Source organism: Lissotriton helveticus, chromosome 9 (genome assembly GCF_964261635.1).
Source record: "Lissotriton helveticus chromosome 9, aLisHel1.1, whole genome shotgun sequence".
Classification (NCBI taxonomy): Eukaryota; Metazoa; Chordata; class Amphibia; order Caudata; family Salamandridae; genus Lissotriton; species Lissotriton helveticus.
Window position 1 is genome coordinate 166,016,234 of NC_136070.1, and position 144,179 is coordinate 166,160,412.

Consider the following 144,179-nt stretch of genomic DNA (forward strand, 5'->3'; position numbering starts at 1 on the left):
AGGGGTTGCCATTATTTATTTTTTTTTAAACACCCAAACAATACTTGGAGATTGTTATGTTAATCCACTTGGTAGGTGGGCAATTGCTAGGGTTAAATTAATGGCTCCTGGCTGACTTTTGTGGGCCCCAACCTAGACGATCCGGCCCCCCTACATACTTTGTTTCTCCAATATATGAGGCTTTTAGACCATGATGTCTTATTGATACAAGAGTCACATCTACGTAAAGAGGAGCAGGCAGAGATTCTCAAAAACCAGAAATGGTTAGAACACTGTATTTGCACCACTCAGACATGTTCAATAAAAGGGGTTCCCAATATTAAAAAAAAAAAAACAACCAAGCAATACTTGGAGATTGTGTTGTGGATCCACTTGGTAGGTGGGCAATTGCTATGGTTAAAATGAATGGCTCCTGGCTGACTTTTGTGGGCTAATATGACCCCAACCTAGACAATCCGAACCCCCTACATACTTTGTTTCGCCGAATAATTGACATTAGAGACCTTATGATAATGGGTGGTTATTTTAATATAGTCTTGGACCCAGGGCAGGACTCAATATCTAAAAGAGCAGTAGTGGCAACTCAAAATATGAGAACTGCCCTGAAACAGCTGATGAAATAGATAGGGCACCTAGACATATGGAGAGTGATGGGACGTAAGGCTGGGACTTCCAGGTGAAATTTTACTTTTCACAACAAAAAATGTGGGCATCGCTCCAGGATTGACTTTTTCCTGGTAGATCTTTCCACTAGCAAGAACACAACTAAAGTCAGTCATATCCCAGTACACTTGTATGACCTTTTGGCTGTAGCTTTGGAAATCTCATATCCTATGGGACTCATAAAAGGCTTTTTAAGAGGTATCTTAAGTTCCTTGTCTATCGCTCAAAATAAGAAAGTGAGAGAAGAAATCAGAACTGTTGAAGCTGTAATATGTACAAATCAGGTGGCGTTAGATCAAAAACCCAATGATTAAAATATCACACAAAAACTAATTACTGCAAAACACGATCTGGCTGATTATCTTGAATCAATAATTAAAAGGAAGTGGAAAGCCAGTAGGTTGTCCCACCATGAATATGGAGAGGGGTGTGGCAAACTTCCTACATGGAAAGCTAAGGAGTACCAGTCTAGCAACACGATAAAAGACCTTAGATGCCGAACTCTAGAAATATCATCACTGAGAATATTGGGATTGAGGACGCCTTCACCCAAATCTTACAAGATCTTTACTTAGAGGACTCAACATCAATTGAGAACTCATGGAAGATATTTTCATAGATCTGGAACTCCCCATGATTCTGAACTCAGAAAAAGACAACTTCAGTAACTACATTACTTTGGAGGATATCCTTCAAATTATCACCACCCTAAAGAAAGGGAAAGCTGCTGGCCCTGACTCCATCCCAAATGAAATATAAAACATCTTAAAAAAAAGAGCTAGCGCCAGTCCTGCTTGTACTGCCTTTATATCTGCCCAAGACCTCCCTGCATCCTTGGATGAAGCCACTATAACTATCATCTTGAAACAGAACAAGAACCCAAGGTCTTTGGAGTCGTACAGTCCTATTTCCCTTCTCAATAGCGACCACAAAATATACACCCAGATCTTAACGAAACGTTTAGATAAGGTATCAGGATTATTAAGATATTTTGATCAAAAGGGATTCATGAAGGGGAGTCAACTTATTGTATTAACACATGATTTAATCAGGGTAATTGATATGGCAACAGAATATAAAATCCCGCTAGCAGTAATGACTTTTGTCGCTGTAAAAGCTTTTGTCAGGGTCAGCTGGCCTTTCCTACATGAAATGATTTAGTGCTTTAAATAATGGGAAACCTTTATAGCATCTGTCAGGGCCCTATATAAAAATCCATCTGCCAGGGTCCTTGTCAATGGAAATCTAATAAGGCCAATAAAAATATGCAGGGGGAAAAGACAGGGATGCCCTCTTTTGCCCCTTCTTTTTAACATGTATATTGACCCACTGGCATGTAAATTAAGAGCTTGTCAGGATATGCACCCTTTCAGCTGCAATGGCTAGGAAAAGAAAATAGGGTTGTATGCTGACGATCTTATTATTTTTACAGGAAACCTAGAGCAGCCACTTCCTGAGATATGGGAGCAGTTGGAGAATTTTGGGAGGGCATCTGGATACTCAATTAACCCGCAAAAGACTGAGGTAATGAAATGGAATACCCCTTACAGGAGTGACCTTACAAAACAGGAAATAAGATATCTAGGTGTTCAGATAGTCCACCATATAGAAAAGATAGCGCAGGTTAAATCACAGTTACAACAAGCATGGGAGACTCTCCCTCTTTCCATTTTGGGTAGATCAAACCTTTTATAAATGTCAATTCTACCTAAGTTTACTTTTCTATTTGATACTATCCCATTAGAATTTGTGAAAATTTGGTTTAGGAAAGTACAGGGGGTATTTTCTAGTTTTATTTTGGGAAACCAAAACCCAAGAATATCCTTAAAGAAGTTCAGGAGAAAGAATTTTCATGGTGGCATTGCTACTCCGGACCTTTATCTATAATATTGCACCTTCCATCTAAAGAATTTTCATCAATTACCGAATGAAAGTTTGACTTTTTCCCCACTTTTCAGGGCCCTCAGTATGAGCACTATGAATCAAGCAGATTTCTTCCTCCTAAAATTTGGTCATCCCAAATTTTTTAAGACAGTGAGGCTGAAAGTCAACCTAGCTGCCACCAAACGTTGGTGTCAGGTGAGGTCGTTACTACAAATACCTTACTATAGTAATGCAGCACCCATTTGGGTCTCCTCAGGGACTCCTGACTGCTTAATAGACACACTTGCAGTCCTGCTCCGAACATGCTGGATACTAAGGTGGGGGTGAGCTTATCATGGACACGGAGTTAATCTCATAGCAACATATTTCTGTGACTTCGGAGAACTCGGTATCAAAATTCAAATATTACCAAATTTTAAGCTGGGTAAAATCACTAGGGAAGAAGATTGAAGGGAATCAGATCTGGTGCCTAGGATCTTTTCAAGGTCCACCTTATGGAAAGAAGTAGCAGAATGGTACTGTATGCTAATCCAAAACCGGAGAGTATATACAGAACCTATTTACTGGAGGAGGGAACTTGGGGCAAGTATCTATGTCGCTTTTGCGGTCATTTGTGAATGCTGCACCCTTAAAGAGAAACTATCTTTTCACTGTCCATAAGGCATACTGGGCACCACTGAAATTGTTGAAGATGGGGAGCAGTGTGATAAAGAAATGTCTGAAATGTGGTGAAAACAACGTGAACGATGTCCACATGTTTTGATAGTGTCCCTCAATTCAGTCTTTCTGGCAAAATGTGGGTAAGACCATTTCAGTTATTATGGGTCAAGAGATTAAGTTGACTGTGTCCTATGTGATTTTTGGAGTGAATCCAGGTGGGGTGGCTAATCGGAGCTCTCTTAAAACCCATGAGGCTCTATTGTTTGTTTTGATCCTTCTGGCACGGAGGGAATTGTGTGTTAAATGGATCCTCCACTGTCCCCCCACTGAATGTGAATGTATGTGTTCTATACAAAGGGGCTCGCATCTTAATCATGCAAACAAGCTTGTTAAGAAAACGAAATTCTGGGAGCTTTGGGACGTTTGGTTTAAGAGGTATGTTTCTAGCATATCTCACTGAGTGTAGCCCCCACAGAATCCCCCTTCTTTTCCTCCTTGTGTCTTTTTCCACTTTCTTTTCTCTGTCTCTTTTTGCTTCCTCATTTCTTTTCTCTCTTTTTTTTGTTTTTGTTGAAATTTCTGACTAGGTATGATACAAAATTCTCTGTTCCATGGTCCAAAGATTACCAACATGCTACACAGGCTGTCTTAGTGGCGGAGCCATTCCATCTTCAGCACTTGCCTGTAGAAGAGGCTGCGCCATTGTCCATCCAGGAGGCACAATCTAATGTTGGCTCAGGGATAATCTCTATCCCTCCTCCTTTGGGGAGTGGCCGGGCCCTTTTTCACCTCTTACTGGTTTGGCTAGGCCCCATCTCTTTGAATCTAGAGCACAATTCGTTGAATGAGGAGTAAGAAAATATACTTTTTTTAAAACGTATCAACTCTTTGCACAAGATTTGCTTAATTGTGATGCAAACCCGTACAAAGTGTTGAATTTTGGATTTACTTTCCAGCACAAAACATTCTTTACATTGAAAAGTAGGTGTCACATAACATATGGTAGTCCTTTGTGCCACCTTGGATTACTTTGTTTCAATGGGTCGAACCATATGTGGTACATAAGCATTCCCATGCAACCACAAATCCCTAGCTACATTAGACAGGGATATGCACCACAAATGTACACCTTCTTGAGGCCGGTGTAACGTTAAAGATAGGTTACCTTTTTTCAAAAACATTTCTACCTTTACAGTTGTGCTGTACTGTACAGCAAACATACAAAGTTTTAAAAGTGTTAACTATATAAAAGCATAGTATTGTTTTATTGGAAAGGTCCTCTTCTGGTGCAAATCCTGTGTTTGACATTATGTACAACCCGCTGCACTATGGTGCAAAGGCATATGCCTCAAAGCAGACCTATAGTGTGCCAGTGTAGAGCCATAGAAAACAGTGTAAAATCTGTGTAGACGTTCTGTTGTTGACACAACGGTGGTGGCTGCACTGAGCTGCCTGGCACTGCACTGCATGAATGAATTCTTTGTGAATGTGCCTCCCCTGGTTTTTTGTTCATCTTGGTGGCAACGTGGAACTATGTGGGGTTTGTCAAATGTGGTCCATGTGAGACAAAAACAATGCACCTGTTCAGCTTTATATTGAATATATACTCCTGAATTTCTTTTGGAGCAGGGTCTATAATAATAATAATAATAATGTATATTTGCTTGTAGACTTCTGATTGGCTGTCACTGATTTTCCCCGTCCCACATTACCTGACTATGCCCTGTCTGGCTTGACTACACCCCTAGCTACCTGAGCTTCCCCCTGTACTTAACCTTCAAACCTAAATCCGCTGTCTCCCTGCTTGATTGTTCCCGAAGTTATATTTTTCCAATTCTAGCACTGTCTGCTTGTTTGTTTTCTTTATTCATTATGAAACAGTGGAAACTACGAAACGGGGGAGTGCAATGTTCAATTTCACTGCACAGAATATTTGAGTTGCCTGTTGAGGTGCTTCAGCTTGACTGATGAAGTCTGAGACACCAAGTGATCAATACGATCGTTACAGTGACTGTGAAACATTCATTTGTTGGAAACGCTTTGGTATCAGAACGGATGCTGGTTTTAAATTCCCATAATTGAGTGATAGCTGAAGAAAGACCTTTCAAGCCAGCTGTGACATAGAAGTGACCTGCTTTTTAGTTGGATGTGCTCATAAATGCACAAGCAAAATGCCATCACTTACAGTGCAGAGGGCCATTGTCTGAGGTAGGCGACCCATTGCTCTATACTATATTCTGTGGTGGGTACTTCAGAGGCAGGGATGGTTAGTTATTCGCTTTGCAAGCACAATTTGAATTTCCATTCTTTAATATTTTTCATTCAACCTTGTGCGATTAAACTTTGTCTTCAGTGTATAGTAATTCAAAGTCAGTAGAACCTTTTATTTGCACCACAAAAATGTATAGCACATTTAAACTAAATTTGTTTCTATATTCATTTAAGTTTTTTTGTATACCTACGTGCTAGGAAGGACCCGTACTGTCCTATTTTTCATTTAATATTCTTATTGCACGCCTATGGCTGGATAATTAAGCATATTTTCTTTTTTCCCTTATTTTTGATTTTCTGCATATTTTTGCAATATAAAATATAAAAAAATATTCCTCCTGTCGGCTTTCCAATGCAAGGCTTTGTTAATGTTTTTTTCATCTTGATCTTAAATTAGTGACTCTTGGATTGAGAGGTGGTTATAACCCACTTATTGCTTTAGCACTCAATAATGCAAAATCCGATTAATTGACTGATAAACTGTATTTCTGGAAAAGTATACTAGGATCTAGACTGCAGAATTTCCGTAAGCATAATTTCTAGAACTTTATTATTCATTTATTAAGATATACTACCAAGCTCTAGCACACATAAATAGACAAATTCCTAATACACATTTTGCAGTGCACAACATTTATAACAAAGACAGCAATATTATTTGATGTTGCTTTTTTTAATGTTCATTCCAGTAGCTCCCGCCAACACGTGTTACGTCGCTCTGGGTATGTCACCCGTGACTTCCTCAGGGCTGGACAGACATATATGTATAGCACTGTCTCAAACTACTTATTATTGACCGAATGCAAACAACATGAGACTGTGAGATGGTGCCCACATTACCAAGATACTGAAAGGTTACAACTATATACAATGCTTTGAAAGTGAGGCGAATTAACACATGATAGAGCGCGCAGGTCACCCGATTATAATTTTACCATATGCACATTGGGCCCATATATTTCAATTTACCATATTTATTAATCGGGTAACCTTACACTCTACTACCAGTAACCCTGTTCCTTCCTATTTATTTCCAATGTACCCGACTTACCAATCCACTGTTACGGGTACCTAATGACCACAATGGATCAGGGAGCTAGCTGTAAAAGAAAGGCAGACACCAAATATACAAACACTATATACTCTATTTGCACTCATATAATAACCACAAACTCAGAAAGTTTTAAAACCGTTATCTAGTTTTCGTCAGATTCCGAAAGCATAAGGTTTACAGCAAGTAAACTATCAATAACTAAGATTATAAAGAGCACGTATCCATATAGGAAATAAATCAGACCAACCATTTAGGACTCTAAAGGAAGGTAAGAACAGGGAACATGCTAGTAAGAATTTCAGGAATTTAGACTAGACGTGGAGTGACCAAAGGACGGGGAAAAATAAGGAACATGCTAGAATGTATACCCTTCAAAAGTGGGCACAGTACGAGAATTTAGTCAGTCTATAGAAACTCGAAGGTAACATGTAACTATAGGGAAGGTAAAAAGTGGAACATGCTAATAGTCCAGAACCACCATTTTATTTAGCTAAAGGAAGGTAAAGAAAAGGAACATCTATATTTCATGAACTGTATACAGGAACGTACCTAAAGGATGGGGAAAAATGGAACATGCTAGTATAACAACAATAATGTATGACTTTTTCATTTGTCAGTGCAAAAAAGGAAAGCATGGAAAATCAATATGCAAGAGTACGTCTTTATTAAAGCAAAGAAAAAGAATGAAGGATGCAGAATAGGTTGCCCAGCACTATATTTACCTAGTACGGTGTGAAGACCAACCCTGGCCACGGGTCAGTTAAGGACAGGAGAAACCCCAAGGAAGGACAGACCCCAGTAGGCCAACAGGTGCAGAATGGATGGCCCGGGACAGGACAGGAAAACCAGATTAGGAACACGAACATTATTGATTATTGTTTTAATAACATTATTTGAGGTTCTTGATCCAAGCAAGTCGCTTTACGTGGGAATCCTTGCTCCATCACACAGTTACATGGTGCGGTATAAATAGACAGTCTTAGTGTAAGTCATTCCAGTGACTGTAATCCCATGTGCCAAGCTGTGTGGCATCACACCTAATATCAGAATTCCACATGTTCAAAACTACCAAAACCAGTGAGTATAGAAAGTTCCAAAGGTGCATTCTAGTGTCCAAAATTAACTGCAAAAGGGCCCTAAGCCCTAACATACCTGTATCACTGTACTGTAGTCAAGGTGTCCTGTAAGCCATAATATGCATATTGAACAAATTGTCCACAACCAGGCGCAAGAATGGTTGAATCACGAATATTGAAGATATCACGAAGGATATAAACATACCTTCTTGCCGGTTATAATTCCGTCCTGGCTAAATCTGGCCTGGGATAAAAGCAAAAGGGCAATATCTCCCTCGTTGTGAATGAAATCGTATATATCTGTAATTCAAAACATCACCTTAGTATAATTGTTAACAAAAAACTCCTCTAAGGTGCAGTCATTATGTGAGGCAGCTGCTTGGATGAATATGGAAACATGATAGAAAACAACTCCCACGTGGACTCACTTTGGTGGCAACCCTTCGGTGTTTTTACACTTATTTTAATATGATAGACTAATGGCCACGTATTATATTGAAACTTTTTAATGGTGATGTTTTGAATTACATATAGATAGGCTGATAAGTGAGCAAGTTGGTCCCGGTCTCCTCCTGGTTCTCAGAGCAGTTTTTGGCCTATATTGTTCTAATACCTCAATTTGGGAATTTGGCCATCTGGACATCTTTAGATACCTTAAACAAGGATTAGGGACTCTTGGGATATATCTTGGAAGTCTCTCAGGCTAGGTCCAGGTGTGGGTTCAAGATGGTGGGAGCCTTTCCTGTCCTTGTGGCTCAGGACAGGAGGCCAGCAAACTAGCCCTTGGTGTCACTCTGGTAGTCCTGCAACCAGGTGAAGAAGCAGGACTCAGGCCTACAATTATTTAAAAAAAAAAATAAACAGCCCCCTAACAATATCTGGGAAGACCTTATCCGTAAACCTGCACATTAACCAGAACATATATCGTTTTTAAGAAATGTATTAATGAAAATATTGTATTAAGTGTATTGAATATATCTGTTTTGTTATATGTTATTGATCAATTGTTTTATTACTAGAATTAAATTCTTAAATATCAGAAAAAAACTCTTTTTGTGTGTTCACCCCTTTTTTAAGTTTGTTGTTGAAATAGCCTTGGTTGTCCTTACAATTGTAGGCCTGGGTATATACTTTCGCACTGAACAATTTCCCTGTCCCAGGATTTTTATCCTTTCCAGTGGGTCCCTGATATATTACACGAAGAAGCAGGACTCAACAGTAGGGCTGCCCTCTGAGGATTCAAGGCAGACTCCAGAAAAGTATACAGCAGGTAAAAGCAGCAGCCTGCCTCGGGTCCAGTAGCGAACTAAAGAGTGGGTCTGAAGGTCTATTTTTATACTTTGTTGCCTTTCCTCTGGAAGTTGGGAGAAGCTTCTAGAAAGGTTCCATGAAGTGTGTGGGATTTCTTGACTCCACTGTCCTAGCTCCACACTGGCTTCAGTGACAATGTGGGGTAGTTATGCCCTTTCTGTGGATTCAGAGCACACTGTATTCAGTTGTGAGTAGAGCTGGGTTTAGCTCTGCCCCTCATCCTGCCATCAGATGGCCCATTGAGGCAGATCTAATTGCTCTATTGTTTGGCTGGGAGGAAGTCACAAAGTCTAACTATCAGCTACACCCATCCATGTGATCCAAGACAGGCTGCAGGCCCAAAGGGCTAAGGGACGGAAAATGGCAACTTTTTTTAAAGTGATATTTCTAAACTTTTTATGAAAAATCTGACTTAATCATTAAAGAAGGTTTATCACCGCAGGCTTGTAGATACCAAACATGACATTGTTACCTGCTCTGAATCGGAACTTAAAACACATTAAATGTCATAAGGAATCACCAGTGTTGTCTATGGGAAGGGTAGGCCTAACAGGAACCGAATTTAGATGTTTTTCACTACGAGGACATGTAAAACCAAAACACACATGTCCAACCGTTTAATTACACAGCACCCTGTTCTACAGTGTAACTAGGGCTGATCTTAGGGTGTGACGTATATGTAATGAAATGGGAATTTAAGGTTTGGCAATAGGGTTTAAATGGCAAGTCGACAAGGCAGTTTAATCTCCATTCCAGCTGCAGTGGCAGGCCTGGGACATGTTTTGAAGTACCACTTAAGTGGGTGGCACAATAAGTGCTGGGGAGCACAACGGTATATGTTAGAGTGGTTCTAGTGTATTAGTGGTTTTCACATAGACAGGAAAAAAAACAAAAAAAAAACAGACATTCAAAATATTAAATAAAGAGAGAAAAACAAGAATATTCAACCAATGTTTTTTATTCACATTGGAGATATGTATCATATGAATGGAATAAATCGTATGGTAACCTAATGAGGTAACCCAATTCACACGAGTAGTGCCCAAAGAAAGGGTGGAGGGGTAGGAAGTGCAAGATGGTCGGTGGAGGTATAGAAAATGTGTGGTGGTGACAAAATATCACAGGCAATTCTGGTATATGTTGTTAATATACCTGATGGTCAGAGTACAAATACTAAAATACATTTTTGCCACATAGCACAAAAAGACACAGTCTATTCATTACTGTTGATTGGACATTGGCAAATGTTCAAAAGTCAACGTTTCAACCCCTTTAGTTTGTAGGTATATTGAACCTTACTATCGGGGTCTTCCTCAGGACAAGTGATAGGTGGTGTGGGCTGGGGGCACCTAAAGAGAAGAGGAAGTGTATCATTACCTAACTGTAAACTGAGAAAAAGTACCTAAAAGGCGGACAGGATTACTAAAAATTACCATGAGTCCAGGGGTGGGGGGTCTCTCACAAATCAATCGTGGAGCAGGGGGGTCTCTGTGGCTCTCGAAGGCAGGCTGAAGGGTAGGAGTGAGACGTCACCTGTGTAATAAAGGTGACGATTAGCCAAACTAATAGGCATGGAAAGAAAGCCAGAATCAGAATACAAGAGCGACTACGCACTTACTTAATGTACGTATGCAGCGTTCAAAACTTCAATCCAAAAAAAAGGATTACGTCTCAGGATGGGTAGGTTGTCCCAAAGTTCAAAGGCATTGTGGTCGTGACTGAATTAATCAGTGGTGACACGTGGAATCAATCTAGGGAGGAGACGACATAAGGAAAAACCAGCTAGTATCTAATCTAGAACAACATGGGATTAAAGGTAACTACCACAGAAGGACGATTAGCGAAAGACGGGTGGCCCAGGTCAAAACGGCTCTACTGTGATGCATGCAGAGCAATTCTGAGTCCATGCGACATGGAGTGAGAAAGACGGATGTGGTACAAATTAATAGCCAGTCAAGTACCATTGTGCATGGTGGTGTCGAGTCGTTCATAAAAGATACGGAGGTGTCATAGATACGGGTTCAATGCTCCGCCTAAAATATTGGGTGGTACCAATTGAAACAGTCTTGCATACAAGCTAGATGTGCCCGGTTGCCATGATTCAAGAGGGAGAAATTGACTGGTAGGACCCGATCGTATTAATAATGCTCGTCGCAGGTGAAAAGTGACTAAATGCCCGTAGATGCTAGGCAGCGTTAAAAAAAACGTAGTAATAGGCCGCAGTGAAATAGGTGACCTAGCTGATAAGGTTGCGCTTACATTGACAACACAACTAGCATTTAATTTACAGGCCTTGCGTGTATGGTGTACCACTCTGAAAGGGACTTACAAGTAAATTAAATATGTCAGTTGGGTGTAAGCCTATTGAACCATGTTTAAAGGAACGAGCACAAGTCCTTTACAATGGTTAGCTGCGGTAAAGTGCTCAGAGTTCTAATGCCAACAAAAACAAATTCAGTAAAAACGTGGAGTTTAAAAACAGAATGCTTCGGGGTGCCCCTCAGAAAATGCCCTATCTAACAAGACCACACTCCAGCCTAAAGTCAGGGATGACTAATCAATACCTTGATGGACTTTCCTGCTTAGGCGATAGAACGTAGGAAATGGCCCTCTACTGCAGAGGCACTTCTCAGTTCTACGCCCTTCTGAATCTGTTGGATCCCTTTGTCTCCACTCTCCTGAGTCACTGGATTGACCCATGGGGAACCCTTTTCCACACCTTTGGATCCCATCTTTGCAGCATCTAACCTTAGTTTGCTCCCAGATGCATCTCCATAGGCAGATAGTACCACAATAGGCAACAAAGTGATGTGGTCCATTCCACCCCCTGGATGAGACTTTCGTCCCTAAGCCAAGGAAAGCTCTGCCCGTAAGGGTAGCAGCCAACAGAGGTCACTGACGGCTGTCAGTGCCAAGAGCAAGGCTCCAGGCATTTCAATGGCCTCTGTTCTCTGTGATTCCTCAGAGTGGGGGACAAAATCCCCAGGGGTTAGGGGCCCTTTCTCCACTCTCCTCCTTACTAGTCCAGGACTGGTAGCCTGAGACTGGTCAATCAGCCCCATATCTATACCCTGAGGCTTAACAGGAGTTAAAGGCGAGTCCTTCTTTCCCATGCCCTTTCATCTGGGCCCCTCTACCCTCCATTTGGGAGTGGAACACCCAGATGTCTGATCTTTCAGGGTACCCTCTGCTGCTGCCCCTCCGATATTTTTTTATCACCAGAGGCAATGCATTCCCCAGAATGCAATCAATGGGCATATAGGGAATAAATATGACACTTTTCTGGCTCCCCATCCCATTACAGGGATACCACAGCATTAGGGCACATAAAGCTCCGCCCCGGGGCCTCTGTTACCTTACACACCTGACTGGTGTACTGCTCCGGGGAAACCAGCCTTTCCAATACCATGGTCTGGCTGACCCCAGTGTGCCTCAGCAGTAACAGGGATCCCATTTACCTCGACCTGGTAGAATTGATGACTCCCACTGTCAGGGATCACAGTTTACCCCCTGAGTTCACTACCTTCCTCAGAGGCTATATTGGCCCCTCCTGTAGAGGCCCCAACAGTGGGTGGTTTTATTTGGACAGACATAGTCCCATTCTTTGTATACTAACTGAGAGAAAACAAAGCAGGGGGATTTGACAAGGGGCGCCCTGAGCTACCACCCTCCAGACCCTCCCTCTGTCTTCTCAGAAGGGGTTGAGGAACTCTTTCCTTCCCTGAAACTTGTCTGTGTCTCCCTTGACCTCATCCTCACTCTACTGTGGGGGGAGTCTGAACTCCCTTACTTGGGTTCACACCTAGGTACCCTTTTGCACAATCTGGTGCTGACCCGAAGGTACGCCTCCTCAGTAATATTTCTGGGTCAGTCAGCTTGCTGTTCACCAAGTGTTGGCACAGTTCTGAACAAGAGGTATTGAGCTTGCGCTCCTTCAGAATTAGGTTTTACAATCCAACAAAATCGTACACTTTGCTTCCTTTCACTCAGCCCTTCAGTGCCTTGTTGGAGTAGTGGAATAGTGTAAAAAAAAAAACAAGGACTGGTTTGGGAGTTTGTGGTCGTCCCTGAACCTCTAATGGTATTTCTCAGTGGTCAGTCCAAATGTGGAAAGAAGAATAACCTTCAAGGAGGCATACTTGGTCTGGACCTCTACCTCAAGTGTAAGGAATGTGACCCTCCCCACAGTAGCCATGTACCTCCACAAGCTACCCCCATTCCGTACTTTGGGACCTTGTTTACCCTCAGAGCCACCTCATATACTGAAAATTATTTACCAATATCATCTCCCACAACCTACCTCAAGGCCTTTTGGTATGTGTACTATCACCTCTCCAGTGGGTTCTGCTGGTATGCTGCCACATATATTGCTGAACTCCACTTGATTGGCTTTTAGGTCCAGCTGCTTGAGACTGAGCTCATGGGCCATCCTCCTTTCCTCCATGGCAAGCCTCTTCTATCCCAAAGTTCTCTCACCCTTTTCCTTCACTAGTTTTAATTTAGCCAGCCACAGCACAAGCTTCCTCTTCTCTTTCATGTCCTCCAGCCCCACTGGGGTCAGGCCCCTGGCAGACACACTTCTCCCTGCTCCACCCTGGTCAACTGCGCGGATTTGAGGTAGACTATTTTTGCAGCTCAGGAGCATGGTCTAGGTTCTCTCTCCCCTCATCCTCTGTCAGTGTTCCACCATCCTCAATGTCTTCACCATCACCATCTCCTGAGATGTACTGCCACCTCTGCACCTCCTCATAGGCTCTGAGTGCTACCTGAAGATTCAGTTTGATGGCTTCCTGTCTTCTTTCAGCCCCCTCTGTTTGCAGAGTTTCAGTAACGAAGCCCTGCTGAGGTCATCAGAGGGCTGCAGCCAAAGATAGTGCCATGAGGTCTGGTACCCCTTTGATGAAGGACCACTGAAAAGGATTTGCTGCTGCAGAGAAGAACATAGATTTTGGGTCCTTGTGACTCTGAACAGGAGGCCAGCAAACTAGCCCCTGGCGTCACTCTGGTGGACCTGGGTTCAACCGAAGATGCAGAGCTTAACAAAAGAACTGGCCTCTGAGGATTCAATGCAGGCTCCAGACAGCAAAGCAGTCCTTACAGCAACAGCCTTGCAGAGTGCACAGCAGGACACAGCAGCAGGTAATCCTCTGATAGTCCTGCCTCAGGTCCAGTGGTAAACTGAAGTTATTCTGAAGAGAGGATGTGGACAAACGGCTAGAATGATCAACCTTGAAGCTGAGGAACTGTGTTCGAGTCCCAGCAGGGATGCTGAACATCATATGATTCTGGGTAAATCACTTAATCTTCCTGTGCTTAAGAAAAATGAATGTGTCCTTCTCTAATGTAAGTGGTGCTCATGTAAAGCACTCTAGTACCTTTGGGTCGAGTCTGTTCTATATAAACCACAAAAAAAGGTCCTACTTTTATTCCCTGGTGCCTTTCGTGTGGAAGGTGGTAGAAGCTTCTAGAAAGGTTCTTTGAAGTACATAGATTTTCCCGATTCCCCTGACTTAGCTCCAAACTTGCTGCAGTGACAATGTGAGGTAGGTAGACCCTTGTGTGGAGGCAGAACTCACCCTATTCAGTTGTGAGTTTGGCTGGGTTGAGCTCAGCTCTGCCCCGATCCTGCCAATAGATGGCCCATTGAGGCACATATAATCCCTCTATTGTGGGACTGTCTTCGGGGAATTCACAAAGTTTAACTGTTAGCTACAACCAGTCATTTAACCCAAGACAGGCTGCAGGAACAAAAGGCTAAGGGAAGGAAAATGTGAACTTTCTAAAAGTGGTATTTTCCAAATTATAAGGAAAAATCTAACTTTACCATTAAAGAGGCTTTATCACCGCAAATTTATGGATAACAAACATGTCATAGCTGTTTGCTCAAAATTGGAAACTACATCTTGTTAAATAAAATTAGAAATCACCAATATTATCCTATGATAGAGTTAGGCCTCACAGTAGTGAAAAACAAATATTGGAGTTTTTCACTCCCAGGACATGTAAAACTTCAAGTATATGTCCAAGCTTTTACTTACACAGCACGCTTGCCTATGGGCTACCTACACAACAAGAAAAATTGTGGATATATCATTTGTCCGCACATCAATTATCCATATAATATCCAGAGTTAAAGCCTTAGTTTCTGTTATTAAAGCAATTTCCAAGAAGGCTATTGATCAGGATAAACCATAGGCAGTCCAAGCGCAGTGCTAAAGTGGTGACGGCACCCAGCTACCTTGACTGCATGTCCCGTGCTGTCTTCACAGTACGGACAGATTGCAAAAAAGGCACCAAAGCACACACTTGTATTTTCACTGTAATCCTTGATAAGATAGAGTATGTAGTTGATATTCAGTTGTAACAGTATCTCCTTTTAATATTCAGTATGACATGATGAGAACAGTTTTATTTCAGATGCAGGCAACACGTATTTTGTCCACAGTACTTCTTCAAGGCTGCAAAATCATATAGAGACATTTAAGAAAGTTGCGCTAACCAAATGATGCTTAACAACTGGTGATCATGCTGACATACTGAGTTGCGAGGAGGAGTTAGACAAAAAAAGTTTGTGCTACCAGAAATCATGCTGGTCCAACATGTGAAGGGTAAATGCCAGTGAAAAGCAGAAACGTATTGGTTTGTTCTTTATAGTATGACCAAAAGTCAGTGTTAAGTGGGAGACAGAAAGGACTGTTAAGATAGTATGTTCAGAGATCAAAAGTAAAGATGAGGGTCACATCTATTAGCAAACACCCAGAATGTAGAGTGCTCCAAAATTAGAGTAAATACCTCAATCGATTGTCCGTGATACACCACATAATACAGTATGTATGTGGCAAGATATAAGCTACTACTATTTGCAACTGCAGAAACACTGTGAGAAGATTTGTATCCTCCAAAGGTCACCATGTTGGGCATGGGTCTGTTGGCCCCGATGTTAGCCCAATATGTGCTGCAAAATTACATATCAGAAAAAGAATTTTTGAAGTCAAGAAACCCAAAATGAGTCACCCACTTGGTATGTGAGGCCAAAAATATTTAAAAATCATGTGAGCGATACCACCATATAACTTCGATACGTGTCACTTAGCAGTAGTAGTACCACTTACAAACAAGATTATCCTATGTTAATGCATATCTAGCTCAAGTAATATTAAATCCAATATACCGCATTGTTATCTGTTCTGATGTGACATCTCCTAAAAAATCACAGTGGGACTATGACTGGATGTTTGAACAGTAAAATAGCCATACACAGTAAAACATCATTTTCCACATGGGTCCTTACCGTTGCCTAAGCAGTCACTGTGTGACTGAATGCCTCAATTGTATGAAGCAAAGCAGGACAATGATAAGACTGTGCAGTTAAAAAGTAAAGTGTAGTATAAGTGCCGTTGTTTCGTGAAAGTTTCTTACAATCTTGCCAATTATACGCAATCAAATCGTGGCTTACCTAATCCTCGTACCAATTTGTAGGATGCCGGGCCACTGTATGTTCTACCTGGAAGTTAGAATGTAAGAGGAAAACATGTGACCATGACCACGTAGACGTCCGATAGAGACAGAAAAAAGGGACATAAATGTTAATACTACATGGGTGCCAATTCTAAGGGATTACTTGGAGTTGTGAAAACCCCTTAATTGAAATAAACTTGTGCTGAGTGAAAGAGTGTATTTGTGATCACCACTATGGGTCTATGTACATGTAGGTAAATGTATATGATAGCCGGTGTATGTTCAAATGTACACCAAATCCATTTTGCACCTACAGTATATATGTTAAACAGATCAACCACTTTTTTTTCTTGGTCATATGTGAGTAAATATCATCACAGTTTACATCAGTCCTACTCACCTGATATATATGACATTTTAGGATGTCATTATAGTTTAACGTATAATAGAATATGCCGTAATCTATAGTATTCACCTTACATAAGGTTAACATGTTTTTTCTCATCAACTCTCATACAGTAGACATGTGAGCCATACAATACTTGGCAAACTGCTTTTCATTTTCGCATAATAATTATGCATTATGGTTCATGTTGTTCATAACCTAGCATATTGTTTTGTACCGCCTGTTCTGCTCCCTGGTTTGAATGTACATGTCCTATGGTTATAACCTATATTTTAGGATTCTGAAAGAATTATTGTCAACCATGTACGTTATATTCTATTAATTACTATGAGTAATACAAACTGTATTATAAGAAGACATGTAGTTCCTTGTCTGTGTTTAAAACCATTTCCCCAGCTCTGAGCTTAATGATCTATTCGCTCTCCAACTGTCTAAGTGACAAGGTATTGTCACCTCCTCGTAGCAAATGGCCAGTCTTGTCAATTCCATGAAACCTGATTTTAATTAGTTAATTTACTTTGAGTATATCATTAAAAGGTGCTGCACTGGATGATGTGCTGTATTATTTTGTATTGGTATTAGATGTCACTTAATATGCTTCTTTAGTGGCCTAATAGTACTGCCTATATAGAGCTGGCCACATATGCACCGTATACAATATACCACATTCTTGGTACTGCAGTTCATACATTTATCAATTTTGTTGGTGTTATCCATATTGAAACAGTAAGATGTGGTTTTATTCATCACAAAACTGCATACACTACACATACCACATAACCTTATGGTGGTGGAGGCAGCCAAGACGTCTGTGTGTCACGTGGTATGTAACTATGACACAATGCCTGAGTGTGGTTCCCTTACCATGTATCATTGTAGGCTTATCTTTGATTATTCCTTTCAAGGCGGTGTCATGTGACAATATGTGCCAATGCCCTGTTAGAATTCTAAACACATCTGAGCTCAAAGCAGAATAGGGTGTGATGAAAACAAGAGGTTTTAGTGTGTTTTTCCTTTTGCTAGTTTTAACTGTGGTCATTAGATGGTTCCTACCTTTGATGTGGGCCAATTTTCATCTTGAACTGTCCAACATTTCCCATATCTCCGCATGATGAATCTCTTTTCTACCTTTTCTAGTTCCTTGTCTAGGGCATCCATTTGGCAGCAATTTCTTTCATTTCTGAACATTTCGCCAAAGGAAATCACCTGGATCTGTGATGGTGGATGTGCACTGGTAACATGGGGTACTAAATAACAAGATGTTGGTTTTCTGTATGAATGTATCTTTAATCGTTCACCATCCGCCTGGATGGTTACGTCCCAAAAATTGTGAAAGTAATGTTGAAAGCACTGGTGTTCAGAAATTAGCAGAATCTGTTTAATGTGACACTATCTCCTGACTAGAACAAGTTCACATTGTCTATGTAAGGTTCACAATACACGCTATGTTCCAGAAATTCGTTGGGACCATCCTTCCAAATGTGTATTTTTTCATTAAAACCCATGTACATATCTGCAAGTGATGGTGAAAAATGGGCGCCCATGGCCACACCCTGAACTTTGAGGTACCTCTTACCATTGTGTGAGAAGATATTGTTTTCAAGTACGCATCATATAAGATCTAGTAACAGTCCCTAATGTTTTTAAACTATGTGGCTGCCCATGTCGCCAAAAATTGACGCACTGCCCCAATACCCATTTTCATGGGGTTACAAGTATATAACCCACACACATCCAATGTCACCAAAAATTGCTCCTCCATCCATTATTAGTCTGAGATTTTACTTAGCAGATCTTGTGTATCCTTAATGAAGAAGGTAAATTATGGATGAAAAGTTGGAGATATATATCAATGTATTCAGACAATCTTTCTGTAGGGAAACCTATTCCCACAATAATAGGTCTTCCTGGGGGAAAGGCTCCCCCTTGTGCATCTTTAGTAAGATATACATGCATGGGCACCTAGGAGTAAGATTATAGAGGCAGTGATATTCAGTGTCTGGGATTAAACATAGATCCCTCCAATGATTAAAGGCAGACTCAACATGTACATTGGCGTCTTTCAAAGTATTACTAGCCAATCTCTGATCGGCTGATGTATCTGACAGTAGTCTGTTGATTTCCTTCAAGTAGTCTGATTTGTTCTTGAGAACCACATTACCACCTTTGCCAGCCTCTCTAATCGCAATGGATTGATAATTTTTTAGAGAAATCAAAGCTTGTCTTTCCTCTGTTGGATTGTTGTGTTTGACCTGTGTGGGGTCCAGTGTATGTTTGTCTTCCAGTTTGTACAAGTCCCTAGTTACGTCTTGAAAAAATCTGTCTATCACATTAATTGATGGTAAACAGGGTGAAAATGTGGAGGCCTTTTTCGGACCACTGTCGCTACCGAAAAAAAGGAATCAATATCTAAACCCATCATTAAATCTTGAATGGTCTGAGGTACAGATTGATTATCTATGATGAGCAGAGTATATCCCTAAGGTCCCTTATGGTATTACCACTTTCATCTATATGTACCTGTTCTAATAGCGGTGTATGTGATGGTTTGCCAAAGAAGAATTTTTGTAGTTTCAATTTGCGCACAAATTTGAAACAGTCCTTATGTAGGTTCATAAATTTGGGTAAACCCGAAGGCCAGACAACCAGTCCCTTGCTCAGATGATCAGATACATTAATCACAACAACATCATTGACAATGTCATCATTAACAGATATATTGGTACTTCCCAACCTTATTTCTGGTTCTGTGATGCTGATCTGGTGGAGACACCCTCGCTTTCCCTAGTTTCTCTTTCTTGATTTGCCCCTTCTTGCTTTTTGGGGCCTTGTTTTTTTATGTATTTCTGTCTGCCCCCCTTGTGGAACCTTTGCAATTCTAATAAAAAAGTGTTATCAGAGGTGGTAGCAGTTGGTTCATCTGATACATTGGATTTACCATGTTTTAAACTGTTAATGCTGGATATGTTTGACACTTGGGTGGATGGCATTGATCCTAACCCTTTCTCCCCCAGACACATTAGTATATGCTGGTAGGGGCGGTTTAATATTATCAAATCTACGACCATTTTACAGTCCCGCTCTTCTCTCTTGATTTTGTGCATTGTTTTTTTTAGCCTATGGGCTATCACGGGCCCACTTTAGGGTAAATTGTATGTAATAAAAGGGGAGTTAAAGGCTTGTCATGGGGGCCTTAATGACAAGTCAAAATGGAAGTTAAAACTGCATACAGGCTGCAGTGGCAGGGCTGGGACATGTTTTAAAGCTCTACTTAATTGGGTGGCGTAATAAGTGTTGCCGGCCACTAGTAGAATTTAGTTTACAGGCTTTGGCCATATGAAATACCACTCTACACGGGACTTACAAGTAAATAAATATCTCAATTGGGTATCAGCTAATTAAGCCATGTTTAAAGGAGAGATCACAAGCACATTAGCACTGGATAGCAGTGGTAAAGTCCATAGAGACCTGAGGCCACCAAAAATGAATTTAGCAAAAAAAAGTGGAGTGTAACGTTAAAATGTTTGGAAGGGACCCTACAGAAAGGACCAGTATCAACGCCAGCTAAAGGATCAAATATGCTATTAATATGCCCAGATTCTCCACAGTGTATAAGTAATTAGATCAGACTCAGAACATGCGCCTAAACCCTGATCCTTTAATCCCAGCATGCAAAACCTGAGAAGACAAAAATAAGAAGAAACATTCATTCAGTGACACCCCATAACATCAAACAATCTTAGACTAGTTTTTCTTGTTGGTGTCTTGTATAACAAAGTTACATTGTGTTTGCTCCCTCAAAAAGATATACCAATGACCCACTCTCTTTCACTTTCCTTTTTTTAATGTCATTTTAGTTTATGATTGTGTATGTATTCATCAGTGTTTATATGTTTATACTGGTGAGTGTTGGGGTTTTATCAGTTATTATAGGTTTAAACATAAAACAGGATAGCTTAAATATTAGATAAAAAAATGACAATGTCTGTTTGATTCAGTGTTCTTACCCTTCTTGTATTTGAAGTATTCCAGTGAGAAACTTGAATTATTCTTTAAATTATACCTAGGCTGTCCTGTTTTCAGTTTCTATTTTTGGTAAATTCTGGTGGGGTTTTTTCAGTGTTTTCAATATCTTAAAAAACAGTTGTTATCAGTGGTTACACATTTTCACGCCACTAAAAACAACAGAAAAAGTGTTTTTCCGGTGTTTATGGAAAGTCATTGCTTGCTTTCTGCACTAAAAGAACATGGTATATAGACAGTGTACGCATAGTGTATATGAGGTCCAAAGAGATTTTTGCAATTTAATCTTATTGTAGTACACCATACAAATAAAATACTTTTTCAGTGAGTCTTTGGTCATGCGCGCTTTCCTTCCCATGTAAACTTTTGTGAAAAGGCCCTCTCAGCATTCATAGCCCCTTGGGCTGAGAATCGTCAGCTAAGGGACACAGTTGGGATGACTCTTTCTTTGATGCCACATAAAGCACTAAATGATAAATATTTGCGTTTTAGTTCATGGGCATTAGAAAACAGTGCACCAGAATGAACTAAAAAGTCAATTGCATCACTCATTAACTCTGAAGATTGTAAAGATGCTTTCAGCATACCATCTAACAAGTGGCAAGGATCTCCTACAAGGAATCACTTCAGCTCGGGTATCAATTTTGACAGGTCATCACACACATTTTTTATATACGTAGCTGAATCACTACAAATACAAACAATATCACTCCAATCTTTGTTGAACTTGGAAAGAACCTGTTTTGCAGAGCATAACAAGTGACACTGCGTTCCATGTTTTCCAAAAGTCTGGTGCCACGTTTTCACCACTATCCCAGATGCTTGGCGATATATATACTTGTCACTATACATTGCATTTAATGTTTAAAGCCTGAGGTGTTGGCAATTCACCTACTATCAATACTGACCCACTAGAAACTATGGTCTGATGTATTAATGGGTTTTACCCATTCTCTGTGGGTAAATGTGATGACACATATTAGGAAAGATTTTTATGAAACTAGCCATTTTACCTATCAGTGAAAGAATCAAATGCAGTCAAAATATCAAATGTGAGTTTGATATGTCCTGATTCTCTACAGTTTACAAAATAATTAAACTAAACTTAAAACGTGAAACTAAACCCTGCATCTTTAGACCAAAGGCCAGAAAACTGAAAAAAGTAAAAGGAAGAAGAAACAATATTTTAGTGGCATCCCTAAAGAACAAAGCTCAAGCAGAATAATGTTAGCCAGTCTTTCTTACTGCTAGCTTGTATAACAAAGTTAAATTTTATTGACCCCTTCAGTAAGAAGAAAATGACTCTCACTTTCTTTTTCCTTTCTTTGAATGACATTTAGTTTGTGGTTGTGCAGGTGTTTTTTCAGTGTTTATATGTTTTCACCGGTGAGGGCTATTTTTCTTTCAGTGGGGTTTTATCAGTTATTATAGGTTTAAACCTAAAACCCCACAGCCTAATTATACCTCATTGAAACATTGTTGATTACAAATATTGTCTTACCCCAATTCCACCAGGGGTCTACGGGTCTGTTCCTATAGCTCTAATATATGTCATGCATTTTCAGACATCAGTTCCTAGTATTACAGAAATTATATAGGCTCATCCCTGAAACCAAGCCAAAGGTACCAGAATTCAGAACGCAGAACAGTAAATCATAATCCAGGTTCTTTGCGCTACATAGAGCATATGTGTCACTTGGGTCTGACAGGATTCAAAGGCTAAGATCTAAGTCCTAAAAGTTCCTCCTACTTGTTTATTTAGATTTGTCAGGCTCACAACTGTATCTTAGCTTGCACATATTTTACAGCCTTAGGCTGCAATATTTCAGTTAACAGAGGTCTGTAAGCTTAATTCTAATAATAATAATCCACATTTGTAAAGCGCAAACAATCACCCGTAAGGGTCTCTAGGCGCTGTGGGCCGTCGGGAAGATTAAATGAGCTATTGCCCAGAGGGACATGGTGCTGGGCTAACCTGGCCAGGGATCGAACCGTGATCCCCGGGCCGCGGCGCCACACCTCTCCCTTTCCTTGGCCTGTAGAAATTCCACACCTTCAGACTTCAGACTGCATGAACATTACACAGTCCCTTTAGGATCGATAGCAAAATGAATCCCTGTATATTTCAGAGACTTAATAGCTGAGGGCTCATACAGAAGAATGAGATGACATATCTCACAGTCTCAGTTTATGGGCAGCAAAGCAATACATTACATTTCAGATATCTTAGCAAACTGTATCTCATGATCAACATGATGCTCAGAGAACCCTAAAATGTTGATCGCCAGATGATTCAACCACAATGGGATATTTGTAGGTGGTACACTACGCAATTATTGATTTTCTTTTTAATGGCAGGTTTAGAAAGTGGTATTAAGCAGTGCTGCAAGCTTTGCTCTGATATCCTATTGAGAATGAAGAGCACGAGGCGTCAAGTGGCTCCATGGGGCATCAGGTGGCTGCAAAGCATCTGTGAATAGGGTGAAACTTCTCTTCTCCTCCAACCTTCCTGCTTTTTTGTCTGTAATACTGCCAGTGATCTTCCAGTGCAGCGGGAAACCACCAGACAGTGGAGTGCATTTTATGTCATGTTATGTTATCAGTGCTTTTAGAGCGCTCTAATCACCCATCAGTGTCTCTTGGCATTCTAGGGCAGGTGTGTGAGGCCATCCCTAGAAGCTTACTCATAACGCTAGTTCTTCAGCTTCTTGCGAAAGTCCAGAAGCGAGGATGCGGCTCTGATGTATTGTGGGAGGGTGTTGGCATAGACATAGCCTGTCTCTTCTCCTCCAACCTTTCTGCTTTTGTATCTGTAATATTGTCATTGCTTTCTGCCAGTGCTAATACCGTCTCTTTGTAAGGGAAACCAGGCAGTAGAGTACGTGGTTTGAATAAGAAGCCATGAAAAACACTGACTGTCTAATCCCAGTAAATGGCCCTTATCATGGAATCTGCAAACAATGTGCACTTTTAGCAGTGTAGAAGCTTGCAAAGTGAATTGACTGCACAATTGTGGCGAACGCAAAGTGGTGCCTGGGGAATTTTGGAAAAGTAGAAACGTGTGTTAGCAGGGCTTTACAGAAAATTACATAATGTGCTAGCTGAATGCATGTGGGTTACTTATGGCTTTGTAGAGTTGGACATCTAACTCCACAGGTCAAAGTAAATGTCACGCAGCATAGAAAGCTGCAACGACTCTCAACAGCTGTGATCCGGGGCCCAGGTCTCATATCGATACATATTTCATTTCTTAAATCTGAGAATTATAACATTCTTCCAGTGGACTCCTACAGAGGTATTATGGAATTTGCTAAATATGCATAGTGCAACACTGTAGAAGGCTGCACAAACAGTATGCTAAATGATGCAGTCTGCAAACGTGAAAGGTGTTATACTAGTGGCATTATTGAGAATTGCTAAGGATGCTGAGACTCAAATGTAAAGTGCTCTTGAATTATGTCACGTTCCACAGGCCTACTGGCCACCTTGTGTATGAAGTGCAACATTTATCACAAATCCACCCAAAAATGCCTTTGAGTAGAGCCCCTACACCTTCAAAGTGGCCTCTTATTGCCTATTCTGCTGTGAGCAATGCTACTGAAAGAATGTAGTTAAAATGCGCTATTTTCCACAATTTCTACTAGCAGTCTTTTGAGGAAAATAGCCAACCCTCCTCTTGTAAATTGATCTTTTACCTTTAGCCGATTTGTTGCTCATGTAATGGCCTATTAATATATTTCTCAAATGTTCTTTGGGATTGAACACCAAATGTTATGTGTAGATGCGTATTACATTATAATTGTCCAAATATTCTTCAAACTGCAGCGTTTGAAAACGCATTTGACGGCACCCTTGTAAACATCCTTTAAATAAAATCCAGTTTTAGGAGAATGTTGTGGCCCATCGTCCTTTAAAAATCACTATTCAAAATTTAACTGTAAGTTCCTATTTTTATTAAACGTCCAGATTTGAAAATGAATTGGCAAACAATTCAAATGTTATTGAATGTACGGGTGTATTTGTAAATAATGCAGCAGGCGTTAGAGGCTTTGGGCCCAAGGGAACAAGGAGCACTTTACCATACTTTAAGGTAGTCTGTCCTTATCCAAACAAGCATTGGAAATGCAAAAGGTCTCGACTTTGTTGAAGTTAAAACAATTTGCTTTGCTAATGGTATTGTGTTTTAGGCTTGTATTATTGAGTGTATTATTGAGTCTATCTGATTTTCTCTCTCTTTTCTACAAATTCTTCTTTCTTTCCTAACTCTCGCAGCAGGTTTACCCCTTGCTCTTGTTTTTATCCAACCAGCCGACAAACTAGCACCCCTGAAAAAACATCAAATCAAGCAAGGAAGCAAGAACGCCCCCTGGTTCAACGACGACCTTAAGAAATCCAAGAAGATCTGTCGTTCCCTTAAGAAAACTTGGAAAAAAGACCCAAACACTATCTCCCAAGCCGCCTTCAAAAACGCCACCCGCAAACACCACCAACTCATCCGAACAGCCAAGAAATCAGCACTCAAAGACCGACTAGACAACAACGCCCATAACAGCAAGGAACTTTTCAACATCATCAAAGAATTCACCAACCCCACCGCCAGCTCAAATGACATCACCCCCTCTCAAGTCCTCTGTGACTCCCTTGCCTCATTCTTCCATGACAAAATCGCCAACATTCATAACAGCTTTGACAACCAACACGTAAACCAGTCCACCCCACTCACCTCTGAACATGTACCTCCTCCAAACAACGTTCTAGACTGGAACCCAATCACCACAGAAGACACCATTCGCCTGATGAACTCCATCCACTCAGGATCCCCCACAGACCCATGCCCCCATCACATCTTCAACAAAGCAGACTCCATTATCGCACCCCATCTCCGAGACATCATCAACTGCTCCCTTAACTCCGCCACATTCCCAGAAAGCTGGAAACACGCCGAACTCAGCGCCCTTCTGAAGAAACCCACAGCTGACCCCACTGAACTCAAAAACTACCGCCCCATCTCGCTCCTCCCATTCCCTGCCAAAGTCATTGAGAAAGCCATCAACAATCAGCTCGCCGCCTTCCTCGAAACAAACAAATCACTTGATTCCTCACAGTCTGGCTTCCGAGCCAAACACAGCACCGAGACCGCCCTCATCGCAGCAACAGACGACATTTGAACACTACTGGACAACGGAGACACAGTCGCCCTCATCCTCCTTGACCTCTCCGCAGCCTTCGACACAGTCTGCCATAGCACCCTGATACAACGCCTCAGAAACATCGGAATTCAAGGAAAAGCATTGTACTGGATCATCTCGTTCCTCGCTGGAAGAACTCAGAGAGTCCGACTCCCCCCTTTCAAGTCAGAGGCCACTGAAGTCATCTGCGGCGTCCCGCAAGGATCATCACTCAGCCCCACCCTCTTCAACGTCTACATGAGCCCCCTCACAACCATCGCACGTCAACACAACCTCAACATCATCTCCTACGCTGATGACACTCAGCTGATCCTCTCACTCACCAAAGACCCAACCACCGCCAAAACAAACCTACATGAAGGGATGAAAGAAGTAGCCGAGTGGATGCAACATAGCCGTCTGAAACTGAACTCGGACAAAACGGAAGTCCTCATCTTAGGTGCATCCCCTTCCACCTGGGACGACTCTTGGTGGCCAACGGCCCTAGGAAAAGCCCCCATACCGACGGACCACGCACGGAACCTGGGCATCATCCTGGATTCCTCACTCTCGATGACCAGACAAGTCAACGCCGTCTCATCATCATGCTTCAACATCCTCCGCATGCTCAAAAAAACATTTCGCTGGATCCCCACCGAAACAAGAAAAACGGTCACCCACGCACTGGTTACAAGCCGTCTTGACTACGGAAACACCCTTTACGCCGGTACCACCGCAAAACTGCAGAAAAAACTCCAACACATCCAAAATGCCTCAGCCAGACTCATACTAGACATCCCTCGCAAAGACCATATCTCTGGTCACCTAAAAGACCTGCACTGGCTCCCCGTCAACAAAAGGATAACGTTCCGTCTCCTCACCCACGCACACAAAGCCTTATACGAACTTGGACCTGATTGTCTCAACACGCGCCTTTCCTTTTACACCCCCACCCGCCAGCTGCGCTCGTCCAACCAAGCCCTCGCCGCTGTTCCGCGCATCCACAAAGCCACCATGGGGGGAAGGTCCTTCTCCTACCTAGCGGCCAAAACCTGGAATTCCCTTCCCATCCACCTCCGCCTTACTCAAAACCACCCAGCCTTCAGAAAACAGCTTAAAACCTGGATATTCGATAAGTAAACCTCCCCCCCCCCCCTTCCTCAAGCGCCTTGAGACCCTCTGGGTATGTAGTGCGCTATATAAATTCTGACTTGACTTGACTTGACTTGACTTACTGGTCCTTAGTAACAAACAGTTCATTGTCAACGTTAACTTTTTGATTCCCGTCCAATGCTTGGGTATGGGGGCTGTGGTAAGGTTACATCTCGGTCAGTTGGCTCAGTCTTTTGTGCTTCAGAAAATACGTTTTCTCACATTTGCTTGGTGTATTCTATGGACCGAACATGGTGGCAGAAAGGATCAACCGTTTTAGCTAGACAACCTACGTCTCAAATGAAAACCTTAAATACACACTGAAGTCAGAGTGTCCTGCACTGAAAGCGGCACCGTAAAAAAGTAACTCTGCCACTCCCTCTCAAACACACTGACCTATCCAAGCAAAAATGCAACTCGGACATGGCGTATCATCCAGAGCTGGTGACTTTGGCACTGGAGAACAGGGTTTGAGCCTGGGCGTTTGTTCTCCCCGTGCCCATTTAAAAAAATATATATATATATTTTTTTAAAATTGACAGTGGTGAAAAGGATGAAAATGTGGTATAGAATCTCAGATGGGACCATTGGTGATCTGTGTACACAGAGCTTGCGGGGGCTTGGCTTCTGAAATGCAGAAGGTTGGCTGTGCCAGTGTGGTCGGCCTTGCACATACACAGGCCATGTTTAAAATATTAAGGCAATTAGTCCCGCTGAGGTGCGACGCACGGGTGCTGTGCATAATTTATGGAAATATTTGCAATGTTATATGTCTTTCATTTAAATGCGACCACATACAAACGCATTGCCCAGCTGCGCTTTAAAAGTGAAAGTGGGCATACGAGCTCATTTCACGCTTAACAAAGATGGCGTTGGCCTGTCCAGATTGGCCGTCCTAAAAGTGGACAAGGCGGTAACCCCAACGCCCATTTTTCAATCACGCGCCAGTGTTTAACATAAACGATGACGGGCGACAAATGAAAACAAGGACGTGGCTTTTAGTAACTTCGGAATCTGTATCTGCACAACATAAATAAAAGGCAATAGCTTAAAGTTGCATAAATGCAAGACCTATTGCATGGCACATGCTTCTTTTTGTAGTTTTGTACAGTGCAAAATCGACCCGAGAATATTGGTGCGCTTTACAAGAGCACGAGTAACATTACACATGGATTTTTTTTTTGCCCAGAATCAGAGGAAATTGAGCAAGCGCTGAGACTCAAACGTGGTTAACCAGCAGCTTCAAAATCACCAGCCCTAGCTGTCACATCCTCTATTCTTAAAACCTCTCTGCCTAAAAAACATAATACCTTAGGTAATGTAACTGGTGCTCCTGTAAAGCGCTCACATACCTTTGGGTCGAAATCGCGCTGCATAAAACTGCAAAAATTACCTTTTGAACACATACTTACATCAACTAAACTCAGGGACAGAGAGATGGATTCAGGCATTTAGAGATTCAAGGAGAGGCCTCAGGAGCCCGCCAGGCTCACGCCAGGTCAGAGCTTGTAAGCCACAGGGCGTGCACGTGCACCCAGAGACTTTACATTGCTTTGGGAAGGAGGGGGGGTGGGAAGCAGACCACAAACCAGCTTTTGTGTGAAAAAGGCCTCTTTATTGAAACAGGTGCACATTAACAACTATAAAACCTCGGCCAATGCCTTACAAAACTATACCTCACTAAATAGTGAACTTCCTTAACCCCATATCACCGTCCCTGCCCCTAACATTTCCTTGACCCCGCCCACATTACAATAACAAAATAAAAACAATGCAACTTCTTGCCTACCCGACTACAACCCAACAATTCCAACAATCCGATAGACCAACTCCCCTGCCTGTCCCCCAACCGCTTTTAATCCCCCAACCTGTGTACACCACCCCATCAACAGTAGCCTGTCCCAATTATCCTATCCATGACCCAACTATTCAACTGAACCACCACAATTCTGTAAATCCTGTCAAAACACCACTAAACCCCGCCACCCAGAAAGCCGAGGGGGGAGACACTACCCACACCCCTTTCTGCCCCCCCAACCAGGCCCAACTTTATGTCCTGCCCCATGGGTTGCCTATCTGTCAATATCCTGTACCTTGAAACACCTAGACGGCACTTCCCTCATCTCCAAAAGATACAAATCCATCCCTATTCTGGACAAGTGAACACGATCACTCCTGAAAAATTCAACCTTGTCGAATGGAATGTCTCCATGTGTCACTCTCCCAAAACTCCTGCCAAACCTTGAGACCTCTAGATTTATCTTCTTGCGCGCCTTGTCAATCGCCTTAGGCTTGATCGCGCCTCTCCAATTCCTGCACGGCATCACTTCTGTCCATAGGACAAGTCATCCTGCCCAACGCTCTTTAATAAGTGCCAGATTCCTTTTCATTGCCCTCAACAAAACCACTGCTTTGACCCCACACAAGTTGTTTTCCCCCAAATGAATTAAGAGTACATCCGGGCATTGACCCCCGACTAACCAAGAATTCAATGCAGGAATAAAGTCCACATTTGTAAAGCGCACAATCACCCGTAAGGGTCTCTAGGCGCTGGGGGCCGTCGGGAAGATTAAGCGAGCTATTGCCCAGAGTCACATAATGCTGGGCTAACCTGCCGCCGGAGCCGGGGATCGAACCGTGGTCCCCAGATTCCAGCGTCAGTCGCCCTCCGCAGAATGCCCCCCTTTCCCTTCCAATCCACTCTGAAATCCCGCTTGTTAAAACCTAACTAGGCCCCAAAATAATTGTTACATGCTTGAACGTGAGCCCATTTAACAAAGGAATGCCCCACAATCCATATAGTCATTTCCGTCGTGCGGGGCACAGCCACAGAACCTGTAACGAGAAAAGCAATATCAGACTTATGGCAAAGAGGATGACGCATGCACCTCCCCGACATTGTTTCTCACATAGCGCTGAAAGCAATTTGAAGACCAGCATCCTAATCGCATAATCTCCTCCCTAGACCAGCCCCTATTGCGAGCCTCCGTTGCCGCCCCGATTCTGAAAGAATGAGTCCCATATTGTGCCCCATCCACCCCGATGGCTTGCAAAGCTTTACGAAGCACCATGCGCAACTGGTATTCCAAAACCCTGCTCCCATCTGCATGTTGAAATACAACCTCCCCAGCTCTCCCACCAGAACTCTCTCTCAATCGCGATGTCCACTGCAGCGGGCACGTTGCGGCCGGGGAGGGGGCTTCCAACCATACCCCCTTTCCCCAACTCCTCTGGTCTGTGTTGGAATTTGACAGCCAAATGTGAACTCCTGTCTCCAACCAACCTACCTCTTGCCACCTTATGCCCTTTCTAGACTTAGACCCCAACAACTCCAACACTCTAAAAGCCCCAAAAAACATCCACACCATAAGCGTGGAAAACAGGCTGGCCTCATACCCATCCTTACAAACCAGCGGTAAAGCGTCCAACAACCGGGATAACATCTGCCAAGATAAGGGGTTCCGCACCGACATTTTTGCTCCCCGCTCCCTAGCCCAACCTTCCAAAATTCTCCTCCCAACCTCCCCAGCAGAAGGAGAGTAGCCCCAAAGGAGTTTCCCCATGAATGAAATGCCTGCCAATTTTCCCGCTATGGTAACTCTAGACAGGCCCTTGTCCATTAGATCCAGGATAAACTGTATCACATCTTTGGATCGACGCCAACCTATCTCCCACCTGCAGGTCCCTGACGCCAAAAACTCTTTCCAAGCAAGTGCATACGCTGTCCGGGTGGATGCAGACAAGGATCCTACCAGCAGTTGTATGACCCTACGTTGCTACATACCACAAGTGATCCAGCATGGGGGCCGGTGTTCTGTCCGCCTCCTCGGCCAGCCCATGGAATCTCTCCCACTGTGAATGAGACAAAGCATCCGCAATGTCATTGTCCACACCAGGAATGTGTAAGGCTCTGAAAGCAATGTCGTACCTGAGGCAACCTAGCACAAAGACTCGCAGCAGCTTAAAAATCTGTGTGTCCCTTGCTGACTGTCTGTTGAGAATGTCCACTACAGCCCTGTTGTCAATCCTGAACAAAACTTTCTTTTGTGCCAAATCTTGCCCCCACAATGTCAGAGCCACCAGCACTGGGAAAAGTTCCAAAAAAGCTATGCTTCTCCCACCATTCCTCCATTGATCCGGCCCCTTTTCTGCTCACCACCAACCCTGCCAGTACAGGCCAAAACCGTCGCTGCCCGCTGCATCTGAGAAAATCTGAACATCCCATTGGAACACGCTTTCCGGAACCAGGATCCGACGAGGAAGACTCCAGCATAGGAGATAGGACACTGTGCCCTAATCGGCTTATGATAGCAACAAGGCTATCACTACAGCAAATAATTTAATTCCAAGAAGTAAGGACTCCCCTGACACAAGAGGGATTTCCATAATAAAATCTACCCATTAATGAATGGGTGACAGTGGAATTTGAGACATACTCGCCCAAGCTGGAGTGAAAGATTAATGAAGACTCCCCATTTTGGAAAAATAGTATATCAGTACAAGGATACAAAGACAAGCCCTGAAGAAGCCCGTGTTGGGCGAAACGCGTAGGCTGTGGCTGTGAATTTTGTGAATCACAATAAAAGCAATTTTTTGAAAAACTATATCATCTGTTGGAAGACTCATCACTCCTGTTATCCATTCATGTTTAATTGTACGGCATCTGAAGCCAATAACATATTTAATACACGTTGCCTCTCCACATTGTGTAAAAAAAATGTTATGTGACAATTTAAGACCAACATTGGTGGCTGATCTTAGGAGGTGGGCAACAGTGCTAATTGTAGCTAGAACCAAGGAACGGTTTCTTATAACTGTCTGTTAGTGCGGCAGTAGTACCTGCCACCAGTTTCTGTGTTGTAACTATCCCATTGGAAATCCTCGTTCCTGGCTAATGGAACTCCATTGAAAGAGTGCAGAAAAACCTTCCACATCCTCAAGTCTTCCTTAGCTCCAGCTGATGATGCGGCAAGTGTTGACCTGAAAGTGCCCTACCCAAACGCTTGCAAAAAGTCTCCCTGCTCTGACAACCCTGCAAGCGAAATTAAGGTGGCCTAGCAGAACCTGTATATCCTTCACTGTGACCTTCTGTCTGGATAACATTGTTTTGAGGAGCTCCAGCATCTTTACTTTCTTTTCAACCGGCAAGCGAGCCCGCATTGCCCTTGAATCAATCTCAATCCCCAAAAAAGACATGGTCGCGCAAGGACCCATTGTCTTTTCTGGTGCTAACGGTACTCCCAAATTGTCCATGAGCTCTTGGAATGAGTCCAGGGCTACCTGGCACTCCATCGAGCCATGTGATCCAACAAAAAAGAAATCATCCCGAAGGTATGTAACCAACTCATGGCCAGTGCATCGTGTAAAATACCATTACAAGAAAGTGCTGAAACATTCAAAAAGGGCACAAGACATCGAACAACCCATTGGAAATGCTTTGTCTACGTACCATTGACCTGCAAAATGGATCCCCAGAAGATTACAATCATCTGGATGGACTGAAAGCAATCTAAATGTGGATTTTATATCGCATTTTGCCATCCCCGCAGTTGCGCCCGCCGACACTACCAGGGACATAGCAACGTGAACTGAGGAATATGAAACCAAGGCTGCTTCCTCATCAATAAAGTAATTGACGGAAGACCCCTCCGGCCATGACAGGTGTTGTATTAGCCTATACTGCCCTGCCTCCTTCTTGGGGACCACTCCAATTGGGGAAACTATCAGATCCTCCATCGGACAATCATGAAATGGCCCAGCCATCCTCCCTTCTCGCACTTCCTTGTTCAATTTCTCTTGCACCACTGCCCTGTGCTCATCTGCAGATTTCAAATTTATGGACCATCGCCGCAGCCGTGGCCTCCTGTAGCCTAATTGGAACCCCTCCTGAAAACCCTCCAGTAAGACCCTCTTTGCCCTCACATTCCTGTATTCCCTCAAGCGTTCTACCAACTGTACCAACTTAACTGGCGTATGAACCTTTGGGCCCAGGCCCCTGTGATCCTTTTCCCCCTCTAGCGCCCTGTGCTGGCTGAACAGGGCCCGCAGTGCTGGTACCTGGCTGCTGCCACTGCTGGCAGTTCGTGTTCCTAATCCCCCAGCACTTGACCAATGGATGTTTCCTGCCACATTGTGAACACTCATGCCTGAACCTGCAGTATTCCCTTGTGCACATGCCTTTGTTACCCCGAGTGGGATGGGTATGCTCAGACGTGAGTCCCATGCTCTCCACACCACTGGAGTCAAGCTATCCTAGCTGAAGACGGCTGATAGCCAGAAACCGGTCCTATGATGCTTGATTTCGGTCCAGGGAAGACATGGCTTGGCAGTTCGGGCTGGACTGTTCCCATGAGGCACAGGATCAAGGCTGATTCGCATATGGCCATGTCTGAACTGGGGTGGTGTGGAGTGCAAAAAAACGATGGATTTAGGCCCAAATCTGTGTACTGGGGTGATTGTATGACATTGTTCTGCATTCTGTCCATCAACTGTTGTTTTTGCATTTGTTAAAATCCCAGCATGCCCCAGACCCCGTTTGTGTTGCTGTTGAATTCCCCATCCCCCCTGGGTGGGCTTCCCCTGAAAGGGCGGATAAACTAAAGGTAGCCCACTAGCCGCAGATATGGTCTTGCCCCCCGCAGATGCGCCCATTTTGTGTTGCCACAAATCAGTATCCAGCTCACCCCACTTTGCTTCCGGGTCCCAAGCCATACGAGCCCTGAATTCCTCATTGTATTGGGCCCATGCGAAACCACTACCAGTGATCTGCACCTTCCTGATAACCTCCATATATTTAAATATGGCAACTAAGCGCTCCGGGAACTTCTCACGGTATACGTTGGCATAAATTAAGAACGCTGCCGTCCAACTCTCGATTGTTAAAGGGACTTTTGGAAGCTTAGCCAGCTCATACTCGTCCTCCTTAGACCCCTCTTTTGATCGTACCTCCCTGTGCAATAGTTTCAGATGTCCCCCAACGGCTTCATAACACCCATGTAGGGGAGCTTTAAATTTAATTCCTTGCTATGCAAACCCTCTTTACCTGTCTCCACCATCTCAGTGTTTGTGCCACTCACCACTTTAGAACCCACTGCTCCTTCCACTTCACCCGTCCCCACACCTTGATCTTTCACGTAACAACCTTTTTGAAGCTTCCCCTCATCACTCCCCCCAACTTCATCACCCCCAGTCCCCACAGACACCATTTTAGGTCTATCCCGTGGATTACCACTCTCACCTGATTCTAACAAGGGGGCCCGACCGGGCACCGACCTCCATGCTACAGCCTCTGCGTTGTCCACCGTCCGAGGAGCCCTCACTGAGGGGTCGCGCTCTCTTCTGTTTCCAAACGCCACTGTTTTCCTGGACTGCACCACCTCCGGTGCCATGAGAAGGACCCCCCCTCGTGATCCCTCACTTCACCTTCCTCGGGACTGTCCTCATCATAGTCCAATACCACTGACTCCTCTATCAATAGAGGATCTGACACCAGCACCACACCACGGGCCTTACCGGACCCTTCACCACTTGTACTGGCCTTACCGGCCCTAACTTGAGCACTCGGCGGTACTCCCCGTAACGTTGACCCATCCTAGCCTCTCCGTCCATTGACCCATCCAGTCGTTGATTCCTGTCTAAAGTTGGGGCCAGCGAGGTCGCTCTTGACCTTCGTGTGCTGGCCGCGCCAGGATCCCCGACGGTATGGAATGTGTCGCGTGAGGCTCCACCCTCCCTTCTCCTCGGCGCTCTTGGGCCGCACTCCACCCTACCGAGTCTGCTGCTCCTGCGCGCTCCCTGACCTGTGGAGAAAAAATTCGGACTGATGTGCTGGGATCCCTTCTGGAAGTAGCATCCCAGCCCCCTAGACCTCCAGATGCTCCTTCCCCAGCCCACCTAGCCTTACGCTGCTCCCCTTGCCCTGACTGCACCACATTTACCCCTCCATTAAGCACGGCTGTGTGGCTCTCCACCAGGCCTCTGCTTCCCTTATCCTCCGCCTCTGGAAACCTACCCCTTACCAAACCGCTCTCCACAGAGTCCAGACAACGCTCCCCCACTGCACTATGCTGGGGGTGGGCGGTGGGCTTGCCAAATCCCTCACGCCTATGCCCTGAACTTCTTCTGGCCATGCTGGGTAAACGTCCAAGCCCTCCCAGGACACCACCCCCCAGCCAGAAAGCTCTCACCAGCCCCCCATTTAGCCAGGCCCCTCATGTCTCTACTATCCCCGAACACCGGGCTCATATATCCTAACAGGGCGGCTGTAGCCCGAGTACCGGACACTGCATTGCCTGTCTGCTGGGAAAAACTACCCCACCCTCCCACCTGTGCCCATTCCCCCTCCCCCACAGAGCTGCCCACCACAGAACTTGCCTCAAACCTGGGGGAATAAGGAGGAGAAAAAAGTAGAGGGCTGGAAATGTCCCGGCCCCCGCTTCCCCCAGCCCTGGTCTGCCAGCCTCATATGTACCCCTGTTGGAGGACCTAGAGGGACAGGCCTCCGCATGGTCCCCAGCTGGTGGCACGGAAACTGCCTCCTTTCCCTGCTGTACCGGCCTGTCATTTTGCTCCTCCACACCCGTAAAGGGCGCCGCTGTGCCCCCTTGTCTGCCCCCACCATGCCTCACCACAGAAACCAAGGGCCCGGCCGCCTCCCCCGCCTCACGCTCCCTCTCCCAGCTGAACTCCTCCATTGGGTATCAATGCGGGGGCACGGAAACCGAGGCCGAGCACCTCTTCCAGCCCCGCCCACCTGAGCGCTTCACAACCAGCGCGGGGGCAGACTGTGCACGCATTTGTGCCGCCGGAGCAACAAGAAGCTTTGGCGGCCCCCGCTGGACCCCGCGCAAGGCCCGACCCGCTATCCCGCTCGGGGGCGCCCGCCACACACGGCCCGCTCCCCACCTTCCAGCCGCCTTTTGCTACCGGGCCGCCGTTTTACATCGCGGGTGGCCCATCACACCTATCGGCTACAGTCAAGGCCGTTTGGGGTACATGCAGGCCGCAATGACAGCTGACACCCCAGCAGTGGCCTGCCGCAAGGGGCGCAACGGCCTCCCGCGTCACCCAAGACTAGGTCCAAATGTCCCACTTCGCTAAGAAGCCGGATGGCTTCTAGTACACGAATGTCTTCCGCTGCCATAGCCCCAACACTAAATCACCTACAACCTGACAAAATTAATGAAAAAAACCTAGCCTACTCCCAGCCACCAGGTCACTGAACCTTAAATGGTGGCTGGGAGGTGGAGCCCAAAGCATTTACGCTTGGCTCCTTTTGGGCTACAAAACCCAGGCCAACATATAAAAAACCCGCTTTGCTGCAGCCCAACCCCTACCCTCTGCCCCTCCCAAACTGCCTGGGAGGAGACCTCCCTGCGGTTGTCTGCCCCCCCCAAGCCTCCCTTTGGTACATTCCACTGGCTCCCGGGGAGAGGGGAATTTCACACGACGGCAAAAAGGTGCAGGAAGGGACCGAGGGCTATGGGGTAACATTACTGGACGTGCCTGAGGCCAGAAGAGCTGGGGATACGCTGGAGGGTGGGGTGTGTGTGTGGGGGGGGGTGACTATCAACGCTCTCTTTGTCCTTATCCCCATCTGGACTTGCTCAGAGAGGAATGGTGACCAGGGAAAACAGATCTGCAAGCAACCAAGGTCACTAGCAGCTGAAATATGTCGATTAATTTGTTCAGAGAAGGCAGGTAGAGCTACAATATAAAATGTATGATAGTTGTCCAATATAATATAAAAACAATTTGCAAACTCCATAGGACGCATATCGCTTTGGGGCTTTTGTAAGGCGCAGGATTAAGAAAGTGCTATGCACATAGCGCAATACAAATTATATGAAAAGAAGTGGAGTGGAACTGAAGCAATGCTGAAGTCTGCTGGTGAGAGAAGCTATGAATCCAGGATGAATGGCCCAGAGTTATTTATGTTTTGTTTGCAATCTTTACAAAGGTAATTCCATGTACTTCTCATCCACATAAAAGGAAGTTTTCTCCTGATCATGTCTCTTATTGAGTGGGAGGATTGAAATATGTAGACATCACTCTTTCCAACTCTTTCCGAGCTGTAAAACTTTGAACCTGGCAACATTTTTACCTGGTTTGAGTGGTCTAGGGCAGTTATTTGTGGCCACAAACATGCTTCACTGCTGCCCTCTTTACCTCCTGCTCGTTTACCACATTCCATTCGAATTTCACACTTCAGTGTCCAGGGGTGGGGCTTCCTCACAGAGCCCCCCTCAGTCGTTCCTGCAAACCCCTCTCAATAAACATCTCCATGGGGTGCCTGTTGTCCCTCCCCGTCACCCCCTCACATTTCCTAAATGAAGAACCCCTTCTCACATCAGCCTAGCCTCATCTCTTTCCTGGCTTGTGCAATTGAAGAAGCTCTAAGTAGCGCCTACTACAAACTGAACTGCGCCTGGCGCTTAAACAGTGGGTGTAACAATTGCACCGCACAATGCAACTTATCATGATAGCCTCAGAAACGTGATAGGCCCAATTAAGAGCCGGGATTTGACTGTGTGACGCTGATTTGACGTGTTTGTTTGCTTGAGGTTGTGGTGTGTCTTTCTTGAAAAGAAGGACACATTGAAATGTCAGAAACTTCAGTGGTGAAGAACAAGTCCCCAAAAAATTATCGGCTGCAATATTATGGTGAACATTTGATTTAAAAATTAGGAAGCAAACGGAAAGAATGGTTACTTTTATTCAATTTGAAGAGTTCTGGGGGGAGGATCCAACACTCTTCACTAATCGTTTGCTTTTATACGAGGGAGAAAAATCCTGATTCTCAGTTCAACGTCTCTGATGAATGGGTAGGAATGTGGAGCGGCAGGGGATGGGGGAAGGGTACCAGGTGCCCTTGGGATGGCCAGGCACCTCTTTCTGGTGAGTCTATATATGCCTGCGAGATCCCTGCAAGGAGCGGGTGCCATCAGACAGCAGAGTCCCACGAGTGGTGTGCAGACACATACAAACGCATTGCCCAGCTGCACTTTAAAAGTCAAAGAATAAACTCACCTGTGAAAGCCTTTGCCTGCCTCCCACATCCGCCAGGTTAGATTATATATCCTTTGCTCTTGTATAAACGAACAATAACGAGTCTGCCGTGAGCCAAAGAAATGATGTGCGCGTGCACAGCTCCTGTCCGGGCAGGCATGGCAAACAGGAGACAAGGAGGGAACAAACATGCCTCCCTTCCAATTAAAAGCGCACATTTGTGACGCATGCCCATCAGAAGCATGGGTGGAGCTTCCACCCTGCTTCCAAAGCAAAACCGACGACAACAGTTTCACAAGCGAGCAACGCACGCTGCGCTGTGTCGCAAGGGGAGACCTAAAAAGGGCATGGGGCACAATTTCCTTGATTGCTTTTGTTGTGCCTCTGATTTAATGTTTCTTTGCGGGTGCTAATCCAAATATGGGTGGTTATATCGATATCTGAAATTGGAATGAGCTCTGTATTTGTGACCAGCTACAGCTTTTCTTGACCTCTGAATAAAACCTGTGCAAAACAATCCCAGCTATGTTGTGAAATGTATGTGGGAGGCATGGGAGGGTTGTTCACAGGTTTTGACACTGCCCCCACCCACATTTGCCTCAGCATACATTGAGAAGCCATTGCTTCCTCAGTTTGTGGTGGGAGGTTATCACTCACACTTGGTCTCGGGCTTGATGAATCTCTACTAACATGTCCCCCTCCTCCAATATGGCTTCGCTCTTGGGGCCTGATTTATCATAGTTTCGCATCACGTTTTCAACTCACATGGTGATGCAGGGAGGCACCAAACCTAGATTCAGATTTACTAAGCCACACAAGGCCACCCTGCGTAGCTTGTAAAATCTGATGTAACGCATGCGAGCACAAGTCACTGACTTGCATTACACTGCATGGTGAGGGCGTTGAATGGGTGGCATGGCTGTTCCCATGCATCCACCCATATATTCTAACGGATTCCCAGATTTAGCAACACTGGTAGACCTGGGAATGCATACGAATTGTAGCCTTCCAATCATAGGTGCAACAAGGAAAAATATCTTTATTTATTGTTGTTGTTCTCTTTCTAAGTGTGCTGCATTCTGCATCACCTTTAGACAGAGAATGCCTCTGGGGATTGTTTTTATGCAGGAAGGTGCACAAAAACAATCTTGCCTACAATGCACACACCCTTGCACCACAGAGCAAGGGTGACTGTGTTAGCGCAAAGGAGCACATTGTGCATCAGTATAGGCAGAGATCAGGAATGCATAATATATTGATATATATGGCACATTCCTGCTCTCTCCCTTTTACGCAGTGCAGCACAGAGCAGTAAGTTTTCTTACTGCGTTGCATGAAAGTATGACAAATCTGCCCCTCAGTCTGCGTGTGGCATTGCCCCAATTCTTAAGAATGTTTCTTGGTGCAAGATTACTTAAGCCATCACTTGTACAAAAGAATTTTGCAAATGTCTTTTAAAAACATTTTAGGTTCCTGCATTACTGAGACAAAAGGGTTGGCTGCAGCCCTTGTTTAATGAAGATTTTTGCACTATAAAAAAAATTAAGAGGCAAATTTACTATTAATTCATGCAACACTGTGCGGCAAGTTAGATATGGAGCATTATCTCTACGTCCCTCGTCCTCGACCCAGTCATCACTAATGAGGTATAGTCCACTGACAGGAAACAAAACCGGAAATGCTATTAGGCTCCACCCACCCTCCTGCCAGGGGCTATAACTACATAGCCAAAAGAAAGCACTTCCTGTTTTGTTTTCTGTCAGCGGACATGGCAGGGAACGCTGTGGGTAGGTGATGGGCACTTACCTTCTACTGTTTGTCCTATAGTTCCCTCCTTTTCTGGGCTCTGGGGGTACTTCTGGGACATCGTGGAGCTGCTGGAATCGGGACGTCTGGTCTCCTGGATTCCGAACATGACTTTGCTCCCTGTACTGCTGGACTGGACAGGTCTCCTTGGTCCATGTCTATACTGTGCCAAAAACGGTTGAGTTGCTCTGGGCGTGTCTCTTCCAAGTTGGGCTGGAGGACTTTGCCTGGCTTCTGGCTGTTTCCTTCCGGATCTGGTGCTGTGGGGCATCGGTGACTTTACGGGCGAATGTTACAGGCTCAGTAGTGATGTTGGATGGGGGTGAGTGGTTCCCTCCTAAAGCTACAGTAGAGCGGGATCACTGCTGTCTCTCCCTGATGTTACAGCTGTCTCTGCTTCCTGCTGACTGTTCCGCTTCCTGCTCGATGACTGCTGATGGCTGTGGTGTTCTCATAAGTGGCCTCTGATCCAGTTGGCGACCGGGTAGGCTCTTGGTGATCATCGCGGCATGCCGGCTACATCACTCGCTCTCGGTTAGGGCAAGGCTCCTCCTCGAGCATTTGACCTACGGCGGCTGAGAGTTATCGGGATTGTATTGCATCCTGGCCTCGCCCCCGCCTCACTGCCTGCGTTCGTGTTAGCTGTCCCAGCATACAGGTTCCCTCTGGTAAGTACTGCTTCTGGGATTTCATTGTTTATAGAGGGGACAAGTTCCCACTTCATTTATGTGCTGCCTTCTCCAGTGACTTGCTGTGCTGGTTTGTACTGGTGGTTGGTCTTGAGTTATCGGAAAGCATCAGCGTAAACGCAGGCATGTGTCTCTGGTCTCCTCTACATCTTCCCCAGAGGACTGTGTGGATTCTGCCCCTCCTGTGAAAAAGGTCAGGAAGGTTGACGTTTGTTTGAAGAGGCTTATTTTGAAGACTTTATCCGATTTCAAGTCCTCCAAGAAGCCAGAGGGTGGTCGTTCTGGTGGGGGTCATGACCTCTATTCGAACATTTCAAGTTCTGATGGTTGCTCCTTGGATACGGTGGACCTGAAAGGAAAATATATATCCAAGGATTTGTCGCCTGACATCCTATATCATTTCAGTGAGAAAATGGGTCTGGATGAGGTGGTTGCCAGCACTTCCATAGATGCAGTATTGCCTCAGTTTCGGAAGCAGGCTACTAAGACTATGCCTATTCATCCCTTTGTAATGGACGTCCTTTTGAAGGAGTAGAAGGACCCTGATCACATCATGATGTCTCTCTTTATGTCAAAACTCTACCGTTTGCAGGACATAGAGGTTACTATTCCTGACACAGTTCATGTTGATTCCATTGTGGCCAGTTTGGAGGGTCATTCTTCTTTGGCTGATGATAATATCCTTCGGGATGGGGTGGTTAAGAAGATTGACTCTGCTTTTAAAAAAATCATATGCAGGGTCCCATCTTGCTATCCGTTCAAGAGTATATGAGGCATATGTTGCTCAGTCCTTGTTATCTGACTTTAAGACTTTGTTTGCCCGAATGCAGGAGGGTGGCAGTGGTCCAGACTTACTGGAATCCAAGGAAAGTCAGTCTGAGTTCCTCTCGGATATTGCCTTTGATTCTGTGAGGGCTTCTGAAATGTCCTGTAGTGCGTCCATTGCTGCTCAGTGAGATTAATTACTGAAGGGGTGGAATACGGATGCGGCTCAGCAGTCCATGACATTGCAGTTGCCGTTTACTGCCCCTCGCCTTTTTGGGGATGCCGTTACAGGCAAACTGCACAAGATGTTCAAGGAACTGAAGCATTCTTTGTCCTTCTGGCATCAGCCTCACTGCAAGGAGTCATTCTTTTTCAATGCTAAGTTCTTCTGTCAGCCTTCACGATTTCAGAAGTCTTAATTTCAGAGCCAAAATGGTACTGGTAAAGGTTTTCAATGCAGGTTCCAGGATGCGGAGCAGGGTCCTCAGCATTCCTGACTATGCCACGCCCCAGGGAAATCTCGCTGGTGGTCAAGCTGTGGTTGGTGGGAGGCTGCGCTTGTTCCTGACAGCTTGGCATCTAACATCGACCGTTCAGTCGGTTCTGGATGTCCTAAGTGGGGGTTATCAGATCGAGTTTCTTTCTCCTCCGCCGCCATCAGTCAGAGTGCGGACTCCGATCCCCTGGGGCTTGGCTCGTCGTCAAGCACAGATGGACGGCGTTCAGTCCCTGTTTCTGAAGAAGGGGTTTGTGCCTGTTCCCCCATCAGAATGGGGTCTGGGGACTTATTCTGTAATTTTTCCCGTTCCGAAAGTCACGGGGGTTCGGATTGTGATCAATCTCTGGCCTTTGAACCAGTTTGTCCAGAAAATTCCATTCAAGATGGACACCCTGCAACATGTGCTCCCTTTGATTGAGGAGGGTTGAATGATGTTTACGCTTGGTCTCCAGGATGCGTATCTTCATGTGCCAGTGGCTCTGGAGGATCAACAATTTCTGCGATTTTACCTGAAAGGTCGACATTGGCAGTTCTGTGTCCTTCCATTTGGTCTCTGTTCTGCACCCACGGTCTTCACCGAAGTGGTGGCTCCCCTTGTGGCCAATCTTCACCTCCTGGGAGTGTCTGTGTTTCCTTAACTGGACGATTGGCTTCTCCAGGCTCCTTTGGCCTTGGTGCTATCGCAGCACATGTCCTTGACCATTCTTATGCTAGAGCACCATGGGTTTCTACTGAACTTTCCATAGTGCCAGCCACTTCCTGCCACCCGGAGGTCTTTCATTGGGGCAGAATTCAAATCTGTTCTGGACAAGGTGTTCCTTCCTCCTTCCAGGATTCTGTGACTTCAGTCCCTGTTGAGGGTGTTATTGTCTCAGGCATTGGCTCCCCTGCTTCAGTGGCTCGAGATGCAGGGTCACATGGCTGCAACAGTCTTCACAGTTCTGTGGGCCAGGATCCATCCTTGTCCTTTGCTGTGGCATCCTTATCACTGGGTGCCTTTCCCGGTTCAGGACTTCACTGTGTCGGTACCAGTGTCTCTGGAGATTGTGTCTGCTCATCAGTGGTGGGTGGATTCTTCGAATCACTTCAGGGGCATGTAGCTTCAACCAGCCCTGCCGGTGGTATTAACAATGGATGCCAGTGCATCCGGTTGGGGTGCTAATCTGGGTCAGTGGTCTGTCCAGGCTTGTTGGCTGAGATCGGAGTCCCGTCGATCCTCCAATGGGATGGAACTGTTGGCTGTGAAGCGTGCCTTCTGGTTCTTTCAGGATCAGCTGCTGGGGTGCAATGTTCTGGTGCGTTCATTCAACACAGTCACTGTACTTACATCAATCACCAGGGCAGTACTCGCAGTCCTTCATTGACTCTGGTGGCCTATGCATTTGCAGGTTGGGCGGAGCTTCATCTTCTGGCCATCTATGCTGAAAATATACAGGGGACAGAAAATGTGGTGGCAGATGCATTGAATTGTAGTTTTCCATCATCTCTGACTTTGTGCCTATCTACAAGGATTTTACGGTTGATCTGCCAGAGGCCAGGGACTCCCAGGTTGGATTTGTTTGCTTCCAGGATCAATACTCTTCTTCCCCTCTTTTGTTCTCGGACTACGGAGATGGGTCCCTGGGGGGTGGAGGCCTTGTCTCACCTGTGGCCTCCTTGGTTACTGTATGCCTTTCCTTCCTTTCCTCTGATTCTGCCATTTCTGCTGAAGGTGCAGAGAGTGAGGGCACAGGTGGTGGCTGTCTTACCTCACTGGGCCCGGAGGTCCTGGTTCAAATTGTTGCTGAGTCTGGAGGTGGGTCCTCTTTGGATTCTGCCTCGATGCCTGTCTCCCCTGAGGTCGCCTTCCCCCTTCCTCCTGGTCCCTCTCCCCTTGGCAGTTTGGAGGTTGAACGGATGTCTCTTGGGGTCAGGTGTTTGCCTGATCATTTTATTACAGTGATGCAGGCCTCCCATAGGAAGTCTACTTCGTTTTCTTACTCTAAACATTGGGCTTCCTTCTCCTCCTGGTGTTCTGGCCTTGGTCTGTCTTTTACCTCTTGGCCTGTCGCTAATATCCTGCATTTTTTTCTGGATGGGTTTCAGAAGAACTATGCTTTGCCTACCCTGAAGGACCAATGGGCTGCTATTAGGCCTTTCCGGGATCTGGTTTCACTCCTGTCTTCAGATGGGTTGTTGGTGTCTCAATTGTTCCAGAGTTTCTCTCTCTCCACTCCTTCTGTTCATTCTTCTGTCCCTCCTTGGGCTCTTTCTTTGTTCCTGCATTCTCTTCAGTCCTCTCCCTTTGATCCATTGGAGTCTGTTGACCTCAAAGTTCTGTCCTTTAAGGTGGCTTTTTTGGTGGCCATTACTTTGGCTCGTAGGTTGGGTGAGCTCACTGCTTTACGTTGTTCACCTCCTTTCTTGTGGTTCATGGATGACGCAGTGGTCCTCTGTTTGGATCCTGGGTTTTTGCCTAAGATTTGTTCTAAATTTCATTCTTCTCAAGAATTGATACCTACTTTTTTCTACCATTCTCCTTCTTCTCCTGCTGAGCTGTTGTTGCACACTCTTGATGTGAAGCGTGCGTTGTCTATCAATGTTGACCGGTCAGCGGAATTTTGTTCTTCTGACTCCCTCTCTGGGATGTTTGGTCTGGCTGGTCGGAGGAAGGCTGCACCCCACCTTATTCTGGGTTGATGGATCAAATCTGTTATTTCTCTGGTTTATCAGGGCGTCGGTTTTCCTTGCCCTTCTGGGGTTCAGGCCCTGTCTATTAGGGATGTATCTGCCTCCTGGGCTGCTTTTCATGGGGGTTCACCTTGATGAGATCTGTCGGGCTGGGACTTGGGCTGCTGATTATAGTGCAACTTTTGGTTATAGTGTGTTGCGTGCTGTGGGGTGTGTTGCTCCCCCCTGATTCTGTGTATTTATTAAACTTTTCACTAGCTGCACTCCACTTTTGTGTTTGGTCTGTGTTCTGGGTGTGGTGTGCAAAGGTCTTCATGTGTTGTTTCTTTGGGATGCCTCATTAGTGATGACTGGGTCGAGGACGAGGGACGTATAGGTAATGCTCTGATTACTTGACAGTTATCCTCATTACTCTTAGTCCTACTCGTCGTCGACTCAGCCATGCTTCCCATTCACCATACCTGTTCAGGCCTTTGTTACTTAGTATGTCAGGAAGTGCTCTCTGTTGGCTATGTAGATATAGCCCCTGGCAGGAGAGTGGGTGGAGCCTAAAAGTGTTTCCTGTTTTGTTTTCTGTCAGTGGAATATACCTCATTAGTGATTACTGGGTCGAGGATTAGTGAATATGCAATGTTACATCTCATGTGGTACAATGCATGCGATTACAACGTGGTTGGTAAAACGACCGCGTTGTTACAACGTATACCATTTCATTGCAAGTTGTTTCAACGACTTCCTGTGGGGGGGGCGCACTGGACTTAGGAATAGTATAATTTACTATTCCAACTAAATCACGAGCAACAGTAGGGAAGGTATTGGAATAGTAAATTATACTATTCATCAATTTAGAGCACCCCCTACAGCAAGTCGTAGAAACAAATTGCGTTGTAATGGTTAGCGTTGTAACAATGCGGTCATTGAAACAATCGCATTGTAATTGCATGTGTTGTACCGCATGCGATGGAAATGCTGCTTCCCGGACGAGTGGGACTAACAGTAAAGAAGATTACTGTTAAGTAATCAGAGCATTTCTCCTCTCTCCCTGCCCTGGTGGACTGTGTGCTGCGTACCTTCTTGCACAAAAACAGCCGTTGGAGGCTTATTCCTCTGTCTATGTGTGCTGCAGAATGCAGAACATATGGGAAGAGAAAGTAATGAGGAGAAATAAATATATGTCTTCATGTTACATCTCTGCCAGGTTGGTGCACTCTTTTGGTGCAAATCCAGTTTTCCAATTCTTTGTAAATCTGTGTTTATGTCAAAGTACATGAGTGGATGCATGGGCACACCCATGTTCCACTCATGTAACGTCTACCCGATGCAAAGTAATACAAGGCAGTGCTGTGTGCTGTTTTTTGTTAATTTGTATTTACTAAACCACACAAAGTGGCTTTACCTCACATATTAAATGCTAACAAGGATTTTACATTGGGACAGCGCCAGAAAAGTGATGCAATACAGATGGAAAATGAAAGTAAATCTGGGCTTAAATACATTTAAATAATACGAAATGGAAAAAATAAACCCTTCTCAACTTAAGAGGAAACTGTTTGAAAGAAACCTAGGACCAGATTTACAAAGGTTTTCTGTTGGGGCTGGGTCCCTTTTTGATAGAGCCCAGAAGCAAAAAAAAAGTGGTGTTTACAAAGCCACCCAAATGTCCATTTACCTGGATGTGTAAGGAAAAGTAACACAGCATACTGTGTTGCTTTGTATTAGCTAAACGTTTCATGGGCATTCCAATGCATCCAGCCATGGATTTTGACACAAACCCATATTTACAAAGAGATGTAGACAAGGTTTTGTTCTTTGTAAATATGCCCCTTTGTTTACTCGCAGTTTTAAGAACCAAGCTCACTTATTGAAACACTATTTGTTTTTATTTTTAACTTGATATCCAATTTTCAAGAATGCATTTGGTAAAACCTGCAGTGCTAATGTAAAATGATTGAATAGGCTAAAAGAGAATATTATTAGTCTGCAATTTTTCTTCACTCTGTTCCCAAATTAACACAGTGATTACATCATTAGGCACAATGGACTGGAGCGACATGTATTAGCTCCATTTCGTATCACATAAGGAGCAAATACGATGTGAAAAGGCATTTTATCTACAGGTAACCGAATATAAAATGTAATGAACACAGCTTACATTCAAATAAATGCAAAGCAAACTAATCACCTAAAATGTATTGTTCTGGTTGGAAAGTGATTAAGTGATTAATCTGAGCACTTCCAATATAAGTGAGTACAGCCACTTAGGCAACAGTGCCAATGTATACCAAGCTGCCCAATGTGTATCTCAGTCTTACGTCTAGTACTAGCTCGCCTTGTGTATTTTTAACAACAACAAAAATGGAAATGGTAAACATACAGGTTGAAAATATAAATCTTGAACTGTATAAGTGAGTCGGGCAAATTGTGCAAACATTGCATTAAACCTAAAACCTTAAGGTAACCTTTTGCGTTCCTGTTAATCCAATTGTTACCCCGTACTGACATTTGTGGACAACTATAAACATATACCCATGACATTCCTTTCTAAATTGCCTGCAGGCTGAAAAATGGCGAGCTGGTTATTTCGAGGCTTGCTGACATGTACATTTTGATACCAATCGGACCTCCTATCTAAAATATCCGCCATATATGAATTGAATGTGCCTGTGAGAAGATTTAACCAACAGCAAAAACATGATGAGTGCATACTTCACATCTAAAGGGCGGATGGCAGTTCTGGTCATAATATTCTTTGCGGATCAGTGACTACGTGGCAATTCATTTTGGAATACAATTCCAAACGTCTCCATCTAATTTAAATTTAAATACATTTCTACCATCTTAATCAACAATATTTCGTTTCGTTTTTATGATTAAGTTATATTGAAATGAGTATTTAAAATTATGCAATTACGTGTATTAATATTGCTACTAATATTTTAGATAGACTAAAAACGTTTTATTCATACTAGTATGGGAGTACTCTGCCACTCCAATTGTATCTGACAGCCTTCTGAATACTGATTTTTTTCATTTATTTATTTTTTGTCATAATATCACGGCCAAGACGAGCCTGAGCAGCAACAATATACAAACGTGATGAGCATAGGTATACTCCAGTGTCAGACATTTTTTAAAATTTTGTTTTGAGAAGGTAAGACTAAATTATATGTGATAACTACCACAAGAGTAGTGTAACGCAACTTTCACCAATTCAGCCTATCGCAGGAAAATAACCCCGTGTCAACGTGGAATTGACAACGCGGCGGTAGCATGCGATAGTCTGCGGAAACCGCGGACAATATCCACGATACAACCACCTCGATGGAGACAAAAACACAAACCACAACACCAAAAAACATGCGATGGGTCAAAGCGCGATGAGGAACCCAACGATAAGACATAAAAGTAGAAAAAACACCCCAAAACAAACTGACCAGCACCCAAGCACCATGGAGGCAGCTGGAGCAGGCGCAGAGGAGGAGCACAACCCCAAAAGCACCCCGGACGACCAGCCCAGGACCTCAGGGACACAGAAGGCCAAGGACAAGAGGAAGAGGAAGACGAAGTTCAGTCCCCAGGCGAACAAGATCATAGTCAACGAGGTGATGGAACACCATCAACAACTGTTTTTCACCTCCAACGTGTCATTGGGCACCAAAAATGGAATATGGCGAGATATCATGGACAAGGTGAATGCCGTCAGGGAGCACAAGAGGACAATAGAGGAGGTCAAGAGGCGACGGAATGGTATCAAACGGCGGACCAAGGAGAAACTCTCCGCCAACCAGAAGGCAGCAACACAGACTGGAGGTGGAGGCCCTGCGCCACACCTCGTGCAGGATGAAATGAAGGAGCTGATGTCGACAGTCATCAGTGTGGAGACTGTGGCCAGAGTCGGGGGATCAGACACTGCTCGACAGGACACAACTCAACCGCAACAGGGTGAGTGACCACCAGGTCCCTGGGGGGACGGGTGGAAATGGGCACAATGGCATACATGCAGAATCAAGCAGAGCACAGTGCACACCCACAATGACTCTGGGTCATCACCCAGATCTACAGACTGTCACAATGTACAATGAGATGCTGTCTGAATGTCACCATGTACCATGCGCCTACATACATGTGGATACATTGTAATACACCATCTCCCCTTCAAACCGCAGGGGCAGCGTCAACACCTCCTGTAGAGCAGTCCCAGCCACTCTTCACTGATGACGAGGAGGACAACACCAGCATCAACACCCAAGCCATCCAAGACATCATTGACCTCATCCGCCACTCACCTCCAGGATCAGGGCAGACCAGCTACATCGAGGAGACCCCACCCTCTACCCAAAGCACCCAGCTGGAGGCTCCCCCAGCCCCAGCACTCCCCCAAGTCTCCCAGGAACAACATATGGCCTTCCAACGCCGTGTGCTGGAGTGCCAGAAGGAGACCACAGAGCAGGTGCGGTAGGGCTTCGGCAACATGGAAACCAAACTTGATGCCATCCTTGGGTGTGTAGCCCCGCTCCCTGGTCTCCAACGAACCCTGACTGTCATTGCTGGAGTCATGAAGCGGAGAGAAGAACACATGTCTGCTCAGAGTGGCTCCAGAGATACCAGCCGTGAGCTGGCAAACATTCGGAGGCTCATTGAGGACAGGGTGTGGATGAAGGCAGAAAGGATGGCAGCTACCGCTGCACATCAGCGGAATGTAGCTGGGATCTACCATGCCCTGCAGATCCTCATTATGGCATTGCTGCCACAAGGCGTGTCTATGTTGAATGCTGGTGCCCCCACACAATCCACATCTCCGTCCCCTGTTGTGTCCATGCCTCCCTGTGCGTCAGGCCTAACCACTCCTGATTGCACACAATGCGCCCGACAATCCACCTCCAGCACCTGAGGTGTCATTGGCATACAGTGCAGCCGACAATCCACCTCCGGCACCTGAGGTGTCATAGTGCCGCAGCCGGTACAGCAACACCCTCAGGTGGGGCAGAGCACACATCCGGGGACAAGGACGTGGATGGGATTGTGATCAGAAGGGCTCAGTAGCATTCATTTCCGCCACCTGGCCTGATCCTGGTTGATCCTGCATATGGCCTCATCACCTTCCACTGACCCCTGATTCACTCAAATGCACTCACCTTGAACAGCGACATGAACCGCCACATCCTGTTTGATGACCAATGACATAGCGATCAGACTGTGGACTGCACCCCTCCTCTTCTGCAGTATATGTCTTCCACGGATAGACTCTGGCTGGCCCTCCATGAGCCACATAGTGTGGTGTATTCGGCAGTGCCCTGTACCACTCCAGCTTCGGAACTGCACTGGATGTGCAATAAACATCCAGTGACTCACTGCTGTACCATCTCTTTCATCATTCATACATGTATGTATGGATGAATGTAGGGACAGTGATTTCCCTTGCGTCAATGATGCTCATCCTGTGGGATGCCAGTCAGAGGGTGCTACATAGCGATGTGTGCATGGGTTCCTTGGACACCACAACAGGGACACACACACCAGTCACTTTCTTGTCCACATATGGACTGAACCACGCCCAGTGCCCACGAGTCATTTTTGCAAGCCCTGCACTGTTCTGGTGTACGGCAGGCCAGACCACTTTGGTCACGCTCCCGGGGGGGCTCATTGCTACCCATCGCAGACGTACTCGCTGGTGTTGTGCAGGTCACTGATCTAGTTGTCAGCATGTCACAGCCACTCCCTGAGGGCAGTTTTGCATGCACACCAGACCCACCCGGCACAGGCCTCACAGGTGATGCCGCAAATATAAGGGGCAGACGACGTCACATACCCTCTGCCGGTGGTGACTGGGTGAAGGACCCGAGGCCTTGAGGCTGGCATGGGCCTACTACCACGTGGCGCAGACTAGGGTTGAACAGTGTTTGTGGCACATGCTGCATTGCGGCCGGCACAGGCACCCCCCCATGAGACGGTGACTGAGGTTGAACATGGTTTGTGGCACACACTGCATTGCTGCTGGCACAGGCACCCCGCCACGGGACGGTGACTGGGGTTGAACAGGGTTTGTGGCACACGCTGCATTGTGGCCGGCACAGGCACCCCGCCAAGGGACGGTGACTTAGGGTGCACTGAGTCATTGGCACCTTGAGCTGCTGAGCGGGTGTGCAGCCTGCGATGATGCCCCATACCGGCGGTCCGGACTGCTCAGGATTAGAGTGCCTTGCTGGACCACAGTGTAGGCCGTGCCAGAGGGCTGTTGCTGGCCTACTGCCATGTGGCATCGCTTCTGGATTCACAGAGTTAGTGTTAATGTTGCTGGGTGCCCTGGTATGTCCCATCCCATGGTGTAATCAAGACCCAGCACCAAACGTGAGACCTGGTGGCCTGCACAGCATTTTTAAATGGTGTGGAGGGTGCCATGCCCGCTGGCCTTGGGCTTGTGGCTTGCAGCGGCATTTGGTGGCACCTGCAGTCTACATGCCGGTGTTAGAAGGTAAGCAGTGAGGCCCGTGTGTGCATGGGTTGGCATGCTCCGACGGGAGGTGGGAGGGGCTGGGATGCCTCTGCCTGGTTGTGCATGGGGGTCGGGTGGGCGGGTGATGTTATCTTGTGCAAGTGTGTGTACTGTCCCAGTCATGTCTCTGGACTCTTTCTCAGATGACGGTTCTGTGTCAGCTGTGTGACCTGGTGTACTGCTATACATACTGGCAAGTGGTTGGAGACACACCAGTGGCAACAGGTGAGCAGTGTAGCCTGGGTGTGCAGGGATCTCTCTCTCTCTCTCTCTCTCTCTCTCTCTCTCTCTCTCTCTCACTATCTCCCCATCTCCTCTCTCTCTCTCTCTCTCACTCCCCCCTCTCTTCTCTCTCTCCCCCTCTCCTCTTCTCTCTCTCTCCCCCTCTCCATTCTCTCTCTCTCTCTCCCCCTCTTCTCTCTTTCTCTCCCCCTCCTCTTTTCTCTCTCTCTCCCTCTCCTCTTCTCTCTCTCCCCTCTCCTCTCTCTCTCTCTCTCCCCCTCTCCTCTTCTCTCTCTCCCCCTCTCCCCTTCTCTCTCTCTCCCCCTCTCTTCTATCTCTTGCTCCCTCTCTCCTCTTCTCCCTCTCTATCTGCCTCTCTTCTCTTTCTCTCTCCTCTCCTCTTCTCTCCCTCTCCCCTTTCCTTCGCTCTATCTCTCTCCCCCTCTCTTCTCTCTCTCCCCCTCTCCGCTTTGTTCTTCCTCTCTCTCTCCCCCTCTTCTCTTCTGCTCTCTCTCTCCCCCGCTCCTCTTCTCTCTCTCTCCCCTCCTCTTCTCTCTCTATTCCCCTCACTTCTCTCTCCTTCTCTCTCTCCCCTCTCATCTTATCTCTCTCTTTCTCTCTCCTCCTCTCCTCTTCTCTCCTCTCCTCGCCTCTCCTCTTCTCTCTCTCTCTCCCCCCTCTCCCTATCTTTCCCCCTCTCCTCTTCTCTCTCCCTCTTTCACCCTCTCCTCTTCTCTCTTTCTCTCTCCCCATCTCCTATTCTCTCTCTATCGCTCGCTTCCCCTCTCTGCTCTCTCTCTCTCTCCCCCTCTCCTCTTCTCTCTCTCTCCCCCTCTCCTCTTCTCTCTCCCTCCCTCTCCTCCTCTCTCTCTATTCCCCTCACTTCTCTCTCCTTCTCTCTCTCCCCTCTCATCTTCTCTCTCTTTCTTTCTCTCTCCTCCTCTCCACTCCTCTCCTCTCCTCTCCTCGCCTCTCCTCTTCTCTCTCGCTCTCCCCCCTCTCCCTATCTTTCCCCCTCTCCTCTTCTCTCTCTCTCTTTCACCCTCTCCTCTTCTCTCTTTCTCTCTCCCCATCTCCTATTCTCTCTCTATCGCTCTCTCCCCCTCTCTGCTCTCTCTCTCTCTCCCCCTCTCCTCTTCTCTCTCTCTTCCCCTCTCCTCTTCTCTCTCTCTCTCCCTCACTTCTTCTCTCTCTCTCCTTCGCTCTCCTTCGCTCTCTCTCTGTCCTTTGATGTGTTTTTTGTCTTGCAGGCTGTGACCTATGGATTATGTCAAGGGGAGCTGCCATGTGTTTTAATTTGATTTCTGTGTTAATTTTAATAAAGTTTCATTGTTTGCTTCGAAAAGTGAATGTGTGATGCTCATTTCTGTGACAACACATGCATGTCACCAGTTGTGATTGTGTGACATCAGGTGGATTATTGCATACATATTTGGGTGTAGCTGATGTGGCATGTCTTTGGTCGGGGAGTGCCAGGGAGGGGTGGTCCTGGGTGTGGGATCGGTGGGTTTTGTGGCCTTCTTTGGTGTCTGTGCTGCATGTTCAGTTGCTCTCTGGCATATGTTTGTCTTCAGGTGTGCATGTGGGCTGTACTCCCTTTTGTGGTGCAGGCTCTGGTCCAACTTTGCACCAGGTCAGAGAAGGTGTAAATTTCCTGCTGCTAATGTGCCTTATCCTGTGTTTTGTGTTCTTATCGCCGGTCTGGATGGTCGTTGTGAATTTTGACGTATGGTGTTGTCGCAGGTTGTGTCATGGGAACCGCTACTATGCATCTCATTAGTGATAGTTGCGGGGGTTCTCTGTGGAACCTATCAGGAGGGGATAACCAACTTTATCTCTCTATGTATGTCATTTTTGAAGAACGATTATATAAAGGGTGTATGCAATTTCATGGAATACAAATACAGAGAAGCCATGTCACCTAAACTGTTTAACAGAAGCTTGCTAATAAATGATGTTTACCCTTTCATAGAAAGCAACTCATAGAATACCTAGTGTTTCAAAATTGGCTTATTTGTTAAGGTGTAAACATTGCAGGTCTTACTTTCAGAAACATTTTTGTCTGTGGTATTTATTTCAGTGTTTTACTTCAGGGGACATTACTTCAGTTTTATATTTTTATTCTGTCAATTACTTCAGACACTTTTAATTCCCTGACCCCTCATCTCCTCTAAACACCATCCATCCTTGACCCCCTAACAACCTTTTAGCATGATCCCTTTTTGCTCCCCAAAAGCCCCTCTCAATCCATAATTACACCGATCACTGAAGCCCTAATACCCATTACCACTGTAAATTCTGTCTAATCTGAACCCTAAATTAAGGGTAGGCAGCAAATTCCGTTCTGCTCACGGAACTTGTGAAATTTCGGAATTTCCACATTCCGCGCAGAACGCGAAAATGTCGAAACTGCCGCGATCCGCAGCAGAACGGAATTCGGGGGCATGAGGAGATTAACCCTCACCAGGAAGTGTGACCAGGAGGTTACTTTCTCCTCATCTGCTGCTCTGATCTGCCTCTGAACCTTATAAACAAGAGGCATGTGAACTCAGATTGAAGCCCCATATGTTTGAAAACGCCCCACAGCTCAATCAAGGGACCTCGGCGCCATTTGGTGCAGTGATAGAGTTACAGACAGATGGTCACTGTAGACAACTCTTCTGTCACTTTACACAGCTGTAGTGTAGAAAAAACACTATACATTTAGCCAACGAGGTAGCACTTACTGATTAGCCAGTATAAAGTACCCCAGTTGAGTAGAGGTACTGCACAAAACGGTGGCATCTTCTTGGATAATATGGAGGGCAGGATTCATTCTGGCACGATGCTCCTGTTACAAAAATTCAACCTCAACAGGAAGCACTTACAGATATAAATCAAGCAGGTGCCCGAGTTGAAGCTCAAATTCAGTAACGCATTAATCAGCCCCCAAAAATCATGAGCTCGATCGAGGCTGGGCAGGTGTGCCTTCTCCACATATCTACAGTCGAAAATTAGCTGCAAGCCTTGATGGAGGTCTTTGTATCCATGAGTTTCTCGAGTGCAATCACTGTGTAGTTCCTTTGACCAGGAGGCTGCTTTCTCCTCATCCGCTGCTCTGATCGGCCTCTGAGACCCTTTATAAACAAGAGGCATGTGAACTCGCATTGAAGCCCTGCCGGTTTGGGAATGCCCCACACACATTATCGGTATGCAACGTCTTCCCGCCATTTCCCCAATATGATGGACAGCTCACTCAAGGGACCTCAGCGGCATTCGGCACGGTGGCAAAGTTACAGAAACACATGGTCACTGGAAACAACTCTTCTATCCCTTTACACAGCTGTAGTGTACGAAAAAGCATTATACATCTACCCAACGAGGTAGCACTTACTGATTAGCCAGTAGAAATTACTCCAGCTGAGTAGAGTAATTGCGCAAAACGGTGGCATCTTCTTTGACAAATATGCAGGGCAGGATTCATTCTGGCACAATGCTCATCTGCCCCTGACTCCCTGAGAGATTACAATGGGAGCAGCAAAATCTTTGCGAGCATGCGAAATTCTGTGTGTTCGTGGAGATTTCTTGCCGTTTCGCAGAATTTTGCGGAAGGTAACTTCCGCCCACCCCTACCCTAAATCTCATTCTGCCTTTAAGCTCCACCCATCCCGACTCTTAAAATCCCTTACCACCCTTGACCTCTGCTTAAAACTGAACCCTAAAAATCCTCACCACTCCTATACTCTATGCAGCATTAAACTCTCCAATCCGTAATTGCTAAAAGGTCATCAGCACCCCAACAGTCCACCACTCCCCGAGCCCTACATTTCACTCCTAATAATCTCCACCTATTCCTGATTATACAAAAAGCCTCACCACTACTAAATTCCATCAACCATCCCAGAATCCAAAAATTCTTCACTAACCCTAAATCCAACTTAAATGTCATTTTGGACTTTTTTTTAGATCTATCTTTAATCTTCAATTATTTTCTAAACTTCAATGAAATTGTGTTACCTTAAAATCCATGATTTGATTTCCTCCAACATTTCTCAGTGAAAATGTTTCCATTAATACACATACATCACTGAAGTGCGAAAATAGCTCCTAATGAGATTAAATACATTCACCGGAATGGAGGCTGAAGGTTACACCCAAACCACCCATAGAAGTTGGTGAGAGAGGAACGCTTCATAGGTCAGAGCCAAAAAATTATTGACAAAGTATCAAGCAAATGGTTCCAAGAGCCACCCTTTTGATTGTCTGACTTGCATCCTTCCACTGCTCACTTATAGGGCAAAATGTTTTTATTTTTGATTTAGCGCTTGATGACCTTGCATGTGTTTTCAAGCTCTCTCAATGCTGAGCTTTTCTTCCAGTGGTCTCTGTTAGCTCTGTTCCCTGTGTGCTGCTAATCCCTCTTAGGCTCTTCTCCAGCAGCAAACTCCCCCTTCCCAATGAATGATTCTCTCTCCCTTGCATACTTCTGACCATGCCCCCATTGCCCTTTCCATTGTCTGTATCACCTTGTAATTGTAATAGTAATTGTAGCTTGTAAAGCGCATAATCACCGCCAAGTCTCTAAGCGCTGTGAGAAAAACCCTACCCTAGCGCATGGCGAGGAAATGATTGATTAATTTATGCCCAAGGCTACTACAAAAAAGATTCTTTTTATAACTTCTTCCTAAAAGGGAGGAGGACCTGTTCCTTACGCAAATTTTCCGGCAGCTTGTCCCATAGTTGAGGAATGGAAGTTGAGAAGGCTCTACCTCCTTTGGAGGCCAAGCTCAAGTGGGGTAAGGTCAACAGGCCTGAGGAACGGAGTAACCTGCTGGGTGTGAAGCTTACTAGACGATCTTTGATGTAGGATGGGGCCTGGCCATATATGGCTTTGTGTGAGATATAGAGGCCCTTAAACTTGGTTCTCTGCCTGACCAGAAGCCAGTGAAGCTGGCATAGGAGGGGGCTGGCATGAGCCCTCCTTGGGAGTCTAAAAATCAGTCTGGCGGTATCATTCACAATAACCTGTAATCTAGCAAGCAATTTTTATGGAAGGCCATTGTACAGAGAGTTTCCGTAATCCAGTGGTGACACTATCATGGCTGATACATCCATTCTAAGTGTCGCGAAGGAGAGAAGGGGTGCTAGTTTATGAAGCTGTCTTAGCAGACCAACACATGTTCCTACTACGGCCTGGACGGGTTCAGGTTTTCTGCCCAACTCTTGTGGCCAGAAGAGGTTGCTCCAGGGATTGGTGTCTGTGGTGATGGCCAGTACCTCAGTCTTATCAGGATTGATTTTTAGTGAACTGGCCGTCATCCAGTTGACAGTGTATTTTAAAATGTTCTGCAGACGAGTGTGGGCAGAAGGGGAGTTTTCTACCTGGATGATAATTTGGGTATAGTCCGCCCCACTGTGCTGCTCTCTTACCATTGTAAATGTAAATGTAAATGTACAGGAATTTTATATAGCGCAGATCACCAAGCGGTTTCTAAGCGCTTGCTTAGGCAACCCGTCCTGGTATTCCCCTGTGAGATAACCCCGGCAGGGTATCCGCAAGGTGAACGCCAGGCATCCCGCCGCGAGGGGCCGTTGTGGAGATTAAGCAAGCTATTGCCCAGAGTCGCAGAGTGTGAACCCGTGAATCGAGTAGGCACCGGAGCGAGAATTGTCGAGTCCATGGACATTTTAGGACTCAAGACCCCGCCGAGCCGGGAATTGTACCCTGGTCCCGGGCTGACCTCTGCTTCCAGGTCTGCCTCCTCTAACCAGTGAGCACACTTCTCCTTGTGTGCTGCTAATCCCCTCCTTCCATACAGCTTTAGTTTTATTGTATTGCTCTCACCACATATAACTCTAATGTCTATCCGCAGACTTTTCTTTTAAACATTTTGCATATTGTTACATTTTTAAAAAAATTTGGGGGGGGAGGGTCAAGCAGCAAACTGCTGTCAGCCCCTTGCCTTAAAAAATTCCTTTGGTGCTGGTCCAATTAAATGTTTTTATACACTGTTCCATCTCACATCAGAAATTGAGAAAATAAGGCACTGTGTCATTTCATAGACAATTGTATGAGTTGTGATGGATGGACACACTTGTGTGAGGGTGTCTGAGAATGAAGACGACATCATGAATGTGACTGCCTTTTCTTTCCTTCTCACTGCTGTACTGTGTTGTCAATAGGCACTGAAAAACCAATGAGTGCCAAAGATGAGACCTGTTGGCTCTGCTATTGTCTGATTTTCTTTAGCTGTGTGTCTTTCCCCTACCTTCACAGTGAAAGAGATTCCCTCCTTCCCTTTCAGCCAGAGGGAACTCAATGTCGGATTACCCACTCAGGTACATTGTCTTTTTTAAGAAAAAGTGTGGAAACGGTTTTGATGAATTCACACAAATTGGGAACATCATTCCCATTAGTCCCCACCACTTCAGCTGCTGCATGTGTGTAGTATATCACATTGACTCACTCATATAAGCTGCACAGATATACGGGTAGCAAAAGGGTTTTGATTAATGTGCAACATTATCAAGATAATGTTCACAGCAAAGCTGCTGGATTCTAAAGTAATATTCACTTACAATGAACTGCAAATGAACAGTTCTCCAATTCTGTGTTGCTGCCTTGCTTCATTTCTAAAAAAAAAACTTTTTCTGGATCAATATCTAGCTTTCTGCCAAATTTGGTGTAATTTCAATACGCCTTTTTTGTGATATGGCTGTTCAATTTCCTTGTTGAAAATTGCATTAGTTAATTTTACTTTGGGATATCTACTTTTTCTTGGCCCCTTGACTGATCACCCAAAAACATTACATGAAGGATATTGATCAAATGATGTCAAAGTTATCAACAACCCACAAAATTACTTTTCTGTGGAAACAAAGTAGACATTGGGTAGTTATAGATGGTCTGTGTTTCCTTTTTGGTTTGCTTACAACTTCGGCACCAACTTTCTTTTCATCAAACTCAGCTCTTTACTAGAAAGTGGGGGCTGGGAAACCAAGCATTTGCAATTCCATCGGTCTTGCCTTTGGACCCTTATATGTGTTTAGCTATGCAGCACATTAGCCTGGGTGCTGAAACATCTACTGTTATTTAACATGGAGGGAAAGTAAGCACCAAACTGCGTGACATGCCAGGTATGAAAACTTATGGAGAGAAATGTTGCCTTTCAGAGGATAATGGTATAGTCCAACGCTCTGTTTTTAATATAAAATCAGGGCCTTTGGTGGTCATATCACTGAAAATACAAGATTTGAAAGAAATATTATCTTTGCGTGCTTGTGAAAGGCAATTTCTATGGACTAGAATCTAGAGAACGCTAAAGTGATTCTGGTATTTTACTGACCTCTGCTGGTCATTTTCTATCAAGACAGTTAAATAAAGGCAGTTGATAGACAAATTTAAAAAAGAAAGTCCCTCAGCAGAAAGCAAAACTGCTATTTAACAGACCTCTACTGGTCGTTTTCTATCAAGACAGTTAAATCGAGGCAATTGAACAAGCAGAAAGCAATTCTGGTCTCTTACTGACCTCTACAGGTTGTGTTCTTTTAAGACCGTTAAATAGAGGCAGCTGAACATAAAAAAGTCCCTAAGAGGAAGAAGAGAAGTCCTAGGGCTGATCTCCAGAGCCCACAAAGTACATATACATATACGTTTATACTAAAGTATATACAAGAGGCCTCAAAGGCTTGACTTAAAAAGGGGGTCCCAAAACCAAATGCATATTTACATGGACTTTTTTGAAAAGAGCTACCGACAAAACCGCTGAATGGAATTACATCAAATGTGTCAGGAAGCTAGATCTTTGTCCTTGTCCAGAAAGTGTACCCTTTGTTATTTAGCATAAACCTGTTCTGTAGTTTAGAAGAAATAAAGGTACAAAAATATGTGTATATCTTGATGGTTGAATTTGTGAGATTCTCGTCAGAGTCTCGCAAGCTCAACATAAAAAACTAGGGCGTTCTGATTGGTCGAGGGGGATTTTTTTCTCCTGGGCTATTTCACTCCCACAGGAGTCAGGCTCCCACGGCAGTGAGCTCTCTGATTGGCTTGCAACGACATGAACAAAAATGTTGCAGCAGCCCTTTCTGGACCCAGGGACCTATCCACTGACCTAAAGCTGTTTTAAAAAAAAGATACAAGGAGGCAAGGTAGGGATACCCTACCCACTAGCACTTTTGAAGGGGTCTCAGAGGGACTCCTACTGGGGCCAAAATTAATATTTTTCCCCGTGATCCTGCAGTACTTCCACGAGATCATGAAAAAAAATCGTGACCAACATTTTTTTAAAACTATTAATATTTAGTTAAAGGGGTGGGTGTGGGGCCCGTCACAATCTGATTATGGCCCTAGGGAGCCCTGAGTCGATCAAGGCCTCAAAGACCTCATATGCAGGAGCGCAGCAAAAACATTTAAAAGAATGGACACCCACACCCTCTCCCCGAGCCTCTTAAGCCCCTGAGGACCCCATCCCCCTGGCTGGCTCAATTATTGTGGTTTGTGGGAAGCCAACCCAGGACATTGTTTCCCTGCCCTCCGGAGCCTTGATAGAGTCAGGGACGGGTCTGCATGCCCCTCTTCCCTTTAAAAATAATAGGGCCCCAGAGTTTGGGGCCCTAGGACTTGAAAAAGCTCAGAAACGGGGTAACATGCCCCTGTCCCCAATAAACAGTATCCAGGGTGGGCATAAGGATACAAAAATAAATATTATATGAGTAGCAAGGGGATTCTTATTTATTATTCTGGAAGGAGTGCCCATAGTGCACTGTGAGGGCTTTTTGTTTATATTTTTGAGAGCTGTTGGTGCCCCTAAAACAGGCAGGGGCATCAACAAGCCTTTTCTTTTAATGTTGTGAGGACTGCAGGTAGTGTAACAGCCCCCAGCTACACTAAAAAATAAACACAGTAAGTCTTCAGCTTACCATATTTTTTTAAAGCACTCTAAGCTGGAGTTATATGATTTTCAGCTGGAATGTAAGGCCCTCTTTTAGTTGCTTTTATGATTGTTTTTTGTGGGCTGAAAAGTGTTTAAAGAAAGACTCAGAAACATGTTGGTTTTAGTTTAAAAAAGAAAATCAGTGCGTGGAGGCGTTACAGGGGAGACTGGCTGAGCACCCCTGATGGTTCACCACTGGGTTAACGGGGCCCCGCGTGGAATCCCCTCCCTGATACACACCCTTCGCCCTACTGTTTGCAAGACCACCCACCCACTAGCGCACAGGGGAATAGCCCTGTAGTGAGGTGGGGAGGAAGTAGAGGGGGGGTTCTGGGCCAACATGGGGGGAGGAGCTGAGTAGAGAGGGTTAGGGAATGCTTTTAGAGAACTTTGTATCTTGTACAGGACACGCTAGGAGAGTAGGCCACCACGGAACTCGTCTAATGATTTTTCGATTTGTATACTGTAACTGTGCCAATGAATTCCCACTGCTACCGGATGTGTATTGAAATGGAGATGTTATGTTTTAATAAAAAGATAAAAAAAAAAAAAAAAGAAAATCAGTGAGGCATGGCCAACCAAGATGGCCATGTGGACATGCTCCAGGAGGGCTCTGTGGCATTAATACCATCAAAGCTGGATACACTCACTCCTCAAATGGGGAGGCAGGAGTCAGAACTGAGGTAAACTGAATTTCCTTCCATCGCGGAGCAGAGGATGAGTGAAGGAGGAGGCCCAGATATCCTGTGATGAGGGTGGATGTTTCGGGAGACGAGGTTTGCTGGGTCGGTAGTCCTCCCTGGGGCAATAGGCGTGGGGCTGCACCAGCGGTGAGCAGCTCCCCAAACACAGAGGAGGCCTGCAGCTAGGCAGGGACTGGTGGGGACCTGTAGAGCCCTGGTGTGTTTCGGATGTGCATCAGTAGCGTCTTGGGCCGCAAAGTGAAGACAGTGCTCTGGGCCGACTGAACTGCGGTCTGGAGGTGCTCCGAGCCGGGACGGACTTTGATGCGACTGCTCCCTCTTCTAGCAAGCAGTGAGTGGGGGGCTGGAGGAGGGATCCCAGGACAGACCACCCATGGGGAAGAAGAGGTCTGTGAGTGGCAGACACCCACCTACCCTTAAGATGGTGGCACGTTGAGACAGGCAGTACATGCGGGCCCCCAGGCAGCAGTGGTGGTGGCTGGTAACTCTTAACAGTCAAGGGGGAAATTAACCCCTTTCCAACTTCAACCATCAGGAGCTTTAACTGGTGTTTTGCGAGGGCCTGAGTGGAGCGGGGAGACAACACAACTGCAGCTGTGCACTGCCTGCTTGGGGGCAAGGAGATGTACCGACTCGAAGGCCCCTTGGGACCCCAATTAGCATTTGTCTCTGGGAGCACCTAGGTGTTGTGTGGTAACACGTCGTGCCAGCATCTGGTTAGCTGCAGAGACTTTCTAGGACAGTGGCATCACCAGGCAGCCCCCCATAACCTTTATGCCTCCAGAGAAGGCCCGGAACAATAGGCTCTCCAATTCCATCCCCACAGCAGAACCGCTTGCCTGACTCCTAGCCTGCCCACATCTGATGCTATGGCCCTCACCATAGACGACGTCCTGGCCTCATTGAGGAACTTCAAAAAGGAATTACGCGAAGAGCTAAAAACAGAAATGGCCTCCTCACTTGAGCCGCTGAGGTCCGAAATCAACACCACTTGCACACTCACCATGCATGATGTAGTTGCTGTCGGCAAGAGGACCTTAGACCTGCAAACCAAAGTACAAGGCCTGGAAGGCTGGGTAGACTGCTTAGAGAGCACAGTTGGCCTTCTAGATGACCAGTTTAAGTCCGCAACTCTGAAAAAGGAATACCTAGAAAACAGGTCACGAAGAAATAATATGCGGATCCAGAACTTGCAGGAGGGGGCAGAGGGGCTGGCCCTAGAGGCCTTTGTCCAGGGTCTCCTCACTTTGCTTCTCGGGGGGGACCTGCCTGAAGATGAAGATTGAGAGAGTACATAGGATGGGGCCTCCAACACTGGGTGAAAAACACCGTAAAGCTTCACTCCTTCAAAGTAAAGGAGGCTATCCTCCAAGCAGTGTGGAAAGCCAATGAATTCTCCTGTCATGCTTCATCTTCCAAGATATTACTCCAGCTACACTGGAGAGTTTTACTTAATTTAGGCCAGTCACCAACAAGCTCAAAAACAAGAAACAGGAGCGACCCCACACCCGAGAGAAGGGGTACCACAGGTAAGTAAAAAAAATTTCTCCTGGGAAAAAATGAAATGTACTAGAAATAGTACTGATAATGAATCTCAACCTAATAAACTCTTTCTCTAATCTGCATTCATTCACACCACTCATGATATTAACATTTTCCACCAATAGGGTCCCCGACAGTCAATTACGAAAAACAATACTCTAAAGCACCAATATGCAAAAGTAAACAAATACATTTTTAATAAAAATACATTACATATAGATCATACAGTGTTTAAAAAGACCTCTTATCAGCACATTTATAATGTACACACACAATTAAAAAGCACAAATTCGTTAACAATTGAAAGATAAAAACAAGAGAGCAGCAAACAACAGTGCAAGACTATAGCAACATCCTCATTTTCGTTACTCCACATAAGATCCGCTATATTATCTCAAGAGTGTCCATGAATTATATCATCAATTAAACACCCAGTCAGATCCCTGGATGTAACACCATATAGTGCGTCAACGCGTTTCGGTGGCGTTAATATTATTGTGACCCACCCTCTTCAGGACAATGTAAATAGATAGCTCTCTCCCAAAGAACCAAGAGTGTATCCTCCTGAAATTTCTGAGGCGGTCCAAAGGATGGTTATAAAATGTTAAATTTTAGCGGGGTCCTTCAAACCTCCAATGGCTTCTTATTGCTGGTACTCAGTGATATCGGATAAATATTTCCTCCACTGGTGAATAAAAAATGAGCGAGGCTCTTAAGGCTCCAAACGCTTCTTGATACTAACACGGTAGATAAAGTGTTATTGGTCCAATATCGGAGGGATAGACGTATGTCAATATGGGCGAGAAACCAGCATCCTCTCTTTTCCCAATAATTTAAAACAATGGTCTGTTTTGTCCTTCCATATCCGCGTCCCTGGAATTGGACAAATTCCAATTCCGATATTGGACTAATAACACCTTATCTATCGCGTTCCTTTTTTAAGGAAGGGGTGGCGCGCAGCCCCCCACTCCCCACAGCCATTTTTTGGACCGGGGACTCCATCCCCCGGGGCTTGGCCATTTATTTTTATGTATTTATTTTGGGGGAGGGGGCCACGCAGCCCCCTCACCAGGCCAATTTCAGCCCTGGGGACCACATCCCCGGGGCCCGTACGTTCCTTTCTTATATAAAAAGGGATGGAGCCATGTGGCCGCCCTCCTGAGGCCAATTATGGTCCAGGGGACCCCATCAATCAATCAATCAATCATATAATTTGTAAAGCGCACTACATACCCGCAAGGCGCTGAGGGATAGGGAGGAAGGGAGTGCTGTTGCTACTGGTCGAACAGCCAGGTCTTGAGTTGTCTCCTAAAGGTTAGAAGGTCTTCGATTTGTCGTAGGTTGAGGGGGAGTGTGTTCCAGGTCTTGACGGCGTGGTGGGAGAAGGATTTGCCTCCGTCTGTGGTTCTGCGGATGCGTGGGATGGTAGCCAGGGAGAGGTCTGCGGAGCGGAGATTCCTATTGGGTACGTAGAAGGAGAGTCGACTCTTGAGATAGGCTGGGCCGGTCTTGTGGAGTGCCTTGTGTGCGTGGATCAGGAGCTTGAAGGAGATTCTTCTGTCGACAGGGAGCCAGTGCAGGTTCTTCAGGTGGGGGGGTGATGTGGTCGCGGCGCGGGACGTCGAGGATCAGGCGTGCAGAGGCATTCTGGATTCTTTGCAGTCTGTTGATGAGCTTGATCTGGGCTACGGCGTGGAGGGCCTGGGTGACTGCTTTCCTTGTGTCTGTCGGGATCCATCTGTAGATTTTGCGTAGCATACGGAAGCATTGACTTGTTTGCTCATGGTAAGTTTTGAGTCGAAGATGACTCCCAGGTTGCATGTGTGGTTGGTGGGTGCGGGGGGGTCCCCACCCAAAGATGCGGGCCACCAAGAATCGTCCCAAGCTAAGGGATTGGGCCCGAGGATGAGGATCTCTGTCTTGTCTGTGTTCAGTTTAAGGCGGCTATCCTCCATCCAGTTGGCGACGGCCTTCACTCCCTGGTGTAGGTTGGATTTGGCAGTGAGGGAGTCCTTGGTGAGGGAGAGGATCAGTTGCGTGTCATTGGCGTAGGAGATTATGTTGAGATCGTGATGTTGGGCGATGCGTGCGAGAGGCGCCATGTAGACGTTCAACAGTGTCGGGCTGAGGGAGGGTCCCTGCAGGATGCCACAGATGATCTCGGAGGCTTCGGATTGGAACGGGGGGAGGTGGACTCTCTGGGTTCTGCCGGAGAGAACGGAGGAGGTCCAGTCCAGGGCCTTGTCTTGGAGCCCTGTGTCGTGGAGTTGTGTATGTAGTGTGAGATGGCAGACGGTTTCGAAGGCGGCGGAGAGGTCCAGGAGGATGAGGACAGCCGTCTCGCCATTGTCCAGTAGTATCCTGATGTCGTCTGTGGCAGCGATGAGGGCGGTCTCGGTGCTGTCGTTGCTGTAGAACCCTGACTGGGAGGGGTCCAGGATCCTGTTGTCTTCGAGGTAGTGGTTGAGTTGGATGTTCACTTTCTTCTCGATTACCTTAGCTGGGAACAGAAGCAGGGAGGTGGGCCAGAAGTTTTTCAGTTCGCTCGGGTCAGCCTTGGGTTTCTTCAGTAGGGCGCTGATCTCGGCGTGTTTCCAGATTTCAGGGAAGATCGCGGTCTCGAAGGAGAGGTTGATGATGTTGCGTAGGTGGGGTGCGATGGAGCTGCCGGCTTTGTTGAAGATGTGGTGTTGGAAAGGGTGAGACGGCGAGCCGGAGTGGATTGTGCCCATGGTCTTGATTGTGTCTTCGATGCTCACGTTGGGCCAGGTTGTTAGTGGGTCATCGTCGGTGGGGTGAGGTTGTTCCGGCGTGTTGGGGCCTATTAGGGACATCCAGGGGTTGAAGCTATCGTGGATGTTGTCTATCTTGCGGTAGAAGAAGGAGGCGAGGGAGTCGCACAGGACTTGCCACAGTGTGATGTCGTTGGCATTGGAGCTGGGGTTGGAGAGTTCCTTCACGGCGTTGAAGAGCTCCTTGCTGTAGTGTGCGTTGTTGTCGAGGCGGTATTTGAAGGACGTTCTCTTGGCGGTCCTGATGAGGTGGTGGTGGTTGCGGATGGCATCTTTGTGGGCTGCGCGGCGACTTCTCCCTGAGCCATATGTTCTCCAACTTCCGACAGGAGCCCTTTGATGCTAGGAGTTCCGGGGTGAACCAGTTGGCTCTCTATTTCTGGTGTCTTTGAGGGTTGGTTTTTTCAACGGGGCTAAGGTGTTGGCGCAGTCGTCCATCCATCGTCTGAGGGTGCGAGCACCATCGTCAGGGTTGGAGGGGTTGGTCAGTGGGTTGAGTGAGCGGTTAGTTTGAGGTTGTAGTTTGTGATTTTGCCCCAGCAGCAACGGGGGATCTGTAGGGTGTGGTGATATGCAACGGGTTTCCGGAAGTTGAAGTGGATGCGGTGGTGGTCGGTACAGGTGGGTTCGGAGATGTGGCTGAAGGAGACGAGTGGGCTAGAGGAAAAGATGGCATCGAGCGTGTGTCTGGCGATGTGGGTTGGCGATGTGACGAGCTGTTCCAGTCTGAGGTTGTGAGTCAGAGTGGCGGAGTTGCTGTCATTGTTGTTCTCCAGGTGGAAGTTCAGGTCTCCGAGGAGGATGCAGTCGGTGGAGGCCAGTGCGTGCATGCTGATGAAGTCGGCAATGGCGTCGCAGAATTGCGGTCGGGGTCTGGGTGGTCTGTAGATGAGGGTGCCCCTTAGGGTGGTCTTGGGGTCCGTGTGGATCTGGAAGTGGATGTGTTCGGCAGTGCTGAGAGTGTTGTCGGTGTTTGTTGTGACCCTGATGGTTTTCCTGTGGATGATGGCGATTCCTCCTCCGACTCCATTTGTGCGGTCTCCGCGTGCGATCTTGTATCAGTCGGGGATGGCTATGGTGATGCCTGGGGAGGAGGCTTGGTTCATCCAGGTCTCGGTCAAGAAGGCGACATCTGGTGGTGCGGTGTCGAGTAGGTCCCAGAGCTCTATGGCATGTATGCATGGGGGTTGATCAGGATGCATCGGAGCTGGTTGTGTTTTGTCGTGGCGGGTGTCACTGCTTCTTCGATGCAGGAGAAGCAGCAGTTCTGGCAGGCGAAGGGGCGTGGGTGCGCTTCGGGGTGGCTCTGCAGCAGGCGGGGGTTCGTCCTGGGTTGAGATTGACGAGGGTGCTGGCGTCGTATCGGAGGCGGTCTTGATGGCTGGTGCGGGGCCAGGGGTTCTGGTGCTGGGCGCGGTCCAGGCACGGACGGGCGCAGACGGGCTTTCCTTAAGCGCACCTTTGGCACACCAGCAGCGCTGACGCATTGGAGGGGAGCTGGGAGGGAGGAGCAGCTGGGAGGTGGGAGGCGGTGGGAGGTGGGGGTCAGCGAATGGGCACGGGGTCGGGGCCACAGGGGCAGCAGCAGCAGGAACAGCGATCAGGGGCACGGGGTGATGAACAGTGCAGCAAAGAGCAAAACAAAAAGGGGCACAAGGGCACTCAAGCACTGGAGGTGCTGCAGCGGGGGGAGCGACCTACCTGGCAAGATCAAGGGTCGCTCTCCTCACCGGGCAGCTGCCACCAATTTGAGGGGAGCTGGGAGGGAGGAGCAGCTGGGAGGCGGGAGGCGGGAGGCAGGGGTCAGCGAATGGGCATGGGGAATGGGCGAAAGGGCGCGTTCTGGCATTATATAGGGGACCTGCGGTCCCAGCCAGCTCCTCACCTCCTGTGGAAGCTAGCATTGCTTTTGGACAAGGGGAGCTGCTAACATGCAGTTCCCCTTATCCAAAAGCAATCTTCTTTGCTTCATGAAAGCGAGAGCAGGTTTTCTGCTCTAGCTTCCATGAAGCGAAGCAGAGTTTGCAATGACAGGGCTGGAGCCGTGCTCCTGCCCTGCCATTGCAAACTGCAATGTCCCGGGGGTGGGCACCCCGGGACGTTGCTGGAGCCGGCCCTTGGGGGTGATGGTCCCCAGGGCCATTGAGGGCTCCAGGAGGGGACCATGCAGCCCCCCTCCCTTCCAGAAAATAGCCACATGCATGTGGTGGTCCCTGGGGCTGGGGGTCCACAACGGACCCCCGTATTAACATAATTAGTGCCCTGGGGAGCTTGTGGTCCCTGGGGCAGTTTGGGTCCAAACTATAACTACCTATATATATTACCTACTGCCCATTTCAAGCAATTTCAAGCCAAAGCAGGGCAATGCTACTTCAGCGAAATTGAGATGGCTGAGGAAGGGATTCCGATGGATTACCTTTTACTCTGATCGTGCAGGAGCTGGGACTTTTTTCACGAGGCAGACATGAAATGAGAGCACATGCCAGTAATCAATAAAAACATGACGGCGTGAGTCAAATTAATCCACTGTGATATGGTGCATGAACTAAAATCAATTTAAATGGAAAAAGAATATAGACTTACTAAGACTCTGGGAAACACATTTTTACTATCGGCGAAATGCACCATAGGAACTGTATTCTTTAAGGTCAGTCATGTGATTTGTGAAGTTTAAAAGGCACCTAATGATCCCCACCTGTGATCAAGGCAAAACAAGGCAGAAACACTTAAGGAGATGGGGAATCCTTTGTGCTGCTGTGCCTGTGAATAAATGCCTGCAACTCCAGTAATGGGCCTCTGTGTGGTGTGTAACAGATGTTTTTTTGACGGAATGCTCCGTGCCCGTTGTTAGAGGCCAGAGTCTCCTTGCTCGGAGGCTTGCTGTTGGATGTGTATAATATATATATTATATATGTGTGTGTGAAACCAATCCCGTTCTCTGCCAAAAAACAGGCACTGACACTGTGGAAATGTGACACTAGAATTCTTTCCACTAGAAGGCCCTGTCGCGTTTCTATGGCTGAACCGCCTTGCTCACAATGTCGGGCGCCATTAAGGTTCGTTTTTAAATGAATCTTTATTCTTTATGGTTGTCACAGCAATCGAAAGTCATCATAGACATAAAAATTTAAGAAAAAGGGTACAAAGTACTAAAAATAACGTGTTTTAAAACACAGACTTCAAAATCGCTTTTACAATTGAAATTACCTCTGATTTCAAAAGGTGTACATCTTAAAGGAATTTGTAGAAGTTTCATATTGGATCCATGTCGACAAGCTTTACATTTAAAGCACTTTTGAAAACCCCTGTGCACTCTCAGTCAATCTGTGCCTTTCCTAACCTGTGGTGAGTTGCGTACTAGCCATTTTGCATGGATTTGGCCCTCCTGAATGATATGAGGGAGACTCTGGTGATATTATGGCCAATGATGGGATCACTTTTGACAATATGCCAATTTTTATAGGGAATGTTTCGAAGTTTGGCATGGTATGCTTAATAGCCTGTAATGAGACGTGGTGTACCTGGGTCTCTTGATGAATCTAGTTTTGGCTAGAGCTGTTTTGGGAACTTCAGAACTGTACCACAGGACCTAAGTTTGCTAAAAAGATCGCCTGTAGCTCCACCCAAACCATCCTCATTACTACAATTACGTTTCATGCGTAGGCATTCCGCATATGGAATGCTTTCTTTGAGTTTGGTAGGTTGGAAACTGCTGGCATGTAGAATGGAATTGCCAGAAGTGGGCTTTCTATATGTCCTGGAATGCAGTTGGTTGTTAGCTACAAACACTTTCAGATCTGTATTGATTCTGTGTTGATGTTACATGTAAATGTGAGATTTAGAACATGTTCATTTAGCTGAGCTGCAAACTTCTGTGCTGACTCGGGAGACCCCTGCCAGAGGATAAAGAGGTCGTAAATATATCTGGTCCAGAGTCAATAGTCTGGAAAAATTTGTTTTGAGTACCTGCTCCTCCCACCAGCCCATATGCAAATTCGCATAGCTGGGGGCAAAGCAGTACCATTTTGCCATGTTGAGTACCATTTGTGTGTGTTGATACAAATATATATATTTCAGGCCTTATATAGTTAGTAATTAGCATTTAAAAAACCTTGCAAATTCACTGAAAAAAACATAGTTTTCAGGCCTTATATAGTTAGGAATTAGCATTTAGAAAACCTTTGAAATTCACTGAAAAAACCATAGGTTTCAGCAGTTATATAATTAGGAATTAGCTTTTAAAAAACCTTTGAAATTCACTCAAAAAACTATAAGTTTTAGTGGTGTTATAGTTAGCTGGACATTTTACTCATACAAAACCATTGAAATTGCTCCTATATAGTTAGTTGTACTAACTATATTTCGCGCACCCGCAATCCACTGCTGATGATGTCACATATTAGATCATTCATGACATGGTCAGTGACATCACTGATGACATCTCAAATTACATCACTGATGACATCACTGATGACATCATCCAGTGAATGTGGTTTGCTTCGTTATTTAAATATGCATTGTATATATAGCAATTTGCATTGAAGAATAAGTGGATATATATAAATAAATATTTGGATGGAGGATTCAGCAGCAGTGTAATTGACTGTTTACTTGACCAATTTATAATGTCTCACTAAATATAGTGGATAGTGACTAAACTGTGTGAATATCTGTATCACTTTGTCAGTTGTTGTGTAAACTGATTCTACAGTTAGTTACTAGCTATGTGAAAGTCTATATTAGTTATTGATTAGTTAACTGAGTATTTGTATGGGAGTGTGAAAGTGTGTGTGGTTCGGTGGGGGGTGTGTGACCGTCCAAAGATGTGTGAATAGTTGATTCAGTAGATATATGAAGTTAAAACTACATGTTCTAACAGTTGTTTGGGTGAGTGAATATCTTTATGGATGTGGTGATGAGCAAATATATTTCTCAATGGTACAGGTCCAACAAACTAGAAAAATAAAAGGCAGTGTATGTGTCAGTTGTTGTATATAAATTAGTATACATAAGACACAATGATTGTGTGAGTGACTGTATGGATAACTGTATACTTGTAATAATGATTTTATAATTCACTAAGTATGACTTATGAAATGAAATTAAATTAATTTATATCGCGCAACTAAAACCCTAAGGTATCAAGGCGCCTAACAAAACAAATCAAAAATGGCAGATCAGGCTACAGGTATGCGCGTGCAAAAAGACGGGCCTTCAAGGCCTTTCTAAATAGCTGCAGGGTAGGGAGAGACCTCAGTTCCCCCGGGAGGGCATTCCACCACTTAGGTGCCAAGGCGGAAAAAGCTTTACCGCCCCATCTCGCTTTTCGAATGCGCGGGACTGATAAAAAGGCCTTACTTGAGGAGCGTAAAGTCCTACAAGGACTATAGCGCGCCAGGATAGATCCAATTCCTAGAAGGCTATTTTTAGCTAGGGCCTTGTAGATAAGGCACAACACCTTAAACACGATACGATCTTACTATCTAAATGAATAGAAGAAGTGGTGTTTGTATAAGTGTTTTGCTAAGTAAATATGTAAGTATGATCCATTGTTTGCATAAGTGAGTAGGATGACTTCATATGTGAATAGGATGCGTGCTGTTGTTTAATGTCGATATAGATGTATAAGTATTTTTGATAGTGTTCTATTGTTCATTGACAGCATGTATGAGTGAATCCATAGGTAAGTGATTAGATGTGTGTATACATCTATGAATCACTGAGTGGATTTTTAGATACTTGTATTGCTGTGACAATGGATTTAAATATGATACTCTGTATTTTACAAAGAGTGATGAAAAATTGTAATAGTGTATGAAAAGGTGTATGTGATTGTCACGTGGATGATGTCATCAGTGATGTCATCAGTGATGTCATTTGAGATGTCATCAGTGATGTCACTGACCATGTCATGAATGATCTAATATGTGACATCATCAGCAGTGGATTGCGGGTGCGCGAAATATAGTTAGTACAACTAACTATATAGGGGCAATTTCAATGGTTTTGTATGAGTAAAATGTCCAGCTAACTATAACACCACTAAAACTTATAGTTTTTTGAGTGAATTTCAAAGGTTTTTTAAAAGCTAATTCCTAACTATATAACTGCTGAAACCTATGTTTTTTTCAGTGAATTTGCAAGGTTTTTTAAATGCTAATTCCTAACTATATAAGGCCTGAAACCTATGGTTTTTTCAGTGAATTTCAAAGGTTTTTTAAATGCTAATTCCTAACTATATAAGGCCTGAAACCTATGGTTTTTTCAGTGAATTTGCAAGGTTTTTTTAAATGCTAATTCCTAACTATATAAGGCCTGAAACCTATGGTTTTTTCAGTGAATTTCAAAGGTTTTCTAAATGCTAATTCCTAACTATATAAGGCCTGAAACCTATGGTTTTTTCAGTGAATTCGCAAGGTTTTTTAAATGCTAATTCCTAACTATATAAGGCCTGAAACCTATGGTTTTTTCATTGAATTCGCAAGGTTTTTTAAATGCTAATTCTATTTGCGGATAACGTTTGTATATATTAAAACGTTTTTTAAATCTCAAATGCCTGCTTTGCTAACAGAGTTTTTAAGCACAGGCCCTTTTGTCTCTGGTGGCCATCTTGGGAGACTGCATATCTGAATTTTTTTAATGAAATATATGAGGATTTGAGAAGTCACTCAAAATGTGCCCTAATTTTTCTTTCTTCAGCACTAATCATAATTTCTATGGCAAAATGAACCCCCTCATTTTGTTCCTTTGCAAATTAAATGTTTTAAGTGTTAACACTTTATTCCAATCAAGATGACTTCAGGTGTGCCATACTTTTGTCATAAGTATGACTGTTAGCGCTCTAGTTGTTCTTTAGAACACTCTGGGACATTCTGTCATTGGGCTATAGTTGGGCTACATCTGGCTGATATTTGGGCTACATTTGTTTTTTTTTTGTCTCTGGTGGCCATCTTTGGGCTACATTGGGCTACATTGGGCTACATTTGGGCTCTAACATATATATAGCCCAATGTAGCCCAATATATATTTTTTCAAAGTTAATTTTCGTAAAAACCACTGGAGCACATATCTTGAGACATAGCAAAGGCACATCGGGCTACCAGTCCCTACAATTTTGCCAAGTTTGGTGGAAAACCATTCAGCCGTTCGGGCTAAAAGTGAGTCCAACCGCCCTATGGAAATTAACATGGGGAAAACATGTTTTGGGACCCCCCTTTTTTCTCGGCCCCTGCTTGACGAATCCCCCCCAAACTTTCAGGGAAGGACCGGAGCGCCGCGAAGCAAAGTTAAGGGAAATTTCAGGAAGATTCCTCAACCGGCGCCAAAGTTATTCCCAATAGAATGTTGCGATTTCCCTATGGAAAACAATCCTAACTATATATACCTACTGGCTATCGCCAGTAAGTAATATATATATATATATATTCACTGAAAAAACCATAGGTTATAGACCATATATAGTTAGGAATTTGCATTTACAAAACCTTGAAAATTCACTGAAAAAACCATAGGTTAGAGACCATATATAGTTAGCTGGACATTTTATTGACATAAAACCAATGAAATTCCATATATAGTTAGTTGCACTAACTATATATCGCGCACCCGCAATCCACTGCTGATGATGTCACATATTACATCATTCATGACATGGTCAGTGACATCACTGATGACATCACTGATGACATCTCAAATGACATCACTGATGACATCTCAAATGACATCACTGATGACATCATCTAGTGTCTGTGTGTTTTTGTAAAGTTTAAATATGTTTTACATATTGAAGAATGAGTGGATGTATGGAAGACTGAGTGTGTGTGTGGCTGGCTGGAAGGTGTGTGACTCTGTGCATATCAATGTGTACTTGTATCAGTGATTGTATAAGAGAGTAAGTATGTGTTAGTATATGTGTGAAAAGTATGGTGTTCTGTGTTTAACTGTATAGATGAGGAAATCGAAGTGTGATTGATTCTTCACAGGACTGACTAGGTGTATGAGTGCATATGATAGTGTTGTAATAATGAGTGACTGTATGTATGAGTGATTGTATGGGTGAATGAGTGAATGTGTGTGTTGACGTAGGAATCAGTGAGTGCGTATGTAGTAACTGGTATTGGTGTGTCATGATGTCATCAGTGATGTCATTTGAGATGTCATCAGTGATGTCATCAGTGATGTCATTTGAGATGTCATCAGTGATGTCATCAGTGATGTCACTGACCATGTCATGAATGATGTAATATGTGACATCATCAGCAGTGGATTGCGGGTGCGCGATATATAGTTAGTGCAACTAACTATATATGGAATTTCATTGGTTTTATGTCAATAAAATGTCCAGCTAACTATATATGGTCTCTAACCTATGGTTTTTTCAGTGAATTTTCAAGGTTTTGTAAATGCAAATTCCTAACTATATATGGTCTATAACCTATGGTTTTTTCAGTGAATTTCATTGGTTTTTTAAAAGCTAATATCTATAGCTGTAAAATATATTCTTTATTACGTGACGTATCACGTAGCCACGTAAGACGCCTCATGACGCGTCGCATAACCGTGACGTATCGGCTCTGCAGCGCAAACAAAACCCGTAACGTAAGCGTGCCGGAGCACGCTTACAGATATATATATTTTTTTTAACCTTAATTAGACAAAATCCACATGTGCACATATCTTGAGGCCTTGCAAAGGCACATCAAACAAACAGTCCCTACAATTTTGCCAAGTTTGCTGGAAATCTATTCCCTTAATTTTTTTTTTACTGTTTCTCTTGGTTTTCCCCTTGTTATGCTTACCGGGACGCTACCCGGTACGCGAACCGGACGCTCCAAAAACACAAGATGGCGGACTCCCGTTACGCTGCCGGTTAGCTGCCCGGTTCGCGTACCGGGAAGCGCCTCTACCGCGAAAAATCGCGGGGGACTTTAATATCCCCCTCATCAATCCTAGGGGGTCAGGAGGGGTTTACCTTGCCCCCTTTCCTTCATTTCCCCCTTCTTTTTTCACCACATCTTGTCTCTCGAACCTACCGAGAGACAAGATGGCGGCCGCTCCGGACTGTTTACAATGTTGACAGCTACGCTGCCGGTTAGCTGCCCGGTTAGCTGCCCGGTGAGCTGCCCGGTTCGCGTACTGGGACGCGCCTCTACGGCGTAAAATCGCAAACATTTTTTTTTTTTTTTTTTTTTGCCCCGCGGGGCACTTTAATATCCCCCTCATCAATCCTAGGGGGTCAGGAGTGGTCTACCTTGCCCCCTTTCCTTCATTTCCCCCTTCGTTTTTCACCACATCTTGTCTCTCGATCGTACCAAGAGACAAGATGGCGGCCGCTCCGGACTGTTTAGAATGTTGACAGACACCGGAGAGCCAATCAGCTTCACTTCGCGAAGTTCCGTTACGCGTCAGGTACGCGAACCGGGGCGCTAACCGGAGCGCTGTCACAGATATATATATTTTTTTAAACGTTAATTTCTCAAAATCCACTGGAGCACATATATTGAGACATAGCAAAGGCACGTCGGGCAAACCATATCTACAATTTTGCCAAGTTTCATGTAAATCTATTCAGCCGTTCGAGCTAAAAGTGAGTCCAACCGCCCTATGGAAAAATGAATGGGAAAAACGCGTTTTGGGACCCCCCTTTTTTCTCGGCCCGCCCTTGACGAAACCCCCCCTAATTTTCAGAGGCTGCTCACAAACACAATGTGCCATTTTCCTGAAAATCTCAGCCAATTCCGTCCACAAACGCCAAAGTTATTAGACATAGAATTTTCAGAAATCCCATAGAGAAAAAATCCTAACTATATATACCCACTGGCTATCGCCAGTAGGTAATATACATATATAAACATATGTAATCTGCATATCTATATAATTATAAATGCATGCATACATATACATATATGCATACATATGCATGTTATTTACATGAAAGTTTTAAAAACACTAATAAAAGCAAAGCTAAAAAGCCACCTCATTACAAACAGAATGGCTTTAACTTAAACGAGGGCGAGATCTATTGCATTTTCAATGCTTGTTTACTTTGGTTCTATCAAGAAGGCATTCAGATGTGTCACACATTTGCCATAAATTCTGAATGTTAGCACTCTAGTTGCTCATTAGATCACTGTAGTAAAGCTAGTGCTCACCAGGGAAGTCTGCTGCTAATCATGGTTTGCAGCCATTTTCCCGCATTTTTTATCCCGCAGACTTTCAGTCCGCATACCATTATCCCGCAAGGTCATTGACCTCGCATACCATTATCCCGCATTTTTTCAAAACGCATGTGCATTTATCGCGCATGCCTTTACAAAGAATTACGTTTTAAAGGCATGTATGGTAAATGCATTTGCGTTGTGAAAATCACGATGACGAGAGAGGTAAGTGGGTTTGTGTTAATTTTTTCGTGGGTTAGTGATTGTGTAGTGTAGTGTAGTGTTGTGTAGTGTAGTGTTGTGTTAGTGTAGTGTAGAGTTGTGGTGGTTGTTTAGTGTAGGGTCATGCTGGGGGTAGTGTTTTAGGGTTTAGGGTTGTGTTGTAGTGTTTGCGTAGTGTAGGGTCATGCTGGGGGTAGTGTTTTAGGGTTTAGGGTAGTGTTGTAGTGTTTGCGTAGTGTAGGGTCATGCTGGGGGTAGTGTTTTAGGGTTTAGGGTTGTGTTGTAGTGTTTGCGTAGTGTAGGGTCATGCTGGGGCTAGTGTTTTAGGGTTTAGGGTAGTGTTGTAGTGTTTGCGTAGTGTAGGGTCAAGCTGGGCGTAGTGTTTTAGGGTGTAGGATAGTGTTGTAGTGTTTGCGTAGTGTAGGGTCATGCTGGGGTGTAGTGTTTTAGGGTTTTGGGTAGTGTTGTAGTGTTTGCGTAGTGTAGGGTCATGCTGGGGTAGTGTTTTAGGGTTTTGGGTAGTATTGTAGTGTTTGCGTAGTGTAGGGTCATGCTGGGGGTAGTGTTTTAGGGTTTTGGGTAGTGTTGTAGTGTTTGCGTAGTGTAGGGTCATGCTGGGGGGTAGTGTTTTAGGGTTTTGGGTAGTGTTGTAGTGTTTGCGTAGTGTAGGGTCATGCTGGGGGTAGTGTTTTAGGGTTTTGGGTAGTGTTGTAGTGTTTGCGTAGTGTAGGGTCATGCTGGGGGTAGTGTTTTAGGGTTTAGGGTAGTGTTGTAGTGTTTGCGTAGTGTAGGGTCATGCTGGGGGTAGTGTTTTAGGGTTTAGGGTAGTGTTGTAGTGTTTGCATAGTGTAGGGTCATGCTGGGGGTAGTGTTTTAGGGTTTAGGGTAGTGTAGTGTTTGCGTAGTGTAGGATCATGCTGGGGTAGTGTTTTAGGGTTTAGGGTAGTGTTGTAGTGTTTGCGTAGTGTAGGGTCATGCTGGGGGTAGTGTTTTAGGGTTTAGGGTAGTGTTGTAGTGTTTGCGTAGTGTAGGGTCATGCTGGGGTGTAGTGTTTTAGGGTTTTGGGTAGTGTTGTAGTGTTTGTGTAGTGTAGGGTCATGCTGGGGGTAGTGTTTTAGGGTTTAGGGTAGTGTTGTAGTGTTTGCGTAGTGTAGGGTCAGTCTGGGGTGTAGTGTTTTAGGGTTTTGGGTAGTGTTGTAGTGTTTGCGTAGTGTAGGGTCATGCTGGGGGTAGTGTTTTAGGGTTTAGGGTAGTGTTGTAGTGTTTGCGTAGTGTAGGGTCATGCTGGGGGTAGTGTTTTAGGGTTTAGGGTTGTGTTGTAGTGTTTGCGTAGTGTAGGGTCATGCTGGGGGTAGTGTTTTAGGGTTTAGGGTTGTGTTGTAGTGTTTGTGTAGTGTAGGGTCATGCTGGGGGTAGTGTTTTAGGGTTTAGGGTAGTGTTGTAGTGTTTGCGTAGTGTAGGGTCATGCTGGGGTGTAGTGTTTTAGGGTTTTGGGTAGTGTTGTAGTGTTTGCGTAGTGTAGGGTCATGCTGGGGGTAGTGTTTTAGGGTTTAGGGTAGTGTTGTAGTGTTTGTGTAGTGTAGGGTCATGCTGGGGGTAGTGTTTTAGGGTTTAGGGTAGTGTTGTAGTGTTTGCGTAGTGTAGGGTCATGCTGGGGTGTAGTGTTTTAGGGTTTAGGGTAGTGTTGTAGTGTTTGTGTAGTGTAGGGTCATGCTGGGGGTAGTGTTTTAGGGTTTAGGGTAGTGTTGTACTGTTTGTGTAGTGTAGGGTCATGCTGGGGGTAGTGTTTTTGGGGTTAGGGTAGTTTAGTTGTTTAGTGTATGCTAAAGGCATATTCGTTCTAAAAGTTTTCGTTATTTTAATTTGCGGCCTAATAGTACATGCGGGATTTTTTTGCGGACTGATGGTATGCGGGATTTCGTCATATATTCGCTAATCATACTTTCTATGGCAAAATGAACCCCCTCATTTTGTTCCTTTTTAAATTAAATGTTTTAAGAGTTACCACTTTATTCCAATCAAGATGGCTTCAGGTGTGCCATACCTTTGTAATAAGTAGGACTGTTAGCACTCTAGTTGTTCTTTAGAACACTCTGGGACATTGTGTCATTGGGCTATAGTTGGGCTACATCTGGCTGATATTTGGGCTACATTTGTTTTTTTTTGTCTCTGGTGGCCATCTTTGGGCTACATTGGGCTACATTGGGCTACATTGGGCTACATTTGGGCTCCAACATATATATAGCCCAATGTAGCCCAATATATATTTTTCAAAGTTAATTTTCGCAAAAACCACTGGAGCCTATATCTTGAGACATAGCAAAGGCACATCGGGCTACCAGTCCCTACAATTTTGCCAAGTTTGGTGTAAATCCATTCAGCCGTTCAGGCTAAAAGTGAGGCCAACCGCCCTATGGAAAATTGCATGAGAAAAACACGTTTTGGGACCCCCCTTTTTTCTCGGCCCCCCCCTTGACGAAACCCCCCCAAATTTTCAGGGGCTGCTCAGAAACAAAATGTTCAATTTTCCTGAAAATTTCAGCCAATTCTGTCCTCAAACGCCAAAGTTATTCGACATAGAATTTTCAAAAATCCCATAGGAAAAAAATCCTAACTATATATACCTACTGGCTATCGCCAGTAGGTAATATATATATATATATATATTCACTGAAAAAACCATAGGTTATAGACCATATATAGTTAGGAATTAGCATTTACAAAACCTTGAAAATTCACTGAAAAAACCATAGGTTATAGACCATATATAGTTAGGAATTAGCATTTAAAAAACCTTATTTTACTCACACAAAACCATTGAAATTCCATATATAGTTAGTTGCACTAACTATATATCGTGCACCTGCAATCCACTGCTGATGATGTCACATATTACATCATTCATGACATGGTCAGTGACATCACTGATGACATCACTGATGACATCTCAAATGACATCACTGATGACATCACTGATGACAACATCCAGTGACTGTATGTTTCTGTAAAGTTAAAATATATCTTACATATTGAAGAATGAGTGGATGTATAAGTGTCTGGATGAAGGATTTAGTAGGTGCGTGACTGACTGTATGAGTGAGTGATTAAATGTGTCTCACTGAATGCATGGGTTAGTGACTAAACTGTCTTAATTTGTGCATCATTATGTCTGTTGTTCTGTAAACTGCTGCATGTGTTGATCATTAGCTATACGAGAGGCTATATGTGTTATTAATTGCTTGCCCAAGTATTTCTATGGGAGATTGAGTTTGTGTGGGGGTGGCTGAAAGGTGTGTGACTCTATGCATAGATGTGTGAACAGTTTATTCACTAGGTGTATGAGTTCAAGAGTGCATGTGGAAACAGCTACATGGGCAGTTGACTGTGTGCATGAGTGTATTGATGAGTAAATGGATATCTCAATGCTACATGTCATAGTAAGTACATATGTAAAACACAGTACATGTGAGAGTTGGCATATATAAATAACTGTGCATGAGAGCCACCGAATGAGTGAGTGGTTGTATCGATCATTGTGAACTTGTATCAGGGATTGTATAAGAGAGTAAATATGTGTTAGTATATGTTTCAATAAGTAAGGTGTGTTTAACTGTATAGTTGAAGAAATGGAGATGAGATTGTTTCTTTGCATGGCTGACTGGGTGTGTGAGTAACTCCATGGATGAGTGGAAGTGTGTGAGTGTCTGTATACACTGAGTGTATCTAAGATTATATTAGAGTCTGAAGAGGTTTATCGTATTAGCACAAGAATGATGTCAAATGAGATGTCATTAGTGATGTCATCAGTGATGTCATTTGAGATGTCATCAGTGATGTCATCAGTGATGTCACTGACCATGTCATGAATGATGTAATATGTGACATCATCAGCAGTGGATTGCAGGTGCGCGATATATAGTTAGTGCAACTAACTATATATGGAATTTCAATGGTTTTGTGTGAGTAAAATAAGGTTTTTTAAATGCTAATTCCTAACTATATATGGTCTATAACCTATGGTTTTTTCTGTGAATTTTCAAGGTTTTGTAAATGCTAATTCCTAACTATATATGGTCTATAACCTATGGTTTTTTCAGTGAATTTCAATGGTTTTTTAATAGCAAATATCATAAGCTGTCGAATGTCAAGTACGTGGTAAGTGAAAACATTTTCGTGTTTATGCACACTGATCTGCTTTGAATGGTGCCCCCCCCCCTCATTTCTATTAGGAGTACTCTCTCTTTGCAGATAGTGAAAGGTAGTTAACGCAGGTCTTTGCCCCCATTGTAATCCGTCGTGCCTGCTTCTCTCTCCATTTGATTCATTGTTATCCAAGTATTTACTGTTTTAGAATTAGTTCTCTTTGGTTCATTCTCTATTTACAAACAAACACAGAGTCGCAATACTCTGTTTAGTCTTTGCAGATAACGAAAAATCGTGTAAAAAAAAAGAAAAGGAATCGAGCAAAATCAGTAGGCCACTAATGGGATCTCTTTTTGACCTCGCTAAAATAGAAACATTAGGAACAACCCCTCATGACAAATACAAAACTAGTGAGATGAACTGAACTCCACACAATGATGGCTGCAAAACAGCTCGGCTCCGCCACCCACCCCGCCCAAAATAACGATAAAGAACGGCTGCCATGATTGGTTGCGGAATGACCACGACGGAGCTACGAAATGGTGCTGCTCTCATGCTAACCCCAGCTTCAGTCTGAAACATCCAGAAACACTGTAGACTACCAATTCGATCAGTTCCGGTAGCGCCCCAATGTAACCCGGTAGAGAAGAACTAGCCCTCCCCTCTTTGACTGATGGTTCTTGTTGCCTGTCCCTTCTGTTGTCATTTAACAGAACTATTTAGCCTGCTGAAAGGGGTTGTGTTCCGACCGCTGGTTGGTGGAGACATTTTGACTATATTCTGTACCTGCGTTGTCGCGTAATGCGTCATATGACGCGCCGCGTTAGCGCATCCGGAAGTCATCCGGGGCGCGCAGCGCGTAACGTAAGCATAACAAGTCATGTGACTTGTTAATAAAACTTTTCATTGGTTCATTTTACTTTTCTTATTGTAATGATGAAAGGCTTGGTCATATGACCTAAAAATTACGCTTTTCATTACTTCCGAACATTATTTTTTCTTAAATATATGTTATAATGTTCCAGGCTAATGTACTTTCCCGGAAATTTTACAACTGTCCTGCAAGTAAAATATATTCTTTTTTCGAGAAAAAGAGCGTTTCTTCGTCCCATGACGGAGCCGTTGAGCAAAAGAGGGTCGACCTGCTGTCTTAGTCGCCGATACGCCTGAATATGAGATTCTTATCGATCACTTTATGTTGCAGGAATAGAAAACACAACAGCCCTTGACCATTTATCTTTACTGCGTTCCTTCGTATTATACCTTTTACCCTTCATGTAATTGGTCTGCTTTATTTCACTTGCCTTTTAATGATTCTAAAACAGTGACTATTATTAAAAACTTTACCAATGTATATACTACTACCATGTTTTCTTTTAAAAACCTTTATTGTGAAAATTTCATTATACAAATACGAGCCTATAACCACGTGGGCCGGCCACGGAGCAAACTGTAATCGTATATGATGAATAGACATTTACACTGTAGAGGAACGTAACGGGCGGGCCATTAGGTTGCAAGAACTAAGGTGTCTAACAGTTACGGAATCGGTGGACGTACATTTTATAATTAAAATACGACAGGGCCAGTTACAATAAAATTATCTAGATATACATTTGCGGGCAAGTACCATGGGTGACGTTAATTCGAACTTTCAACAGTACAGTAATCAATAACACATCAGAACTTAATATCAATAGGGATGTCGAAATATTCAATCAATTCTCGTCCCCGCCCGCCATGTGCTTCAAAACTGCATACGTATCTCGTGATTTCAAGGTTCTGCAACCAGTACACAACAAGGAGTTACGAGTCCCATTTATTCTGGCGCCATTTTGGGCGAGGACGGGCAGGTCCAGGATATAGTCAAAATGTCTCTACCAACCATCGACTATGATGATGTTCATATGCTGTATTTATTAGAGTAACACTCATCTGTCCACATGAAATTAATTTGCCACAATCTAAACATGTCATTTTAATCTTTCCAAAGTTCTTCTAAATATTTGGGACCGTTTCCCTTGCCTCTGAAGCTCTCAGTGCCACTTCTTTGATGAATGTACTAGCAGGTCAGGGGTTCTCCTCCAAATCTCTCTTTTATGCAGCACTATAATTAATTGGTGCCACCTCTCCATATGACGATGCATGGTATAGTTACCACAACTATATTTTTTTTCGGTTCCTCTGGAGAGTTCATCGTGGCAGATGAAGCGTGTAACGTACCGGGCATTTACCTTTTTTTGCATGTACAGGAAAGGAAAAAAAAATCGAGCGTCCGAGTTCTAAGGTGTCCCAGGGCCATTTTGGTGGACCAGGCCCAAATCCAAAGAACAGCTATCTCACAGGCTAATGGGGCGACCCACGCCGAGTTTCAGCATTGTAGGATGACCACACAAGTACAGCAACTTGCTAGACATCACCTCGGTGCCATCCGGATCTCGGCGCCCCACTGCAGATGAAGTGCCTCTCAACTATGAAACCACCACGGTGACATCCGGATCTTGGCGCGTTGTGCTGCCTTCGGCCTATTCGCACATCGGTCCGCTACTGACGCCATCTCACAGGCTAATGGGGCGACCCACGCCGAGTTTCAGCATTGTAGGATGACCACACCAGTACAGCAACTTGCTAGACATCACCTCGGTGCCATCCGGATCTCGGCGCCCCACTGCAGATGAAGTGCCTCTCAACTATGAAACCACCACGGTGACATCCGGATCTTGGCGCGTTGTGCTGCCTTCGGCCTATTCGCACATCGGTCCGCTACTGACGCCATCTCACAGGCTAATGGGGCGACCCACGCCGAGTTTCAGCATTGTAGGATGACCACACCAGTACAGCAACTTGCTAGACATCACCTCGGTGCCATCCGGATCTCGGCGCCCCACTGCAGATGAAGTGCCTCTCAACTATGAAACCACCACGGTGACATCCGGATCTTGGCGCGTTGTGCTGCCTTCGGCCTATTCGCACATCGGTCCGCTACTGACGCCATCTCACAGGCTAATGGGGTGACCCACGCCGAGTTTCAGCATTGTAGGATGACCACACCAACTTGCTAGACATCACCTCAGTGCCATCCGAATCTTGGCATCTCAACGCCTAGTGGTATCTTCCATACAAAAAATATTGTTACGCTGCCTTTGGCCCCATTCGCACATCAGTCCGCAACTTAGACATCACCTCGGTGCCATCCGGATCTTGGCATCTCAGCGCCTTGTGGTGTCAGTCAGAAAATATTGTTGTGCTGCCTTCGGCCTATTCGCACATCGGTCCGCTACTGACGCCATCTCACAGGCCAACGGGGCGCCCCACGCCGACTTTCAGCATTGTAGGATGGCCACACCAGTGCGGCAACTTGCTACACACCACCTCGGTGCCATCCGGATCTTGGCATCTCAGCGCCTTGTGGTGTCTTCTACACCGGAAATATAGTAGAAAATATTGTTGCGCTGCCTTTGGCCCCATTCACACATCAGTCCGCTACTGACACCATCTCACAGGCCAACGGGGCGCCCCACGCCGACTTTCAACATTGTAGGATGGCCACAGAAGTGCGACAACTTACTAGACACCACCTCGGTGCCATCCGGATCTTGGCGCGTTGTGCTGCCTTCGGCCTATTCGCACATCGGTCCGCTACTGACGCAAACTCACAGGCCAACGGGGCGCCCCACGCCGACTTTCAGCATTGTAGGATGGCCACACCAGTGCGGCAACTTCCTACACACCACCTCGGTGCCATCCGGATCTTGGCGCGTAGTGAAGCTGCAGCAGCTGCAAATAAGCTTCAGACAGTGTTACAACCGCTGCTCTGAACTCTCAACTATGACACCACCTCGGTGCCATCCGGATCTTGGCGCGTTGTATTGCCTTCGGCCTATTCGCACATCGGTCCGCTACTGACGCCGCCTCACGTGCCAACGTATTTTCTCCGCATTTTATACCCTATGCCGCATAACAGGTCATGTGACTTGTTTATAAAACTTTTCATTGGTTCATTTTACTTTTGGTTTCCTAATGATGGAAGGCTTGATCATATGACCTAAAAACAACACTTTTCATTGGATGAAAACTTTTTTTTTCCCCCAAACGATGAAAGCCCCACCTTGTTTCTGGATGTTTCAGACTGAAGCTGGCGTCAGCATGAAAGCACCACCATCTCGTAGCTCAGTCGTGGTCATTCCGCGAGCAATCATGGCAGCCGCTCCCCACCAGAAGCCTGCAGGAGTCGGAGCCCCCAAAACTTTTGATGAATTCTCAAGGCGGAGGGGACGCTTTCGAGAATGGGGTCCAAGACCTAGCAGACAAGCGTCCGATTTCCAAGGTGTCCCAGGGCCATTTCAGTGGACCAGGCCCAAAAAGGAAACAGCCTGCCGCCATTTTGAGAGTCCTGTGACAGCCGCCTATCGCTGCACCGCAAGAGTGGGCGCAACTCAGCTGAATGGCGGATTTTGACACAGTGGACCAAAAGCGGACGGAATGGCAACTGAAACGGTAAAGGGGCGCCCCACTAAAACAGATGAGACTCCACCTGGAGAGGCCCGTTCACGCCGCCTCCCCCGGGGCGCTCCACGCCGTTATTCGGAGCAGCATTGTAGGATACCAAAACCAGTGCGGCAACTTACTGGACATCACCTTGGTGCCATCGTTCTGCTGCCTTGGAACTATTCGCACAACAGTTTGCTACTGATGACCCACCCCCCGCGACGCCCCACGCCGGAAATCTGGACGTTGTGCTGCGTTGGGACTATTCGCACAGCCGACCGCTACTTCGTTGTTTTTCTCTAAAAATGTTTATATGTTATTACTATTTTTGTTTTCTTGTATATATTTATAAATTATTAAAGTTTTATAATCTTACTACTTTGTCGGAGTGCTATATATTTTTAATGTGACACATAATTGTAAAAACTTTGATGTACAAAGAGTCATCCCTGGAATCTTCCGCTTCACGCTCGGTCCCCTCCCCAATCACAATACAGGATGGTTTTCAGATAATAGCAACGCTTCTGCTGTGACGGATCTCATCGAGTGTGGGCCTTGATCTACTATAACTCCTTTGAAGACGGGTGATTCTTTACAGCTGTGGCCATAAACTACATCTGCAGGGCTAGCTGATAGCCTAGGACCGGCCTGGACAATCGGACACAGAGGAAAAGGAGTGTCAGAGGGTGCGGTAGTGAATAGGGCGAAAGGGAGGTGTCGGGCGGGCACAGGGTGTGATTCTCAGGGAAGAACAGCGCAGATGGGGGGAGGTTTATTACCCATGCATAAAACAGAGAGCGGGGGTGACCACTGCCTGGGGGAGATGCTTGCGAGGGTGGGGAGCCATGCTAAGGATCGACAGCGTGCACAGAGTGGATCTGGTCAAGGCATCTAAAATGGCTGCCGTGCACGACAAAAGTGTGGCATTTGAAAAAAGACAAGATGGCGCACACAATGTTTTTTCAACAATTCCTGATTTCCTTCGAATCGAACGTTAACAGACGTTGGGGCATATTACCAAAGTTAAGCGATATTTATCCCTAACGATGCATTGCAAAGATTTTTTTACCGTCAGAAATTATCGCAGATAAACCTTGCTATTATCAAGGTTTATCGCAAATACGATAAAAAACGAGCGCAATGCATTAATATCGCTGAAAACTCCGCGATATTCATGCATTACCGAGCTAATGCTCTTAGCCATGTTATCCACCTCCCATTGGATAACATGGCTAAGAACTGCTCAGGGCAGCTGTTACTTTTTGGAGAAATTCGCGCTTATCTCGAATATTTCCAAAAGTTGATAATAGGAGATAGCGATGTTAGCGACTGTTTCCAGTCGCTAACATCTTGGCATGCCCACTTTGCATGTCATTAGTGATAAATATCACTCACATGCAAAGTGGGACCCAAGATGGTCGCTATCTCCTACTAGCCGTCGCTAACTGGTGTTAGCAACAGCTAGGTAATACAGATATAATTTTATCTCCGCGAAGCGGAGCGCTGTTACAGATATATATCTTGTTTTTGAACGTTAATTTCTCAAAATGCACTGAAGCACATATATTGAGACATAGCAAAGGCACATCGGGCTACCAGTCCCTAATATTTTACCAAGTTTCGTGCAAATCCATTCAGCCGTTCGATTATTATTATTATTATTATTTTTTGCCCCGCGGGGCCCTTTTAAAACCTCCACATCAAACCTAGGGGGTCAGCGAGGATCTACTATGCCCCCTTATGGTCATCAGCCGTTCGATTATTATTATTTTTTTTTTTTTTTTGCCCCGCGGGGCCCTTTTAAAACCTCCACATCAAACCTAGGGGGTCAGCGAGGATCTACTATGCCCCCTTATGGTCATTTGCCCCTTCGCTTTGGCCTCCTCTTGTCTCTCGATCCTACCGAGAGACAAGATGGCGGCCGCTACGTACTGTTTGGAATGTTTACAGACACCGGAGAGCCAATCAGCTTCGCTTCGCAAAGCTCCGTAACGCGAAAAGTACGCGAAGCGGTGCGCTGTTACAGATATATATCTTTTTTTGAACGTTAATTTCTCAAAATCCACTGAAGCACATATATTGAGACCTAGCAAAGGCACATCGGGCTACCAGTCCCTACAATTTTGCCAAGTTTCGTGCAAATCCATTCAGCCGTTCGATTATTATTATTATTATTTTTTTTTGCCCCGCGGGGCCCTTTTAAAACCTCCACATCAAACCTAGGGGGTCAGCGAGGATCTACTATGCCCCCTTATAGTTATTTCCCCCTTTGTTTTGACCTCCTCTTGTCTCTCGATCCTACCGAGAGACAAGATGGCGGCCGCTACGGACTGTTTGGAATGTTGACAGACGCCGGAGAACCAATCAGCTTCGCTTCACAAAGCTCCGTTGCGCGAAAAGTCCGCGAACCAGAGCGCTAACCGGTCCGCTGTTACAGATATATATCTTTTTTTAAACGTTAATTTCTCAAAATCCACTGGAGCACATATATTGAGACCTACAAAAGGCACATCGGGCTACCAGTCCCTACAATTTTGCCAAGTTTCGTGCAAATCCATTCAGCCGTTCGGGCTAAAAGTGAGGCCAACCGCCCTATGGAAAATTCAATGTTAAAAACACGTTTTGGGACCCCCCTTTTTTCTCGGCCCCCACTGGACGAACCCCCCCCAAATTTTCAAGGGCTGCTCAGAAACAAAATGTGCCATTTTCCTGAAAATTTCAGCCGATTCCGTCCACAAACGCCAAAGTTATTAGACATAGAATTTTCAAAAAACCCATAGAGAAAAAATCCTAACTATATATACCTACTGGCGACCGCCAGTAGGTAATATATATATATATTACCTACTGGCGGTCGCCCAACGTCTGTTAACGTTCGATTCGAAGGAAATCAGGAATTGTTGAAAAAACATTGTGTGCGCCATCTTGTCTTTTTTCAAATGCCACACTTTTGTCGTGCACGGCAGCCATTTTAGATGCCTTGACCAGATCCACTCTGTGCACGCTGTCGATCCTTAGCATGGCTCCCCACCCTCGCAAGCATCTCCCCCAGGCAGTGGTCACCCCCGCTCTCTGTTTTATGCATGGGTAATAAACCTCCCCCCATCTGCGCTGTTCTTCCCTGAGAATCACACCCTGTGCCCGCCCGACACCTCCCTTTCGCCCTATTCACTACCGCACCCTCTGACACTCCTTTTCCTCTGTGTCCGATTGTCCAGGCCGGTCCTAGGCTATCAGCTAGCCCTGCAGATGTAGTTTATGGCCACAGCTGTAAAGAATCACCCGTCTTCAAAGGAGTTATAGTAGATCAAGGCCCACACTCGATGAGATCCGTCACAGCAGAAGCGTTGCTATTATCTGAAAACCATCCTGTATTGTGATTGGGGAGGGGACCGAGCGTGAAGCGGAAGATTCCAGGGATGACTCTTTGTACATCAAAGTTTTTACAATTATGTGTCACATTAAAAATATATAGCACTCCGACAAAGTAGTAAGATTATAAAACTTTAATAATTTATAAATATATACAAGAAAACAAAAATAGTAATAACATATAAACATTTTTAGAGAAAAACAACGAAAAATCTTTGCAATGCATCGTTAGGGATAAATATCGCTTAACTTTGGTAATATGCCCCAACGTCTGTTAACGTTCGATTCGAAGGAAATCAGGAATTGTTGAAAAACATTGTGTGCGCCATCTTGTCTTTTTTCAAATGCCACACTTTTGTCGTGCACGGCAGCCATTTTAGATGCCTTGACCAGATCCACTCTGTGAACGCTGTCGATCCTTAGCATGGCTCCCCACCCTCGCAAGCATCTCCCCCAGGCAGTGGTCACCCCCGCTCTCTGTTTTATGCATGGGTAATAAACCTCCCCCCATCTGCGCTGTTCTTCCCTGAGAATCACACCCTGTGCCCGCCCGACACCTCCCTTTCGCCCTATTCACTACCGCACCCTCTGACACTCCTTTTCCTCTGTGTCCGATTGTCCAGGCCGGTCCTAGGCTATCAGCTAGCCCTGCAGATGTAGTTTATGGCCACAGCTGTAAAGAATCACCCGTCTTCAAAGGAGTTATAGTAGATCAAGGCCCACACTCGATGAGATCCGTCACAGCAGAAGCGTTGCTATTATCTGAAAACCATTCTGTATTGTGATTGGGGAGGGGACCGAGCCTGAAGCGGAAGATTCCAGGGATGACTCTTTGTACATCAAAGTTTTTACAATTATGTGTCACATTAAAAATATATAGCACTCCGACAAAGTAGTAAGATTATAAAACTTTAATAATTTATAAATATATACAAGAAAACAAAAATAGTAATAACATATAAACATTTTTAGAGAAAAACAACGAAGTAGCGGTCGGCTGTGCGAATAGTCCCAACGCAGCACAACGTCCAGATTTCCGGCGTGGGGCGTCGCGGGGGGTGGGTGATCAGTAGCAAACTGTTGTGCGAATAGTTCCAAGGCAGCAGAACGCGCCGAAATCTAGATGACACAAAAGTGATGTCTAGTAAGTTGCCACCCAGCAAATAACGGCGTGGGGCGTCGCGGGGGGTGGGTCATCAGTAGCAAACTGTTGTGCGAATAGTTCCAAGGCAGCAGAACGATGGCACCAAGGTGATGTCCAGTAAGTTGCCGCACTGGTTTTGGTATCCTACAATGCTGCTCCGAATAACGGCGTGGAGCGCCCCGGGGGAGGCGGCGTGAACGGGCCTCTCCAGGTGGAGTCTCGTCTGTTGTAGTGGGGCGCCCCTTTACCGTTTCAGTTGCCATTCCGTCCGCTTTTGGTCCACTGTGTCAAAATCCGCCATTCAGCTGAGTTGCGCCCACTCTTGCGGTGCAGCGATAGGCGGCTGTCACAGGACTCTCAAAATGGCGGCAGGCTGTTTCCTTTTTGGGCCTGGTCCACTGAAATGGCCCTGGGACACCTTGGAAATCGGACGCTTGTCTGCTAGGTCTTGGACCCCATTCTCGAAAGCGTCCCCTCCGCCTTGAGAATTCATCAAAAGTTTTGGGGGCCCCGACTCCTGCAGGCTTCTGGTGGGGAGCGGCTGCCATGATTGCTCGCGGAATGACCACGACGGAGCTACGAGATGGTGGTGCTCTCATGCTGACGCCAGTTTAGTCTGAAACATCCAGAAACAAGGTGGGGCTTTCATCGTTTGGGGGTAAAAAAAATTTTCATCCAATGAAAAGTGTTGTTTTTAGGTCATATGATCAAGCCTTCCATCATTAGGAAACCAAAAGTAAAATGAACCAATGAAAAGTTTTATAAACAAGTCACATGACCTGTTATGCGGCATAGGGTATAAAATGCGGAGAAAATACGTTGGCACGTGAGGCGGCGTCAGTAGCGGACCGATGTGCGAATAGGCCGAAGGCAATACAACGCGCCAAGATCCGGATGGCATCGAGGTGGTGTCATAGTTGAGAGTTCTGAGCAGCGGTTGTAACACTGTCTGAAGCTTATTTGCAGCTGCTGCAGCTTCACTACGCGCCAAGATCCGGATGGCACCGAGGTGGTGTGTAGGAAGTTGCCGCACTGGTGTGGCCATCCTACAATGCTGAAAGTCGGCGTGGGGCGCCCCGTTGGCCTGTGAGTTTGCGTCAGTAGCGGACCGATGTGCGAATAGGCCGAAGGCAGCACAACGCGCCAAGATCCGGATGGCACCGAGGTGGTGTCTAGTAAGTTGTCGCACTTCTGTGGCCATCCTACAATGTTGAAAGTCGGCGTGGGGCGCCCCGTTGGCCTGTGAGATGGTGTCAGTAGCGGACTGATGTGTGAATGGGGCCAAAGGCAGCGCAACAATATTTTCTACTATATTTCCGGTGTAGAAGAGACCACAAGGCGCTGAGATGCCAAGATCCGGATGGCACCGAGGTGGTGTGTAGCAAGTTGCCGCACTGGTGTGGCCATCCTACAATGCTGAAAGTCGGCGTGGGGCGCCCCGTTGGCCTGTGAGATGGCGTCAGTAGCGGACCGATGTGCGAATAGGCCGAAGGCAGCACAACAATATTTTCTGACTGACACCACAAGGCGCTGAGATGCCAAGATCCGGATGGCACCGAGGTGATGTCTAAGTTGCGGACTGATGTGCGAATGGGGCCAAAGGCAGCGTAACAATATTTTTTGTATGGAAGATACCACTAGGCGTTGAGATGCCAAGATTCGGATGGCACTGAGGTGATGTCTAGCAAGTTGGTGTGGTCATCCTACAATGCTGAAACTCGGCGTGGGTCACCCCATTAGCCTGTGAGATGGCGTCAGTAGCGGACCGATGTGCGAATAGGCCGAAGGCAGCACAACGCGCCAAGATCCGGATGTCACCGTGGTGGTTTCATAGTTGAGAGGCACTTCATCTGCAGTGGGGCGCCGAGATCCGGATGGCACCGAGGTGATGTCTAGCAAGTTGCTGTACTGGTGTGGTCATCCTACAATGCTGAAACTCGGCGTGGGTCGCCCCATTAGCCTGTGAGATGGCGTCAGTAGCGGACCGATGTGCGAATAGGCCGAAGGCAGCACAACGCGCCAAGATCCGGATGTCACCGTGGTGGTTTCATAGTTGAGAGGCACTTCATCTGCAGTGGGGCGCCGAGATCCGGATGGCACCGAGGTGATGTCTAGCAAGTTGCTGTACTGGTGTGGTTATCCTACAATGCTGAAACTCGGCGTGGGTCGCCCCATTAGCCTGTGAGATGGCGTCAGTAGCGGACCGATGTGCGAATAGGCCGAAGGCAGCACAACGCGCCAAGATCCGGATGTCACCGTGGTGGTTTCATAGTTGAGAGGCACTTCATCTGCAGTGGGGCGCCGAGATCCGGATGGCACCGAGGTGATGTCTAGCAAGTTGCTGTACTTGTGTGGTCATCCTACAATGCTGAAACTCGGCGTGGGTCGCCCCATTAGCCTGTGAGATAGCAGTTCTTTGGATTTGGGCCTGGCTCGTCTGCTGTAGTGGGGCGCCCCTTTACCGTTTCAGTTGCCATTCAGCTGAGTTTCGGCTGCTCTTGATGCTACAGCGACAGGCGGCTGCAACAGGACTCTCAAAATGGCGGCCTGTTCTTTGGATTTGGGCCTGGTCCACTAAAATGGCCCTGGGACACCTTAGAACTCGGACGCTCGATTTTTTTTTCCTTTCCTGTACATGCAAAAAAAGGTAAATGCCCGGTACGTTACACGCTTCATCTGCCACGATGAACTCTCTAGAGGAACCGAAAAAAAATATAGTTGTGGTAACTATACCATGCATCGTCATATGGAGAGGTGGCACCAATTAATTATAGTGCTGCATAAAAGAGAGATTTGGAGGAGAACCCCTGACCTGCTAGTACATTCATCAAAGAAGTGGCACTGAGAGCTTCAGAGGCAAGGGAAACGGTCCCAAATATTTAGAAGAACTTTGGAAAGATTAAAATGACATGTTTAGATTGTGGCACATTTATTTCATGTGGACATCTGAGTGTTACTCTAATAAATACAGCATATGAACATCATCATAGTCGATGGTTGGTAGAGACATTTTGACTATATCCTGGACCTGCCCGTCCTCGCCCAAAATGGCGCCAGAATAAATGGGACTCGTAACTCCTTGTTGTGTACTGGTTGCAGAACCTTGAAATCACGAGATACGTATGCAGTTTTGAAGCACATGGCGGGCGGGGACGAGAATTGATTGAATATTTCGACATCCCTATTGATATTAAGTTCTGATGTGTTATTGATTACTGTACTGTTGAAAGTTCGAATTAACGTCACCCATGGTACTTGCCCGCAAATGTATATCTAGATAATTTTATTGTAACTGGCCCTGTCGTATTTTAATTATAAAATGTACGTCCACCGATTCCGTAACTGTTAGACACCTTAGTTCTTGCAACCTAATGGCCCGCCCGTTACGTTCCTCTACAGTGTAAATGTCTATTCATCATATACGATTACAGTTTGCTCCGTGGCCGGCCCACGTGGTTATAGGCTCGTATTTGTATAATGAAATTTTCACAATAAAGGTTTTTAAAAGAAAACATGGTAGTAGTATATACATTGGTAAAGTTTTTAATAATAGTCACTGTTTTAGAATCATTAAAAGGCAAGTGAAATAAAGCAGACCAATTACATGAAGGGTAAAAGGTATAATACGAAGGAACGCAGTAAAGATAAATGGTCAAGGGCTGTTGTGTTTTCTATTCCTGCAACATAAAGTGATCGATAAGAATCTCATATTCAGGCGTATCGGCGACTAAGACAGCAGGTCGACCCTCTTTTGCTCAACGGCTCCGTCATGGGACGAAGAAACGCTCTTTTTCTCGAAAAAAGAATATATTTTACTTGCAGGACAGTTGTAAAATTTCCGGGAAAGTACATTAGCCTGGAACATTATAACATATATTTAAGAAAAAATAATGTTCGGAAGTAATGAAAAGCGTAATTTTTAGGTAATATGACCAAGCCTTTCATCAATACAATAAGAAAAGTAAAATGAACCAATGAAAAGTTTTATTAACAAGTCACATGACTTGTTATGCTTACGTTACGCGCTGCGCGCCCCGGATGACTTCCGGATGCGCTAACGCGGCGCGTCATATGACGCATTACGCGACAACGCAGGTACAGAATATAGTCAAAATGTCTCCACCAACCAGCGGTCGGAACACAACCCCTTTCAGCAGGCTAAATAGTTCTGTTAAATGACAACAGAAGGGACAGGCAACAAGAACCATCAGTCAAAGAGGGGAGGGCTAGTTCTTCTCTACCGGGTTACATTGGGGCGCTACCGGAACTGATCGAATTGGTAGTCTACAGTGTTTCTGGATGTTTCAGACTGAAGCTGGGGTTAGCATGAGAGCAGCACCATTTCGTAGCTCCGTCGTGGTCATTCCGCAACCAATCATGGCAGCCGTTCTTTATCGTTATTTTGGGCGGGGTGGGTGGCGGAGCAGAGCTGTTTTGCAGCCATCATTGTGTGGAGTTCAGTTCATCTCACTAGTTTTGTATTTGTCATGAGGGGTTGTTCCTAATGTTTCTATTTTAGCGAGGTCAAAAAGAGATCCCATTAGTGGCCTACTGATTTTGCTCGATTCCTTTTCTTTTTTTTTACACGATTTTTCGTTATCTGCAAAGACTAAACAGAGTATTGCGACTCTGTGTTTGTTTGTAAATAGAGAATGAACCAAAGAGAACTAATTCTAAAACAGTAAATACTTGGATAACAATGAATCAAATGGAGAGAGAAGCAGGCACGACGGATTACAATGGGGGCAAAGACCTGCGTTAACTACCTTTCACTATCTGCAAAGAGAGAGTACTCCTAATAGAAATGAGGGGGGGGGGCACCATTCAAAGCAGATCAGTGTGCATAAACACGAAAATGTTTTCACTTACCACGTACTTGACATTCGACAGCTTATGATATTTGCTATTAAAAAACCATTGAAATTCACTGAAAAAACCATAGGTTATAGACCATATATAGTTAGGAATTAGCATTTACAAAACCTTGAAAATTCACTGAAAAAACCATAGGTTATAGACCATATATAGTTAGGAATTAGCATTTAAAAAACCTTATTTTACTCACACAAAACCATTGAAATTCCATATATAGTTAGTTGCACTAACTATATATCGCGCACCTGCAATCCACTGCTGATGATGTCACATATTACATCATTCATGACATGGTCAGTGACATCACTGATGACATCACTGATGACATCTCAAATGACATCACTGATGACATCACTGATGACATCTCAAATGACATCACTGATGACATGATGACACACCAATACCAGTTACTACATACGCACTCACTGATTCCTACGTCTACACACACATTCACTCATTCACCCATACAATCACTCATACATACAGTCACTTATTATTACAACACTATCATATGCACTCATACACCTATGCAGACAGTCACACACTGCCACTCATCCATGGAGTTACTCACACACCAAGTCAGTCCTGTAAAGAATCAATCACACTTCCATTTCTTCATCTATACAGTTAAACACAGAACACCATACTTCAGTGACATCACTGATGACATCACTAATGACATCTGAAATGACATCACTGATGACATCTCAAATGACATCACTGATGACATCATGACACACCAATACCAGTTACTACATACGCACTCACTGATTCGTACGTCTACACACACATTCATTCATTCACCCATACAATTACTCATACATACAGTCACTTATTATTAGAACACTATCATATGCACTCATACACCTAGTCAGTCCTGTAAAGAATCAATCACACTTCGATTTCCTCATTTATAGTTAAACACAGAACACCATACTTTTCACACATATACTAACACATACTTACTCTCTTATACAATCACTGATACAAGTACACATTGATATGCACAGAGTCACACACCTCCCAGCCAGCCACACACACACTCAGTCTTCCATACATCCAGTCATTCTTCAATATGTAAAACGTATTTAAACTTTACAAAAACACACACACTAGATGATGTCATCAGTGATGTCATCAGTGATGTCACTGACCATGTCATGAATGATGTAATATGTGACATCATCAGCAGTGGATTGCAGGTGCGCGATATATAGTTAGTGCAACTAACTATATATGGAATTTCAATGGTTTTGTGTGAGTAAAATAAGGTTTTTTAAATGCTAATTCCTAACTATATATGGTCTATAACCTATGGTTTTTTCAGTGAATATATATATATATAAAACGCTCTGATTTTCCCTGGATCTACAGAAGAAAAACAGCACTCCGGAGGGGCAAGTCCAACAGGTTTTAATTGGGTAACAGACAAATGCTATATATATATATATATATATATATATATATATTCACAGAAAAAAACCATAGGTTATAGACCATATATAGTTAGGAATTAGCATTTACAAAACCTTGAAAATTCACTGAAAAAACCATAGGTTATAGACCATATATAGTTAGGAATTAGCATTTAGAAAACCTTATTTTACTCACACAAAACCATTGAAATTCCATATATAGTTAGTTGCACTAACTATATATCGCGCACCCGCAATCCACTGCTGATGATGTCACATATTACATCATTCATGACATGGTCAGTGACATCACTGATGACATCACTGATGACATCTCAAATGACATCACTGATGACAACATCCAGTGATTATGTGTTTCTGTAAAGTTTAAATATGTTTTACATATTGAAGAATGAGTGGATGTATAAGTGTCTGAATGAAGGTTTTAGTAGGTGCGTGATTGACTGTATGAGTGAGTGATTAAATGCGTCTTACTAAATGCACGGGTTAGTGACTAAACTGTCTGAAAGTGTGCATCAGCATGTCTGTTGTTGTGCAAGCTGCTGCATGTGTTGATCAGTAGCTATATAAGTAGCTATATGGGTTATTGATTGGTTGCACAAGTATTTGTATGGGAGACTGAGTGTGTGTATGGCTGGCTGGGAGGTGTGTGACTCTGTGCAGATCAATGTGTACTTGTATCAGTGATTCTATAAGAGAGTAAGTATGTGTTAGTATATGTTTGAAAATGTAAGGTACTCTATGTTTAACTGTGTAGATTAGAAAATGGAACTGTGATTGATTCTTTACAGGACTGACTAGGTGTGTGAGTAACTCCATGGATGAGTGGCAGAGTGTGAGTGTCTGTATAGGTGTATGAGTGCATATGATAGTGTTGTAAAGATGAGTGATTGTATGTATGAATGATTGTATGGGTGAATGAGGGAATGTGTGTGTAGACGTAGGAATCAGTGAGTGCGTATGTAGTAACTAGTATTGGTGTGTCAATGGTTTCAAAAATTATACTCTGTATTTAACACTGGGTGTAACAGAGGTTATATTAAAGTGTGAGGAGATGCATTGTATTGTCACATTAATGATATCATCATTGATGTGACCATTGATGTCAAATGAGATATCATCAGTGATGTCATTTGAGATGTCATCAGTGATGTCATCAGTGATGTCACTGACCATGTCATGAATGATGTAATATGTGACATCATCAGCAGTGGATTGCGGGTGCGCGATATATAGTTAGTGCAACTAACTATATATGGAATTTCAATGGTTTTGTGTGAGTAAAATAAGGTTTTCTAAATGCTAATTCCTAACTATATATGGTCTATAACCTATGGTTTTTTCAGTGAATTTTCAAGGTTTTGTAAATGCTAATTCCTAACTATATATGGTCTATAACCTATGGTTTTTTCTGTGAATTTCATTGGTTTTTTAACAGCTAATATCTGTAGCTGTAAAATGTATTCTTCTTTAAATCCAAAAATATATTTTATATGTTTATGAATAATTTTTTTTTTTAATATTTTTTTTTCTACGTTCCCGCTTCGCGAATCGGGAAGCTTCCCGTTAGCTGACCTTGATGCCGCGAAATAGACCGCGAGCCGGTAAACGTTTCTTTACCGCAAGTGCCGCGTTAGAAAACAACATCGTGACGCCTCCCGTCCGCATGACGTTCCACGTTGTCGTGTGATACGTCATATGACGTGCTACGTTAGCGAACTGGTACGCGAAGCGAGTCGCAAAGCGCAGGTTTCTGGAAGCAAACCGTGAGGCCCTGCAAAGCGCTTAACGTAAACACAGCAAGTCATGTGACTTGGTAATAACACTTTTCATTGGTTCATTTCACTTTTGGTTTCCTAATGATGTAAGACTAGGTCATATAATCTAAAATGAACACTTTTGATTGGTTGAGAACTCTTGTTTTTCCCAAATGATGAAAATCCCTCCTTCTTTCCTCACTCTGACTTTCATCATTGTGAGAGAAAGACCCTTTGTGATCACTGAGCAATGGCTTCTTTAGTAGCTTCAGCTGGTGCTTCCCCACCACCTCCACCACATCCAAGGAAGAGTGGACCACCTGCTCAAGTTATAATTCAACAAGAAGAGGAAGAAGAGGAACAGGACGACGAGCACGAAGAGAGGCAGTTTTTGCCTGAGCAGCCCAAGACGTCTCACCGGAAAGAAAACTTCATTTGGCAATTTTTTAAAATTCCCAAAGGTCAGAAAAAAGTAAATGCAAGATACGTAACTTGCCTTATATGTCAAGATACACTGTCCAGAGGAACCGAGAAAAAATACAGTTTCGGAAACTACACAATGCATCGCCATATGACTAGGTGGCATCCTAACAACTACAGTGCTGCACAGTTTCGGAACGACCTAGATAATCTCCCTATTATGGCCAGAAGATCTGTTGTACCGGAAGTAACGGGACCAGAGGGCAGGGAGATGGTGCCAAATATACAAATGAAATTTGCTGAAGTAAAACACATCTGCGTATTTTGCGATGGATTCATTTCCTACGGAGAAAGAAGCATCACTCTGATCAACAGAGCTATTGACTATCATATGCAAGTTTGTACGAAACGCCCCAAAATAATAAATACTTCTTTTTTTGTTTTGTTGCTCCTGTTGAGCCCTTTACAATGAATCGTTTTCATTGCCCCCTCCAAGAAAAACCCAAAAAAATATAAAACTGTTCAGAAAAATTCAAAAAAAGTAAAAAAATGTTCCGAAAAATAATAAAAAAAAATAAAACAACAAAAACAATAAAAAAAAAGTTCTTTTCAGAACTACCTCCCCGTTATTAAAAAATTGGTACAATATTTGGAACTGTGCCAACCTCTATTTCTCTTAGTTCGCTTCCCAGTTCGCTCGCCGGTACGCGAACCGGAAGCGAACCAAAAACAGTAAGTATAAGGGAAGGAAACAGACACTTATGTTAAAAGAAAGACAGCTATAGGGGAGTAAACTAGAGATACTATTACCCGTAATCCACTGCTGATGATGTCACATATTACATCATTCATGACATGCTCAGTGACATCATCAGCAGAGGATTGCGGGTTTTTTGGCAACGTGCCTTATCCACGGTTTAATAACGCTGCCTTTTGCTTTATATAAGTTTTCAAATTGTATGAAATATATACCAATAGGTCGTTATGAACCTTTAGGTAGTGCTTTTCTTCATGAGGTCTGGTCGCTTCCATACACATACAGATGTTTCAAAGATGATCAAGAAGTTTATCTGAATGGAGAGGAATGCACTGAGACGCCAGATCATTCACTAATGTGTAGGCACATACAGTTACACGGTTCATGCAACAAACACCGACCAAATATGGCTTGCGTGTTGCAAGGCACGCCAGTTCCTGCTATCATCCCCACGTTCAAGTTGTTGGAAAATGGTAGTTATTTGATGCTCAATAATGAAGATTGTTCTGAGTTAATTAAAAGTATTCCTTTTATCGTAACAGTAAGTGAACGGGTTATTTGCTGCAGAAATGTTCTATTTCCTCCCACACATGAACATAGGGAGTTTTCAATCTGGCCACAAATACCAACCTTGGGAGCACATTTCAACGGCATGGCAAGAATAAGAGCTCTTTTGTCTCAGAGAGAGGTGGCCTTGAGTTCGGCCCGTGAAACTTTCGTGCTTCACATAGCGAACACCCGTACAGAGGTGCAGACCCTTTTCAATTAAGATTTGCCTTTCAATTTCAGCAAGATGGTTCCGACTATCTTTAACGCATCCTCCACAAAGGCCCTGGCGCACTTTTTTAAAGTTGTTACCAGTGGTCTCGTGACTTCATTTGAGAAAATCTTTGGAGTCATCCCTGCTTCCTTTCATTATATTTTCTCCACTCTGCTTCGTGGATTGGCATTTTTACTTGCATTACCAGCGGACGCTCTTGTGCTTTTTTACATTTTTAAATATGGATGTCCCTCCTATGCAACCTCCCACCCTGCAGATGCTGCTGACACTGTTCCGCAATCGCATGCTAGAATATTATGGCACAATGCCGTTGGCGATATTAAGCACGGCATATGGATTATCTTTTCGATTCTCCTACTTCACCTGTGTCCAGCCTGTATTTCACTGCCTGACCTGTGATTTCGATTGGGCCATTGATTTGTGTCTCTGCGGACCGGTTTCTCCTGACGTCGACTTTAATCAGCTGATGACTCCTATCATTACTCACGAGTTGGTTTGTCCTGGCGAAAGGATTATGGCTGTGGCATTGATGCATGGACTACTTGGTCCCTGGAATTTACTGGCGGCAGCACAGTCTTTCTTGGAACAGAGCTTTCTTGAAAACCCACCGAGCTGTCCTCTGATGGTGATAGAGGATCCGGTGCTGGGAGAGCACGTATGTTCTTTTCCGCTTTTAAATTGGATGGCTGAACTGTTTTCGGATGAAGACGGTGACTTCCTATTGGAGGCTGTTGCAGCTTATTTTGCATACACAGTTATGTCATAGACCTTTTTCATGTTTGATATGCTGAGTACTAGCATTTCATTGACAATTCATTGACTTATTTGTCAAGTTTTTATTATTTACCTTGCCTATTGGCTTAAGACTCGATAAAGTACTTGGCTGTTTTATTTTTCTTTAGCATTACATTTTCCTAGTTTTTAATGCTTTACCTTGCGGACCGTCCACATATAAACTTGCAATCTACTCTCATGAGATGGCACTTCTATTATCTTATTCAGTTCGTTTCCGGATCATGGGGAGGTGTCATCTAGGTCCTGGATATCTTTACACCGTGTTAAGTTAGCATGGGCTCATTACCGGTTTAAACGCCATTTTTCCTTTTTTGCAACTTCTGCACACGACACTTAGTTGTTGCTTTAGCTTTCCACCTAGTAGTTCATCGTGGTTTACATGAGAATAATATGTTATTGCTCTACTATCTGCTTTGCTTGTTAAACTATATCTGTACAGCGAGTGCTAAAGTTTCAAGAACAACACGATACAGAATTGTTATGAGGTCTGATCTCCACGACTTCATACTCATAACATAAGTGCAACTTCTGCCAATTCTGGGCATGAGGCGGGTTTTATATTGCTTTGCCGAACACACATACACAACAGTTGATGCGGTTCACATGAAGAGAGAGCTGGTGTATGCTGATGTGATTCCTTCAAATCTAAGACACTAAAGTATGGGCACGCCCTAAACCAACACAAAGAGACCTTCTTAGCAAATAATATAATATGTGTATTAGGGAGGGTGAGATATAAGCAGCCGCGGGCCGTGGAGGGAGTTACGGTGAGGCAGGGAGGCGGGGAGGGGGAGAAGCAGGGTGGAGCCCTCTCTATCTTGCCCCTCCCCCTCCCCGCCTCCCTGCCCCACCGTAACTCCCTCCACGGCCCGCGGCTGCTTATAAGTGTTGCTAACTCTTATTCATTTACAGCATGTTAACATACTGTCACCATTCGCTTTTTATGTACTAGTAACTATGCTGGTAATTTTGCTACTGATAATATGTGTACTTGTATTCTCCACCCTGCTTCTCCCCCTCCCCGCCTCCCTGCCTCACCGTAACTCCCTCCACGGCCCGCGTCTGCTTATAAGTGTTGCTAACTCTTATTCATTTACAGCATGTTAACATACTGTCACCATTCGCTTTTTATGTACTACTGACTATGCTGGTAATTTTGCTACTGATAATATGTGTACTTGTATAATCTAAGATACTACGCCTCAGAAGACGGCATTAGTAAATAAACATTTCAAATACACATGTGTTCTTCTTAACTCCATGTTCTGGTTTCTAAGAAATATATAACGACCGACTGTTCATGAGTTCCACGTATCCTGAGGTACTATAAGTTCATATTCTGGATTGTCTAAACATTGAGAGTTTGTTATATCCAATGTGACACTGTACCTAGCTTGCTAAGGAGTTTTTGATTACTAACGTGAGTTTTGGGACACCCAAATTCGCCGAGGTTCCAATCCTCTGTCCACAGTTCTGTGTGAGAACAGAAACCCTGCGACAGGGGCACCCCCGACCCTTGCTGGAGCTTCATCACACTTGCGATACAACTCCAGCAATGCGCCACCTTTACGGCACAGATACATCACGCATCTGTGCTGTTTTTGCCCCATGATGCGCCGCATTGTAAATGCAGCACACCATAGGTGACGGAACAGCGGCACAGAATGACTAACACATCCCTGGTGATGCGCCAGTCATCATAAATGTATCCCTATGCTTCTTATCTTGTTAGAGATGAACCGCCATATGTATCATCAAAGTTTTTTGCATTTCCTAAATAGCGAACTTTAAGGAATAAATAGCGATTCTTTACCATTCCTAGTTTGCGATTAGCTATTTGCTAATTACAAATTACCCATTCATTTCCTTCATTTCCATAGGGCGGTTGGACTCACTTTTAGCTCGAACGGCTGAATGGATTTGCACGAAACTTGGCAAAATTGTAGGGACTGGTAGCCCGATGTGCCTTTGCTATGTCTCAAGATATATGCTCCAGTGATTTTTACGAAAATTAACTTTGAAAAATATATATTGGGCTACATTGGCCTATATATATGTTGGAGCCCAAATGTAGCCCAATGTAGCCCAATGAAGCCCAATGTAGCCCAATGTAGCCCAAAGATGGCCGCCAGACACACAAAAAAACAAATGTAGCCCAAATATCAGCCAGATGTAGCCCAACTATAGCCCAGTGACAGAATGACCAATCCGCTTCGCAAACCTCCGTTACGCGAGGCGGAGCGCTGTTACAGATATATATCTTTTTTTGAACGTCAATTTCTCAAAATCCACTGGAGCACATATATTGAGACCTAGCAAAGGCACATCGGGCTACCAGTCCCTACAATTTTGCCAAGTTTCGTGCAAATCCATTCAGCCGTTCGATTATTATTATTATTTATTTTTTTTGCCCCGCGGGGCCCTTTTAAAACCTCCACATCAAACCTAGGGGGTCAGCGAGGATCTACTATTCCCCCTTATGGTCATTTGCCCCTTCGCTTTGGCCTCCTCTTGTCTCTCGATCCTACCGAGAGACAAGATGGCGGCCGCTACGGACTGTTTGGAATGTTGACAGACGCCAGAGAACCAATCAGCTTCGCTTCACAAAGCTCCGTTGCGCGAAAAGTACGCGTCCTGGGCCGCTGCCCGGTCCGCTGTTACAGATATATATCTTTTTTTAAACGTTAATTTCTCAAAATCCACTGGAGCACATATATTGAGACCTACAAAAGGCACATCGGGCTACCAGTCCCTACAATTTTGCCAAGTTTCGTGCAAATCCATTCAGCCGTTCGGGCTAAAAGTGAGGCCAACCGCCCTATGGAAAACTCAATGTTAAAAACACGTTTTGGGACCCCCCTTTTTTCTCGGCCCCCACTGGACGAACCCCCCCCAAATTTTCAAGGGCTGCTCAGAAACAAAATGTGCCATTTTCCTGAAAATTTCAGCCAATTCCGTCCACAAACGCCAAAGTTATTAGACATAGAATTTTCAAAAAACCCATAGAGAAAAAATCCTAACTATATATACCTACTGGCGACCGCCAGTAGGTAATATATATATATATATATATATCAAGCTCCATCAAGAGTTTTCTCTTTTTCAAAGGGAGACTGCAGTTACAGGCACACACCTTCCTTTTATTACAGCTATCGTGGGTCCTTATTGGTCCGCTCTGTATGAGCTTTTACGTAGTGTCCCACGTTGAGAGCCCCACTGACTTGGGAGCTCCGTGGACCTCTGTTGGTTTTTGAGGCGGTGCAAGCCCTGTGGCAGGACGGCCGCAAATACATCAAGCTCCAAGGGAATGTCCAACAGTCAGGCAGCACTCGAACACAGAGTAGCCTATCCCCATCAGCTTTTATCAGGTAAAAACAATCGTGCTGGTCCATTAATAAAAGCAGCAAACTGCAACCCTGACGCGTTTCGAGAGTTTTCTCTTTTTCAAAAGGAGACTGCAGTTACAGGCACACTCACGGCCACACATACCTCAGACCACACACACACATGTCAAAACATACTCTACGAAATCACTGTTTCAGTTAATAAACTGTTTTATCTTGTGCTTCTTTCCACCAGGTAACTGCAACATGTTCACATTGATACTGTGTAAGCAAGCTTTGCATTTTCCGCACTTATAAAAGCCCAAAAGTTATTTTAGCCATGAGCTGCCCTGTGCATGCCCTTGTTCATCATAGGTATGTACCAGTAAGTATCTAAGTGAGTTGCATCTAACATGTGTGATTTGTGATTCATGCTGACCATCTTCCCTATATTAGGGTCTAATCTCACTACGTTTTTTAACAATGGTTCCAAGCGATACAGAGTTAGAGTTATAGGTTGTGATCACGTACTGCCAGGTTCTTTCCTCCCTGTCATTTTGGTTTCGAAAGGCTATTCCAGTCAATGTGCTCACTTTTGATCTTGCTGTTTCTACTACCATATGTGTAAATCCTCTCATGACAAATCTCTCAGTCATTTTGCTCTCTTCACTGGCATATGCTTCTGGTGTACTTCAATTTCTTTTGTTTCTAAGGAGCTCTCCATACGGAATGCTCCATTTGAGTTTGGGCGGGTGATGACTATTAGAGTGTAAGACACTATTCCCTGCTTTTATCTTTCTTTACAGCTAAGTCTGAATGGTGTCATCCTGCACCCCCACCATGATATCTAGAAATTCTATCCTGCTTACACTTGTTTTGCTAGTAAATTTAAGATTCAAATCATTCTCAGAAATCTTACAAAGTAACCTGTCCAGTTTCTTTTGTGTGCCATCCCAGATCAGAAAGATATCATCTATGTACCTTGTCCATAGTACCAGGTGTTGTGCGTATTCCTCAAATTCCGCAGCCCAAATATTCTCAGACTCCCACTAACTCATGAACATGCAAGCATAACTGGGCACGAAGCAACTGCCGATAGCAGTGCCAGTCACATGTTTGTACCACTGATTCCCAACAAAAAAGTAGTTATGTTCCAGAGAGAACTGCAGCATGTCTAGGAGAACCATGTTGTGATCATACAGTGCTATTGGTCTATCCCTGAAGAAATGCCTGCAGGCTCCTGGACCTAGTTCGTGTTTGATGCAGGTATAAACGGAGTTCACGTCCACTGTAGCTAGGATGTCACTAGGTTTCCATGGTATTTCTGCTACTAGTATTAGTATGTATAAAATCCATACTATCTCAGCAGAATGAAGGAAGACTACAAACATATGGGAAATGGAAGTGATCCAGATAGATTGAGGTATTTTCTAGAAGGCTGCCGATTGCCGATATTATCGGCCTAACCGGTGGGTCAGTTCTGTGTTTATGAACTTTTGGCAGCATATAAAAACATGGTGTCACAGGTTTTTTCAATGCCAAAAATAACAATTCAATGTGACTCAGAATTCCATTCTGATGCCAGGTCATCAAGTGAAACAAATCAATAGTGAGACCATATTCTGAAGCATTAGTTTTTATATCACTTCCTGATATGTCCAATTGTTTCTTAGCTTCTGCTGTGTACTTTCTTACGTCCCACAGAACCGCATTGCCCCCTTTGTCTGATGGTTTAATGACAAAAGCAGTTGCTTTTTTTAAAGACTCCAAAGCTACTTTTTGACCAGTAGTTAAGTTCTCTCTGCAAAACGATTGTTATCACTGGTCCCCAGCTTCATGAGGTTGTGTACAACTAACTGCCTCATGAAAGGTATCAATGTTATCATGTGGGGTTGCAGTGTTAAATCTAGATTTAGGTTTAAAGTCACAGCAACTTCTTTTGTCAGTCTGTAGATCCAAATTAGAAAGCCGTTCCCGTTCAGAGGACTAATACCTTTGTCCTACTTCCAACTCTCTAAGTGAGGCCAAACCCTCAATATCTCCGATGGATAGGAGATTTGAAATTGCATCCGTTGCCGGTAGGTTGAGTACCACCCTCCCCTGCCACAGTACCTCTTGTTCCTTTGAAGGCATGAATTTTCAACAGTTTCAATTTTCTGGTAAAAAGGAACATGTCAATACGAGTAAGTAAGTAGTTGATGTTGGCAGTGGGACAAAATGACAAACCTATATCAAATAGCGAATGTTCATCAGGAGTGAGGGTATGTTGGGAAAATGTATAACAGAAAGAGATTTCTCACCAATTATTTGTTCCTTTTGCTCTGCCGTACTCCTTTCCCATGATGCTGCTCTGTTTCCTTTTCTGTTCCCCCCTCTCCGGATTTTTCTCCTGCGTTGTTTTCTTCTATTCCTTTTAGGGGTTTTCTTTGTGGTCCCTAGTTCTGTCTTAAAAAAATGGTACTCCTCTAAGGTTGTAAAGCGTACCTGGCCACTTGCAGATGTTGCCTGTCTCTCATCTAAATCTGATATTTCAGAGCTAGACTCGGACGTTGCTATTTCCTGTTGCCTGAGGGCATACGTATGCTTGAACTCCTTTCTCGCCACATCAAATTTCCTGCCAAAGAAAAAAATGCAACCTGACGCCTAGTCGATCTTTTCCCTTGTAAATTTCAATTTTTACTTTGATTTAATGTCCTCCTCACATTTTGTTAATTTGACTTATACAAGTTTTTTATCCCATCTTGTTGCTGATGCTTTTCCAGGAATTCCGCTACTTTCTCCAACTCCTTCACAACTTGGCCCAATTCCAGAACAGCATATTTAGACAGCAGATCTAGCATCTACTTGCATGTTGACGCCATCAGGGACGACCATTCCTCCAGCAATTTCGGTTAGGGTTCTGGTAAGTAGGAGTAATCAAGATACATAGCCCCTTGGGGACCCTTACCACTTCTTTATAATTATCCAAAGATATCACTTCCCAACTGTGGTTAATTTCTTTCTTCCCCAGTTTCTTATAGGCATTGAGAGTTTGTTACAAGGTTTTTAGTCCATTTCAGATTTCTATAGTGCCCCCAGAAACATTACCATCTCTTCCATCCTCCGTCGCTTGAAAAAATCTTTGGCCACATCCAAGGGTTCAAGTATGGCTTCGCACATGATTGATACAAATATTAGGGTCAATGACCTCCACTGGGTGAATTTAGGACATCACATAGTTTATAAATGATTAAACATGTGTTACCTTGAGCCCACACATTACCCAGGATATATACCTTGCCGTCAGCTCGCATTAATCCTTTAACGCTATTGATGGTACTGTCGTGTAGTTCCTATATGACATATACAGGATCTGTGCGTTTAGACAACATTCACTGAAGGATTGGTGTCAGACGAACTCTGATCACCCCCACCGGATATGTTAGCCTTTCTGTATCAACTAGCTCACAGTGCCACTATAATCTCCTCTTACCAAGGAGAGAATAGATTCTGGCAATCTCAGAACATGACAACCCTGATCTCTGAGGACCGTGGGAACAATATACTATTTTTCTCTCAGTCACTCGTGCCTACTTAGTTTCTCTCAGAGAGGTACACCGAATAAAACAAACTTGGGTGTTTTCAATATTCATTTATTGAACAGTTGTTATTCTGCTGTACAATAGATGTGCTACAATAACCCTTAGACAGTGTAGGATATAGATGATTAACAGTAGTAAAAGGATGGTAGAGTTCTTGCATACTAAAATCATGAATAGATTCAAGTATACAAACACATGATAAAAGATGTGTACTCCTATGATGCCTTCTTATCTAGATGTACCTAAGTGTACCTAGCATGGGTGTAGGTGTTAATCCAAGAATCCCTCTAGCATCTAGTCAACCCCATAACCTTAAGTGAGACTGTGGGACCCGTCCTGGTCTCGAGGTTGGGCACCCCGCCAGGGATGTTAGACCACTGTGAGCTGGAGTGTCTGCATGCAGGAACCTCAGCGTCTCTGGTCAGTGTGTTGGCCGGGAAGTCTCAATCTCCTCTAGCTATCTTAGCAAGACGTGATGTATATATAACCATAGGTTTCCCCAGAGGTCCTACCTTGCTGTTTTACTGTGTCAGCCTAAGTATTATGTCGGGCCTGAACTTTGCACATAGATTTTATACAGGAGATGGTAGTCCTGCTGTGCTACAGAGAAACCTCATGCATAATGTATGATATTTCGAACTAGGAAAAACCTGCGTTCTGAATGCAGTGTAATATCTAGGTAAAAGGTCAGTACCTGTAAACCGTGAAAAGTGTAATGTAGAGAGAGAATATAGGTGAAGGGTAACGAGTTTACAGAGGCCTATATTATAGTACCTATATGAAATATAACAGTAGCCCTGCAATTCCAGTCCGTAGTTTGTATGTTCCAGGTGCCGGCCGTGCTGCTCCGTATCAAACGATCTGTCACAACTTCAAAATAGAGATGAGCAGACCGCCTACCATTTCAGAGGGCTCTTCCAGCTAACCTCTTTAATCCAAACTTCAAACACAGCGGCAGAAATCGGGGAAATGGGATCACTATGCAGCGTAGAATTTCTTCTGATAGACCAATCACTTCCACCTCACGGGGTCGGTGCCGGGCAGACAGGCGCAGGACTCATCATGTGCAAAGCACTTTTTGTTTGTGCGGCTGCGCTGACAAACATATATATTACCTACTGTTGGTCGCAATTAAGTAGTTATAGTTAGGACCTTGTTTCTAATCAAAAAGAGTTTTTCCTTTTGTTAATATCTTTGGCATGCCTAGCAAACTCTGTTTCACTTCATGGAAGTGAGAACATATAAAATGCTGTAGCTTCCATCAAGAATTGGTTTTGGGGAGAGGGAGCTACATGTTAGCAGCTCCCTCTGCCCAAAAGCAATGCCGGCTCCCGCAGGTGACAGGGAGCCGGCAGTGACTGCGGGGGACTTAGGGCACTGCAGGTGGGGCGATGAGGTCCCCATGTGGCCTGAGGAACTCAGGACTAAAGTGGACTTCATCCTCCAAGCAGCAGTGCACCAGAAGGTGCATTTGCAGAGTGGTGTAAAAAGAGGGCATGGCCTCTGGCCACCTCTCAGCAATCCCAATGTGTGAGACTTATTGGAAGTAACAGAAAGGCTAGTTAGCCCCAAAAGACCCTAGCAGAGAAGGGCACTTCATTCCCCAACCAAGAGCGGGCCAGGAGGCGCGTTTGTAGAGTGGGGGACAAAGGGGGCATGGCCTGGTATCAGAACTCAGCAATCCTGCTGTGTGGCACTTACTGGAGATAAAAGGAGGGGGAGATGGCCCCCAAGGACATCCATAGAGGACAACTACCCCTCCTGTGACCTCCAGTATGTCCCACAGAGTGGGATTGCTAAGAGTTTTTGTAGACCACGCTCCCTTTCTCCACTACGCTGCAAACATGCCTCCTGGCACACTACTGGTTGGGGGATGAAGTCCACTTTACTCCTGAAGTATCTTGGGGGCCAAGAAGCCCTCCTGGTACCTTCTGTAAGTCCTATACAGTGGAATTCCTGAGCACTGGTTGGAGGCCCAGCCCCCTTTCTCCAACACTCCGCAAACGTGAGTGCTACTTAAAAAAACTTAGAAATTCACTGAAAAAACCCACAGGTTTCAGGGACATTATAGTTTGAAATTATAATTGTAAAAACCTTGGAGAATCACTGCAAAAACAAAGGTTAGAGGGACTTTATAGTTAGTTTGACATTTCACCCACACAAAACCAGAGAATTCAGCGTTATAGTTAGCTGAGGTTACGATAACTTGTGTACCCACAATGCACTGCTTATGACCTCACATATGACATCACTCATGACATGGCCAGTGACATCACTGATGATATCTCAAATGATGTCACTGATGAGATCAGTGATAACATCATCTAGTGACTGTGAGTGTTTTTTAAAAGTTTATTACTGTTCAATATATATACCAAGGTGTATTGGTGAATCAGTCGATTTATGAGTGATGCATGGATGACCGAGTGGTTGCGTGGCTGACTGTATAAGTGAGTAATTAGGTGTCTGTATTTGTGGGTGAGAATGTGTGTTACTGCCTGTATGGATCAGTGAGTGGGTGAGTCACTATGGGGTACTGTTGCATGTGTGAAAAGGTATATGTGTGAGTGAGTGTCTGTATGGCTGTGCCGGTGATAGAGCGCATGTGTCAGTATGGGTGAGTAACTAAGTATGTGAAAGGCAGTACAAGTGAGTGACAGGGTTTATGAGTGACTGTATGCATGACTGAGTGAATGTGAGAGTGGCTATATAGATGAGTGCATGCTAATGTCAATGAGTGTATAGCTGAGTGAGTATGTGTTGCTATTAGTATGGGTCAGTGTGTAACTGTTTCGGTGAGTAAGTGGCTGTATGATTTACTGTATAGGGGAGTGTCTAGGTGTGTGAGTAATTCTAAGGGTGACTCACTCAGTGTGTCAGCGCCTGTATGCCTGTATGAGTGGATATGTCAAAGGTTGTATTAGTGAGTGAGTGGGTCTATGAGTAAAAGTATTGGTAAGCAAGTGGATGTGTGTATAGATCAATGAATCAGTGAGTGGGTGTGTAAGTACTGGTATGGCTCTGTGAATAGGTTTGTGAATGGTTGTTTGGGAGCTGCAGTGGATGTATAAAAGATTCTACAGTGTTGTAAGTGTCATGAGTGATGTAATATGTGACGTCATCAGCAGTGCATTGCAGGCGCGCAAGTTATAGTGAGTCCATCTAACTATAACGTGGGAATTTCAATGGTTTTATGTCAGTAAAATTTCCAGCTAACTATAACTGATGTCAAACCTATGTTTTTTTCAGTGAATTTAATAGGTTTTTAAATGCTAATTCCTAACTATAACTGGTGTTGAAACCTATGTTTTTTTTAGTGAATATATATATATATATATATATATATATATTGCCAGTTCCTCACGTATTGCAACATTAAGGTATAGTTGCACTCAGGATTGAAAGAAAATTAATATTTCTATGATATATATATATATGTATATGATAATACCCACTCACGATCAATGAAAAGCTTCAAATTGCAGGTAAAATGGCAACTTATTTACGGAAACTGTAAGAACAGCAATTCAGGACTCAGAATACAGGATAAAAAACTACAATTGAAAGCTATTGATCCAGTGTTATAAGGATAGCACTATCTCAGTCTAAAATATAGAGAAGGCAACTGCAGTTTGTTACAGTGAGGTAAGATTGAGCACAATAAAAACCTGCAGTTCAGAACTTGCGCGAACTATTTCATCATGCAAAATGACAGCTACACCTATTTTTTCTTCAGAAACGCTTCCATTTGAAAAGATAAATGCTGGAGATTTTTCTGGTAATTGCTGCAAAGTCTCGTTGAAATTCACTAAAAAAATAGAGAAGACTAGAGAAAAAGAGTAGACATCAATTTTAACATAAGTGAAAGAGAAAGCATAGTCAATATGGACAATTTGTAATACCACAAATTATATTTAGGTGCTCATAAAGAATGTCTAAAGAGACATGATTCATTTTTTAGAAAAGGTATGAGGTTTTTACAAAGAATATAATTCTAATATAGAATATAAAAGCTCTTTCACCTACATTAATATGGTATTGCATTGAGCAATGAGTTCCACGATAAATGAAGTTTTCATGCTGCCTCAAAGTTGCATTTACAAAATGAAATGCGCAGGCACCGGGGTCATTCCAAAACTTCATTTTCTAGTAGGTACAGCAGCATTCTAATAATAATACACGTACTGTTAAATGCTGCCGGCAAACCTAATGAAGATACCTATACTTCGCATATTTTTTCAATATGTGCAAAATCCATCAAGGTGGCGGAGATCTATGCACATGTAAAGCTTTGAATTAGGTGTAAATTTGGGCGGAACAAGAGGGGTAGGAAAAATGTGTAATACTTTACTATATAGTTAGATTGGCTCAGGGAGGAGTAAGAAGGGCTTCAGGTAAAGAGGGGTAGGGAGAGTTTTATGGAGGGACTTGGCAATCAGCCCTGGGCATAATTTTCTATACACAGGTATAATTATGTATAGCCTTTGGCATTTTGTGTTGCGAAAATTACTAGTGATGCCTGAGATAACGTCATTATGCAACTTTGCATAAACAACATTGATATTGCAGTAAAAATCTATCAACCTTTGTTTCAAGTGGGCACCACTCAAAAATGAAGCCTAGTCCACTTTGTAACATTGATGCAATATTGTTTGTATTGTTCACATTTTCACAACTGCTGTGCTACAAAAAATGTTTTAGTGGCTTTTTGCCTTGAATTCATATCAAATTCAGGTAATTAATTCATCTGCATGTGCTTGTTGGCTGCTAAAGTGCATTGGCTCCAGGAGTCCAGGCCCATGCTGTCAGATATTTTCCTTTCTTCTCTGCCCCCTTTTTCCCTATTTGCTTGCTCACCATTGTGTGTGTGCGAGTTTGTGTATGTGTGAAAAATTGTTAATGTTGCCTTGTGCTGTTAATGTTTGTGGCATGTTTGAAGTTGTATTTTAATCTTTTCGGGCAATGTTTATGTTGCAGTGCTGTAATCATTGTTTTGATACTGGATCTTTTTTCTAACTTTTTTGTTGTTGCTTTGTTGTGGTGTGTAAAGGCCCATGGGTGTGCTCACTCACATTTTGGGTATATATTTGTGTAATTATTTTCCTCAAGACTGCATGTTTTGCTTGCCAAACGGATGATCACGATGTTCTAGAGCCAATGTGTGTGTTATTTTGTTTTACATCAATATCTGTCACGTGTTCAGGCTAGGCCTGGTAAGGAACACCACCATTTACATGCTCATGTTTCTGAAGTTGCCTTCTCTTTTAAATACGATGATTTTTTACAAACATTTGCATGTGTGACAATGTAGGATAACATTCTGTGAATCAGCATTGCTTACATTTCCACTTCCTATGCACACTATCACCACACCTTGAACATTCAGTACAAGAGATAAAGAGTACAGTGGAAATGTTGTTGTTGTTGTCCGGTAGGCAATAAAGCTATCAAACCAGTATAAATTGTGGCTTGACTAGGGTTTCCGGCACAGCCACCTGAGTGCTTTTTATTATATATACAGTACCACTTTCTTGTTTATGGCAGAGGAGCACTCAGCTGACACTGTTAGGTCACTGAATGCCAGAATTCCAGCTCAGCTGATTCCTGTTTACCAACATGAGGGATGTCCAGCTCTATACTTTCCCACAGGTAATGGGAAGATAGCCCACCGGGCAGGGATTTAGCAGATCACCCATCCCAGGAAAGACTAGGATTGGGAGCACTAGGTAGGAGTATACTATACACAGTACTTATATGCCAGCATATATTTCCTGTTTTAGCACAATGGTGGAGTTGTTAATCTTTTTCACTATTCCCATAATGCCACTTATGCTACTCTGTTTCATTCTACTGATTATAGCAGTGCACGTATTTTATACAAGGATCACAATGCTTCAATAAATATTGAAATGCCTTGCTGAGCATTTCTTTGGGTATACATGAGAGTCCAAATGAAAGGGTTCTAAATCTTCTACAATGATTTCCTTAGGGGATCAGGGTTGTCATGTTCAAAAATTGCACAGACATGTGTTGCACTGTAAGTTTAGGGGTGCAAATCGTCCACTGTGAGCTAGCAGGGCTATAGGCCAAAATACCCTTCGGGTCTGCAGGGTATCAGTCTGATAAAATCCTTATGTTTATGTTGTCCAACAAGCAAACAGTTGTACCAGAGAAATAAAGCCACATGACATGGTTTTGCCAGCATTATAGGGCCTGACCTGGCAGTTTGAGCAGGACTGTTTCTATGGGGAGCAGAGCCAAGACTGATTGGCATATGGCTGGGTCCAAATTGGAATGGCAAGCAAAAGAAGATGGAGGGGGGAATGTTTTTTTCTTTTGTGGATTTTTATACATTACGAACTAGACCCGAAAGTATCTGAGCGCTTTACATGAGCACCAGTTACATTACAGATGGACACATTCATTTTTATTGTTTGGCATGAGGAGATTAAGTAATTTGCCCTGAATAACATCATGTTGAGGGTCCCTGCCAAGACTCAAACCCAGTTTCCCTGCTCTGAGGTCGAGCGCCCTAGCCGTTAGGCCACATTCTTTCCCAATGTTTTATTTGTTCAGCATTCCATCCATCATCTGTTCGTTTTGCTTTTATCTCCCTAATAGTGAAGGGTATACCCAGACTTGGGTTCCATGCTCGCAATGCCACCAGATTCAAGTTAGCGTAGCTGGTGAAAGGTGATACCCTAAACCGGTCCCAGGATGCTTGTTTCTGGTCCAGGGAGGACCTGGCCTGGCAGTTCAGGCAGCGCTGTATCCATGGGGAGCAGGGTGCAGGCTGATTTGCATGTGGCTGGGTCCAAACTGCAAAGCGAGCAAAAATACAATGCATTCAACCCAGATCTGTGAGTGGGGGTGCATGTTTGATTTGTTCATCATTCCGTCCATCATCTGTTTTAGCAATGACCCAGTGCATTAACAGTTCAGAATTACATCAGGAATCAGACAAAAAGTGGGTGCTAACCATGCAAAAAAATAGCCGCGGTCCGTGCAGATGACAGCGGTGGGGCCGGATTGGAGGTATTTCGAGGAATGATGATGAGGGAAAAATAAATAAATAATTAATTTTCCCTCCTCATCATCTGTCGGAATGCCCCCCCACCCACCGCCCCAGTGCTATTACCTGCACAGAGTGTGGCTACAAAAAGAGCCACTTTCCTCCACCAGTCTAGTTGCCATATTAGATGGCTGACTCATTTTGTCATACAGACAATAACAGTCAATCATGTGAGGACTGTTCAAGCTGCACAACCACAATTGGATACACCAGGCATTTGTTCACAGACTATAAATGCTGTTATGGTTCAAATTCCTACCCGACCGGAGGAGATTCCATTCTGAATTACACAAAAAACAAGTCAGCTCAAAGCAGTGTTTTCCAATATGGGACCCCAGGAAATACACAGTATTGTTAACATATGGATGTATGACGTTACAACGCAGGCTATTACAACTCCTGCCTTTACAACACGGTTTTTACATCGCATACCATTACAACGCATAGCGCTTTTGGGTGCTGGATAGTGAATAGTTTCATTTACTATTCCAACTCCAGTCCCCGTGGACACTGGGGAAGGTGTTGGATAGTAAATTAAACTTATTCCCTATCCTAGAGCGCCCCCCGGCGCAATGCGTTGTAATAGTTTGCGCTGTAATGACCGCGTTGTAATGGTAGTGCGTTGTAAAAGTTTCGTTGTAAGTGATGTTTACCTTAACATATTCTTGCCCATGGGACGGGTACCCCTGTAGAAGACTGCACACCTTGGGAAACAGTCTTTGCTGCAGTATATACCAAGACTCTTGGTACACCGTCATTATCTGTTTTGCTGGAGGTGCTTAAACAGATCAAAAATCAGTATGAGGCAGCACCTGCCCTGGATTTGTGGATAAAACTGATGGGCATATTTTCCACAGTGTTCACCAACCATTATGTTAAGTAGCATTAAAGAGGAAGCAGTATCATAGGCTATACACCAGCAACTCACTAATTTGGCTTTGGGACAGCACATGCACAAATTATCAAAAGTTAACAAAGAAACTTTTGCAACAGTGGGTAGACATAATTGGGGAGCCAGCTCTCGTAAACCTCAAATGAAGGGTAATTCTGAAAAGGATAACTCAAACCAAGCACCGACTCGTCTACAAAGAAGAAGTGGGATAATAAGAAAAATTAAGACAAGACTAAGTCATGGGGTGGATCTCCTTAGCAGGAGGACACTGAAAAGTGTCATAATTTGTGCAACTGTGATAATATTAGGATGTCTGACAAGTCTCAGGATACTGATGTGCATTTGTTTAATTCCTTTCAGGATTCATTTGAGAAATGATCAGAGAGGTGGATGGTCAGAGCACAGATCAGAGGATTACATGAAACTGAAGAAGGATTCACAGCGCTCTTCTGACTACATAATAAAAAAGGAAGCTGAACCTAAGCAGTCAAAGCCTCACTTCAAAAAGAAGAAAGTAGCTTGACTGAAAGTCAAGCATGTCACAGATATTGAGAACACTGCTTCTGAGCGGGGTTGGACATTGATCATCCTGGACCGCATAAAAGAAGTCATGATAGTTTGCCAAAACCTGATGGATTGTCTGGTGGCATTAGCGTTGAGTGACTATATCCAGGTGCAAGCACCGGATACTAGGATAAGTGTGCCTCATTGAGTACATGAGATGCATCTCAAATTGGAGAGGGATATACCGAGATACATTAATGTTCGCTTTTGGGAGAACTTGACATTTAGCTATGACATTCTCTTGGCTAAAAATGATTGGTCGCCTGAATTTGTGATGTATTGTCCAGAGGGAGATACTATATTTTACCTGCTTTTTCCAACAGAATCAGTTAAACATTAATACTCCAAGGAGTGGGAGTTACTCATAGCTCCAGCATTATACATGTGGGATGGTATGACATGTAATACCAGTGAGGTCAGCCCCACAATTTCACAGGTAGTACCCCATTAAAACATAGGCTAAAAAACTAGGCTAGAGAGATTCTCATGCAACTTAAATACAAGGGTGTAATAGAAAGTTGTACCTCTCTTATAAATAATTACTTGTTTCCAGTTCTGAAACCAGACCATTCATTTAATCTAGTATTAAATTAAAGACATTTAAACACAGCTATGCATATATTTTTTGTAGAAAACATGCACATGGCAGCACTAGTTGACTGCATTTAGCACGTTAGGTTCTCAAAAACAGTTCTGTCATTTGCCCCAGGGGTAATGTAACAGCTCTGGGTTGTTTTTAGCCCAGGTTACAGAACAGCCTAGGTTACAGAACCTTTACAAAATGTTGACAACCAGTCATTGTCCTATGTCGATGACATTTACCTAATCGTTAATTACCCTTCTATACACTTGACAAGAGTAGATTGCATTGTCTTGGGATTCGCTCACATGAGCTACAGATTTAATTTTAAAAAAATCAAAGATTGCCCACTACAATGACCTGTTTCTGGGATACATCATATCAAATAAAGACAAAAGATTTGTGACTCACTTCTCAGAGAGGTGTGCACTCCTACAACCACCAAACACATTGAAGAAGCTTAAATCTATATTGGAATTACAAACTTTTGGCAAAGCTTATATTACAGATAAAGCAGAATGGGTTAAACTATTTGATTCATCCAGACGTTACAAGCACACTGGACAACTGAACACACACATATTTCACGTTCAGTACTAGCTGACATGCTAGCTTCAGATCACTTACAAACAAAATTAACCTGGTGAACCTATTATTGTGGGTACATCAGGATATACCTATGTTACATTCAATAAGGGAGACACTGTACCAATTGCATATAAAGTACATTTATGCACCAATGCTGAGATACATTTTGGACCAACAGAAAAGATTCTGATGGCAGTGCAGACTGCTGTGGTAAGAGAGAGACCATTGGCTCTGGGGAACTGAATGATTGTTGTGAATCAAGTGTTGGCCTTGGAAGCTGTCACAAAGGCCAGCATTCCTAAAAGTAAGGCTTTACATCCGTGATTGATACAGTGTCCCAACCACACTAACCATAGACCACAGATTTTACTCTACACTATAAACATAATCTTACTTGCAATATGAAAAGAAATACCCTCTACGTAATGAAGTCATGGCTCTTGATCGGTATGATTACATCATCTATACTGATGGTTCTGCACAGCCAGCTGTAGGGACAAAACACCAACAATGGGCAGCGTTGGTGGGTATTTTTCTTTTCTTTTTTTTGCAGAGTTTTTTTATAGCACGAACTAGAACCGAACCGAATCAGTTATCAGAGCGCTTTACATAGCACCAGTTACGTTACATGAGGACACACTTTCATTTTTTTAGGCACGGGGAGATTAAGTGATTTGCCCAGAATCACAGGGGGTTTTTGGCGTCGTTACCGAGACTCGAACCCAGATCCCCAGATCCGAGGTTGAGCGCCTTAGCCGTTAGGCCAACCCCCCAATGGTATGAACCCCAATGTAACCTAATATAGGCCTAGGTAGTTTCACAACCTTTTACTTACATTTTTCCTACTATTGTTCTACATAAGGCTTCTGGTGCTGACCTTTTACCTAGTTAGGTGCTGAATAAATGTTGGTTGGTTTTCTTCTTGGTATCTCAGCAGGATTACCATCGTGTAAATAATAATGGTGTACAAAGGTCATCATTATTGTCATCCTTTGCCAACATGCCCACAGTACTATAACACGTCTAAGTAGAACCCCTGAGGGTATCATTTGTACTAAGTACCACATAAGTACCACATTTTCAGTGGGCAAGCCAGAGGAGAAAATGTCCATGCTGACAAAAGACATTGCAGTCCCTGCACGCAGACACTCCAGCACGCAGCGGTCTGACATCCCTCATGGGGTGTCCAACTCGAGAACAAGACGGTCTTTCATTCTCTCACATCAGGTAATGGGGTTGGCCCTTTCCTAGGGGAATTCTTGGCTCTCTACCTACATATATGCTAGGTACACTTAGGTACATCTAGTTAGGGTTTACATCATAGGAGTGCACTTGATTACTGCCATGTATCTTTGGGGCACATGCATCAAGCACTTTTGTCTTAGCAAACTGGGCGATAAGCAGTATCAGCCTGTTTGCGAAATCAAAAAATGCCTCTCAGAAGCAGCAAATCCTATTTTGCGATTCGGTGAACTGTTACCGAGATTCGCTTTTAGGAAGGGGCATGTTTAGGGCATAGCCTCCTAACACTGAATCGCATTGGTATACATGAATGTTTTTGGGATTCCTAACAGTATTCGAGCAGCAGCGTTGTGAATAATTTGAAGATTTTCAATGACTGAGATTGGGCTGTCCAGATAAAGTTAGTTGCCATAGTAAAGGCAAAAAAGAATCAATACTTGAATCACAATTCTTCGTGACACATTCAGGAGCCATTTTAGTGCTTTTTCTAATGATATCAGGAGGCTGAAGCAGCCGCGTGGAAGCACGAGTGCCTAGCATCTGCACACGCAGGGAGGCAGCTACTATTTCACTATTGCAGCAACGTTATTGGTGGCGAGGTTTAAATAAACAGACTAGGGTTTTAAATGCAACTTCAGTCAGCAAATGAAGGGTTCCACAAAAGCACATCCACCACAGACACCTTTATTAATCTCAACCAAGCCACTCATGTGTGTTTATCTGGAATATTTATAATCAGATGGGGCAAACAAATACATCTTTGTTAGAGAGGATTCCTGCTCTCGATTCCTATGGTTCTCACCATAGCGATCGGCAGACAGCCCAGACTATTATAAAGGATCTGCAAGTCTTTATCAGGACATACGCAGCAGAACATTCCATTTGGATCAGGGTCTAGCATTCACCTCCAAGACTTTCAAAGATATCGTGGAAAGGCTATGTGTGACCATTTGGACTCCTCCCCCTACCATTGCGAGGGAAATGCAATAGTGGAAAGAAAGAACCAAGACTTAAAGCAGTCTTTAACAGTGAGGGTATTAGGCACGGGTTGCAGTTGGGTCCATTTCCTATATGAGGTCCAAAGAGGCCTCAACAATCGGCCTAGAAATTTTTGGGGTGGTCGGACTCCCTATGAGATCCTGTTTGGGGTTAAGATGTGGGTGCCTGACCTCAACAGTACCATAGCAGTGGTGGCAAAAATACCCTTTGGCAAGAATGAACCTTTGGCTGTTTTACAGAAACTGAATTGTTTCCAGGACGCACAGAGCACTGTTCAAGTAAAATTCACCACCACTGGAGAAATAAGAGAACATTGGTGAACTGGTCTGGGAGAAGATAGTGGAAAAGAAAGAATGTGACCATCTTACAGTGTGCCTCTACCTGTCCTGGCTGTTGAAGGTACCAAAAGTGTACTTTTACCGTCCCTTGCTGTTTGAAAAATCAAGAGATTTTTGTAAATAGATCTCATCAAACCAAATTATCTGGCTGGTTCTACACAGTGGGCCTCATGGGATCCTGAGTAGCTACCTGTCCCCTCTCACTACTCTACAAGAGGTCGCACTGGAAGCTTTGATTAGTGACAAAGCTTCTTCTCTCTGACTGGGCATAGTTTGTAATGGAGTGTCTATTCTACCTGCTACATCAACATCTTCTATACAAGAAATTTGTACAGAAACACAGATTTCTATCTGGAAACCCAACACTGCATCAGTGTACCATAATTCAAGGCAACTTCAAGTTCTGCACATCTTCCAGAGTTGACAAAAAAATATCAAACAGCCTTCAGTTACTTTGTCAAATCTGATGAGTTCTCTTTAGATTTATCTGAGCACCTCCACCTCACCAAGGTAGATTGTGCGCATTCTGTTTTTGTCTAAAGAAGATGTACTTTGTTGATATTCTACTGTATGATATATTTAGTCCAACAGAACATTTACAAATACCATATGTTTTCAGCATTTCTTTAAATGACATTATCACCCTTATTACTATCTTGGTTGTTTCGGACATTTGATACAGTGCATGAAATGCTGGAAGATATAGAGTATTCCACTGATTCAGATTCAGATTCAAAAACTTTGGGGCCTATTACGATGGAGGATTTTCCGCATCCTCCGGGCCGGCGGAAGCCACCGCCGGCCCGGAGGATGCGGAAAATCCTCTGCGGACCCACCAAAAGACCCACCGCCACATTAGGATGGCTGGTGGGTCCTGGTTTCCGTCCGCAGCTTTTCCGCCGCGGTTGGCTTACAACCGCGGCGGAAAAGCACTAATATGGTGACGGTGTCTCTCAGACACCGTCAGCCAGATTAGGATGGGCTCTGAAACATGCTTTTCCGCGGCGGCTTTTCCGCCGTGGAAAAGCATGTGTAACTTCACTGCGGGGGCCCGTTGCGGGCCCCCTAGGTGAAGGAGGGGGTGGGGGGTACACATGGGGGGTACCTACATGCAGAAAGCAGCAGGCACCACGCGGTGCCTGCCACTATCTACATACAAATGCAATGCGTGCATTTTTAACATTGCTGCGGGAGCAGCTTGAAGCCGCACCCGCCGCAATGTTAAAAATAGAGGATGTGACCGCCAGGGTGGCGGTCACATCCTAATTGCACAGGAGGCAATGCGGAGGTTCCCTCCTACTCTATGGTGGCGAACGGACTCAGGTCCGTCCGCCATCATAATGTGCCCCTTTGTTTGGATTAATTGGTATCCATAAAAGCACAGCAGCATGACAAATTATTTAACAGTGATAATAAAATTCATTAATGATAAACATTTTATGGTAATGGAAAATTACAGTTCACACATCAATTTAATAAAATAGTCATAAGAGCTTAAGGGTTGGACATCGTCTAACGTGCTCGGGTGGCGATTTTAAAAAAGTGCTAGTGCAGAAGACCAACTGTTCGCCGGCCAGAGTGAGTAACCACAAATAGGCATTGCCCAGGCTAATAGGCCTCTGCTTTTTAAAAAACTGAGTTAAAAACCACTTGGTATGTTTAAATAGTATTTTTTGACAGAGAAACAAAAAATATAAAATAGTTTGTCCACTCACACCATCACATGGGCAGGGAGCATAATCAAGATTGGGGCGATAGCCTAGAGGAAAACATAACACAAATTCCACAGTACCTGCCCTTAGATGGAATAAAAGGCTCCTTTCCCAGTGGCTCATTGGTAAGGTAAGATGCGTAGGGGATGCCTATGCTGTTCTATGGTCATAGAGCTTGAGGCAAAAGATTTTTTAGATTCCATACCAATCCTTTCCGTGTAATATAATGAATAAAGGGCACTTTTGAGCACATTTTTATGCAGTGTTTCGACTGTACTAGGGTTTAAGAAAATAGTGCCTTTATTAACACTAAATAGACTTTGGTACACTCCAGACAGTCAAGGAATATCGATTCCTTTCTCACATTTAACACAGTCACTGATAATCTCTCTGGTTTAAGAAGAGGCCTGATTCTTCCAGACCGATAACCAAAATAAAGTGGGGCGGACATTTATAAAATCATTGATATGATTTAAATTAAATTCCCTGTGGCAGATGTATTGTGGAGTAGAGATGGGGACACCCAACAGCCAACAGCAAAACCTATTTTCTTCCTGCTGAATGCAGGAACTGTTTGCGTTACCACAGATCTCAGCTCCATACGTGGCTACTGGGACACATTGTGAATACAATTTTTTTAGGATAGCTAAAATAGCGCCTGTGTTCTTTCGGCGGGGGAGGCTAAGGATGGAATTAATGGCCTTTGAGAACTTGCTCCTGGAGTGAGCCAAATGCTCAGTCCATGAGCCGTTTGCAGCAAAGACCACCCCAAGATAGGGAAAGATACTAGTGCTTGTCAGTTTTTGACTACCCGCAGTAATGGAGCTGAGCTGGCGCTTTCCAAGGCCGCGCGACATTATAAAACATTTTTTGAAATTGACGTATAGATCTAGGCTGCCCATATAGTTAACAAAGGTCTGTACTAAGATGCGCAGAGAGTTCGGAATGCAGCCTATAAGGACCGCATCATCTGCGTATAATAGTACCGGAAGTGTTTTCCCATTGATTCTGGGGACATCTGAGGTCGTGGATTTTAATGATTTGTTCAATCCATTAATGTAAATAATAAAAAGGAGGGGTGCCAGAATACATCCTTGTCTGACACCCCTTACTACCCTAATGGCTCCAGAGACCTCACCACCAATGCCAGTCCTTACCTGGGCCTGAAGATCATTATGGAGATGCTGCAAAAAAATTACGAAAGGCTCATCCAGTCCATAGGCCAAAAGGATAGACCAAAGATTTGACCTATTAACAAGGTCAAAAGCAGAAGATAGATCCATAAAGGCCAAATAGACTGGGGAGAATTGCGCGATGGTATATATATAAGCACTGTTCATTGGTGCCAACCTTACTGCGGAAAATCAGCTGACAAGCCTCTAAAATGCAACTTTCCTGTGACCACTCTAAAATCTTATTATATAAAACTCTGCCCAATAACTTTAGGGTGTTAGCGATCAGCGAGACAGGCCTATAGTTATTAGGTTCTGACCGGTCCCTTTTTTTAAAAATTGGAACAATAATACTCATGGCCTAGGTGCTTGGTATCTGGGCATACGGTAAATTATTAAAAACATTCAGAAGAAGCAGTGCCCAGAACTCTGGTCTCCATTTGAACAAATCAATAGGTAACCCCTCCGGGCCCCGGGCCTTAATCCCAAGGGTCTGGTGAATAGCTTCTTCCTCCTCAGACAAAGTTATTTGTATGCTAGATAGTGGGCCAAGTTCATACTTGTCTGACCCTTGTGGGGGAGTAGCATAGACTTTTGAGAAGTGGCTTTCCCATGACTCTCTCAAAATGGTACAGCTAACAGGAGTTAATAACTGGCCCATAGATCGCATATCCCTCACGGCAGACCATAATATATTGCCCTTTTTTGCGGAGGCAGCCTTAGATAAGGCTTCCCAGCGGTCATTTAAAAGAGGTCCTTTCTGATTAGCAATGGCTGTGTTATACCTCCCCCTAGCTGTTTTCATGTCTGCAGTACTCCTTGGGTTAGATGATAAGGCCCTACGCAGGTTCCTGTTAGCCTTGGAACACTCATGATCGAACCATCTTGGGTTATTTTTTGCCCGGGGCATAGGTTTGAACAGTGTTTTAATTGCCAGACAAACTTTTGTAAAATCCTGGACTGCCCCTGGATGTGGTTCATAAAATGATAGACATGAATTAATAAGGTGCATATTTCCTTCACTCTTGACTGAAACAATTCGCCACTATCAACACCCATTCATATTAATCTTAAGTTATCAGTTGAAGGCCCCACATTCATTAGAGAACACGGTAGAGGCACCTGTCTCAAGACTATTTTAAGTGGATCTTGGTCCCCATGGCTCGTGGCAATAACCTCCGTGGCCATTAGGCGATCCACAGGAAATAAAATCTATGGTTGTGGAACAACCCCTTCCCCTAAATGTAGGTGCTTGATGGTTAATAGCAGGTAATACACCCTCAGCATTCATGACATTATCAAGATTATGCAGAATCAGGAGCGTAGCCAGCTCTGCACCCCCGTGGGAAGCGGGACCTATGTTGAAAATACCTACACCCTGTGACATATCTGTGAGTTTTGCATTAAAATCACCACCCATGAGAATCCTAGTAACTCCATGTGAGCCTTGCTGGCAGTCTAAATTAGAAATAGACTCAAAGAGTTCAATGAAATTTCTGTTAGGAATAGAATGAAAATCATTATTATCAAAATGTATCAGATAAAAAGAAACTCTCCATTTTATATATCAATATTTGGAGATTACGGCTATTGGTAAAACCTTAAAGCTCCCTCCAGCAGCAACATTAATCCCAATGAATAAACCCCATGACAGTGGGCCAAATTTAGGTCTGGGGGCTACTATGCTGAAACAATGAAACCCCTCGATATAATTCATGGGTGGGCCAAGTCTCTTGGAGCATAACTACATCTTGGTCCAATATTAAACGCAGCCAATCCTGATCACCAAGCCTTGACTGTAGACCTGCTACGTTCCAACTTAAAACGCTGAAATCGGTATTGGCTTTGACCTTGTTTATGGGTTGCAAGACGACGGGCATATCAATGGGAGCTGCAGGTATGGTGCCTGAAAGGTTTCCTACCTGATGTGGTTGATCTGCCGATGGAAATGGTTGAATATTTGTAAATTGCAGATCAGCCGGCATATCGATGTGGGCTACTGGTGCGGAGCCTAAGGGGTTTTCTACAGAATTAGGTTGATCTACCAATGGAGGTGGTAGTCAATCCTGGGCATCCAGATTAGAAAGGGCCTGAAACTTATTGGTTACCAGAGGAAAAACATGAGCATTCCTAACAGTTGAATGCTGTGGTTTCTAAAAATAACCTAAAGGGTGCGTACTGACACTAGAATTTAGTCTGGGTGATTGCTCTCAGATACTTAATAGGCGACAAAAGATTTGGGGTCTGCGGAAATTAATAACAATGCAGTCAATATTAATATCTTTGGGGGAATGACCAACCCACCCGACTCGCTTGACCATGAGAATTTCATTCTTGTCAGGGGGCTGGAATCTTTTGTGTTTAACCAACCAGTCCACTGACTTATTGCGTAAGTATTGTATTGTATTGTATTGTAATTGAACTTGTAGGGCGCTCAGCTACCCACATGGGGTCGCCCGGCGCCAATAGAGGTGGCATTAAAGTCCCAACAATTATCACTGAGGGAAGAGCCAGGTTTTAAGATCTCTTTGAAATTTCACCCAAGAAGGTTCTAATTTCAGCGCGACAGGGAGAGAATTCCATAGCTTAGGAGCCAAACAGGAAAAGGAGCGTCCTCCCATTCTCGTCAGTTTAAAACGTGGAATCATGTTTGGACTCCCTCTGATCACCAGTGAGATTTGGGACACCAGCAAAAACTAGCACATAGGGACAAGAAGCTGGGGGTAAACTCAAGACATCGGCATTGGGTCTCAGGCGACTACTCCTAGGGCAGTCCGCCGCCGTTGTGCCCATACTTGGATTGCTTTAATTAGAAACAAAATTACTGCCAGAGAATGGATGCTTGAGACGACTGCTACCTGGGTCTGTGATATTTATATTAGACACTCGAGGCATGTCTTGTGTATTCCTCTGCTCATGATTAAAATGTAAAACAGGAAGGTTATTAGAGTTATCACATATTAGACATGAATTAGCTGTTAGAGTGTCTTTATGCAGGGTAGAACTTAGCAATTGTAAATCAGACCCATGGTTTTTAGCAGTCGGCATTGACAAGGTCCCCCCCAGCATGATCTAAAATGCAGTTCTCTTTAAAACCGCTAAGATTGTCCACTCTAGAGTCCATCCTTTGTAACTTTCCCCATAGGAGGTCAAAATTCCTATCAATCACTTCCTTGATTTGGGACAATGAGGTTTGCAAACTTTTCTCAACAGACTTTTCAAGGACAGTGTCCCCGATGTTATCTGCACCAATGTCATATCCTGATAGATTAGAAATGATATCATTCTGAGTACCCATAGAATTAGTTGGAGTAACTACAGGAGCAGATGTGGAATTAGCAGAACGGGAGCATTTAGCAATTGTTGTTTTAGAAGTACCTGTGGTCCGCTTCCGTTTATTCGGTGGTGCTTTCGTCTTTGGGACTTGGCAACCTGTGCTCTGGTATTAATGCAGGACACAGCTGGAGCAGTCATATTAAGTACATCCTGATTTGGTACGGCATAATTCGGGGAGGCAGATTGGCTCGTAGTAGACTTTTAGGGAGATCGATGTGGTGTGCTATCTGAATTAGGACCGCCTAGTGATAAACGAGTCTGTAGCAATGCAGGATCCAGGGAAAGACGACATTAGGTAATTTCGATTTCATAGGTCAACAAGGATTCTGCCCTCAAAATGAATGCATCTAATGTCCCGTTCATGTTTTGATAGCAACTCTAGTGGGCCGGCTGCCCAAATATCAGGATATGATACAACACAAGTAGCAGGCCAAGAATAGCAATGAGTTACACTTTACCTGGGGACTTGTAGGGAAGATAAATGCCAAGTAGTAGATGACAGAGGGATGCAATTAGGTAGTTATAGTTAGGACCTTGTTTTTAATCAAAAAGAGTGTTTCCTTTTGTCAATATCTTTGGCATGCCTAGCAAACTCTGTTTCACTTCATGGAAGTGAGAACATGTAAAATGCTGTCGCTTCCATCAAGAATTGCTTTCGGGAGAGGAGCTGCATGTTAGCAGCTCCCTCTGACCAAAAGCAATGCCGGCCCCCGCAGGAGACAGGGAGCCGACAGTGACTGCGGGGGACTTAGGGCACTGCAGGTGGGGCGATGAGGTCCCCATGTGTCCTGAGGACCTCAGGACTAAAGTGGACTTCATCCTCCAAGCAGCCGTGCACCAGGAGGCGCGTTTACAGAGTGGTGTAAAAAGAGGGCATGGCCTCTGGCCACCTCTCAGCAATCCCAATGTGTGAGACTTATTGGAAGTAACAAATAGGCTAGTTAACCCCAAAAGACCCCAGCAGAGAAGGACACTTCATTCCCCAACCAAGAGCGGGCCAGGAGGCGCATTTGTAGAGTGGGGGACAAAGGGGGCATGGCCTGGTAGCAATCTTGCTGTGTGGCACTTACTGGAGATAGAAGGAGGACATCCTTAGGGGACAACTATGCCTCCTGTTACCTCCAGTATGTCCCACAGAGTGGGATTGCTATGAGTTTTTGTAGACCACGCACCCTTTCTCCACTACCCTGCAAACATGCCTCCTGGCACACTACTGGTTGGGGGATGAAGTCCACTTTACTCCTGAAGTATCTTGGGGGCCAAGATGCCCTCCTGGTACCTTCTGTAAGTCCTATTCATTGGAATTCCTGAGCACTGGTTGGAGGCCTAGCCCCCTTTCTCCAACACTCTGCAAACATGAGTGCTACTTAAAAAACCTTAGAAATTCACTGAAAAAACCCACAGGTTTCAGGGACAGTATAGTTTGAAATTAGAATTGTAAAAACCTTGGAGAATCACTGCAAAAACAAAGGTTAGAGGGACTTTATAGTTAGTTTGACATTTCACCCATACAAAACCAGAAAATTCAGCGTTATAGTTAGCTGAGGTTACTATAACTTGTGTCCCCACAATGCACTGCTTATGACCTCACATATGACATCACTCATGACATGGCCAGTGACATCACTCATGACATCTCAAATGACGTCACTGATGAGACCAGTGATGACATCATCTAGTGCCTGTGAGTGTTTTAAAAAGTTTATTACTGTTCAATATATATACCAAGGTGTATTGGTGAATCAGTTGATTTACGAGTAATGCATGAATGACTCAGTGGTTGCGTGGCTGACTGTATAAGTGAGTAATTAGGTGTCTGTATTTGTGGGTGAGAATGTGTGTGACTGCCTGTATGGATAGGTGAGTGGGTGAGTCATTATGGGGTACTGTTGCATGTGTGAAAAGGTATATGTATGAGTGAGTGTCTTTATGGCTGTGCCAGTGATAGAGCGCAAGTGTCAGTATGGGTGAGTAACTAAGTATGTGAAAGGCAGTACAAGTGAGTGACAGGGTATATGAGTGACTTTATGCATGAGTGAGTGAATGTGAGAGTGGCTATATAGATGAGTGCATGCTAATGTCAACGAGTGTATAGCTGAGTGAGTATGTGTTCCTATTATTATGGGTAAGCAAGTGGGTAAGTGTGTAACTGTTTCGGTGAGTAAGTGGCTGTATGATTTACTGTATAGGTGAGTGTCTAGGTGTGTGAATAATTCTAAGGGTGACTCACTCAGTGTGTCAGCGCCTGTATGCCTATATGAGTGGATATGTCAAAGGCTGTATTAGTGAGTGAGTGGATCTATGAGTAATAGTATTGGTAAGCAAGTGGATGTGTGTATAGATCAAGGAATCAGTGAGTAGGTGTGTAAGTATTGGTATGGCTCTGTGAATAGGTGTGTGAATGGTTGTTTGGGAGCTGCAGTGGATGTATAAACGATTCTACAGTGTTGTGAGTGGGTGCATCAGAGATGCTGTGGATGATGTCATCACTGATGTCAACAGTGAAATGTCAGACTAACTATAACGTTCCTCTAACCTTTGTTTTTTTCAATGAATATATTAATATATGCGTGTGTGTGTGTATGTATATATATATATATATATATTCACTGAAAAAACCATAGGTTTCACACCAGTTATAGTTAGCTGGACATTTTACTCATACAAAACCATTGAAATTCCCCCGTTATAGTTAGTTGTACTCACTATAACTCGCGCGCCCGCAATCCACTGCTGATGATGTCACATATTACATCATTCATGACATGGTCAGTGACATCACTGATGACATCACTGATGACATCACAAATGACATCACTGATGACATCATCCATCTGACAATGAAATACACCTCATCACACACTAGTATAATATTTTTCACTCACTTTAAAATAGAAAGTGCCCTATTTCAAACCATTGACACATCAATAGTATTTACTACGGCCACAGCAGCGCTTGGATGCCTGGCTTCACCTTGGGGGTGTATAGTAACAAAAAGGAGCCAAGAGGGAACGGAAAGGTATATAAGGGATCGCCCTCCACTCTAAGCAATCAATCTACAACAAGATCCCTATACCTGGGACAATTAATAAATTTAATTTAACAGACATGAGTATAAATAACTCAGGTTGTATTTTTTCAAACATACCAGAGTAGACCCCTGCTATCTATCGCAGTGGGGTATAGATCCTCTAATGTCTTATTGTCCCCATAAACTATTGTTCCAAACAGGTTACGGAGTTCTCAACTCAAACAGTGTCCAGGACAATGTCCAACAAATGTCTGCCTTCTTTACCGGCAGTACATGTATCCACACTCAACCACATGTGCACAAAACTAAGAGAAAATGTGTGGTGGAGCGGAAGGCACCTCACGGGCGAACAACCCTCGGGGATGTTGGCAGATGTTACCAACTCAATGCCCCTTTCTCATCATCGGTTGCCTTCCAGTCCCAAAAAGAAAACAAACTAGGTACAACACATAAAATGAAATGCGTGTAAAGGTGCAAAATAAAGAGTTTTACAACATTAACTCATAAAGGACAGAGTGACATAAAATCAACAGACACACCCACTCAATTACTTTATTCTTCGTTTTAGTGTGTACTGATGAGTTAAAAAAGTAGGTTGGTAGCTTAATATCGCCTACCAGTACCTGATACCGACATGTTTCACTGCCCCAATAATTTCGGCAGATTCATCAGGGTATTCAACACTCGGTCACTGCACCAATTTTTGGAACATCCTTTCTGGACACTGTTGAGTCGAGAGATTAAAAAACCAGAGACACACCCCATGGGCAATGTAAATTATTAGGTCTCCACAATTGAGTAATGGTTACAAATATAACTATAATTCTCTATAATTACCCCAGGCCAGCATGGGCATCTCATACCGGCTGACCGAATCACACTCCGATTCGCTTAAAAACGATTGAGATATCAATCTATGGGAAGTGAAAAAGAATTATTTGAAATTTTTGAAACAGCCAGCACTTAGGAATCGAGGTTCAACAGCAGCGCTAATTTCTGTTATACAATGGTATGTTATGCAGTGGTATTTTGACATGGGGCCCCAGGCAACCCTCACCGGGTGTGATCCAGGAAGGTTCAAGGCTCTCAGGGCCAAATGCATAACGTCATCATCGTGCCATTTACCATATGTGGGGCTCAAGGCACCCGAACGTAATGCACACCACTCAACTTCTTGATTTCTTTATCAATCGCTAGTTACGACGTCACTTAATGTGACTGCCTATATAATACTACCGCTTCATGCATCCATCTGAACCCCTGACTCCTCACCGTACATTACGGAACCAGGACCATGTATCATCCCAGGAACACCACGCTCTTGCTGGCGTTTGTATTTAAAGTTCGCCGGCGAGGGTCCGGTCACGTGATTGTTCGCGCATGCGCACAGGGATACGTTCCTACGTTGAACGGTGGCGCCATATTGGAATGGGGCCGGGGGACGATTTCCTTCTTTCTCACTTGACTACAATCAATCGTCCTAGCGCCAAATTCCTCCTACAGTGAGCCACACTGTTACTTAGTGTGAGATATAACTAAATATGTTATATATATATTTGTGTAGCTGGTCTAATTTGCTAATATATCCCCGCTGTACTAATCCAAGATTAAGATACCATCGTGGCACCATCTGAGAGTGGGGGAATTTTTTGGATGATGTAGTATAATGTGCTGTCAGATTATAAGGCAGTCTATACGCCAGTGGGTTCACGTGCTCACGTCGCAGACCTGGGCAATAGATACACAATGCCAAACATAGACTCGCTAAACAGGAGTAGGGCATGGAAATGCAACCCTGGCGGAAGTGTATATGCATATATATTTACAACGTATTTACAACATATTTACAACCAGTTAAATCAAGAAGAAAATGTATCCACCCCGTGAGTATGATTCAGGTGTTATAATTCAAAACTCTGGGATAACAGGTATAGAATCGCTACGGAGCACAGAATCACCTGTCCAAACTTATTGGTGTTTCACTCTCTCTCTTACTCGTATGGGGTGGTTAGATACCATGCAGGTTCATCCAAGACAGAGCACATCAGACGGAATACAGGGCGCGAACCACAGCCCTTAAAAATATTGGTTGGGCACCAAGGAGCACATACAAAAAAAATTGAGGGGGAGGAAGGTAGTTGTCCTAAATTCTTTATGTAGCTGTGTAGCCCTTAAAGGCCTATTTCACTCGATTCCACTCAATAATTTCGTTCAGGCCTATGCTGTCACTACGCTCTCTGTATATCCATCTTGCTTCCTTGCTAAGCAACACTGTTTCCATATTCTGTGGATTTCCTTTTATCACCTCCAGGACAGTCCATTTGAAATCGTGTTTCTCTTTGTGGCAGTGTTGTACCAACTTGGTAGTTAGTTTACCCACCCTGATCGTGCTGAGGTGTTCCTGAATGCGCACCTTGATTTTTCTCGTGGTTAGCCCGATGTACTGGAGGCCACAGCAACATAACAATCTGTATATGACGTTCGTGGTGTTACAATTGCTAAAGTGGTTAAAAAACCACACCTTCCCTGTACTCAGGGTAACACTGTTGCTCTTCTTGGTAAGGGGGCAAACTGAACATGTCCCACAGGGATAGTGTCCCTTCGGTAGAGTGGTGTGATCTTTCTTTTGTGGTACCGGGGTACGGGTATGGACTAGTTTGTCTTTGAGGTTAACTGCTCTCTTAAAAGCAAATCTGGGTGGTGGCATATGGAAGTCTTTTGTGGATAGCAAGTTCCAGTGTTTTCTGATGGACTGCCTAATTTTCGTTGCCATGGGGTCGAATGTCATAACCACCGGCAGGCAGTCTCTTTTCTCTTTATTTGTGTGCTCCAGAAGGGCACTCCGGGGTGTATTCAGTGCCCTCTTTTTAGCGTTCTTAACAACTTTGCTGGGATAGCTGCGCTGCACGAGTTTTTTTGTCAGGTCTTGTGATTGCTCCAAGAAGCCACCCGTACTGGAGCAATTCCTCCTGTATCTCAGGAATTGGCCCACTGGGAGGTTGTCGCGGAGGGCTCTCGGGTGGTACGAATTATACATCAGGAGTGAATTCCTGTCAGTTGGCTTCTGGTGTACCCTGGTGTTCAGACCACCATCCACGCCTGACTCGATGTCAGGGTCCAGATAAACAGCACTTGTGCGGCTGTAGGTCCACGTGAACTTCAGGCTCTCATCTTGCGAGTTAAGCCATGTCAGGAACTCCCCCAGAGATTCTTCGGTGCCCGCCCAGATACAGAGCACCAGATCTACCTGCAAACCTCTGGAACATCTATGGGGGCCCCCAGCTTGGCATGTATCTATGGTGGCAGATTTGAGGAGCACATCGTCTATCCTGATACCAACCCCTTCCAGCGGCACATTTGCCTCTGGAAGCGATATATAGACGATGTGCGTGGATGGTGGTCTGAACACCAGGGTACACCAGACGCCAACTGACAGGAATTCACTCCTGATGTATAATTCGTACCACCCGAGAGCCCTCCGCGACAACCTCCCAGTGGGCCAATTCCTGAGATACAGGAGGAATTGCTCCAGTACGGGTGGCTTCTTGGAGCAATCACAAGACCTGACAAAAAAACTCGTGCAGCGCAGCTATCCCAGCAAAGTTGTTAAGAACGCTAAAAAGAGGGCACTGAATACACCCCGGAGTGCCCTTCTGGAGCACACAAATAAAGAGAAAAGAGACTGCCTGCCGGTGGTTATGACATTCGACCCCATGGCAACGAAAATTAGGCAGTCCATCAGAAAACACTGGAACTTGCTATCCACAAACGACTTCCATATGCCACCACCCAGATTTGCTTTTAAGTGAGCAGTTAACCTCAAAGACAAACTAGTCCATACCCGTACCCCGGTACCACAAAAGAAAGATCACACCACTCTACCGAAGGGACACTATCCCTGTGGGACATGTTCAGTTTGCCCCCTTACCAAGAAGAGCAACAGTGTTACCCTGAGTACAGGGAAGGTGTGGTTTTTTAACCACTTTAGCAATTGTAACACCACGAACGTCATATACAGATTGTTATGTTGCTGTGGCCTCCAGTACATCGGGCTAACCATGAGAAAAATCAAGGTGCGCATTCAGGAACACCTCAGCACGATCAGGGTGGGTAAACTAACTACCAAGTTGGTACAACACTGCCACAAAGAGAAACACGATTTCACATGGACTGTCCTGGAGGTGATAAAAGGAAATCCACAGAATATGGAAACAGTGTTGCTTAGCAAGGAAGCAAGATGGATATACAGAGAGCGTAGTGACAGCATAGGCCTGAACGAAATTATTGAGTGGAATCGAGTGAAATAGGCCTTTAAGGGCTACACAGCTACATAAAGAATTTAGGACAACTACCTTCCTCCCCCTCAATTTTTTTTGTATGTGCTCCTTGGTGCCCAACCAATATTTTTAAGGGCTGTGGTTCGCGCCCTGTATTCTGTCTGATGTGCTCTGTCTTGGATGAACCTGCATGGTATCTTACCACCCCATACGAGTAAGAGAGAGAGTGAAACACCAATAAGTTTGGACAGGTGATTCTGTGCTCCGTAGCGATTCTATACCTGTTATCCCAGAGTTTTGAATTATAACACCTGAATCATACTCACGGGGTGGATACATTTTCTTCTTGACTTAACTGGTTGTAAATATGTTGTAAATACGTTGTAAATATATATGCATATACACTTCCGCCAGGGTTGCATTTCCCTGCCCTACTCCTGTTTAGCGAGTCTATGTTTGGCATTGTGCATCTATTGCCCAGGTCTGCGACGTGAGCACGTGAACCCACTGGCGTATAGACTGCCTTATAATCTGACAGCACATTATACTACATCATCCCAAAAATTCCCCCACTCTAAGATGGTGCCACAATGGTATCTTAATCTTGGATTAGTACAGCGGGGATATATTAGCAAATTAGACCAGCTACACAAATATATATATAACATATTTAGTTATATCTCACACTAAGTAACAGTGTGGCTCACTGTAGGAGGAATTTGGCGCTAGGACGATTGATTGTAGTCAAGTGAGAAAGAAGGAAATCGTCCCCCGGCCCCTTTCCAATATGGCGCCACCGTTCAACGTAGGAACGTATCCCTGTGCGCATGCGCGAACAATCATGTGACCGGACCCTCGCCGGCGAACTTTAAATACAAACGCCAGCAAGAGCGCGGTGTTCCTGGGATGATACATGGTCCTGGTTCCGTAATGTACGGTGAGGAGTCGGGGGTTCAGATGGATGCATGAAGCGGTAGTATTATATAGGCAGTCACATTAAGTGACGTCGTAACTAGCGATTGATAAAGAAATCAAGAAGTTGAGTGGTGTGCATTACGTTCGGGTGCCTTGAGCCCCACATATGGTAAATGGCACGATGATGACGTTATGCATTTGGCCCTGAGAGCCTTGAACCTTCCTGGATCACACCCGGTGAGGGTTGCCTGGGGCCCCATGTCAAAATACCATTGCATAACATACCATTGTATAACAGAAATTAGCGCTGCTGTTGAACCTCGATTCCTAAGTGCTGGCTGTTTCAAAAATTTCAAATAATTCTTTTTCACTTCCCATAGATTGATATTTCAATCGTTTTTAAGCGAATCGGAGTGTGATTCGGTCAGCCGGTATGAGATGCCCATGCTGGCCTGGGGTAATTATAGAGAATTATAGTTATATTTGTAACCATTACTCAATTGTGGAGACCTAATAATTTACATTGCCCATGGGGTGTGTCTCTGGTTTTTTAATCTCTCGACTCAACAGTGTCCAGAAAGGATGTTCCAAAAATTGGTGCAGTGACCGAGTGTTGAATACCCTGATGAATCTGCCGAAATTATTGGGGCAGTGAAACATGTCGGTATCAGGTACTGGTAGGCGATATTAAGCTACCAACCTACTTTTTTAACTCATCAGTACACACTAAAACGAAGAATAAAGTAATTGAGTGGGTGTGTCTGTTGATTTTATGTCACTCTGTCCTTTATGAGTTAATGTTGTAAAACTCTTTATTTTGCACCTTTACACGCATTTCATTTTATGTGTTGTACCTAGTTTGTTTTCTTTTTGGGACTGGAAGGCAACCGATGATGAGAAAGGGGCATTGAGTTGGTAACATCTGCCAACATCCCCGAGGGTTGTTCGCCCGTGAGGTGCCTTCCGCTCCACCACACATTTTCTCTTAGTTTTGTGCACATGTGGTTGAGTGTGGATACATGTACTGCCGGTAAAGAAGGCAGACATTTGTTGGACATTGTCCTGGACACGGTTTGAGTTGAGAACTCCGTAACCTGTTTGGAACAATAGTTTATGGGGACAATAAGACATTAGAGGATCTATACCCCACTGCGATAGATAGCAGGGGTCTACTCTGGTATATTTGAAAAAATACAACCTGAGTTATTTATACTCATGTCTGTTAAATTTATTAATTGTCCCAGGTATAGGGATCTTGTTGTAGATTGTTCACCTTGGGGGTGCCCAGGAGTGGACATTTCACAGGAAAGCCAGGATGGGTTTCACAGCGGTATGAATACTGCGCTACGAGGCCTCCGGGTAGAAGTGCGCTATATAAATACTATACATTTACATTTACATTTACATCTATACGCACATCTAATCACTTACCTATAGATTCGGTTTTATATGCAGTGAATAGTTAACAGAACACTAACGAATATACTTATATGCCTATTTCAACATTACACACCAGCACACATTGTATTCACTTATAAAGACATCTTATTGACTTATGCAAACAATGGATCTTACTTACATTTACTCACCTACACACTTCTACAAACACCACTTCATCCATTCATCTATACACTTAGTGTGTTATAAAATGACTATTAGAAATATTCAGTTCTCCATACAGTGACTCATACAATCACTAAGTCTTAGGCCCACTTAATTAGATATAACTGTAACATACAGTGCTTTTTTATGCAAATTTAATGGAGATATACTATTGAGAGACATATTTAATCACCACCACACCCATAAACATATACACTCACTGAAACAAGTGTTATAACATGTAGTCTTAACCTGATTTACCTACTGAATGAACTATTCACACATTTTTAGGTAATTACATACCCCCCACCAAACCACATAGACATTCATTTACCCATACAAATACTCAGTTAAGAAACCAATAACAAATATAGTCTTTAATATACCAATTAAGTCAAAGCAATAAAGACTTTAACACAGTTAAATAACTACATAGTATATATAGTGAGACTCTACAAATTAGTCAAGGAAACAATCAATGACACAGTTACTAAATCCATCATTCACACATTTATATTTATATATCCACTCATTCTTCAATGCAAAGTTGTGTATTTATAATACATATTTAAATATCAAAGCAAACCACATTCACTGGATGATGTCATCAGTGATGTCATTTGAGATGTCATCAGTGATGTCATCAGTGATGTCACTGACCATGTCATGAATGATGCAATATGTGACATCATCAGCAGTGGATTGCGGGCGCGCAAGTTATAGTGAGTACAACTAACTATAACGGGGGAATTTCAATGGTTTTGTATGAGTAAAATGTCCAGCTAACTATAACTGGTGTGAAACCTATGGTTTTTTCAGTGAATTTCAGAGGTTTTTTAAATGCTAATTCCTAACTATAACGAGTGTTAAACCTATGGGGCCTTATTTACGAGCCCCTTGCGCCTCCGGAACGTCACTTTTTGTGATGTTCCGATGGCGCAGAAGACTGAGTGATATTTATCAGGCAGGACTAAGCCACTTTTTGTGGCGTAATCTTGCCTGATAAATATCAGTCCCTTTAACGCAGTGTTCTGCGTTAAAGGGGCGTGCAATGGTTGTTGCTGGGGGGCGTTCCCAGAAGCATCCATGGAATTGAGTAATTTATAGCATCTTCAAAGTCAGTCTTTCAAAAATTCCAAAGTATAGGACATGATAATCCAAATCCAAATGTTTTTCAAGAAAAGTCATGAACCGTGTCCGTTGGTCATATCTGCCCAAACGCCGATATTCCGAATGATTGAAAATGACTTTTCTTGAGAAACATTTGAATTTGGATTATCTCCTATACTTTGGAATTTTTGAAAGACTGCCTTTGAGGATGCTATAAATTGCTCAAGTCTGCCCGAATTGTGTGGGTAAAATTGATACCTAGTCACTTTGAATAAGAATGTACTTACGACTCGTCTAACATTTGGAAGAAATATCTAGTTATATGACAACAGGATACCGACATAACTTGAAGAAAATAAGAACGCCCTGAAGAAGTTCTATTGTACAGAACGAAACGCGTCGGCTGGCTGTGGTACATAAACTTAAGGAAAATAAAAGCATTTGAATATACACCAAGATTCAGCGCTTCAATATGGACTCTAAGTGATATGATTTGATTGGACTTGTTGTGCAAGTGGTGCTGTGCTTAACTTTGGAATATTCTCCCCTACTCTCTACTACTCACTCTCTACTACTCCACTACTCTCTAATACTCACTCTCTACTACTCATACTCTACTACTCTACTACTCTCTACTACTCTCTCTCTACTACTCACTCCCTACTACTCACTATCTACTACTCTCCACTACTCACTCTCTACTACTCTCTACTACTCACTCTCTACTACTCTCTCTCTACTACTCACTCTTTACTACTCACTCTCTACTACTCACTCTACTTCTCACTCTCTACTACTCTCTACTACTCTCTCTCTACTACTCTCTATTACTCACTCTACTACTCACTCTCTACTACTCTCTACTATTCTCTCTCTCTGCTACTCACTCTCTACTACTAACTGTCTACTACTCACTCTCTACTGCCCTCTACTACTCACTCTACTACTTACTCTCTACTACTCTCTACTACTCACTATCTACTACTCACTCTCTACTACTCTCTACTACTCACTCTACTATTCACTCTACTACTCTCTACTTCTCACTCTCTGCTACTCACTCTACTGCTCTCTACTACTCTCTACTACTCACTCTCTACTCTCTACCTCTCTCTACTTCTCTCTACTTCTCTCTCCACTAGTCTCGACCTCTTTACCTCTACCTCTCTACCTCTACCTTCCCTACCTCTACACCTCTACCTCTACACCTCCAGCTCTCTCTACACGCACCCATATACACATATATATATGCATATCTATGCATATGCATTTATATATATGTATGTGTATACATACATATAGTAACATATATAATCTGCAATATCTATATAAATACAAATATAAATACATGCATACATATACATATATGCATACATATGAATGTTATTTACATGAAAGTTTGAAAAACACTAATAAAAGCAAAGCTAAAAAGCCACCTCATTACAAACAAAATGGTTTTAACTTAAATGAGGGCGAGATCTATTGCATTTTCAATGTTTGTTTACTTTGGTTCCATCAAGAAGGCATTCAGATGTGTCACACATTTGCCATAAATTCTGAATGTTAGCACTCTAGTTGCTCATTAGATCACTGTAGTAAAGCTACTGCTCATCAGGGAAGTCTTCTGCTGGTATTCAAAGGGCATGTTTCAGTCTGCATGTCAGAATTCTTTTAATGAAATAGAAGAGGATTTGAGAAGTCAAAATGTGCCCTAATTTTTCTTTCTTCAGCACTAATCATAATTTCTATGGCAAAATGAACCCCCTCATTTTGTTCCTTTGCAAAAATACATGTTTTAAGTGTTACCATTTTAGTCCAATCAAGATGACTTCAGGTGTGTCATACTTTTGTCATAAGTAAGACTTTTAGCGCTCTAGTTGTTCTTTAGAACACTCTGGGACATTCTGTCATTGGGCTATACTTGGGCTACATCTGGGGGATATTTGTGCTACATTTGGGCTCTTTTGTCTCTGGTGGCCATCTTGGGAGACTTATTTGTTATGAAGTTTGCTAATTTCCTCATTTACTACAATCTCCTCAGTAGGAAATACTTTCAGTTTTCTACTTTGATTCCATCAAGAAGGCATTCAGATGTGACACACATTTGCCATAATTTGAGATTGTTAGCACGCTAGTTGCTTATTAGATCACTGTAGTAAAGCTACTGCTCACCAGGGAAGTCTGCTGCTGGTATTAAAAGTGCATGTTTCAGTCGGCATGTCAGAAATTTTTATTGAAATAGAAGAGGATTTGAGAAGTCACTCAAAATGTGCCCTAATTTTTCTTTCTGAAGCACTAATCATACTTTTTATGGGAAAATGAACCCCCTCATTTTGTTCATTTTTAAATTAAATGTTTTCAGACTTACCACTTCATTCCAATCAAGATGGCTTCTGGTGTGCCATACTTTTGGCATAAGTAAGACTGTTAGCGCTCTAGTTTTTCTTTAGAACACTCTGGGGCATTCTGTCATTGGGCTATACTTGGGCTACATCTGGGTGATATTTGAGCTACATTTGGGCTCTTTTGTCTCTGGTGGCCATCTTGGGAGGCTGCATGTCAGAATTGTTTAATGAAATAGAAGAGGATTTGAGAAGTCACTCAAAATGTGGCCTAATTTTTCTTTCTGCAGCACTAATCATACTTTCTATGGCACAATATATCCCCTCATTTTGTTCCTTTATAAAATAAATGTTTTAAGAGTTACCACTTTATTCCAATCAAGATAGCTTCAGGTGTGCCACACCTTTGTAATAAGTAGGACTGTTAGCGCTCTAGTTGTTCTTTAGAACACTCTGGGAAGCTGCAGTAGAAGACAAAGGAATCAACTGACAGTCTCTGTCCTTGTTGGATGTACATGTTTTACTGAGAATGTCAGACTTCATTGTCACATGACTGAGAAAGATAATGTGAATTTACAGAAAATATGCTTTCAGTTTAGCTTATAGATCCCCTTCCAAACCACTATGGGAAAAGCATGAGATAATAGTTTTCTTTCAAACATGATTCATGATATCCCAGCAGAAGGTGTTTTCACATGGTAAAATCACCTTAGAACACACCACAATTCCTAAAATGAGTATGGTACCATCAACAAATGATTTATAATGTAACTAAAGTCCTTAAACCTTCTATTAACTGCAATGCTTTTTAAAGAGGTGCTATCATGTATATTGGCCCCAAGATGGCTGCCAACACTTCTTGGATGAAGTGCTGACAGCCAATCAGATCTCACCGTGAGATGTGTGGTTAGGCTCCGCCCAGATACATTATTTTTTTCACATTTGATTTTCTCAGGAACTACAGGAGGGATTTACACCATTTACCAAAAGGGCGATCTGCATACCAGATCCTACCATTTTCCCAAATTTGGTGTAATTCCGTTCAGCGGTTCCGGCTGTAGCCGTGTCTAATTGTCCTATGGAAATTAACATGGGGAAAACACATTTTGGGACCCCCCTTTTTTCTCAGCCCCCACTTGACAAATCCGCCCAAAACTTTCAGGGAAGGAACAGAGCGGAGCGGGCCATCTTCTTTGAGAAATTCGCGAAGATTCATCAATCGATGCCAAAGTTATTCCCAATAGAATGTTGCGGATTTCCTATGGAAACTAGGTCCTAACTAAGCATGGGCGGATTTTGCGGATTCGCAATCCGCGAATTTGCGGATTTGCGTATTTGCGGATTGCGTAAATACGCAAAATCCGCGAATTCTCGCGGATTTGCGTATTTTTTTGGGGGGGTGTGTTCGCACGGGTTTCTGCAAGTTCGCGAGGGTTTTGTACAATTTCGCAAATTGCGAACTTACTTGTCGGGTCGCCAGTTTTGCGAACTTGTTGTTTCTACGTGCCCAGCCTGTTTGCAAGGCTTTCTTCATCACTGCCACCCTCTGTCACCACTGGCACTCTCTTTGGTCACCCATGCCACCCTCTGGCTCACCCATGTCACCCTCTGTGTCATCACAGCACCCTCTGGTTCACCAGTGTACATTATTGGGGCAAAGCAAAGCACTGCCATCCTCTGTCAACACTGGCACTCTGGTTCACCCATGCCACCCTCTGGCTGGCACACCCATGCCACTCTCGGTGTCATCACAGCACCCTCTGATTGACTAGTGAGTGTACATTATTGTGGCAAAGCCAAGCACACCTGCACTAAGTTTTTCAAACAGCACCACCTACCCTGCCCCAACTGACATTAATGAAGGCTGGCACCTGCTTGTCTGCTCCCTTTCCTTTTTGTTGCAATAACAGGATGCAATGGCATACTTGTAACTATTCTGTGACTGTCAGAGCAGGGTCACACAATAGTTGCAAGTAGGCAACCGGATTCTGGAGGGGCCCTTCAGGAAGCACTACAGGTAAATGGTTACAAATGATGAGCTCGAACTTTTGCACCTGCTCGTTGGTTTTGCTTTTGCAAAACTCGTTTTTCGGTAATTTCGCCCTATTCGCGAGGCGCGGCGTCGTGCGAACTCGACCGTGGAAGCCGCGAACTCGTGCGAGTTACCCCAAGGTTGAGTATGGGCGCCGCCATTTTGTTTGCGTGACGTATTTCCGTTTCCGCCCCCAATTGTAATTTTTGTACTTTCGCGAGTGCGAGATTGTTGCTGCCCGCGCCGCGGCCCGCGAGCAGTGCGAACACAAGCAAAAAATCCGCTTCGCACGGATTTGCGTATTTTCGCCACATCCGCGAGAGTTCGCGGATTGCGGATTTACCGAAAATACGAAAAATCCGCGAGCGTAACGGATTTTACGCCCATGCTTAGTCCTAACTATAACTACCTACTGGCAACCACCAGTAGTTAATATATATATATATATATATATATATATATATATATATATATATATATATATATATATATATATATATATATATTCACTCAAAAAACTATACGTTTTAGTGGTGTTATAGTTAGCTGGACATTTTACTCATACAAAACCATTCAAATTGCTCCTATATAGTTAGTTGTACTAAGTATATATCGCGCACCCGCAATCCACTGCTGATGATGTCACATATTACATCATTCATGACATGGTCAGTGACATCGCTGATGACATCTCAAATGACATCACTGATGACATCACTGATGACATCATCCAGTGAATGTGGTTTGCTTCGTTATTTAAATATGCATTATATATATAGAAATTTGCATTGAAGAATGAGTGGATATGTAAATAAATATTTGGATGGAGGATTTAGTAGCAGTGTAATTGACTGTTTACTTGACCAATTTATAATGTCTCACTAAATATAGTGGATAGTGACTAAACTGTGTGAATATCTGTATCACCTTGTCAGTTGTTGTGTAAACTGATTCTACAGTTGGTTACTAGCTATGTGAAAGTCTATATTAGTTATTGATTAGTTAACTGAGTATTTGTATGGGAGTGTGAAAGTGTGTGTGGTTCGGGGGAGGGTGTATGACTGTCCAAAGATGTGTGAATAGTTTATTCAGTAGATATATGAAGTTAAAACTACATGTTCTAACAGTTTGGGTGAGGGAATCTCTTTATGGGTGTGGTGATGAGCAAATATATTTCTCAAAGGTACAGGTCCAACAAACTAGAAAAATAAAAGGCAGTGTATGTGTCAGTTGTTGTATATAAATTAGTATACATAAGACACAATGATTGTGTGAGTGACTGTATGGATAACTGTATACTTGTAATAATGATTTTATAATTCACTAAGTATGACTTACTATCTAAATGAATAGAAGAAGTGGTGTTTGTATAATGTTTTGCTAAGTAAATATGTAAGTATGATCCATTGTTTGCATAAGTGAGTAGGATGACTTCATATGTGAATAGGATGCGTGCTGTTGTTTAATGTCGATATAGATGTATAAGTATTTTTGATAGTGTTCTATTGTTAATTGACAGCATGTATGAGTGAATCCATAGGTAAGGGATTAGATGTGTGTAAACATGTATGAATCACTGAGTGGATTTTTAGATACTTGTATTGCTGTGACAATGGATTAAAATATGATACTCTGTATTTTACAAAGAGTGATGAAAAATTGTTATAGTGTATGAAAATGTGTATGTGATTGTCACTTGGATGATGTCATCAGTGATGTCATCAGTGATTTCATGCTTAAAGACTTTGCTGTTTAAATGGCGAAAGACTTTGTCATTTTCTATCTCGGCATGGATAGCACTGTCTAATCCTATGCTTAAAAACTTTGATAGAAAAACAGACATTTGAGGTGAGCAGATCTAGAGTGTCGCTGGTGTTGAGAGTGCTCTAACAGGAGCTGCTTTCCACCTAAACTGAGACCTACCCAGAGTTCTCTCCTTCTTTTTTGCATAATTTATGCGTCACTCTATGCCTGAAAGGGTTTTGTTTTGACTTAATACTGGGTGCTCCCTTGTGTCTGGACAAAGCTATACCTCTCTGAAGAGCTCTAATTAGAGTGAAACACTGTGTCAGGGGTTGCTTTTATTCATTTCAGGTTGGCTTGAGTTGGTATTTTACCAATTCAAAGCTGTAATATTGTGCCTGGAGTGATAAATGGCTTTTGTTATTTGACAGCTCGGCAAGGACTGCACTGTACTAGTCCTATGCTTAAAGACTTTGCTGTTTAAATGGCAAAAGACTTTGTCATTTTCTATCTCGGCATGGATAGCACTGTCTAACCCTAAGCTTAAAAACTTTGATAGAAAAACAGACATTTGAGATGAGCAGATCTAGAGTGTCGCTGGTGTTGAGAGTGCTCTAACAGGAGCTGCTTTCCACCTAAACTGAGATCTACCCAGAGTTCTCTCCTTCTTTTTTGCATAATTTATGCGTCACTCTGTGCCTGAAAGGGTTTTGTTTTGACCTAATACTGGGTGCTCCCTTGTGTCTGGACAAAGCTATACCTCTCTGAAGAGCTCTAATTAGAGCGAAACACTGTGTCAGGGGTTGCTTTTATTCATTTCAGGTTGGCTTGAGTTGGTATTTTACCAATTCAAAGCTGTAATATTGTGCCTGGAGTGATAAATGGCTTTTGTTATTTGACAGCTCGGCAAGGACTGCACTGTACTAGTCCTATGCTTAAAGACTTTGCTGTTTAAATGGCAAAAGACTTTGTCATTTTCTATCTCGGCATGGATAGCACTGTCTAACCCTAAGCTTAAAAACGTTGATAGAAAAACAGACATTTGAGGTGAGCAGATCTAGAGTGTCGCTGGTGTTGAGAGTGCTCTAACAGGAGCTGCTTTCCACCTAAACTGAGATCTACCCAGAGTTCTCTCCTTCTTTTTTGCATAATTAATGCGTCACTCTATGCCTGAAAGGTTTTTGTTTTGACTTAATACTGGGTGCTCCGTTGTGTCTGGAAAAATGCTATACCTCTCTGAAGAGCTCTAATTAGAGCGAAACACTGTGTCAGGGGTTGCTTTTATTTATTTCAGGTTGGCTTGAGTTGGTATTTTACCAATTCAAAGCTGTAATATTGTGCCTGGAGTGATAAATGGCTTTTGTTATATGACAGCTCGGCAAGGACTGCACTGTACTAGTTCTATGCTTAAAGACTTTGCTGTTTAAATGGCGAAAGACTTTGTCATTTTCTATCTCGGCATGGATAGCACTGTCTAATCCTATGCTTAAAAACTTTGATAGAAAAACAGACATTTGAGGTGAGCAGATCTAGAGTGTCGCTGGTGTTGAGAGTGCTCTAACAGGAGCTGCTTTCCACCTAAACTGAGACCTACCCAGAGTTCTCTCCTTCTTTTTTGCATAATTTATGCGTCACTCTATGCCTGAAAGGGTTTTGTTTTGACTTAATACTGGGTGCTCCCTTGTGTCTGGAAAAAGCTATACCTCTCTGAAGACCTCTAATTAGAGCGAAACACTGTGTCAGGGGTTGCTTTTATTCATTTCAGGTTGGCTTGAGTTGGTATTTTACCAATTCAAAGCTGTAATATTGTGCCTGGAGTGATAAATGGCTTTTGTTATTTGACAGCTCGGCAAGGACTGCACTGTACTAGTCCTATGCTTAAAGACTTTGCTGTTTAAATGGCGAAAGACTTTGTCATTTTCTATCTCGGCATGGATAGCACTGTCTAATCCTATGCTTAAAAACTTTGATAGAAAAACAGACATTTGAGGTGAGCAGATCTAGAGTGTCGCTGGTGTTGAGAGTGCTCTAACAGGAGCTGCTTTCCACCTAAACTGAGACCTACCCAGAGTTCTCTCCTTCTTTTTTGCATAATTTATGCGTCACTCTATGCCTGAAAGGGTTTTGTTTTGACTTAATACTGGGTGCTCC